The following is a 144,179-nucleotide window of genomic DNA, read 5'->3' as shown; positions in this document are numbered from 1 at the left end:
AAAAGCGAGATCAGACGAAAATACCACTTCATCAGGACAAAAACAAGAACATGGTCCTGTCTCAAGGCATGAAGCTCCCCCACATGGTGACCAGATGTAATGACCACCAGAAATGCAGATATACCAAAACCCAAAGCCCAAGGAGTGATGAGCTTGAACAATTTACCCCACAACAACGTTGAAACTATCAAGGACAAGCTCCAGCAGGGCCTCACAGAATTAACAGACGGATGGAATGAGCAAAATCCATGGAATAAAACATTTAGTTCAGCATCAGGGAAGCCAGCAAAATGTGATCATTGACATGGAAAGCAGAAATGACTGACAAGAAGCAGCCAAACTTGATTGAAATAAGGGTACAATAAAATTGAGCATAAATAAAAAAGGACCATAACCATGTACCAGCATGGTTTCTTTTCAAAAGAGAGAAATGTTTTCATTTTGACCCATCTGATTTCCACCTACAGGGCTTTCCTGGAGTTAAGGCAATGATGGAAACATAGAAGAAGTGGTCCTTTCCAGGCATGTAACAGAATTTGGCTGCTACTATGCAGCAATCTGGACCACTGTACTTGCAAGACAGAAGGGAAGCCACAGCTTCTCATACTCCCAAGTAGTTCTAAGCAACTACTTCAGAATTAATGAACCCCAAGCATAGTTAGCTGACAGTAAGTCACAGTGAACATAACTGTAGAGATGAGTCTGTAGTTACTAAACCAGATCCTATTTAGCACAAGTTGAACCTGCAAAAGTGAGTGTTCTGACCTCCCACCTTCTGCTGTGCCTTTCAAAAAATTGTGCCCACATGAGTTAGTGGATTCTCTCAGAAATAGCAAAGCAACAACAATGGGAGAGGCCAACTCCCCTCCCCCTCTCGCCCTTCTACAACTTCTGCAGTAACTTCTTCAAGCAGCAAGCATATTTGGATACAGGCTACTGTGAAGTGTGTCACTGGGGCATGGAGTAGGTTGTAGACATTCATTCACAATCACAAGGATTGGAAGACCTTTGTAATTATGGTCAGGTGAATAGACTACTGCCCCCAAAGAGGGATGAAAGCAAAGAGAAACAACACCTATAAACAGAAAGATATAATAAAAATGAGAAACACAAATACCGGATGGGGGATACACTGCTGGGTAGCAGTACATGTGAACAAGATCTTGAGGTACGGGTGGACCATAAGTTAAATATAAGCACTCAGTGCGATGCAGTGACAAAAAGGCTAATGCAATCTTAGGGTGTATCAACAGAAGCATAACATCCAAATCACAAGATGTCATAGTCCCACTGGATTGGTCAGGCCACACCAGGAGTATTGTGTGCAGTTCTGGAGGCCTCACTTCAAAAAGGATTAGGAAAAAATTGACTGGGTGCACAAGAGAGCAATAAGAATGATCAGGGGCCTGGAGACCAAGCCTTATGAGGAAAGGTTGAGGGACTTGGGGATGTTCCATCTGGAGGGGAGGAAGTGGGGGGCATGACTGTTCTTTAGTATTTGAAGGGCTGTCACTTAGAGGAGGGCAGGAAGCTGTTCCCATTGGCAGCAGAGGATAGGACTTACAATCATGGGTTTAAACTAAGGATGGGAAGGTACTGGCTGGAAATCAGGAAAAGCTATTTTACAGTAAGAGTTGCTCCAACAGTAGAATTAGCTACTGAGGGAAGTGGTGAGCTCCTCCTCACTGGCACTATTTAAGCAGCTGATTTGGTAATGATTAATGGTATGGTTTCCATGAGGCCAAGAACATGTTGGGGGTAAAGGGAAGAGTGCAGAAATATGCTCAAAATACATAGGTTGGTCTGAGCTTTGACTGGAGTTAAGACAGCACACTTCAACTTGGACTCAAGAACTGTATCAATTAATTAGAGTCTACAAGTTGCAAGGAGCTGAGATGTCTCCTCATTGGAACACAGATCTAATTAGAGCAAAATGATGGTGAAAATAATCTCTGGCAAAAAGTATTTTCTCAACAAAGCTGTGACAACCACCATACATTTGGTGACAACACAGGGAGCCATTGCGAAGTTTAAGTGCCCAGAATTGTAAATGATCTGGGCTGAGTTCAAAAAAAATTAACTTCCTATGAAAAGTACCCATTAGCTCAGTGCATGTAAACCAAGTGTTTTCCAGCACAGAAAGGGTGCTTGGCTAAGTTTCCATCTGAAATTTCTTGTGAGGAAAAGAGGTGTTCAAGTCTCCAAGATTGACCAGAGGTTTCTGCCTCATTTTAGGAGTACAATATGCTAGTCTTAAAACACAACTGCGATACTGGGATGTGTTGTACTTCCCCCCTGCAAGAGGGACGCAATAGCCATTAGGAGCAAAAGCATTAGTACAATGAAAAAATTCTAGTGGCAAGGAAAGTATCAAATCGGATCATGTATCCAATGCCAATTGTTGTAAGTTGTCTCCGAGGGAAGCAGGAATCATCTTGCACTGGTCCCCACAACTGGAATTTAAGAATTCAGGGAAAACTTACTTTGATATTGGGATAAAGTAAGAGTCCAAAAGAACCTCCAAGACCAAGTTTTATTCAAGGTATAAGATTCAAGACAGTTTAGTTTGGGAGGAAGGCTTGGATTTGAAGCCCTTTTGTTTTGTGCTTCATGCACTGATGCATTTCCCTTAGCAGAGAAATGGTGAGATATAAGCCATATATATCTGAGGAAAGGGGAGAGAACTGAAATTGCTTTGGGCAGAGACAGGACAGTTGACTATGCTACTAGGCAACACCAAAATTATGAACTGCCTTTATCTTTGTCCACTTTCTCCGACGCATCATCTCTAGTGGAACCGAAGTGGCAGTTGCCATTAAAAAACAAGTTCTTTGGGTGTTAGTGCTAGCATAATAAGAACAGGCTGCAGATCTAAGCCAAGCATGTTGACAAACTGCCAATCCAGCTATCACCTCCATTCCAAAATCTATGTTATAGCATACTGCATTAATTTCCTGTTCTGAGAACTGAATGGCCTCTGTTTGTATCTTAACCAGATGACTAGGAAACCGTTTGATTCACTTATGAACACTTATTGGATTACACAAAAATAATACCAATACTTAGAAATGAATGCTGCGTAGCTGGAAACTTGAAGCACAAGTTCTGTTCTGTGACAGGTCTCTCTCTTTAAGGTCACTTCCAACCTTCCCTTTTTAAATGAAAATAATTTGGAAACTATATCCAGAGATTCCTCCACAATGACTGAACTGGAAGTTCAGTGAGTAATAAGGGAGTGGCAATCTTCCTATTGCAATCTCTTCTTTTTTTAAACTTGAGGCCAAAGACAGCTTGTTCCAGGAGTCCTTTATTGCTTCCAAACCAGAAACACAAGCAGAGTGATTTCTTTGACCCTGCTTTGGAAATTTAACGCAATACGGTCAAGACAGTTTTTTGTTCTTCTATCTTCCTTGTTTACAAGACAGTAGCCACTGGAGGCTAAAATCTTGCTATGACAAGTGCTGCAGCTTTTGAAGGTAAGATTATGTGCCACAGATACACCAACAAGAAAAGGGAGAGATCCCTGTATAGTACAAAATTAAGAGGAAGACCATCTAAATTACACAACAGAAAGAGGAAAACAGCCAAGATGACTACAGATGCTGAGAATGGTCTTAGAATAACTGTTATGTGGCAAACACCAAAAGAATTGAGCAGGAAAAACACTCACTCACCCCTTGCTTCAAAGAAGTGGATTTGAGTCCATTTTTAAAGTTTTAGAATGCTCTGGAACTGCCATGAGCAGGTGCAGAACCACATATGAGACTGCACAATAAAACAGCATATTTTGGGAAAACAAAATATATTAGAAACCAGTAATTGGCCTTTGTGTACAAACTCATAATGTAGCATTGGCACCGTAACTTTGGAATGTGTATCACTTTCTATATATTGCCTCCTTGCACATTCACCTGTGAATTTACTCAAGTGGTGCAGTATCTTTTTCAAGATGAATTTTTATGTGGGTGACCAGCACTGAAATAGCTTGCAGTAAGTATTCTCCTATTGTCATTGCATTATTTTCTACAGAAAGAAAAACTGGACTACACCAAGCAATGTGCCCACAAACCAAAAAGGAAAAAAAGATGCCAGGTGACAGCTTTATTGTCATACAAAGTCCCTATACATTTTGCTGTACATGCTTTGTCAGGAGATCAGAGAATTCACCTAGTGCTGAACCTTTCCCCAACATTGCTGTGGAAAAGCTCAGCACTAGGTGAAGTCTCTGATCCCCTCATGAAGTTTGTACAGCAAAATGCATAGGGAATTTGTATGGCAACAGAGCTATCGCTTGCCATCTTTTCCCTTTTTGATCTGCTGATGTAATGCCATTTTTCTGCATTGTATCTACATTCAGAAAGGCAGACTATAAATATAGTAAATAAGTATCCCTGCTCAATGTAAAGAGTAACGTGTCATGTAAATAAACTCAAAATCAAAAAATTAAAGTGTGCCTGTCCTCTAAATCATAGCTAAACATGTATTTTCAATGACAGAATTTCTGTTTCTTATTTTTTGTTTTGTTTTATTGAAAAATTTTCTGCAGACTAAGTGAAATCAAAAAGACTAATTTGTTGAGCTCCAGAGTGACACTGCATTGTGCCAATGCTATTTGAGGAACTAAGAAATCTTCTGTACAATTGTTAAATCTTATGACAACCAGTAAGCACCCCCCCACCCATAACATTTATTTATTTAGTACTCCCCCAAGTTTTTTCGGTTTAGAAGTTCAGTATGCTGGGATGATCAATCTCCCCTGTCCTCAACCCTGAAACACACTGAATAAATGAGAGGGATCTGTGAAGACTCAGTCATTCTCCTCTCTGAAGGACTCAGTCATTCTCCTCTCTGAAGCTTTCATACCTTGCTAACCAGAGCAGGAATGTTCATTGAGTTGGTTGCAAATCCCATTCCAAATGTCATTGCAGACTCTACACCAAGGAATCTGGCCATTAATCTTTCCAGCTCCTCATGTTTGTCCAAATTTCCTGCAAATAAGAGAACAAACGTCAGAATTAATAAGGCACTGCTGACTAAACACGTGCTGAGATGTTTTTCTGCTGTTAAGTAGTATATGCAAGTTGAATGGAGAACATGCTTGAACGTTGGCATTTCATTTTCAGATTAATATTGCTAGAATTCAGTTAAAAAAACCTGACACAAATGGGAGAAAAACAAAACAGGAAAGCAATTTAAATGAAATTATATTACTGGTTACAGTAAAAAAATCCCCACAAAAACAGGCCATAAAGTTCAGAAACAGATAGCAAAGAATTTTATATGACAATCTGGCAGCTGATCTTGGGGCCTCCAAATTAGTTTAGGAACAAAAGGTGATGCATATAAAATGAAAAAAATGGTTTTGAGGCCCTTAATCAAATTTAATTAACAGTAATCTTCTCTGCATAAGATAGAATCTGCATTTATATGAGCAAATGAAGCTGCCTTATACTGAATCAGACCTTTGGTCCATCAAAGTCAGTATTGTCTTCTCAGACTGACAGCGGCTCTGCAGGGTCTCAAGCGGAGGTTTTTCACACCTGGACCCTTTTTTGGAGATGCCAGGGATTGAACCTGGGACCCTCTGCTTCCCAAGCAGATGCTCTACCACTGAGCCACTGTCCCTCCCCAAACATTTAAACATTCTGTGAATTTAATTATAAGGAACCCAAGGACATCCATTCATGAATTCTTTCTAGTCACATAGTTGCCCTGAGAATAAATAAACTCCTAGTTCAGAGTTTTTGGTATTTCTTCTGGAAATAAATCCAGCAATATGATTCTTGGAGAAGGTATGAGCATGAGCATTTAATAAATACTTAATTTTTTTTTAAAAAAACCCCTGCTATGTAAAGACTTACATCCACCAGAGGATTTCTGCTAACAAAGGCATGATTTTATCCAATTTCCCTGGTTTGCTGTGGGCATCTGACTACCCCATCTTTCAAGACACATATTTTGAGAAGCATTTGGGACTGCAATGGAAGAAGGGAGACGAAAAAGTTCTGCTCTGCTGACAAAGGTCTCTTCCACCAATAGAAATCCGTGGGGTATCCAAGCCCATGTTTCTGGATGATATTAGACTTCAATATCAGAAGGCCATGCATCCATTTGAACTTACCCATTTCTTGCCTTGTGCTGCACACTCCAGCTCCATACTGTGATAGAACTTTAGCTGCTGACTCGCTGAAAGGTCCACTGTTCTCTGCATATCCAAGGTAGTTGTAGGACCCCATGTTAATAACATCCTTTATCACTTTCCCTGTGTACCTGTATTTTAACACAGCATATTAAGATAAGAGTCTCAACAAAAACAGCAATGTTAACTACTGTTGAAGGCTACAAAGTCAGTTCCTTACAAAATACACTGTAAATCTGTTTTAAGCAACAAGAGTTCAAAAAGCATCCTATCTTCCTCAGTTAAGAGTCTTTTGCGTATAAACAATTTTATTAGTAACATATGGTAGTAGAACTATTTCTACAGCTTATAAAAAAAAGCCTTAAGATGAAAGCATCATTCTACCCCACATCTTACTTTCCTCCCACCCCACCCCCCAATAATTGACCCCCGCCAGTGTTATTTTTTAGAAAACAGATATTAAAGGTACCTTTAACTATCAAGAAAAAACGAAAATTGATTAAGGAAAAAAAAGAAAAAAAAAAAGAAAGAAAACCCTTCAAAAGTTATATTCTTGTCTTAAAGGTCTTAATCTTCAAAAATTGTCCAGTGTCCTTTTATTTTCCACTCTTTTTCTACATATCTTCTGAATTTCTTCCACTCCCGATTAAAGAGTTCTAAATCGCAGTCTCTTAATTTTCTTGTTAGCTTATCCATTTCACTCCATGACATAACTTTTAAAGTCCAGTCCCACTTTTCTGGTATTTTTTCTTGCTTCCACAACTGCGCATACAATGTCCTAGCAGCTGAGAGCAAGTACCATATTAAAGTTCTATCTTCTTTTGGAAAATTCTCCATTTGTAATCCCAGCAAAAATGTCTCTGCTTCTTTTTTAAATTCATATCCTAGGATCTTAGATATCTCTTGTTGAATCATCTGCCAAAACATTTTAGCTCTTTCACAAGTCCACCACATATGGTAGAAAGAGCCTTCATGCTTTTTACATTTCCAACACCTATCTGGCATCTTATTGTTCATCTTTGCTAATTTTTTTGGAGTCATGTACCATCTATACATCATCTTAAAACAGTTCTCTTTAATACTATGACATGTTGCGAGTTTCATAGAGTTTTTCCACAAATGTTCCCAAGATTCCATTTTTATTTCTTTATTTACATTAATTGCCCATTTTATCATTTGAGATTTCACTACTTCATCTTCTGTAGTCCATTGTAAAAGTAATTTGTACACTTTTGAAATTAATTTCTCATTATCTCCAAGCAGAACTCTTTCCATTTCTGTTTGCTCTTTCCTTATTCCTTCAGCTTTGATATCATTCTCCATCAAGCTTTTTATTTGTTGCATTTGAAACCAATCATATTTATAGTTCAATTCTTCTGCAGTTTTCATTTCTATTTTCCCACTTTATATTTTTAGTAGTTGGTTGTATGATAGTTGTTTTTCCTTAACTGTTTTGGCCGTTAACTTTATCACTTCAGCCGGCACTATCCACAGAGGTCTTCTCTCATCGCCATATTTCTTGTACTTTATCCACACATTTAGTAAGTTGTTCCTTATATAATGGTGAGAGAAAAGACCGTCCATCTTCTTTTTCCCATAATACAAGTAGGCATGCCAGCCGAATTTTTTCCCATGGCCTTCTAACACTAGAAGTTTTTTATTTAATAACGTTATCCATTCTTTCAACCATACTAAACAAATTGCTTCATGATACAGTTTCAGATCTGGTAATTGAAACCCACCTCTCTCTTTTGCATCTATCAGGACTTTCATTTTAATTCTGGGTTTCCTCCCGGCCCACACAAATTCCGAGATTTTTCTTCTCCATTTATCAAATTGCTTAGCATCTTTCACAATGGGGATAGTTTGAAACAAATACATAATCCTTGGTAAGATATTCATTTTTACTGCAGCTATTCTGCCCAACAATGACAAATTGAGCTTGTTCCACTTTAGCATATCCTCTTCTATTTTGCGCCAGAGCTTTTCATAGTTGTTCCTAAACAGATCAATATTTTTCATTGTTATCTCTACCCCTAGGTATTTTACCTTAGAGGTAACTTCACAACCCGTTAGTCTTTGTAGTTCTTGTTGTCTATTTTTCTGCATATTCTTACATAAAATTTTTGATTTTTCTTTGTTTATGTAAAGTCCCGCCAACTCCCCAAACTCTTGTATTCTCGTTAACAACAACGGTGTAGCTTATAAGGGATTTTCATTTATAAACATTATATCATCCGCAAATGCTCTATATTTATAGGTATACCCTTTTATTTGTAGTCCTTCTAAATCTTTTTCATCTTGGATCTGCATCAGTAAAATTTCAAGAGTCATTATGAACAACAATGGCGAAAGCGGGCAGCCTTGTCTAGTACCTTTACTAATTTTCATTTCGTCTGTAAGATCTGCATTGATGCACAACCTTGCCCTTTGTTCAAAATATATTGCCTTTATCATTCTTATAAAACTTTCTCCAAGCTCCATTTTTTCCATCACTGCAAACATGAAGTCCCAATTTAAATTGTCAAATGCTTTTTCTGCATCCGCAAAGAATAGTGCTACTTCCTTTTCTGGATGTCTTTCATAGTATTCTACAATATTTACAACAGTTCTAATATTGTCTCTTATTTGTCTTTTGGGGAGAAAACCAGCTTGGTCCTCCTTTATAAAATTTATCAGATATTGCTTAAGTCGTTCCGCCAGAATTCTTGTAAATATTTTATAATCATTGTTCAAAAGTGAAATTGGTCTATAATTTTTCACATTTGTGACGTCTCTTTCTTCTTTAGGTATCAAAGAAATAACAGCTTCCTTCCATGTATTTGGTACCTTCCCTTTAGCTCTTATTACATTCATCAGCTTCTGTAATTTTGGTATTAATTCATCTTTAAAAATTTTAAAATATTTAGCTGTATAACCGTCTGGCCCGGGAGCTTTATCATTCTTCATCACATTAATTGCTGCTTCAATTTCTATTTTTTCGATTGGGTCATTCAAAATTTTTCTCATATTTTCAGTTAAAGGCTCAATTTTTATTTTCTGTAAGTATTCATCTATCTTTTTTCTCTTTACTTCAGCACCTTTAAACAGCTTGGCATAGTACTTAAAAATTCTCTTTTTATTCCCTCTTGAGTAACTACATCTCTTCCATCTATTACAATTCTACTAATTGTTTTGTTTTCTCTCTTTTTTTTCAGCTGCCACGCCAAGTATTTCCCCGTCTTATTTGCTCCTTCAAACGATTTCTGCTGAAGCCTTTTCAAGTTCCATTCCACTTCTTTGTTTAGTAAATGTCTTAGTTGAGTTTGTAATATTGATATTTCCCTTAGAATCTTTTTTTCCCCTGGTCTTTTCCTCAACGCACCTTCTTTTTTCTTTATTTCATTTTGAATGTCCAATAATTGTTTTTCTTTTTCCCTTTTATCTTTGTTGTTCAATGTAATCAACAACCCTCTCATTACTGCTTTATAAGTATCCCAGACCGTCTGGAAGTCAATATCTTCTTTATCATTCATTTGGAAAAATTCCTTAGTCTCTTTTCCTAGGAAAGTCACTGTTTCTTTGTTCTGTAGCAAATCTTCATTCAGTCTCCATCTTCTCAGTCTTTTGGACAATTTTGTAATCCACATTATTGGGTTATGGTCGGCACCGATTTTAGGCAAAATATCTATCTTCTTTGTTATAAGGCCTAAGTCTCTAGTTCCCCACAACATGTCAATTCTAGAAAAGGTCTTATGTCTTGCAGAAAAAAAAGTATAGTCCCGCACTTCAGGATTAAACTTTCTCCATATATCTTCCAAGTTTTCCTGTTTGACTAACTCAAAGAAAGACTTTGGCAATTTCCCTTCTTTCACACTATTTTTTTTCCCTCCGGATCTATCCAATGAGTTCTCAACTGTTCCATTAAAATCTCCCATTAAGAGTATTTGATCGTAGGTCAACTCATCTAGTTGTTGTATAATGTCTTTAAAAAAAACATCTTTTGCACCATTAGGTGCATATAGTCCCAATAACAGCATTTTTTTCCCATTTGATGTTATTTCCACTGCTACAAATCTTCCATCTTTATCTTTAAACATCAGTTTTGGCTCCAAGTCCTGTTTAACATAAATGACTACTCCCCTTTTTTTCTGTTTGGCTAATGAAAAAAATTCCCTTCCCAATTGTTTATTCCATAAAAATTTATAATCCTTTTGTTTGATGTGTACTTCTTGCAGACAAATTATGTTACAATTTTGCTTCTTAATCCAATGAAAAGTTGCCCTTCTTTTTTGTGGTGAATTTAGTCCATTAACATTCCAAGACAGTAATTTGTAATCCATCATGGTGCAAATTCTTTATTTTCTTCAAAAAATCTCCTCAACTCTCTAGCATTTGTAATTGTTACTCTCTTCCCCTGAAGTTCAAAGCTCAAACCCTCAGGGATTAACCATCTGTACCTTGTGCCATTGTCTTTCAGTTTTTCTGTCAACTTTTTATATGTTCTCCTGTCGTTTATCACTTCTTTGGGTAGCTCCTTCATTATTCTCACTCTGCTACCTCTTATTATCAATGACTGTTCAAAGTTTTTCTTGATGATCCTTCCCACCATTTCCTTTGTCATAAATCTTACAACAACATCTCTTGGTAAGTTGTTTTTTTTGGCATGTAACGAATTGACTCTATACATATGATCATACATATTCTTAGTCTTGTCAGGGTCTTCTTCTAAGAATTCTGCAATTATGTTTATTATATATCCTCTCAGATCATCATTCTCTTCCTCAGGTACTCCTCTCAAGCGTATCTGATTTTCCATTAATTTGCATTCGTGGATCGTCACTTTTTCTTGGACTTTCAGCAAGGTGGTATCATGTACTTTAACTTTCTCCTCCACTTCCTGTACTTTCTTGTCTATTTTCCCAATTTGGCCTTTAAGGTCATCCACTTCTTTTTTAATTACTGTAATAAGTTCTTCCTTCATTTCTTGCATCATTTTATTAACTCCTTTCATAATCCTGGCTTCCATAGCCTCCATTTGGTCCTGCATTTTTTCTAATGAGAGGGCTCTTGTTCGGGGCTGCCTGGGCTCTGACATTTAGGCAAGAAGCAGGGAAATAAAATAAAAATACCAAAAATTTCCGTCTCACAATTTACAAATTTGGCTACCAAGTTCAAAAGGTCTAAATTTTCTCTCTTATTTAGTCTTTGTTCTGTTCTTTTCTGAGCTTCCCAAGCCCAGATATATATTTTTAAAGAAATTTTTCCCCTTTAAAAAATGACGAAATTTTTAGTTTCACCAATTTGAAATTTGACAGTCAGGTTCAATAGAGCAGAGCTTGCCCTTTCCAGCAAGCCTATTTTCGCTGGTTTCTGAGCCTCCAAAGCCAAGATATTTATCAAAAAAGCCTTCAAAAATTCCAAGATGGCGGCCGCGATTTTTCCCCTTTAAAAAATTTTTTTTTCCCCTTTAAAGTCCTCCCAGGAGCCCACCAGTAATTTAGTCAATAGATCTTGTCCTCTTACCCTCTTTCCTGTCGATTCTGTCAATTTTTAAAGTCCCAGTTCTTTTTAAAACAATATTTTAAATCGGACCTCCCAGCAATAGCTGCCGATGTTTCTCTATGATGTAGAGTAGGCTTTTTTCTTTACTGCTTCCTGTCTCTATCAGCTTCAACTCTCATGGAAATCTCACGATACTTGACGCACTTCCTGTCTTGCTCAGAAGGGTTGAAGAGCTTTTCCAGTAGTATTCCAATGCAACGTGGCTATTTACATTTCAGGAAACCGCAAACCGCAAGTAGACACAACTAAATTTCCTTTTCGAATTTTAGCAGTTTTTAACACTGTCTTTTGTATTAAAACAGTCCCAACTTCTCAACTTCTTTCTTCTAATTGCAAGTTTTATATTTTCCCTTTCTTCCCACCTTTAATATATCCCTTTAGACTGTAAATAACTCCGGAGTGAAAAGAGAGCTTCTGTACCTTTTTTCCTTCACTTATCCAAGTTCCACTGGTCTTCCAAAACTTTAGTTGTTTAGAATTGTCCCAGAAGGTTAGGATCTTGACGGGCTTATGCCAAATCGATGACTCTGAAAGATCTTGCAGACGATAACTATGCAAACTTCTGAGACCCCTCAAAGCCTCAAAGGAACCCCCTTCAGGGTTCCTTTTCAGCCAAGGTAAATCTCTTCCAAAGTTTTAAGTGCATGTCTTGGTCCTTTCTCTCACTGAGAAAGGTAGGCAGTGGGCTTAGATTGCCCTCCACTACCCCGAACAAGATCTTCAGCTTGCTCCCGATGTGAGAGACAACTCAGCCCGCCATTTTCCTCCCCGGAAGTCCTCAGTTAAGAGTCTTTTTAAAGATTAATATCTCTTGTTGGAAGAAATGTTTTAAGATCCACTGAATATCAACAAAATTCCAGGATTTGATGATAAGTTTAATGAATTTTAACACCACATCTGAAGAGACTGTATGACTCATTTAATAAGATTAAGACTGGTGTGGGTTCCTGGGCAGAGTGATGGACAGGTTCAAGTTTGTACTCTTATCAGCTAAATCCATTTTCACGCTGTTGGTGCAATAGAGAAATCAGAAATAACCAATCAAGGCCACTGGATCTCTCAAAGAGAGGCATTTAACTGACATTCTTCTCAGATAGGGTATAGGAATTCTAATGGACAGGTTAAAAGTAGCCCTATTTCACTGTCTCCAAGAAGAAGCAGATTGGGTCTAGTGCAGTGGCTTGGAGGGGTACATGGTGATTTGTAAGCTCTCAAATGAAATATTCCCGGGTAAAGGGAATCTAAGGGGCAGACTGAGGTCATAATGGTAAAACTCCATAAATTGTAAACTATTTATGTTCTATTCTCCTATGGCAGACTGGCAGTTTCTGGCTGACTCTGTCTTGGTAACAGCTTATCATAAATGGTTTCTCCTAGTCTCCCACAAAGCTACTAGTGTATATAGTTTATTGCCAGACCTTTCTTTCCTGATAAAGTTCTGTATTGCTTTACTTCTGGACCTCTCATAGGTATATATTAGCAGAAAGGGTTATAACAGATTTCAGTACCAGGGCAGGGGAAAGGGCAAGAGTGTCTCCACAGAAGGCATCAATTATCTAATTCACAGGTGGCCAAAATCCAGTGAATTACAAAACACTAATAGAACAGTTCATAATCAAATGGTGATTTGTTAGAGCAGGGGTGTCAAACATGCGGCCCAGGGACCAAATCAGGCCTCTGAGTAACTGGCTGCCATCTGCTAACTTCTCCCTCTCTTGTGCTTCCATCTACATTACAGTTTGCTTTGCCAGGCTTGCTTAATTGCACAGGATCTACAGAGCAAAGTCTCTATTTTCTCCATTGGCTGAGGTTCCTCCTTTGGGGAGGAATAGCTTGCTTTGACAGGCTCTCTCAAATGCATAACAGAACTACTAAGCCAACCCTCTATTCCTTCTATTGGCTAAGGCTCCATCCCCCACTTCCTGGTCCCCAGGGAAAGAAGGAAAACTTTGCCAAGTTCCCTGGATCACATAAAAGAGTTACAAAGAAAGCACCTTTAAGACCAACAAGTGCTGTTTTTATTGTTTTTATTTTATTGTAAGGGTGTTTTTTAAAAAAAAATATCTTAACTTGTGTTTGTCTGTGTCCTTTATAAAGCTTTTATCTCTGCTACCTGGCATTACATTTTATGACACACACAGCCTGGCCTAACAAGGTCTCATTTATGTCAGGTTCAGCCCTCATAACAAATGAGTTCGACACCCCTGGGTTAGAGTGACGTAATTTATCCATGCCACTAAATAGAATGTAGTGATATTATATTAAGTGTGGTCTTTCCCCACCAAAATAGAATTGGCCTCAAGGTTGCACACACAAAAACAGTTATAACATCAAAATAATGAAATCCATTGAAGCCATAAACTAAGGAATGTCACAGAGGCCAATATAGTCTTGGATTCCTAAGGAAGGTAAAGATTTAAGTTCTACCTCTTCCTACAGGCCTATTTCATTACAAACAGTGATTGTAAAATATTTATGCCACTCTGAATATGTTAACTATAAACCAGATAGTTGCTGGTTTAATCAAATTACAGTTTTTACAAAATCAGGATCCACAGTATCCTGGGAGGAGATAAGGCAAAAATGGAGGAGAAAAGAATGAATAAATGTTTACTTTTCCTTATTAACATACTACATTTTTCCACAAGCTGCCAAGTTTGATATAGTCATCTGGATAAGTTAACATAAAGTTCCTTCTAACTGGGGAGTCCAACAAGGATGTGTTTTGGCTCCTTACTTATCCACCTTATTTATGAATGACCTAGCTCCTAGTCTGCGAGTGGTGGATACTTTCCTAAACTGGGCCCTTGCTCTGTCGACTTATTAATACACAGAGATGATACAGTAGTGCTCTCTCACTCCCAGAAGGGTCTTCAATGCCTTTTACTTCCATTTATACCCAATTGTAAGGCCAAATATCTGTAATATTTTGAGAAATCAAACATCATGGTGTTGTCAAGGTCTTGTAGATGTTTCAGCTGGTGTGTTTAACTGGTAATGATATTGAACAAGTAAAACATTTTAAATATTTGGGAGTAAATTTTTGGAATAATAATAGTTGGACAGCACAGCAGAAACAAGGAATTTGGCCAAGTGCAGTATGTCTGCTGTTGCACATTTCTGTTATGTGAAGGATGGCCAATATGTACTTGCAGCCATCTGTGTTTTGAAAGCTAAATCGGTATCCCAATTGCTTTACGGGATCCTCACGGGATTAGTACTTTCAACCCATGTGTTCAGCAAATGCAAGTGATATTTCTGCACCATATTTTGGGGGTCCCAAACTGTGTAAGCTATGCAGCCATGTGTTTGGAGGTAGGGCATAGCCTTTTAGAGACCTGAGCTTGGCTCCTAACCCTGAAATTTTGGCCATGCCACCATGGCAGAAATTTTGGCAGAAGTCCCTAGCTATGTGCTGTACATACTGTCTGATTCTTCCCTAACTAATTGGTCTTCTTTAATTTTGAAGAAAATACATTCTATTGGTAGGTTCAATGCTGGCATAGCTTTCAAACAAAAAATACATTCCTGCATACTGGCAAGGTACAGCTAGTGAAAGTATAGGTTGTCAGATTCCATGGTGCTCAATGTCAATATTGCTAGGACATTCAGAGAAAAAGTTGTTCAGTAAACTAATAGTGTTCAGTAATTTAATAGTGGCGGTGAGGTTACTTATAGCGAAATACTGGTTGAAAAAGAAAGTATTCCCAACAAAGGTTTCATTAGCAAAGAGTTGATTTACGGATAAAGTTCCAACATATAAACATCAAAGAAGAAAAAATATGCTTATTCAGGTGCAATTGATCTAAGATGAATACCTTTTACTGTTTAATGGAATATGAAGATTTGTATATGGTGTTTGGGGTGTTTCTGATCTAAATTTGCACGTTTATTCAACTATTTGTCTTCTGTATGTCTTTTTTTGTAATGACCACAATAATAAAAACCACCTAGTGACTTGGAACAGAGGAAGCAGCTATTAAGTACAATAAATATGGAAGCCCCACTGCCTGCAACTTGATTGATGAACTGGGTTTGGCCATGGCCCAGAGAACCATCAGAAGTTTCACATGCTGAAGCAGCTGAGACCAACGCTCCTCTCTGTTTTACAGTTTAGTTAACTCAGCAAGGCTTCTGTCAGTGACAAGCCTCAGCTCTAGGTGAACTTTTTTCTGCATCTTTCAACATATTTTACATGTTTTGCCTGCATAAATGCAAATTAAGGCAGATTATGGATGAGCACATCTTCTGTGAAAGTTCTTTCACATGGAGAGTCATTTTGGTATAGTGGTTAAGTGTGCAGACTCTTATCTGGGAGAATCGGGTTTGATACCCCACTCCTCCACTTGCAGCTGCTGGAATGGCCTTGGATCAGCCACAGCTCTCGCAGGAGTTGTCCTTGAAAGGGCAATTGCTGTGAGAACCCTCTCAGCCCCACTCACCTCACAGGGTGTCTGTTGTGGGGGGAGAAGATATAGGAGATTGTAAGCCACTCTGAATCAGAGACTTAGATTCAGAGAGAAGGGTGGGGTATAAATCTACAGTCATCATCTTTTAAGAATTACAAAATAGCATAGAATGTGTTTCTCTCTGGTAATTTTAAGACTTTTCCCCTCCATGCTTATAGATCAAGCACTTGTTGCTCCCTAAAGCAGGATATCCTCTAGGCACACAAAGGAAGTGCATCTGGAAGCCAGTAACTGCTGCAAATAGCAACAAGATAAAGCTATTTTCTTTCAACACACGTGTCTGTGCTCTTGAAAGCAACGGCATTCTTAAATAACAATGCAACATTGAGAACCAACCCTGTTCATTTAGCTCAGTTCCAAGAAAAGCCATCTAACATTAATCCTACTAAACAAGATCAGTCAAGGTATTTGACATGCTGACACCAACACCGAATAAAATTACCAGATGAAGAGGCTTGGTACTATCTCAACAACAAAACTATGGGCAGATTTTAATTTAGACTGCCTTTGTTTTAGCCATTCTCAAGAGGATACTGCAACATCTTCCATATAGACTTCAGCAAACAAGTACTAAGATCTCTCAAAATGAGATCTTTCTGAACATGTAGGAGAGAGAACCCATACACTACATACCCATACCCAGCATGGGAGGCCCAAATGGGCATTTGAAGAATGGTTTCACAAGAGCAGGCTGACTGTGCTACAGCGTAAGTACCAACTGAATTTCTGCCTGTCTTGCCAACACTGTACCGCTGCCTCACATCCTGGACCAACAAATTATACAGAAATCCCTTCCAAGATATATTCCTCCCTTCCTCAGTACTGTACTGCTTGCAGAAGCAGTGCTCCACTACAGAGTGTGTTACTATGGCATGAGGCACTTTTGCTCCTACATCTTGCCACACACTAGCATCAGTGCACAACAGACTGGTTCTGTGTAGTTCTGGCACACCTTAGTCATCACTAAGCTGGATGCTTTTCCTATATAGGCCATCCAGTAACTACTTATCAGCTGTTCTATAGGATCCAAGTATGCACTAGGTGCAACCTTTGACAAGGCAAAAAAAAAAAAGGTAAAAAGGGCAGCAACTGACATTGATCATGATAGTGGGTGGGTATATAGCAAGCGTGAGATAGCACAGCCAAGCAAGAAAGATTCCTGTGCAGTTCTGGTGCATCTGAAACTTTACACTGCAGACATTGTCTAAAATGTTACTGTTTAAAAACATGATCATCAGCTTCTTTTCAGGCAGTGTCCTCTACAGATAAGGTGCTTGGAAGTTTTCTGAAAACTTTTTACTCACTTGAAGGTCCAGTTGTAGTCATGAGAAACCCGCTCCAACATGTCTATCCTGGCTCCTGGAACACTGCAGATTGGTCTGTTCCAGCTATCTCTAATGCGCATGTACAGATTCCTGGTATAGAAGTTCTCAAAATCCTGGTACAAAGGTACAAAATCCTGAAAAACAGAGCATTAAAAGTGATTGAAAGGTCACACCTAAAATCTCCTACCTCCCACATTAAAGAAATAAAATATATTTTAAAGTATTTTTCTACTTATTGTTGATGCAAAATTTTCTTTCTAGATATAGAAGACTGCTTTAAGACAGTGTAGCTCTTCCATGCACATTCCCCCTAGAAGATTTAATTGATATACCCATGGCTTCTAATTTTTCTCACCTCCCCAGTCAATCCACATGCCCTCATTCATGTATACCCTTATTGCCCCCACGGCAATTAAACTTGAAGAGTCTGAGCCCATAACACTAGAGTATTTACAAAACCACTCAGTGATTCTAGGGTACTGAAACTCATGATTTTAACCTTAACTGTTACAGGCTTGTTACAACAACTAGTTACTAGATTGGGAGGTGTGTGGGTCATCCATCCTTGCACTAGCTGGCTATCCCATACCCTTTTCCCAGTATATCATATCTGTTTTAAATTCACTGTCACGGGAGGTGGTAGCAGCTACAAGCATAGGGGATTGGATAAACATATGGAGCAGAGGTCCATCAGTGTCTATTAGCCACAAGGTTTATATGGAACTCTCTGTCTGGGCCAAGTGATGCTCTGAATTCTTGGTACGGGGGGGGGGGCAACAGTGGGAGAGCTTCTAGTGTCCTGGTCCCACTGGTGGACCTCCTGATGGAACCTGGTTTTTTGGCCACTGTGTGGCAGAATGTTGGACTGAATGGGCCATTGGCCTGATCCAACATGGCTTCTCTTATGTTGTTACTGAAGATAGACAGGGAGACCAGGAGAGACAGCCCCTACTGTCTTGAAAAGAACTGATTCCACACTGCACTTTTTTAAAAAAACTAGGAACCAAAGACAAAACAGCAACTAATATATTTATGTCACCACCATGTGACAGCATGAACTTTATTTACCTTCACCAAGGCAGAACAAGAACCTTGCTTGCAGCCTGACTGAGCTAGGACTATGTCAGCTTTTTTGTTTAAGAACATGATTCTGGTGAGATAGACAGCCACAAACACAGCTTAACTTCTCTCTTTTTATATTTAAAGGGACTGAGACACTATACAGCCAACTCTGATACTAAGCAATTTGCCAATCTATTGCTCAGGTATTGAGCAACAACTACTGTTCCTAGATAAGCAAGCGCATGGTAAATTCCAACACCGGACTAGTTACACTGAGTTACTACAAGGGGAAATACGTCAGTATACACCAGATATGCCTATATCAAAGGTCAAACTAAGAAATTTAAAAGCACCTAACATAAGCTTCCTTATCCTGAGAAGCTATTGGCAGTTAGCAAGGGTTTTCTGCAAACAGCAAAGACATTTTCAATAAAGACATTTCTAGCCAATTTCACTTGTCTTTCTGCAAGCTACATATAAGCAGTTGTGATTTTTTTTCACAATTATGGCTCATATTAATCTTTTCCCCCCTGTCAATTCTCATGTTAAGGAGTGCTGAAACAAAAAGAACCCAAATCTGACCAAGTATACTAGGCACTTCTTCATGAACAAAGACAGGGCCTGATCTCTGCAGTCTTCTTTCTTGAGATACTGCCTTCCACGCTGCTTCCAAGGAGTCCCATCCCACCCCAAGTATCAGGAGCAGTTTTTCAGTATACAAAGGAAGTTCCAGAAAAATGGGGCAGCAGGAAAATCCATATCTTGAGTTGAATTCCTTCGTGTTCATAGAATCCAGCTAATTTCTTGCACCAAAAGTAAATTCAGTTTTATCAGTTGCAAAACGTTGCTCTCTTTAAACAAGCCATCTTAAACTGTTCTGGAGAAATTCCAACCCCATTCCCTTCAAGTATGTATTTAGAAACAATTACCAACTGTTCTTCTCTGTCTGTTGCGTGATGACATTTCTCAATTTTCCAGTACCGCAAAAAGTCTCGAAGATATCCAAAAAGGGTGAGGACACCGTAGCCTACATAAGTCAGCACCGCAACCAGCATTGGAGTTTCCTCAAAAGCTTCATTGAAGGGTCTTTTATACAAGGCTCCATTGTGGGCAATGTGATGAATCTAGAACAAAAGAAAATGTATCTTTAAAAACCATGTAAAAAACACCAGTTTCCTAACTATTTACTATCTAATCCTTACAGTATCCAAGAGCCATTGGGCAGTCTAGCAATGCTATGTCTAGGGTTGCTGACCTCCAGGTGGTTAAAAGCAGCAGCTCCTGAGAAACAACCATCAAGACTATAAATATTTGATAATTAAAACTATTATTGTTATATTTACGAGTGGCTTCATTATTATTCTAAGTCAGTTACACTAAATAAAAATATGCCTACTGCTCTTAGAACTTCTCCAAAAGCTGGCAGTAACAGCTCCCTTGTTAGCATACTTCCAGGCACTATCAGCTATGATTTAAAGAGACAGTAAGAAGATCGACTAACTTAATACAAACTTTGTTATGTATAAAAATTGGCATATAAATCCTCTCAAAAAAATTCAAATTGATTACAAAGAACCTTGTCCATAGTAAATAAACAGTACCAACTGCTATATAGCTCCTGCCAGCCTGCTAAAGCTACCCCCCACACTGCTCTCTTTATTTAAAGAACAAAATTTTATTCCTGCACAATTTATGCTAGCATGACATTCTCCTTGTTTCTGAAGAGCAACAAAACTTGTATGTTTTTGTTTATTGCAAGCTAAAGTCCATGAAGGTAAGGCTGAAATAAAAATCCTGTTTGTCTTTTAAAGCGTCTCCACACAGCAGTTTATCCCTTAGAGCAGGGGTGTTGAATTAATTTGTTACGAGCGCCAAATCTGACATAAATGAGACCTAGACAGGCCGGGCGTGTCATAAAATATAATGCTAGGTAGCAGAGATATAAACTTTATAAAGGACACAGATAAACACAATTAAAGGTGTTCTAAAAACTTAAAATAAAACATGATTAAAATATTAGCAATGGTTGGTCTTAAAGGTACTTTTTCTTTGTACCTCTCCAATGGAATCCACGGAGCTGGACAAAGGAAGCTCTGGCTCTTTCCTTCCTTCCCTAGGGGACCAGGAGGGGGAGAAGCCTGAACCAACAGAAGGAAGAGAAGCTTGGCTCAGTAGCTCTGCTGTGCAATTGAGAGAGCCCGGCAAAACAAGCTCTCTCTCCCCACTCTTCCTCCCCAAGGGAGGAGCCTCAGCCAATGGAGAAAATAGAGGTTTTGCTCTATAGCTCCTGTACAATTGAGAAAGCCTGGCAAAGCAAGCTGTGATGCAGAAGGAAGTGAGAGGGAGAAGGAAGCAGACAACAGCCAGTAGCTCAGGGGCCTGACTTGGCTTCTGGGCTGCATGTTTGACATCCCTGCCTTAGAGAAACTCCCATTCTTCTCCCCCTGCTCTGTGGCTTATACAGAACTGTTCTGAGCGTGTCTGCCAAGGCTTCCTTATTCCCTAAGAAAGCTCACCAAGGCTTCCTCCTCCCCCACCCCCCGCTCTAAACAGCTTGCTCAGAGCCACTCCAGGCAGGTTCACCAAGGCTTCCTTCCCCCCCCACTCTTGGCTGCTCACCTGGAGCTACTCTGTGTGGACCTGAGGAGACTTCCACCACCCCTTGCCAGTAGATCCAACGCTACGTCTCCACAGTAACCACCAGGCTCCTTTCCAACTGCACTACAGTATGTATGCTACCTGCACATACAGATTGTTTTATTTTATTTTCACAGGCAATTTAACCCCTCAATGCTTTTTTTTACTTTTCAGAATTTTCTGCAAACTTAGGGGGTCACCAAAGTTTGCAGAAAAGCATGTTTAGAGTGATTGTGCCCCCTATCCATAGATTTCGATATCCACACATACATAGTTGGATATCTCCTGCTATTACAACTGATCTCCAGGCAACAGAGATCAGTTCACCTGGATAAAATGGTTGTTCTGGAAGGTAGATTCTATGTCATTATATGCCACTGCAGTTCCTCCCAAAACCTTGCCCTCCTCCACCCCCCAAATATCTTAGTATTTCCCATCCTATAGCTGGCAGCCCTATGTTTCACTGGGTGACTTTTCCTGAAGCAATCTAGTGGCTGCTGCCACCATACTAACACACATTTAAGTTTCTATGTTATTTCTTCCTTCCGCTGGACTGCAATGCTAGATTACGCTGCTCTCAGTGAAAAATACAAGAGTTTGAGAATAAATTCATATACAAAAGAAATCATAATGGATCCAACCATAAGTCATAAGGATTTTGCTTACCCTGAAAATGGTTAGGAACTAGTAAGTGATGGTTCTTTAAGTCTTTGCATTGGACTCCAGAAGAGAAACCAATACACATCCAGCTGAAAAGACGCCTACATTTAGAGACGATTTCTAGAAATTTTGAAGACATGGGGGAAACCTTGTTCCATCCCTCCAAACTAAAATTTTTGGTAAAATTAAAATATATTCAATACTTAATGTCCAAACAAACCTAAGCTAATTTTCCTGCTTTAGCATAAAATCTATTATTTGCAACATATAAAAAATTGCAATATCTGACATAATTATGGAATTTTTAAGTTATAAATGTTAGTTTTGAACAAAGAGAATTGCCAATATACCCAATACTTGAGAGAAAATTGCAAGCTGATACACCCTATGCTATCTTAGCCCATACACCTTAAGTTTTGCTATCTTGTTAGAGAGAGCTAACTTCTCAATGAAAACTTTTCCTCTGAGGCTTTGGCGCAGTTTCTGCCCCACCTCCTTCTGATCTTTTTCGCCCCTCCTGCAAGATAGAGCAATAAGCTGCTTTTTACCCAGTCTCTGGGTAAATGTATCAGAGGGAGAGGTGAAAAAGTCAACCACATCAGGTCAAAAGGACAACAGAAGACATACAACTGTTGAGAAGCAATAAAACCCCAGTATCCGCCACTCATGAAAATTAGGTATCTTTCTAGGTGCAGAAATGCATCTTGGATTTAAGAGCTGTATATGTCTATAGCATGCCCACCTTGTCTTTAAAAGCATTTCACTAGGGGGGGCGGAGCGTCACTCGGTCATGGTAGATGCTGTTAAATCAACGTTAAAACAAACTCAAATGTCAACTAAAACGAAAGGAAAAGTGGTGTGACAAAAGAAGAATCTGGGATTGGCAAAAAAAGCAGTGGTTCCAAGCTATTTCTCGCCAGAAAGCTCGTCAAAGGTTGGTGGCCCGTTTGCGTGCTCCCCGGCCCCAGGCAAAATGGCGCTCAGCCCTGCAGTCTCCCTCCAAAATCTCCCTCCTTCCCCTCCTGCTCCTAGTCGTGATGAAGATGGCCCGATTTGTCGCAGTGGCCTCCAGCTATTAAAACTAGACATTCATAAATATTTTAACGATTCCATAGTGGAACACATTAAGCCTTTGAAAGAGAAAGTGCAGGAGCTTACGGAGGATCTGGCTACTACTGCCAAAATAGCGGAGAAAACAGCGGAGCTGGGGCTGTCTATTAAAACGGAGCTCATCTCTGTCAAAAGTAATGAAATGAAGCTGCAAAACAGAATCTTGATATTGGAGAATAAATGGAGGGCTCTTAACCTGAAGCTACGTGGTTTTGAGGAGGGGGCTGAGGAAAAAAGTGACCTCTTGTTATTTATTGCAAACTGGCTCCAAGAAAAATTTTCGTTTCCAGGCAACATGGTAAACAACATTGTCAGGGTGCAACGGCTGGGCCCTAGGAAGTCACTACGAAATAATTTTACTAGAGACATTCTTGTGCAATTTTCAAACTCCAGAATTAAAGACACGATCTTGCAAAAAGTGAGACAAACTGATGCTTTGACATATAATGGGAAGCACATTTTATTTTTATTGGATCTGTCGCCTGAAGCGCTGGAAAAAAGAAAAAATCTGAAAATCATCACAAACAAATTGCAAGCCAATAATCTAAGATTTCGCTGGAGCCCAACATCGGCGATTCTACTTTTCAAAGATGGCGTCCTACACAGAGCCTTTGATGCACAGTCGGGGATTACCTTAATGGAAGCTTTGGCGTTAAAGCTAACTCCGGAAGAGAAGGACGCTCTGTGGCAGCTATTTCCGGCGCCGAGGAACCTAATGCCTGATGAGACTGATGAAGGCGCAGCCGCATAGAGCCTCGCTAACACATCTCAACACGCTGCCTTTACAGTTCTGCTCCTAGACTTTGAATTACCTAAAGAGTTATGCCTATGGGAACTGGGCTTTGAGCCTCTCTGTGTTTACTGTTGGTTCCCTTTATAGTTTTGCGCTTAGACTTTAAACCACTTATAGAGATGTACTTATGGAAGCTGGGCTTAGCGTCCCTTTGGGCTTGCTGTTGGTTAAGAACTTCATATTTAAAGAGGAGGGGGGGAGCTCTGCTGATAGTTTTTGAGTTTAAGTTTTGGAAAGAAAATGGCTTCTACCCTACTCTCATTATGCTAGTTTTATTTAACATACTGTGTTAATTGCTAGGATAAGTGTTTAGCACGCGGTTTGCAGTTTTTTAAATAGATAAATCAGTAAGTCTTCTCTAGAATTATATTGATTTTTGGGGGACCGTTTAGTTTTTAGTACCTCCATCAAAGGTCTTATGAAGGTGGAGTGGTTCTTATATTTTTATAGTAGTTCTTTACTTGAAGAATTGATTTTTTTCAGCAGGACCTTTACTGTATGCTCATTGTAAACATTTCTATTTTTATAAGAATGCATTTGCAAAGGGTTATTATGGGATTGCAACTACACCCTGTTATATGTAGATGTGGGTGTATGAGTATGTATGTATGTGTGCATGTGTGTGTATATATGTGTGTACATGTGTGTATATGTATAGGTATATGTATGTGTGTGTATGTGTATGTATATATATGTGTATATGTGTATATATGTGTGTGTGTGTGTGTGTGTGTGTGTGTATATATATATATATATTTTCTTGGAGGTATTGAAAAAAGGTTTTTTGGGGGGGGTTTGTTTTTGTTTTGTTTTTTCTTTTGGTCACCCTAAGGCATAGTTGCTTTCTAATTTTGAAGGAACAACGATCTCTTTAATACACCCTCTATTCTAGAGCTAATCAATTTTGTATTTTTATGCTAATTATAGGGGGTTTTTTTTTTAAAAAAGGGGTAATGTGATCTACTTAGCCGTTGCATAGATGAAGACGTAGTAATCAATTATAACTGTATATACCTTATTTGTAGGTAGTTGACAATTAATTACGAGGTATAGAAAAAGGTATATAGAATTTTTTGGCTTAAAATCAAATACGGTTTTTATTACATAAGACTTTTAAAAAAATTTAAATACTTTTTATCACCTGAAGGTTTTACTATCAATTGACAATCATACTCCATGGTTAATGAATTATTTGATAAAAGTTACTTATTTCTTATAAAAGGGGGGGTAGTACTGGGTTAAGGGAAAAGGGGAAAATAGATGGGATTGATAATTAGAATACTCTTTGGTAACTTTAATTAACTTATAACAAGTTTGGGATGTAGTTATATGTGAAGGTGCCTATTTTTGAGATATACACACTCTTATGGCAGCTGATACTTGGTAGCCACGGTTTAAGTTTGACTGGTCTGATTGCTACTGATGATGATGCCGCAGTTATTACTTTAGTTTTGCATTGAGTACTGAAATGTTATTTATTGTTTGAAAGAGTTTGTTATTCATTGGAATTAATGGGGAAGGAGGAGGAGTTTGGGATTTAGCAACTTTTTATTGTTGGTTATTCTCGCCCTCTGGAGAGTTGGTGTTCCAAGGCAGGGAAACACAATAGTGTTTTCCCCTTACCTCCTTATTTGAAGGAGGCCTTGAAAAGGTACCCGTCTCAGGGTATTTAGATTTTTCTTTTGCTTCAGCTTAAAGTTTGCCTTTCTGTGGCGGTATAACAGGAAGGTAAAGCCAATTTTGTTATATTTTTATTTATTTATTTTTAATCCCCCCCTATTGTTAGTCTTTTAATCTTTATTGGTAATTTTGTTTATAATTTTTCTGGTGTTAATTTAATCTGTGAATTTTTCTTGTTTTGGGGATAAGGGTGATAAGTTGCTCCAATACTTCACAGCCGGGTGGTGGGTCCTTTAAAACTGCTTTATCTTTTTTTATTTTCTTATTTCTGCAATGGCCAGACCAGTAAAAATCCTTACATGGAATTGCAGAGGCTTTAAGAACCCGATCAAAAGGGCGCGTATTTCAAATCTCTTGACAAATGAGCGACCACAAATAGTCTGTTTGCAAGAAACTCACGTAAAAAAACAAACTACTTCACTGTTACGCTCTAAATGGTTTACCCAGATTTTCCAGGCCACAGGGTCTTCAAAAGCGAGGGGAGTAGCAATTCTGATTTCTAAAACCACATCGTTTAGCTTGCAAGGCATAAAAGCTGACCCCAATGGTAGGTTTGTATTTGTAAAAGGTAAAATGGCCACTTAATAACAATAGCCTGTATCTACTCTCCGAACAGTGGTCAATTGAAGTTCCTGGAGGACACCTTTGCTGACCTGATGGGCTTTAAACAAGGGGAACTTATCATTGGAGGAGACCTGAACTTTATTGTGGACCCTTCTCTGGATAGATCAGATAGCACTGGGACTAAACTCAGGTCATCTAAAAAGACAGGTCTTTATGATCTTTTTCAATCTTTCAATGTAGTGGACATCTGGAGGTCACTCAATCAGGGAGCAAGAGATTACATCTTTTTTTCCCACGTGCACAACTCTTATACTAGGATTGATTATATTTTAGTTTCGCCAAATCTTCTAAAGTCTGTCCAAAGTGTAGATATTGGCTCGAGGAATATTTCTGACCATTCTTGGGTGTCAGGAGAGCTGGAATTTTTGTGTTCTGATAATAAAGGCCCCACGTGGACTTTAAACAAATTACTTCTCTCTAAAGAGAGTGTTTGTGGGAAAATTAGGAAATCGATTCAGGATTACTTCCTATTTAATGGAAATTGTGGAGTTTCTCAGCAACTTGTCTGGGATGCATTTAAGGCAGTGCTTAGGGGTAATCTAATCTCAATTGCAGCGGCGTGCCATAAGGAGAGATGCAACAAAATAAAAGAGCATCAACTTAGAATAGCTGAGCTGGAAAAGAAGCATATTAAATTTGGAGGGAAAAAACTGCTAAAAAAACTAACATTGGAAAGGAACAAATTGGAATTGCTAGAAACCTCTGACATACAAAAAAAATTATTATATCTAAAACAAAAATTTGTTACCAAAACTCCACAATCTCAAAGGTTTTTGAAGCTTAGGTTACATCAAAAGAGTACTTCTACAATAATCCACTCTGTTCGTTCACCTGAAGGAGATGCCTGTGTTACTCCTCAGGATATTACCAAGGTATTCCAGGAGTACTACTCCTCCCTATATTCTTCCTCTATTGATGGTGACCTGGATTTCAAAACATTTCTAAAAAATACTAAATTTGACAGGAAATTAACTAAAGAGGACTCTGACTTCATGGACAGACCGATTTCGGAATCAGAACTTGTGGAAGCACTCTCGTCTATAAAAAATAATAAGGCTACGGGTAAAGATGGGTTTCCGATTGAATTTTACAAGAAATTTAGTTCTGAAGTATTGCAACCCCTTTTGAAAACCTGTAATTTGGCTATGGAAATGGGCGCCCTCCCGGATTCGTGGAAGGATTCCAAAATGATAGTGATTCATAAGGAGGGCAAGGAAAAACAAAACCCCAAATCATATAGGCCAATTTCAATATTGAATCACAACTTTAAAATCTTTTCTACTATACTAGCCCGTAGGTTAAATAAAATTATTTGTGCTTATGTCCATGAAGATCAAGCAGGGTTTATCCCTGGTTGCTCTATCTCTGATAACATCCGAAGAACTCTTAATTTAATAAACTATGGCAAGTCATCTAAGCTAACCTCATTAATTCTTTCATTGGATGCGGAGAAAGCGTTCGACATGCTTGAAATCAAATACCTAAAAGCTATTCTAAATCACATGGGTTTTGGCCCAAACTTTCTTAATTCGATTGCAGCCATTTATAAAAATCCTAAAACGCAACTAACCATCAATGGATACAGATCAGAAGAAATACAGTTGACTAGAGGTACACGTCAGGGATGTCCGCTTTCTCCAATTCTATTTGCCATCTCGTTGGAACCATTAGCAAATTTAATTAGATCGGATCCTGAAGTTGAAGGCATTGCAGTGAGAGGCACCTCTCTTTGCCGACGACACTGTTTTTTACTTGACTAATCCTGTGCAGTCTCTAACAAAGCTAATGAAAACTCTAACTTTATTTAAGAAATTTTCAGGTTTAACTATTAATATGTCTAAATCAGAGTTGTTCCCGATTCATGTGCCTCCAGATGTCTATCTACAAATAGAGCAGCTTTTTCCTTTTAAATGGGTTTCTAAATCATGGCGTCATTTAGGGATCCATATACCTCTAGATCTGTCTAAACTATATGATGCCAATTTTAAGCAGCTAGTTACATCCATTAAAAACAAATTAGTTATTTGGGCAAAACTCCAGCTTAACTTGATTGAAAAAATTGACTTATTAAAAACTTTTGTTCTTCCCAAATTTCTTTTTTTATTCCAAAATCTACCTATATCTATTCCTGATAGGGATATGAAGTCCTGGCAACAATGCCTGTCTTTTTTCATTTGAAATAATAAAAAAACTAGGATTTCGTATAACGTTCTTTCCAGGCCGACTGTTAAGGGAGGGTTGGCAGCACCGCTCCTGTATAGTTATTATGTGGCAGCTCAGCTGCGCAACGTTTTACTGTACGCTAAAAAGGACTGTCATCTATCCTGGATCCAAATCGAGTCAGCCAGTATCTACCCTTTACATCTGAGAGAATTCCTATGGAATTCTAGGGCTGATAGGAGTAAAGTGTAGTTAACTAACCCTTTTTTATGCTGTACTTTGAAGACATGGGACAAGTTCAGAACATCTATAGTCTAGCTTTCCACTCCGGTTATGACCTTCTTGGGCCAGCACTCGTTTCCTCCGGGTGCTTCTGAGGGAAGTTTTAAAACTTGGAGACAACTTAATATTTTACGGATTACGGATGTCAGCTCGAAAGGAAAAATGCTTACCCGGTCTCAATTAGAGTCTAAATATAAGACTAATATCCCTTGGTATGAATACCACCAACTTTATGACACTTTAAATAAGGTAATCCCTGTTATGATTTCTTCAGATCATTTGAATACCTTTGAAAAGCTAGTGCTTACTGAGAACACGAATATGAGGGGTGTGATTTCTAAAATCTATAATTTATTAAATCTAAAAAACTGGTCACAAGAGTCAAACCAACAGCATATGTGGAGTAAAGACTGCTCTCTTAATTTCTCTGAAGAGCAATGGTCTAACATCTGGTCATCCCCAGTATATAGATCAAGGTGCACTAATTTTAAGCTCCAGCAGTATAAACTTTCTTCACGATGGTACATAACCCCTCTGTCTTTGAGCCACGCGAAAAAAGGCCTTGCTCCCCTCTGTTGGAAAGGATGCGGTGATATCGGATCTTTTCTTCACTGTTGGTGGTCCTGTCCGAAAGTAAAGTCCTTCTGGAAAGGCATAATAAATAAAATTGAAGCCATCACCAACGAATCCATTCCCTATACTCCAGAGTCTATTTTACTTAATTTCTGGCCGGACAACAATTACTCTAAACAGAAAAAAGATCTTATTTCTCTTTTGATTTTGGCAGGGAAAACTCTCTTAGCAAAACATTGGAAAGCTGCAAGAATTCCCTCAATCACCTTATGGTTTCAGAAAGTGTGGGAAATAGTTATACAAGACAAAATTGCTTCGCAACTTATTTTTAATGATAATCCTAAAGTAGGGGAAAATTTTATTGAAAAATGGTTTGGTTTTTTTTGATTATATAAATGCCAATTCAAAGAAAAATGAAATGCCAAAAAAATATTTAAACTTTGTCTTGTTTTGAAGTATTTACTTCTTTGAACGGGAGTATCCAATCTTGGCTGCGGGTATTGGAGTAGCTGTATGTTAGGGGTGTTTTTTTGTTTTTTTGTTTGTTTTTCTTTTCTTTCTCTATATTGTATCAATGCTTGTATATAAGATGTATTTGTTTGGAAACTTAATGATTTGTTGGTAAAAATAAAAAAAAATTGAGTTTAAAAAAAAAGCATTTTACTCATGCTAAAACAAAAGATATTTAGGAGTTAATTTTGCGGTACTCCCTAAACTTCCAATTTTTCTCCATCAGAGATTACATGAATGGTCTTGCTATGGAGGACTTCCAGTACTGCAGAATGCTGATATACTTGCAGAAGACTCTAGTTCCATTCAGGACTATATGGCCACTATGACAGCAAGCACAATCAACTTAGCACAGCTGTTACACATGCAACAGCTCCCACACTGCATCCGTTCTGCACTTAACGGAACAGAGCAGATAAAAAAGGTCAATTCATGGCAGCCTACCCTTTCCAGGATCAAAAGGTTATGAAGATATATTCTTGTAAGTCAGGCACTCCACAGCTATGGTAGATGGTGGACTGATTATTGAAGTTTTAGGGCTTCCAACTTGTTTCTAGAACCAGACTGGGGGCTATGCGACTACTTTAAGGGTCCAGGCAGCAGCCTCTGGAGAACATGCAGGTTAACGTGGCCTTTGTTGGGGACAGGAAATCTCCAGGAACAGTATAAGGGGGAGTCAAATCTGCAACAAAACTGACAAAAATCCTACAATTTTATCCACAGAAATTCTCTGTAGGATCCAAGTCCTAGATTCCTGACCAGGTTTAACATCAACTATTTTTACCTTCAGTCAAAAGTGAACACCTACTTAGTGAACAACACATTTATATGCTTTATGTATTTTCATTCCAGTGCCATCCATATTTCTGACATGTTTAAAGTTGCTAAATTCTGCTCTTGGATATGTTATATGATCAAATTGGTATCATTCACTTGATAGGACAGATTCACAATTTTTGGTGATTGTACTGAGGAGACACCCCCACCCTCTCAGTTTAGAATACACAGTGAATTTCTGGACAGAAATCTTCCTAAGCGTAAACTCAACGGACAACAAAAGTTTGGTTAATCTGATACTGACTTATCTTCAGGGCTTTTTTGTAGAAAAAGCCCAGTTGGAACTCATTTGCATATTAGGCCGCACCTTCTGATGTCACCACTGTTTCATTGAGTCCCAGCAGGAACTCAATTGCATATTAGGCCACACCTCCTGATGCCAAGCCAGCCGGAACTGCGTTCCTGTGAGTTTCTGCTATTAAAAAAAAAAAACCCTGCTTATTTTGATTTATTAACACAGCCACAAACACAGTTCTTTTATCTATGTAGATTTGACATGACCTACACTGGCTGAATCTACATGGTGTGACCAAATCTGGGTCCTGTTTTGTAACTGTATTGCCATCATATTATACAAAGCAAAATGATGACACTGAATACCAAAAGTGTCATATTTTTCAGTTCCCTCCCCCACTAAACAGGTAATGGAGACACTGAACTGAAGAAAGGATAGATCTGGGAGAAGACTACATTCAGAGAAAGGAGGAGCTATGCAGAACCAAGTGGGTTAGCAAGGACAGAACCCAACGGCACACAGAGCTACAAAGCCTACTGTCAAGATCCTGAAAAGGAAATTTTGCTAGCTGCAGCTTCTTCTATCACTGCAATGACTTATAAGAGAACAGATGAGGATCAGACACAGCAGAAGGGGGGGGGGAGACTGCATTTTACATTACCTTTAACTAAGTAGTGTATTATTTTGCTCCAGACTTTTATTTTAAGTTAAATGCAATACAAATTTTAAGGGCAACCACAAAATTCTATCCCTGAGTTGCTAGCAAAAACATGACTAATGAGGACAAAGCCACACAATAACTTAATGCAGCATCTTCCTCCCTTCAGATGTGGTCATCTCATTGCCTGAGACTGTTCCTCTCAGTCTCAAGACAAAGCAATAGCTTTCCCTTATCTCCACAGAGTGGAAAAAACTTCCAGGGCATGCTTACTTCTCTAAGAGTACTTTATTTACTTCCCTCATTTATACCATCCTCGAATAAACTTACATCCTTCTCCTTGCCTCCATGTTATCCTCACAACAACTGTGTAAGGTAGGTTAGGCTGGAGTATGCGCAACTGACCTGGCAATCTTCTATGGCAGAGAGGGAGTCAAATTCAGATCCCCAGATCCTAGTCCAGTACTCTAACCATTACACGATGGTGGCTCTCAATGCTCAGTTAATGAAGGGATGCAGGTGCAGACCTGAAAGGAAGCCACAAATACTTTTTGCCACAAGAGATCAGGAAGAGGTTGCAAGAATGCACAGAAGAATTATACAAGAAGAATCTCAATGTCCTTGACAACCATGACAGTGAAATCGCTGACCTTGAGTCAGATATCCTGGAGTGTGAAGTCAAATGGGCCTTAGAAAGCATTATTAACAACAAAGCAAGCGGAGATGATGGTATCCCAGTTGAGCTATTCAAAGTCCTAAAAGATGATGCTGTTAAAGTGATGCACACATTATGTCAACAAATCTGGAAAACTCAACAGTGGCCACAAGATTGGAAAAGATCAGTTTATATTCCAATCCCAAAGAAGGGTAATGCCCAAGAATGTTCAAACTATCGCACCATTGCACTCATTTTACATGCCAGCAAGATCATGTTAAAGATCCTATGAGCTAGGCTTCAGCAGTATGTAGATCAGGAACTACCAGAAGTTCAAGCTGGGTTTCGAAGTGGTAGAGGAACTAGAGATCAAATTGCCAACATTCGATGGATTATGAAGAAAGCACGGGAGTCTATTTCTGCTTCATTGACTATGCTAAAGCCTTTGATTGTATGGATCACAACAAACTGTGGCAAGTCCTTAAAGAGATGGGAGTACCAGACCACCCCACACATCTCCTGAGAAATTTGTATAAGGGTCAAAAGCAACCGTCAGAATGGGATATGGAACAACTGATTGGTTTTTAGAATAGGAAAAGAAGTTTGACAAGGATATATATTGTCACCCTGATTATTTAATGCAGAGTACATCATGTGGAATGCTGGCATGGATGAAGCACAAGCCGGAATTAAGATTGCCGGGAAAAACATCAACAGCCTCAGATATGCAGATGATACTACTCTAATGGCAGAAAGTGAAGAGGACCTAAAGAACCTCTTGTTGAGGGTGAAAGAGGAGAGCACAAAAGTAGGCTTGAAACTCAACATCAAGAAAACTAAGATCATGGCATCCGGCCCCATCACTACTTGGCAAAAAGAAGGGGAAAACATGGAAGTAGTGACAGACTTCACATTTCTGGGATCCAAGATCACTGCAGATGGTGACTGTAACCATGAAATTAAAAGACGTTTGCTCCTTGGCGAACCTGGGCAGTATAATAAAAAGTAGAGACATCACCTTGCCAACAAAAGTCCGTATAGTCAAAGCAATGGTATTCCCAGTAGTAATGTATGGCTGTAACAGTTGAACCATAAGGAAGGCAGATCACAGAAGAATAGACGCTTTTGAGCTGTGGTGCTGGAGAAGAATCTTGAGAGTCCCTTGGACTGCAAGAAGATCCAATCAGTCAGTCCTAAGGGAAATCAACCCAGATTGTTCCCTGGAAGGTCAGATGCTGAAACTGAAGCTCAAATACTTTGGCACTCACTGGAGAAGATCCTGATGCTGGGAAAGACAGAAAGCAAAAGAAGAAGGGGACAGCAAAAGATGAGATGGCTGGACAGCGTTACTGATGTAACAAACACAAATTTGAGCAGACTTCGGAGGATGGTGGAAGACAGGAGGGCCTGGTGTGACTTTGTCCATGGGGTCACAAAGAGTCAGACTCAACTGTGCTACTAAACAACAACAGGGGAACACAACACAAGACACATCTCCCAGAATGTGAGATGCTATCATCATAAGATCCTTGAGCATCACTTCACGCAGCAGCAGAAAAAAGGTGCAAGGCACCATCACCTCCTCAGTTTATCTTAAGTAACTGATTTTTCATGTGCACCTTTAGCATATAAAGCTATTTGTGAACAAATGGAGCACTAATGCTCTGTCTGTCTCTGAAACCTGCGCAAACAATATAAATGGAAACTGAACTTTAATAACTGGATGAAATATGTATTTATTGGTGCCAGCTAAAGAAAACATGGTCATTCAGACTCAGTATACATAAACAATGATTTCTTTTTAAGCTCTATGACAGCTCTTCTATTCATGATTCACAAAGTGAGTTTGCCCTATCCATGACAACTGTGTAAAATGTAAGCATGCACATTTTTGGTGACAACTCCTGGATACATTCCTATTATGGCCTAGGTCTGCTGGTATAATGTAATGCTGAAGACAATTTTGATACAGTTCCCATACAGTCTTCTATGGAGACTGAAAACGCAACCTCCATCCAGCCTCTAACCATATTCCCAAACTCTTCTCCCACACCAAGTCTGCAGTCCATCACAATTCTCCCAAGAACTATAAAAACCTCAGCCAAGACACCCAAAGCCCAGAGGATAGGATATGAGCCGTGTTGCACATATTAAGAACACAGATAGCGTGACTTTGGTATAAGGGAACACTCACCATACACAGCCAAGGAAGAGAACACACAAAGATATAGCTTATGTCTGACACTGGTCTGCTTCAAACCTTGGTAAGTACTCCATCCCAAAACACAAACCCAGAATGGAATTCCATTCCTCCATTTGGGGATGCAAGGGCAATAGGCAAGTGTAGTGGCAGGTTCTGTCCAAAACTGCAATGGCTGCAATCATTTTTCATTTCCCCACCTTTGTACTTAATCTCTATGCTGTCTCAACAATCCTCCCTCTCTCCACAGTTGCTAGCAATAAGTATGCATAGGACAGAACAGAGGTGGATAGGGGCACAGATATGCCAGCAATACAGTAGTGCAATGCACTTCCAGTGTAAACAAACCCCACCCCCAGCCCAGCCACTGGCCTGGGCAACTCCCCCCATTCTATTTTAAATATTACTACTGCTGGCCACATAGTCATGGTGTCTGTTGCCTTGCACTATCAACACACCATGGGGCAAACCCAGCAGAAAGTGCAGGCAAGGCTCCAATGCAATTCTTTACAAGAGATGAGTAAGTATTGATTCAGTGACTATACTATGCCCACAAGGGCTACATCCCACCATCCCCCGGGGCAACTCAAAGCACTATGTATAGACAACCAGAGACTTGCTGTTTGCTACTGCAGAACATTACTTGTTACTGTCCTTACGGCTTTTTGATCCTTTGCAAACAATCCACCAAGGATAGGGGCCAGTATAGACTTCACTCACAGGTCAATGTCAGTCATCAACTGACCAGATAGCTTTACCATGCAGAAAAGTCTCATACATCCCACCAAAAAGTCTATTATAGTATAAATCAGGGGTGTTATGTGGCCCATGGGCCAGATTAGGCCCCCGTAGGACTTCTATCAGTCTTGAGAGAAACTCACTGTTGCCTGATTCCTTCTCCATTTCTTGCTTCCTTCTGCATCACAACTTGCTTTGCCAGGCTTGCTCAAACAAGCTACAGAACAAAGCCTCTATTTTCTCCATTGGCTGACCAGTATATGAAGTAACTTGTGTACAAAAGCTCGCAATGCCCAGCCATTTCATGTTTCCCTGTGGGTCTCAGACTCAAAGAATTGACCATGAGATTTCCGTAATGAATGTCAGTAAATCAAAAGTAAGTTTGCAACTTACAGATATGCACCTGAACAACACCTGAACAGCATACTCAAGGTTGCTACAGCACAGACATTGTCTCCAGATTTTAATTCAAAAATTCAGAGCAAGAGGTGTCAGTTATCAGTGTTAAATAAACAAAACACTGCAAGAATGCTAACATTTTAAGCATATTTTATTGAAAGTTTTTCTAAATAATTGTGTTTGTGTTCTTTATAAAGTTTATATCTCTGCTACCTGACATTACACTTTATGACACACATGGCACAGTCCAAGAAGGTCTTATTTATGTGAGATCTAGTCCTCATAACAAATAAGTTCAACACCCATGGACAGAAGGACAACATAAACAAATAGGCCATGGGAGAGAGAATGCTATAGAAGTTTTAAAGCTTAACATCTATCACTGTATATCTCTGTAGAATAATATTAGTTGTTAGTCTTCATTCCTTGGACTTCAACCCTATGCCTATTGGCATTCTTTTTCAAACAATGAGGCTGAACAGCTCCTTAACTATTTGCAAAACACAAATTCATTCTTCTCATCACTTTCCTCGAATGTCAGCTATTGCCAGAGGCAAAGTAGTCGTAGGTGCCTGATTAGCCAAACAATAAATTTTTTATTCTATTTTTTGCTGGCAAAGAAGAATCTGAAGCATTTTGCCCAGTTCTCCCCCTACAATAAGTTTGATAATTCATAAACTTGATAGTTAATAAGCTACAATGGATGCAAAAAACCCCCAACAACTCAGAAATATGGTCAATGCACTGACTGCCTTAGGGCACAGGTCAACAAAAATTATTTCTCTTCCTTATTGCCTTTATGTGAGGGCAAAGGCGGCCCCTCATTTTCATTTGATATCTTTACTTTTGCACTTTAAAACATCAGCATTTGTGAATTTAGAAAAGGTGAGGATGGCAGAGAGGAAGAAATACAAATCAAGTGTGAAGACAAGGTGGGGAAAGTGAAACATATAGAAATAAGTGGCTCTCAGGGAATTTGGCTTCCTTTCAGATTATATATTGGTGAGAGGGCAATGCTACTAAGTAAATCTGTAAGTGCTCTTGCATGAAATACCCAAATTCCATGCTCAAAATCAGTTACAAATAAGAAGCCTTTGCAGCCATTTACTACATACAATGTAGCCTGGCTTCAAAATCAGGATTATTGGTCAGGAAGAAGAAAGAACAGCCTGGGAAAGAGAACCGGTGACCACAGGTGAAACATTCACAGAAAGTTTGAGTAGGGAACTCTGTAGCACATGGACTTCCTACACAACATTCTTCCAGTTTCTGGGCTATTGCAAAACACTGGCTAGTTTTCCAAGCTGTTCTCTCCCACCTTATTTCAAATACTTGTACCTTGCCGCCCCACAGCACAAGGTAATTTACAGCATGCATTAATACAACATTAACATAAAAAGATTGGAGGAACAGTGGCAGCAATGAAAACATTCTGAAATAAATATTTTACAATTGTGTGATCTGCTTTCAGAGAGAAAAGTGGATTATTAATACAGTAAGTAAATAAACAAGCATTTATGAAGTTAGCTCCTCATCACCTCCTCTGCAATGTCATTCCCCAGAGTTTTGGTCCAGGTGTGCAGAGGCCTTGCTTTGCATGTATCTATACTTCTGTCATACAGAATACAGAGCAGAGTCTTTCACATAGAAGTGAGCTGGCAAATGGGCACCTAATACTAAAGCCCTGGAAACTAATATATCGTCTGTGTGAAAAGACATCTTAATATTGCATACAACTGCATCTTCAACACCAACAATGAAATTCAATATTAGTTTTCTGTTGACAGCAAACAGGCATGAGAATAATGCAGTCCAGGACTGAGATTTGTTCTGCCTTTCCAATGGCTTCAAAGTTGTTGCCAGTTTATAGCAGGATTACCAAAAGAGGATGGTGATGGGTTTATTGTTTGAGCAAACTGGGGTCAGCCAACAAGTGAATCAGGCATCTGGCTTGTAGACAACAGTATTGATCTCTAAAGTTGTTGCTTTTTTTAAACACACTACTCTGATATATTTGTAGCCTGCATCCAAGTGCCTAACATAAAAACATTAACAACAGTTATATAAATCAGATTGGGTACATAAAAAGGGATAAACAGTATCACTATGGAAGCAGAATTCTATACAGCGTATCCCAAACAAAGCAAACCTCACCTTGACTTTTCAAACACATTTGGTTAACAAGTTCATAAATATTTGGGCAATGTACATTCTCCAATTTCTACAGATCTTGTAAGAGTTGCTCCCTAAAACTATGATCCTGGATGCACTCACCTAGGAAATAAGTCTAACTGAAGTCAATGATACTTACATCTAAGTAAACAGGGCTGGCCAAAGTGTTTTGGTTCCCTCTAAAAGCTATGACTTTGTGCCCTTGCTTTCAATAAAAAACAATATAACAAGTCTAGCATGAACACTGATTTTTTTTAAAGTTTTCATTAAACCTAACATGATTTTGGAGTTTTAACTTATTTGTATTAGGACATTAATTTTTGTAAACATTTAGAACTTTGTTTTACGTGTTCTCGCTTTCAGAAATTGGGCAAGAAGCAATCTGAGACAAAGTTTAGAAGCTATTTGGAGGCCCTAAGCTTTGAGGAACCCACAACCAAGACCTGTCCTGCCCCACCCATCAGGGCCAAAGCCTAGGAGCTTTCTTGGCAGACTTGAGCACCACCACCTCTTTCACACCGAGAATCCAAGCAAGCAACAGTATCTTTCCAAGTCTTTGCACCACAGTGGAGGATCAGAGGGATCAAAGCTGCTCCCAGCCTGGTCTTTGAACCAAGGCTCTCTGAGGATGCAAACCCAGCTTCTTTGCTCCAATTTACTCAACCAAAGCAGAAATCATATAGATAGTAATCAGTGTTAATGTCAAGTAGAGAAGTGTCATCCACTGCATATGTGGCAGTCCATGGAGACCAATAACAGGTGGAGAAGAAAAAGAAAGAGGCACTGCTCAGGAAAGATGCTGCTCATGCCCTCAGCAGAGAGCTGTGTCCTTGGGGTAGAGAAACTTTTGAACTGGCAAAGTATCAGGGCACACTGGAGGGAGGTGGTGGCAGTGTGCAACATGGGATATATCCAAAACCCACCACAGGAATGTAACTCTGGGCATGAGGGATCCCTCCCAACAAGGAGCAACCCTCAGCAGCATGTGTGGTCTTCACTTATCCCACAGGATGTGTTCCAAATTGTCTATAAATTTCCTAAGAATATTTGTAGGGCTGTGTATTGTTTCATTGATCTGATATCAGAAAGATCAGGAATGAAAACAAAAATCTGCTGATAAACCAACCGTAAAACACTTCTAGTAGACACACACACTCAAAGCCACTGCCACTGGAGTCCCATGGATGGAGGAAGGAGAGTTGGCTGGTGCAGGCAACAGAATCTTGTCAGCACAAGGATAACAGTTGTTGACCATGAAGACTCCTCTCACCCAGCCAAGCTCAGTTAGTAAGTGGGTGGAGATTTAGCAGCATCTCAGTGGAGCAAGGATGAGTGTGGCTGAAAAGTCCAGAGGAAAGGAGGAAAACCTCGGCATGGGCTTTTTAGCACTCCTCAAAAACTTGATACCCAAGGTGTGATTGGGCTGTCCTACAAGTCAGCATGCTTAATATTTAGGTATTAAGAGGTATTGATAAGGAAAAAGGCTGCAAGCTGTCAAGGACACCACTGCACTATGCTGCAAATAGAAGCATGCATTCAGTTTACCCAAACAACCCCCCAAATACCTTACTGGTATTTTTTTGTTTGGGGGGGGGGGTTAAGCTGGCTACCAATATAGCAGGGCCTGAACAAAAGCTGATATAATTCCATGGTCTCTTTAAATGCCTTTCCCCCTCCATTGAAAGTAATGGAGAATGGGGGCACCTTTTTGGGGGGGCCCATAGAACTGGACACCTCACCCAATTTTTTTAAATCTTGGGGAGGGCGTTGAGGAGAGGCACCAGCAGCTATGCTGCAAATATGGTGCTTCTACCTAAAAAAAGCTTCCCCAGAGCCTCAAATTGATTCTCCATTATGGGTATGCTCATAGAATGGAACGGGGGGGGGGGGGAGGGGATTCCAGTTTCCTGAATAGTTTCCAAATCTCAATGGATTGGTAAAAGCAGAGATACTTGTACAACCATAATTAGTCACTATTCAACTCCTCTACATTTTTAAGATTGCAGACACCATATATCAAGCATAAGCAATGTGTCAGTATTTTTCCTAGTCAAAGCCAGCAAAGGAACACACACATGAAGCTGCTTTATATTGAATCAGACCCTTGGTCCATCAAAGTCAGTATTCTCTAACATAGACTGGTAGCAGTTCCCCAGGCTCTCAAGCAGAGATTTTTCATATCATGTACTGGAGATGCCAGAGACTGAAGCTGCATGCCAACCATCGCCTTACCATCGAGCCACAGCTCCTCTTTAAATAAGGCCCCAAACCAAGCCAAAGATAAACATTCCCAAGATTCACTGATAAATTCTGGAAGGATTATTTTAGACAATATTAGATGGTGCTTTTAAAAATTACTGTAAAGTTTCTTGCTCTCACATGAGTGAGATGGTCCAGAATGTTCATGAGTTCATGGAAAGACTGTAGAATGTTTGCAGATCACCCACCATGAGAGAACACTCTCAGACTTTCAAGCAACAACTTCAGCTCTTGGGGACAGAGTAAGGATCAGATGAGGCCCCAAGAAGCAAAAAAGTTAAAGGATGAGGCACTCAGAAATAAGGCAGCTTAAGGATGGATGCAGAATAGAGAATGAAGTGAAAAACAGAAAAGAGAGTGGATGTCAATCCGTGCTGTGATAGCATACCATTGATTTGAACTAATTAGTCAATTTTGGCTACAAACTTCTAGTATTAATTTGTACTGCCAACACTTTTCTGCTGAAAAGGGCCTATGGTGGCTGACACTAAAGTTCTCTTTAGTTCTGTGAAGAACAAAACATACAAGAGAAAAGCGTCACCAAATCCCCAAGATGCATCTCTTCACACAGAAGAGATGAAGCTGCTCATGAACATTCTGGACCATCTCCAGAGCAAGAAACTTAGAGGAACCAAGCAAGGCCAACAAAAATAAATATGCTATGGCTCCAAACTATACAATCTAGATTCTGCAAGTCAATTAAAACGAATGCTATTGATTTAATCTCAGATTATGTGCAACTGGGTAAGGCCCTTTAAACAGTTCAAAGGTACTCTCTCTGATCAGAAAGCCTACAATTACCGTAATTTCATTTTAACTTGAATGTAAGTTGTCATTAAAAGGTACAGATATATGTAGAAATTACATATGTTATTTCAGCGTACACACTGAAATGCAAAGAGTACTATATCCACTAGCCCAAACAAACTATGCATTTCTGCAGATGTGAATTGCAATGAAAGTCGGCATATTAGTACGCACCTACTCTACATTGTCCCATGGTGATAAATGCTAATATAGATTAGATTACTCCTACTTCACACACACCCATTCCCACAACTCCCCTCTACTCCCTATATCCCTAAAAACAGAAATACAATCTTTCGCTTCTTCCTTTGAATCCTGGTTGGTTGTTCCTGTAAGGCGGCGGTGGCCAACGGTAGCTCTCCAGATGTTTTTTACCTACAACTCCCACCAGCCCCAGCCATTGGCCATGCTGGCTGGGGCTGATGGGAGTTGTAGGCAAAAACATCTGGAGAACTATCGCTGATCACCCCTGCTGTAAGGCATGTATGAAAAAGCAGATGTACTGTATGTGCATCTCTTAATCAGTATTGCCAGAGCTGCAAAATCCCAGAGTTCAAACAGCTAATAGCTTTTATTTTCATATAAACCGGGGGTGGCCAAACTGTGGCTTGGGAGCCACGTGTGGCTCCTTCACACATATTGTGTGGCTCTTGAAGCCCCCACTGCCCTGTAAGCCAGCTTGGAGAAAGCATTTGTCTCTTTAAATTACTTCTCCAAGCCAAGCCAGCTGGTGGCTTGGAGTATGCATTTAAAATAAGTTTCTTTCTTTCCATCTCTCCCTCTCCCATCTGTTTTCCTTCCCTCCTGTCTTGCAGCTCTCAAACATCTGACATTCATATCTTGTGACTCTCAAATACCTGATGTTTATTCTATGTGGCTCTTACATTAAGTAAGTCTGGCCACCCCAATATAAACCTTGCCACTTCTTACTATGCAGAATTCATAATAATATAATAAGTGCCCTTCTGGATCAGACTAGTGGCTCATATAGTCCAGCATCCCATCTAACACAGTGGTCAATCAGGGAACAGAAGCCAAGGCCTTCCCTTGATGCTGCCTCCCAACACTGGGATTCAGATGTTTACTCCCTCTGAACCTAGAGGCTCACTTTAGTCACCATGGCTACAAGCTACTAACAGGCCTATCCTCCATGTATCTATCCAATCCCCTTTTAAATCTATCTATGCCTATGGTCATCACTACATCACGTGGCAGCAAATTCCACATTTTAATCACTCACTGTGTGGAGTATTTCCTTTTGTTCAACCTTAATCTACTGCCATCAGCTTCACTGGATGCCCTCAAGTTCTAGTGTTTTGAGAGAGAAGTTCTTTCTCAGATCTCTCCTCCCCATGCATAATTTTATAAACCTCTATAATATCCCCCTGTAATCCTCTCTTTTCTAAACTGACAAGTTTCAGACTCTTCAGCCTTTCCTCATAGGGAAGGTGCTTCAATTCCCTAATCATCTTGGTTGCCCTCTTTTTCCAGTTCTGCAATGTCATTTTAGATATGATGACTAGAACTGAACACCATATTCCAAATCAGACTGCACTACAGAGCTATTCTATACAGAGACATTCTAAGATCAGCCATCTTATTTTATCTCCCTTTCCTAATAATTCCACAACAGAGTTTGCCTTTTTTTTTTTACCGCTACAGCAAACTGGGTTGAAATTTTCAATCATCTATCTACTATGGCCAAAAGATCTTTTTCTCTCTCAGTCTCAGCAAGCTCAGACCTCATTAACCTATACCTGGAACTTGGGATTTTTTGTCACCCACTCACCAATTTATGGAGATCCTCTTGAAGCTCTTCACAATTATCCTTGGTTTTCACTATCCTGAATAATTTTGTATCATTTGCAAACTTGGCCAATATACTATTCACCCCTAGTTCAAAATCATTTATTAATTAAATTAAATAGTGCTGGCCCCAATGACTATTTATGTGGACCCCAATGCTTACCTCATTCCACTGTGAGAACTGTCCATTTATTCCTAGTCTTTGCTTCCTATCCTTTAACCAATTTTTAATCCATAAGAGAACCTATTCTCTTATCCCATGACTTTGGTGAGATAACTTGTCAAAATATTTTTGTCCAAGTATATAACGTCTACTGGGTCACTGCAGTCTATGTACTTATTTGCTTTCTCAAAGAACTCCAAAAGTTTGGTGAGGTGGGGCTTCCCTTTGCAGAAGCCATGCTGATTTTCCCTCAGCAGGCTTTGTCCCTTTATATGCCTAATAATTCTTGTTCTGATTATAGATACTAGTAATCTGCCTGGTACAGACATTAGACTAACTGGCTTGTATTTTCCTGGTTCCCCTCTGGACGCCTTTTTAAAATTTGATATAACATTTGCTATTCTCCAGTCTTCTGGCCCTCTACCATCATTGCTCTCCTGCCAAAAACCAGCCCCCCATTAACTATTATTCCTTCTCTTCAACTATTTCACAAATCTAGGACCTCCTTAGCTTCTGCCCTGAAGATTATGTTCCTACGAAGACCTCCCTCATTTTAATTATGTAACTTGGGAGAACACTTCTTCTAAAATCCAACTAACTTTCCCAGTATTTGTATTCCTGGGTGTGGTATAATGAGTGCAATTCACCCTGACTTCTTCTCAAAGCCCTGTCCTCTGTTCTATACACTGAAAATAACCTGCTCAAAATGCTGCTTAAGTATTGTGTGTGCTTTAGAAAAAAGAAAAAATGGGCTTGAAACTTCAGGGATGGTCTTGCTCTTGTCCCACTCTAACCTGCCTGCTACCCTATAAAGATCAGTAAGGGTATTCTCTAAACCACACTTTCAGATGAAGAGCAAATTTAGGAGAAGACTATGCGATTCTGGTAAAAGAAATCTCCAGGCCCCCACATGGATGTGACCCCAGCAGCAACTGAATCTGAGGCATCAAAACTCCAGCAGATAAAGGTGTCTCCCAACACTTGCTATCTGAAGACGCCAGTGACTGTACCCGGCAGCTTCCCGCAGGCAAAAGCAGACACTCTGCCGCTGCTAGCAGGAGTAGACAACGAATGGGGTCAGCCACGCTCCCCTCCCCACCTCTTCTCGAATGTCAATGGCTTGTAAAGTGCAGGGCTGGACCCGGATCTTTCTGAGGCTGGGGTGTGTGTCTCACTGGCGACGTCTGCGGACAGCCTGGCCTCGGAGACCGGAAAAAGGGGAAGGAAAGGGGGGAGGGGGAGCGGGAGAGAGAAAGGAGAGTGTCCTGCTCTTTTTATCCGAGAGGACTTCCAGAAAAGAGAAACGCCCAAAGCGGGCAGGTGAGGAGAAGCACCAGGCAGGCTTTCGACCGGCGTCTCCCTCGACCGTGCTAGCAGGCAAGACGAAGCTGAGGCACAGTTGGCCGCTCAAGGCCACCCTGCCTCCCTTCCCTTGCTCTGCCCGCCGCGTGGGTGGCAGACACGGCTCCCCTTCCCAGAGCTTCGGCTTGCCTCTCCCTGCTCGCCCCATGCTGGATTTGGAGAACCGCCCTGGGACTGGCCACCTGGCCCGGGCGTGCCCCACCACAGCCCCGCTCACCGCCTTACCTGGCTGTGGGCGTCGGCGGGGCCTCGCACGTAGCCGTTCTTCAGGCCGCCGTTCTTGTTGAGGCTGCAACCGTTGGCACGGGGCGGCCCGCCCAGTTTTTCGGGGCCCTGCTTCATCCTGCCGGCACCGACAGCCACAGCACAGACGAGAATCCGCCCTCGCCGCCCGGCCCTGCTGTTCTATCGCACCGGAAACCCAGGCGGAAGCGCCCTCCAATCACAGGCCATTACATCACTTCGGTGGGCGGGGACTGTGCAAATTACTACGAACACGCTTCGTCCGGGTGAGGGAGAAACCAGAGGCTGGCTGGCCTATAGGAGGCGGAGGGATCGAGATGGGCAGGGGGTCTAGAAGGGGGCGGAGTAAAGAGGCGAACCATGCATTAGGCAAAGTTTGAGTCCGGTGTGGTGCCTTTAAGACCAACAAAGTTTTATTCATAGTGTGAGCTTTCCTGTGCGCGCACGCTTCCTTAGATGAGGAGTAATGGAGTAACTAGTCCATATATGTAGGTAGAGGGTGAACTGCAAATTAGGATACAACAGAATGGAGATGTTTTAAGGGATGCAAACTGGAATAACAAGCTAAGTTTATACGGTCACCATTTGTTTGGATTTATTTCTGGGGCTGGGAGGGGCAGTGAAGCAAATAAATAGAATTTGAGATAGGAGTGTGAATATATCCTTCTTAATTATGGCGTGCAAAGAATAGTTAACTGAGACCCTGTTATTACTCTCCATCTGTTTCCTCTCAAACATGAAGGTATAGGGTTGCCAAGTCCAATTCAAGCAATATCTGGGGACTTTAGAGGTGGAGCCAGGAACAAGGTTGTAACAAGCATAATTGAACTCCAAAGGGAGTTCTGGTCATCACATTTAAAGGGACTGCACACCTTTTAAATGCCTTCCCTCTGTTGGAAATAATGAAGAATAGGGGCACCTTTTGGGGGGGCTCATAGAATTGGACCCCCTGGTCCAATCGTTTTGAAACTTGGTGGGTATTTCAGGGAGAGGCACTGGATGCTATGCTGAAAATTCGGCACCTATGTCTAAAAAAAACAATGCCCCCCCCTTCCAGCCCGGGATATCTGTGGACCAATTCACCATTATACCCTATGGGAATCAGTCTGCATAGGGAATAATGGAGTGTCCTGCAGACATTTCTGCCCGCCCCCCACTTTCTGATGTCCCTGAAGCAGGGGGAGGGCCTCCAAACAGGGGGATCCCCTGCCCCTACTGGGGATTGGCAACCCTATGGAGGTAACTAACAGCATCCTTTTCTTTTTGAGGTGGGGTGATTTGTAGCACAGTGCTATGTCTCAGATTCAGGTGGGTGGTTGTGGTGGTCTAAAGCAGCAGAACAAAATTTACAATGAAACTGTGCGCTCATGAAAGCTAATACCTTGAATAAAACTTTGCTGGTCTTAAAAGTGCCGCTGGATGCATTAATTAGGCAGGGAGGTATGAGAGGGGTCAAGTTAAATGCTGCCCTGTCCAGTCAAACTTCTAAGTAAATAGGCATAAAATCCCATTACATTGTGAGCATGGAGACAACTTTATTCAGTGTCTATTCTGTGTTTTGCCTTCCTTGCCACTGAGGCCTCCTTAAAAACCATAAGCACTGCCATCCTATGCAGTCCTACTCAAGTCTATTCAATGGTTTTTACTCCCAGGAAACTATGTGGAGGAATGGACTTAACATCATGGAACTGTATCAGTGAAGGAAAAGAATGAAAGGCGCATATCATGACAGAAATGTGTAAAAGTATGAATGAATGGGTTTTTTTCCCTTTCCCTCGATTTTAACATTGAAGCATTCACATTGCCTAATGAGGGGCACCCTTGTTACTGTGAGTTGTGAACTATGGGCTTGGCAGAAAATTGCATGCCTTAGGGAAGCCAGGGCTTTTGACAAAATAATGGTAAGGTTTAATGACTGTGGAGTTGATGTTTTCTCAGTAGACACCAATTATTAAGAAATGATCCTCTGAAGGTTGTTTAATTCATATTACCTAATTAACCTATGCAAATAATTGTAATTGTGGGATTTTTATTCCCAGCCCCAATTTGGATAAATTTCTGTGAATCTTTTGTGCTTACAGTGAGTTATAAAGTGCATAAAACTTGGAAAATAAGTTAGATCCAAATTTTGCATTTTAAATACTTAATTTTTCACTGAATATCAGATCTTACTTGATGCATTAATTTAGGCCTCAAAGCAAACAGAAGTATCAAGATTACAGAATCCCTATAAAATACTTTTATCCTTTAAAATACGTTTATCTTCAGTACTGTACCACAACACTGAGTCTGAATAGTGCAAAGATTAACATTACTGTCTAATAATCTATAATTTCCAAGATTAAACAAACAAAACACATTGTTCATTTCTCTTCTTACAGCAGTTGGATTTGAATGTTTTAGATCAGTGTTTCCCATTTGCAGGGTAATGACCCGGTACTGGGCCACGGAAGCCTCACTACTGGGTCACAAGAAAGGCCAAAGCTAGCCCCGCCCCATCTGTGTTGTGCAGAGAGGAACTGGGCTGCCTCTCCTTCCTTCTCCCCCGCTCCCAGTATCTGAGAGAAAAGCTAGCATCCACTGGCACTTTAGACCTAAGAAGTGTTCTTCAGGGTATGAGCTTTCATGTGCCTTGCACTATGTTCTTTTGGGGAGATTTCCCCGGGAGGCCTTGGCAGCAAAGAACGGTATGTGTGTTGTTTTCAGCCGGGAGGGGCGGGGACGGGGCATTCCAGTAGCTATTTTTTTTTTAATCAAACAACCCCTGGGCAGAATTTTTGCTGGCTGGGGTCATCGAATGGTGAGGGAGGCTTTTTTCTTCTTTGCCCCCCTTGTTCGTTCATTCGTTCGTTCCTTCCTTTCTTCCTTTCCCTGCAAGTGATGCTCTGTCTGTATTCTTGGTGCTGGGAGCGGGGGAAGCAACAGTGGGAGGGCTTCTAGTGCCCTGGCCCCACTGCTGGACATTCTGGTGCTTTTTGGGCACAGTATGAGGGAATTTTGAACTGGATAGTCCACTGGCCTGATCCAACATGGCTCCTCTTATGTTTATGTTTTTCCTTCCCTTCCCTTCCATTTTTACTGGATGAAACTTGTCTGTTCATCATACTGTTGTTGCAGACATAGGAGCTCTGCCAATGAAAAGTTGGCACCCCCAGTTGTAGCCAGGTGGCCTTCTATGAGATTTCTGTGTGAGTGAGTGAGAGTAAGAGGTGTGGGGCAGAACGAGATTATTGGAGATTACTGCGGTATATCTCAACAGCACTAGAAGAGATGGTACTATGAACTTGGCACCATTTTACTGGTCCTGCTTTTAACAGCTTTCTGACCCCAAAATTAAACTCCTCCTGTAGATACTAAAAAGGATGAAAGTAGTTCACTGGCTAAGTATCTGCACAACAGGTTGCTTTTAAAGGCATGGGAAACACAGCCAGTGAAATGCTGCAAGCCTCTCATAAGTATCCTTTTTGGGATAACTGCAGAAAAGCTTGTATGAACTTCATATAATTAGAAATTAATTCATTAATTGCAATACAATTCTCTGCTACCTTTCACAGCAATTTCCCCATGTTTCAACCAAAGAAAAGTATGAAAAATAACTGTTGAAAGATTTTCTTGAAACCAAGCAAGCTTGGTTGTAGCTTGAGGCAGGGTTTCAGTAGTAGCAGCTGAAGGAAGGGCCTACTAAATGTGTCAGCATATTTTGAGGTAGAGCAACTGCTAGGGCCCAGTGTGGGTGGTGCACAGTGCTGGCATTCCTGATGGCAATTGGCAACAGCACTCCCAATTGCATACACTGGCCAGTGCTGTTGAGAAAGGGATGTATAGGTGGTGCAGACAATTGAACATGGGCATTAGGAGGGCTTGCAACCTGGAGAAGAATACACAAACAGATAGGTGCATGCAGTTGTGGTTGTGAAAAGAGAGGACCGCCCACTTTCCACCCCCATTTTGGCTTAGCATGAGTTTCATAGAGATTTTTCTGGAAATGAATTTACTTCCGAAGAAGAGGCAGGTTTAGGGGAGTGCCCTGGAAGTGACATCACAGGAAAAGGTGAAGTTTTGGTTCAGTGTGCCCCGGAAGTGACATCACTTGGTCCTTGACACCACAGGAAATGACATAATTCCTGGCTCCACCCCAAAGTCTCCTGGCTCCACTCCCAAATTTTAGTGGGCCACGAAGGAGAAGTGAAAAAATAACCGGGCCACGGGAAAGAAAAGTTTGGGAAACCCTGTTCTAGATGGTCATCCCAGCAGAGCAGAAGAGAAGCCAAGAAGAACAGAACCAAGAGAAAAAAACATAGATCTTGTTTCTTAGGGTACCACCAACTTCTATACACTTCTAAGGTGCACCTCCTTCCCTTAACATTGTCATACATCTAACTAGGAACGGTGCTTCTTTATTAAGGTAAGCCATCCATACTTTCCAGAGAAGTCTCTATATGCCTCCCAGTTATTCAGTCATATGCTGCCAACTAATAGCATCTGCTTTACAAGCTGGAACTGCATGTTCCCTTCCCACTCCAGATGCTCGCACTGTGCATGCATATTCCAGTTAGGAAACTGGTGATCATTGTGCCAATGACTGCCGGAATGGCTGGATCACTTTGCACTCCCACCATTGATATTATTATGGTGGGAGGTGCTAACAAAGACAGAAATGCCTTCGGTCCATGAAAGTCATAATGCGGTTCTGCTGTGTGACATAGAACGTTGGACTGGATGGGCCATTGGCCTGATCCAACATAGCTTCTCTTATGGTCTTATTTAAATGACCAAAATCCTTGTAAGACTATAAACATTATGACAGCACATGGAAAACATACAGGAAGGCTGTGCTAGAGCACTAAGGTAATATTTAAAAGAACCCAAACTTGCATCCAGTGGAATATTTCTGCAGGTGGAAAGGTTGCTGCTTGGAGAGTGGGGCTTTCTCTCAGACCTTTCGCACTCAGCTTACCCCACGGTCATGTTCCTCTTCTCTGCACAGCGTCCGTTGGATTTCCCACTATCTGTGCTGGAGTTACAGGATGCGTCGCGGTATTCACGCAGCAAATTGAAACCACTAAAAACCAGTTTCCATTTGCTGCGCGAAAGCTGAGACACTTCCTGTAACTCTGGCACAGATAGTGGGAAATCTAACAGATGCTGCACGAGAAGAGGAACGTGACCGCGGGGTAAGCTGAGTGCAAAATCGGTCTCAGTGAAAGAAGAAAGGCAAGAACATCACATTTTGTGGGCAGAAATCTTTCTGTCCCTGCAAATGATTTGTTATATCCAAGCCTCAGTCTGTACCTAATTATCTGATAGTGCAAAAGATGGTTTCACCATCATAGATGCAAGCAGGGCCCTAGTGAGGAAGATGCAACAAAAAAATCTACATAGCTGTGCTTTCATGCACAGGACTTTGCATAGCAGAGAACCTCTGCAGCTGTGGATGTTTTATCAAAAGAGACATTATTATGACCAGGCCTCAGTTTCAGCAGGAGCTCACAGGAGCACAGCTCCTGAACCTTTCTGAGGGTTCCTCCTCTTCCTCCCCACCTACCTACCTTGTCCATTGAATAGTAGGTGCAGCTGCATAACAATCCCTGAATTAAGAGAGCAGGCAGCCAGCCAGCCACCAGGGGCTTTGCCACAGCCCCAACAGGCCCCATTAACCCTTGAGAAGCCCACGCCACCCTTTCTCCACTTCTTATGTGATTTTGGAAATGGATTTTAAGGAAATAAATTTTGGGCAGCGGGTGGCTTGCTGGCCTTTTGACTGGGGGTGGGGGGTGGCCCAGGAGAGCGAGGCCTGCTTGGGCTGGCTGGATCTCTAGCCAGCCCAAACAGGCCTCACTCGCCTGGGGCTCTCCTTTCTTGCACTGGGTTGCTTTTGGCTGTGGGGAGGGATGCAGCATATACTAATGAGCCCCACCACCTCTTTTTCTACAAAACAACGATTATGACCCTGGTATTCCTTGGTAGTCGTCCATCCAAATACTAGGCTGGGCCAATCTTGCTTAGCTTCCAAGATCTGATGATATCAGACTAGCCTGGGCTATCCAGGAAAGTGCTGTTTTCTCAATAGACACCAATTAATAGGAGATAATCCTTGATTTCTCTGAAGGCCCATCACCAGCTAGACATTTCCATTAGCAAGTAAGAAGTCACCTGTGACATCCCTGGGGCCTTTTAGTCAATCTCCCATTTTCTCATTGGAAGACACAATGGGAGGAGTGAAGCAATGGCTTTCTAGATTCCTTTAGCTTTGTCTCACTGACTCCTAGAAGGGAGGTAGAATGGATTCTGTGCATATGTATACATTGGACAGGCTGATGGAGTGGAGGAGGATGGTGCATGGTAGTGTTTAATGAGTTGCGGAACTGAAAGACATCTTGTTCAGGGTTCCCCGAAGCTGAAGTCTCCTGCTATCGGGGCCAGACTGCATGTTGCATGTTACATAAGTTTGCTACTAGGACTAGCAGCCATACTGCAGCAGCTGCAAGTTCCTGGCTTGCAATTCTATTTGGAAGTCCTGCAGGAGCTCAGTCCTAATCAGGACCACATTGCCAGGAGACGCAGGCCTCCTGCCTCCCCCCGCCCCACACACATTTCCTGAGCACTAACAGTACTGGGAGTGTTATTTGTCCTATGGGGGGGTGGGCTGCACATATGCTGAATGCTTGTACATGCAGCCTCCCAACTGGGCAAATAATGCTCCTGGACTCCATTTAAGTTTAAAAATATGGCACAGGGGAGGCATAAGTCCCTTATCCCCCTGTGCTGCAGTCCCAATCAGAACTGGGCCCCTGAGCCTGGACCTTGATAGCCCAGGCAAGCCCAATCTTGTCGGATCTCAGAAGCTAAGCACAGCTGACCCTGGCAAGTACTTGACTGGGAGACCACTATGGAATACCAAGACCAGGACGCAAAAGTAGGCAGTAGCAAGCCATCTCTCTGACTATCCAAGCCGCACTAGGGATTGCTAGAAGTCAACCATGACTTCAAGGCATGCATGCACACACACACGAACACGCAATACTCACCAAAAGAAAAGAACTGGGCCCCTGCAATGCATCTAAACGGAATTGCTGACTGGGAACTAGTAACTGCAGTATGGCTGCTAATCTCTGTGGTAAACTCATGCAACTGGAAATGTGTAGTGAGTCAATAGGTGGTGCAAACCTATGTATGCTTATTCAGAAGGTTATGTGGGGCTAGGATTATAGCCTAAGAAATTTTTGGAATTATGTAAGAGTGAGGTGTAAAGATTTTCCATTCTACTGCTGTGCTGCATCCAGAGATGGATGAGTCTGTGGCTGCCTCTTGGACCCCCAACGTGTAATGCTGTACTACCCACAGCTCGTGGCACCAGAAGCTATGATGTTTCATAAGAACATAAGAGAAGCCATGTTAGATCAGGCCAATGGCCCATCCAGTCCAACACTCTGTGTCACACAGTGGCAAAAAATTTATATATATACACACACACAAACACACACACACACACACACACACACTGTGGCTAATAGCCACTGATGGACCTCTGCTCCATATTTTTATCTAAACCCCTCTTGAAGGTGGCTATGCTTGTGTCCGCCACCACCTTCTGTTGCAGTGAATTCCACATGTTAATCACCCTTTGGGTGAAGAAGTACTTCCTTTTATCTGTTTTAACCTGTCTGCTCAGCAATTTCATCGAATGCCCACGAGTTCTTGTTGTAACGTACTCGGACGAGAGACGTAAGTAGGGCAACATTCTGTATTAAGAGCACGTTGCAAGAGAGTGAACACGCGGGCCGGGTCCCGCTTATGTACAATTCCCGGTACAGCCTACTGGACAGGTCAGGCCAATCCTGACCTGTTAAACTTCCCGCCACAGCTGGTGATTGGCGGGGGATTCCGCGCCCTACGCTGGAGCGCCTGGGACAGCCCAGTCGCCTCTGCACATGGGCGCGTATCGCTGGCGATACACTACACTTGTATTGTGAGAAAGGGAGAAAAGTACTTCTTTCTCTACTTCCTCCATCCCATGCATTATCTTGTAAACCTCTATCATGTCACCCCGCAGTCGACGTTTCTCCAAGCTAAAGAGTCCCAAGCGTGTCAACCTTTCTTCATAGGGAAAGTGTTCCAGCCCTTTAATCATTCTGGTTGCCCTTTTCTGGACTTTCTCCAATGCTATAATATCCTTTTTGAGGTGCAGCGACCAGAACTGCACACAGTACTCCAAATGAGACCGCACCATCGATTTATACAGGGGCATTATGATACTGGCTGATTTGTTTTCAATTCCCTTCCTAATAATTCCCAGCATGGCGTTGGCCTTTTTTATTGCAAACGCACACTGTCTTGACATTTTCAGTGAATTATCTACCACGACCCCAAGGTCTCTCTCTTGGTCAGTCTCTGCCAGTTCACACCCCCATCAACTTGTATTTGTAGCTGGGATTCTTGGCCCCAATGTGCATTATTTTGCACTTGGCCACATTGAACTGCATCTGCCACGTTGACGCCCACTCACCCAGCCTCAACGGATCCCTTTGGAGTTCTTCACAATCCTCTCTGGTTCTCACCACCCTGAACAATTTAGTGTCACCACAAACTTGGCCGCTGAGTGAAGGGGATTTCATTTAAAATCATTATTTTCCTCCCTGATTTGCCATCACAAGGACTGACAGAAGCAGGCTAGAAAGTCCCCAATTAGAGATCTTTTAAAATGAAACCTTTTAAAAAATGAAACAAAAAAAATACAAAGAAGATATTGGATTTATACCCTGCCCTTCACTCAGTATCTCTGAGTGGCTTACAATCTCCTTTCCCTTCCCCTCCCCACAACCGATACCCTGTGAAGTAGGAGGGGCTGAGAGAGCTCTTTTAAGGACTGCTCTTGAGAGAGCAGCTCTTTCAAGAACTGAGACTGACCCAAGATCACACCAGCAGCTGCGTGTGGAAATGGCATGTTTAAGAAAAGCTCTTCTCCATCCTGTTAGCAGTAATTATAGTTAAAAGAAATACTGTTTTTCTCTCTCAATTATGATGCAGAACATTTCTCAAGTACATTTATTTAAAGGGAAAGTAGTAGAGTGGTTCCAGCCAGGTTTTATGCTCAATTTCACTGAATTCTCCTTTCTATAGCTCTCATCTCAGATGATTTTTGTCCCATAATCCCCACTGTAGTTTTTTGAAGTGCTTAAAAGAGACACCCCTCTTTTCCACCTGTGACAGCTGTCTGTTGCCTATCCAGCCACTTAGGGTGGCCTGTCTGGCACTGACCAGAGCCTGTACCTTTTCCAGTGTAGTTCCATTTCTGTGGAATGGGATCCCATTTTGAGCTTAAATGGAGTCCTGCCAAACAGCAGGCATGGGGTTGGCTATTTTATTCATGGTTTTAATTGAAAATGTTTTAAAACAGGGTGTCAAACATGAGGCCTGGGGACCGAATCACCGTAGGGCTGCCAAGCTCCTAGTATGAGCAGGAAATCCCCAGCCTCGGAGGTTCTCAACTCATCAGTCCACATTGGGCTGGTGGGGGGAACCTCCCCCTGTGTCGCTGGTGCAATGACGTCACCCGGAAGTGATGTCATCAAAATTGTGGCACGCACGCAGGGTTGCTCTAGGTGTTTCCGTGAAAACTCTAAGGTTTTTCTGGATGCTCTAGCCATTTGGGAGGTAAAACTCTATGATACAATAGATACCATTGAGTTTTAACCTCCCAAATGGCTAGAGCATCCAGGAAAACCATAGAGTTTTCCTGGAAACGCCTAGCGCGACCTGTGTGTGTGTCACCATTTTGACGACGTCACTTCCAGGTGATGTCATCGCGCCGCACGCGCGCATTGCACACACGCGAATGTCCCCCACTGGGGCTTGAAGAGGACTTGGCAATCCTACGAATCAGCCCCCCAGAGGGCTCCTATCAGGCCCCCAAGCAACTGGCTCTTGTCTGTTTGGTGTAGTGGTTAAGTGTGCGGACTCTTATCTGGGATCCACTTGCACCTGCTGGAATGGCCTTGGGTCAGCCATAGCTCTGGCAGAGGTTGTCCTTGAAAGGGCAGCTGCTGTGAGAGTCCTCTCAGCCCCACGCACCTCACAGGGTGTTTGTTGTGGGGGAGGAAGGTAAAGGAGATTGAAGCCACTCTGAGACTCTGAAATTCGGAGGGAGTGGAGGGCGGGATATAAATCCAATATCATCTTCTGCTGCTGCTTCCTTCTGCCTCTCTCTTGCTTCCTTCTGCATCTCATCTTGCTTTGTAAGTCTTGCTGAATTTCACAGGAGCTACAGAGCAAAACCTCAATTTTCTCCATTGGTTAAGCCTCCTCCCCCTCCTGGTCCTCTGGGGAGGGAAGGAAAGAGCCTGAGCTTCCTTTGACCAGTTCCCTGGATCCCACAGGAGAAATACAAAGAAAGCACCTTTAAGGCCAACAAGTACTAATATTTAAGCATGTTTTAAGTTTTTTTTTTAAATCTTTAGTCGTGTTTGTCTGTGTCCTTTAAAAAGTTTATATCTCTGCTACCTAATCTTAAATAGGTACACACATGGCCCGGCCCTATAGGGCCCAACCCAACAAGGTCTCATTTATGTCAGATCCAGCCCTCATAACAAATGAGTTTGACACCCCTGTTTTAAACTATTTTTGCAAGCCACCTCAAACCATGAGGAAAGATGGGAGATAAATGTTTTGATAAATAAATAAATAAATGACCGTGTCTTGATGGTCCCTGACTTAGACAAATAAATGGTTCTATCTCCATTTTATCTTTAGCTATAGGGGGAGAGAGAAAAGCTGGTTCCCCAGAGATGCCAAGATTATTCTACTACCTAAGTAGGGTTGCCATGTGTCCAATTTTGAACAGGACAGTCCAATATTTCCCCTTTTTGTCCAGTTAATAGAGAAAGTACTGGTTATATAAAAGTCCAGTATTTTCCAATAAAGCTTGTAACCACCATGGGTAAGCTCCATGCATGTGTTCTTTCTTTCCCTTGTAGCTTGATAAAGCACTGACAACTCCGTCTGCTTGTTCCTCATCACAATCAACAAGGCTTGAAAAGAACAAAATCCACAGTTTGGTGCCAGGTAGGAGGATCCTGAAGAAATCCTATTGGCTTGATTGAAGAAAACTGGTAAAGGAGAACCTTTTGTGGCCAAATTAGTCAGCTTCTTATATTGGTTCAAGCTAACTGTGGGGATTGTTTTCTTTTCAGGACAATGGGAATTTTAAAAAGCTTAGCTTTGAATGCATTGTGTCTTCTTATTATGCTGCTTTTATACTGTAAATATATAATTTACTAGATTATCTGTGTAATCTATGCAGATTTACTTTCTAATTATTTTCAATGGGTTTAGATTGAAAGTAGATTGAAAGGACTGATTTATATATTATGTTCAATATGGTCATGATGTTAGATTTTTTAAAAACTAGAAATGTGTTGCTACAAATCTTCAGTAGATTTGTTAGGCTTTAAGGCAGGGGTGGCCAAATTGGGACTTGGGAGCCACATGTGGCTCTTTCACGCATATTGTGTGGCTCTCGAATCCCTATCCCCATGCCATCAGCTGGCTTAGAGAAGGCATTTGTCTCCAGTGACTTGGAGAAGGCATTTAAAGTTAAAGTTGCTTTCTTTCCCCCTCCTCACCCCATATTTTTTCTGGTCGACCTGCCTGCTCTCAAATATCTGACATTCATGTCTTGCAGATGTTTATCCGAGGTTTATTCTTTGTGGTTCTTACATTAATCAAGTTTGGCCACTCCTGCTTTAAGGTGTCATGGGACTCTCTGATCTACCTCTCACAGATCTGGTAAATTTAGGACTGGTCTGTACCACTTTGAGATTAAATATGAAACACTCTTCCATATTAAAAACTAAACAATAAATACAGAGCCAGTTTTCTGTAGCAGCTAAAGTGTAGGATGCGGATCTAGAAGGGTTCAAATCCATATTCTCCCATGGAAGCTTGCTGGATGACCTTAGGCCAATCACACATTTTCAGCCTAACCTACTTTACAGGGTTGTTGTGAGGACAAAAATGAAGATGCAGAGAAAGATGTAAGCCACTTTGAGTCCCCAGTGGAGAGAATAGTGGGGTATAAATGAAGTAAATAAAACAAATAAACCATTCTACACTGTGTAGACTACACATCAAAAAGTAGATGCTAGAATGAAGAACTCCAGTTTATTCTTTTCCCAGGCATGATAGGTTTCTATGCATACTACATGCAAAGATATCGGCATAGATGTTGGCGCTGTGTTATGGCCACCACAGGTTAAATAAAATATAGCTAGTTCCCCAAATATGTAAAGTTAGGTGATTCTACAATGAAACAATGCTCCCATACAGGCCTTTAGCTAAAGTAGGGCCGGGGGGGGGGCACTAGAGGGCCTCCAGTCTGCCCCCTTTGCTCACCACCACTCACTGCCACTTTGGTTGTTAAAAGTTTTATTGGTTTCAAGAAATTAGGGGTAGGGAGTAAAGAGAATAGGGAACAAAAGTACATATTAATCTTATTCTGCATAAAAAATACTTTCAGAAAATATAAGTCTACATCTGCAATATTTTCTTAAAATACATAAATTGTCACATATTATTGTCTCTAAACTATGCATCATCAACATTTTGATATTTTATGTTGTAAATCTTTTTGTTAAGATATATATTGATTTTGACAATTCCAATAAAGGCCATCTTGTGATACAAAATACAGGAAAAAAGGAGAATAAGTTCACACCAAAGAATCTTAAGAGTCTTGAGTGTCTAGCCAGGCATAAAATTTCATCCAATATTTTCTTGCTTCCTCCTTAGATTTCCCAGCCAACAGCTGGGTACTCACTGCCACTCTGAACAAGTGCAGCATGCTCCAACCGGGCTGCTGTGGCAGCTGGCCTTCCCCACTCTCATGCCCCAGGGACAGGACTTACTCCTGGGATGTCCTCACCACACTGGCACAGAAGAACGACAGGAAAGAGAGAGACCCTCCAAGTGCTGGGGTGCCGAGGGAGGAAGCCTTCCTTGGAACAAGCCCCTACTAGATGGATCCTTGGCGGCCAGAGGCAATTTGGGCCTTAGAATCCAAGAGGAACAATTCCTCCGGGAGAGCGGGAAGGAGGCTTCACTTTTGCCTGACCAGAGAGACCAGCAGGGAGGGCCTTCAGATCAGCACTGCGGGGATGGGGGGGGGGACCTATTTGCTGCCACATCCCCTTGGAAAGTTTACTGAGTTAGACAAATGAGGGGGGGTGTTGCTTTACTTGAGAAGCAGAGAAAGTGTTTAGAGCCAATCTGGGTGGCCCCTGGCCCCCGCAAACAAAAAATGCTGCCATGGGCTCCCCCAAACATTAAATCCTAGCTATGGTCCTGCTCCCATATTTTCTGGCCTGGCTATCTGAGAAGTCAGCATTTACTCTGGATTCTGAGATTTGTGTGGAAATTCATACTGAGTATCCAATATGTGAGCAGGGTAGTTGTTGAGAGTTCTGGTCTGAGATTAGGGAGACCAGAGTTCAAATCCCTGCTTAGCCATGAAGCTGCTATGTGACCTTGGGCCAAGTCATACACTTTCAGGCTAACCTTCCTCATAGGGTAGTTGTGAGGAAGAGAAAGAGGCGGAGCAAGCCTCTTTCACACAAAAAATATTTACCATAGTTGTCTCAGTGAAGAAGTTCATGACCTCTGTCCTCTCATCTTACAAATTATTAATTTTTTTATTGCGATTCAGACGCTAACAAGTAATTTTTTAAAAAAAGACACCACATGACTAATTGTTGATGGCAGCTGCTTTTTGGAAATATAATTTCATATTGAAATAATTCCATATAGATTATTAAGTGTGAGCCTGGGCAAAGTTCAGCCCCCTTGCTCTTGCCAAAACTGAGGAATCTGTACCCCCAATTGGGATTTACTTCCTTGTCTGCTTTGTTACAGAGTAGCTACAGCAAGTAAATTCTAGTTAACTAAACATGCCAAGTTTTTTGGATGTATAGTGTAGCAAGTAAATTAATAAGCTTTTAATCTTATTTTAATAAGATTTTAATAACAGATGCTGGAACCAACTTCCAGAGATGGTGCAAGCCCTGCGGGACCTGAATCAGTTCCGCAGGGCTTGCAAAACCTTTCTCTTTCAGCTTGCCTTTAAGACAACCTGGCTAAACTGACCTGTAGCCATCCAGCCATCTTATGCATGATTGTGATCTATAGCACCTTATAGCATCTGTTTTATCTATTTTAATTAACTTATGTAACTGAATTGTATTTTAAAACTGTTTGTTTACATTGTATTTTATTCAAATCATGGTATTCCATGTCTGTGAGCCACCCTGAGCCCGCCTTTGGCGGGGGAGGGCGGGATATAAAAATAAATTTACTTTACTTTACTTACTTAATCAAAAGAAGTTTTGAAGATGAGCAGGAAAAAAATGATGTTAGTTTGCATAATTTGTGTTGCCTTGAAGGCTTTTGGGTTAAAGGCGTAAGATGAAAAAATAAATGCACATGTCTTTAACTAAGGCTGAGGCCTGGGGCATTTGTACTTTTTGGTGTGTGCCAGACTCTCTTCAATGACATCTGATCCTTCACTCCATCATATTTAGCGTTATGTTCTTCCAAAATCTGGTTCATTATTATTTCTTTATGCATCAGCCATGGTACACACTGGTCTCACATGCAGGCCTGGCCCTCCCATTAGGCAAACTAGACGGTTGCCTGGGCACCAAGAGGTGGGGGGTGGCAAATTGGGCTCTTGCCCCCCCTCTGGTGCCCCAGGCAAGAGCTTAGCTTGCCTCCCTCCCCCCTCCCTGCTGCTGCCGCTGCTAGCCCACTCTGGGCCACCCCCCCCCCAGGCACCCCGCTCGCTCCCTCCCTTCCCCCTGCTCGCTGGCTAAAAGTAAATTTAACTGGCGAGCAGCTCGCGCCTGCACATTTTGTCTCGCAGGCAGGTGAGTGGAGCGCCAGGGGGGGCCCGGGGGGCTGGGCGGGACACTGTGTAGGGGGGCAGGGAGGGATGCGAAGCTGCAAGAGGGGAGCCGTGGGGGGGCACCAGGCAGCAAGTCTGCCTAGGGCGCCCTAGGATGTCGGACCAGCCCTGCTCACATGTGTAAGTGGTTTAGAGAGATACTGAGGAGGAGGAGATTGGATTTATACCTTGGCCTTCACTTGGAGTCTCAGAGCAGCTGACAATCTCCTTTCCCTTCCTCTCCTCACAACAGACACCCTGTGAGATGGGTGAGGCTAAGAGATCTCTTTTGAGAACTGCTCTTGAGAGAACAACTCTGAGAGAACTTGTGACTGACTCAAGGTCACACCAGCAGCTGCATGTGGAGGAGTGGAGAATCAAACCCAGTTCACCTAGGTTAGAGTTCATACTCTTAACCACTACACCAAACTGCAGCTTTAAACAACCTTAAGTGCATCCTGTTCCATCCTTTTTACTGGTTTGCGCCAGATGCCAAGTGCAGAAATGAGTATGATTCATATCAGTTCAAAAGCCAGACTGTGATCGGAGCATCAAATGGCAGTGATCCATCCAACAACTATTGATAAGGATCTAGATCCATCTAGCAACTATTGATAAGGATCTAGCTCACAATTCAGGCAGGGCAAGGCTCAGGGAGAGGTAACAGACAGTGTGCATTTCCATGACTAGAGCTGAAGGAACAGAGACTCATACCACTAATGCTGGATTACACAAGCAATCAGCATGAGGTACATGGAGAATGTCCTCTCTGCCTGTTGCAACCAAAACGTAATTAAGAGCTTTGTGGCTCGTTAAAGATTAATGTATTGTGGTATAAGCTTTTGTGATGAAAGAAAAATTTACACTTGGTTGTAGAAATATCTATATCTCTCTATATCTATCTATCTATCTATCTATCTATCTATCTATCTATCTATCTATCTATCTATCTATCTATCTATCTATCTATCTATCTATCTATCTACACACACACACACACATGCATATGGGAACAAACAGAAGAAAGGTGTGAGTTGGTGAGTTCTTACTAAGTAAGATCAGGAGGCCTGGCATTCAAAAACATATTACATGTTAAAGATCAGAAAGCAAGAACTAGTCAAAAGGGCAAAGAATCCAATCAGAGTAGGTGCATACTACTCCCAACTGTGGCAAATTGACAAAGTGATACTAATAGTGTAGGTGAAGTTCTATAGAGGGATTGATCCTTCTTAAGCTAAAACTTTATATTGTCAGATATCTGCCTATTAATTCTAATTCAGCAGTTTCACTCCAAAACCAGATATGACAGTTTAGATGTCAGTTATTAAATGTTCAGGGAGGTTGGAATGTTCATCACTGATTTCTGAGTATTTTTATTTTTAATGCCTTATTTATGTCAATTTATTCTCTTGCATAGACAGTCTAGATATAGCTACTACATGATAGCATATATCACCTTAGAAGATGTGCAGATGAATGATGGTACAGCTGATATGGTTCAGTCCTGTAGTGTCACATGAGTAGATATGGAGGTAGACTTGATACTAGTTGCAGAGGATAATCACTGGGTTTATTTTATCTATTGTTGTTGGTGACTATTTGCTTCAGACTGGGGGTTTGTTATCTTTTCTTCCCCTTGCCCAGGTCTACAAAACAGAATAATAATTTTCTAGGAGAGGCTGTAGATCAGTGATACTGATACTCTGTAGCTCTTTGGCATGCCACTTGTGGCTCTTCTGGGCACTTTCTCCCAGTTTAGCCCTGGTCTCGTGTTCCAAAAAAGTGAGTACGGCTATGGCCCTGCAGGGTCTTTGGTTGGCAGATGGTTTCTGCCTTGACACAGCTGCCACTGCAGGGACTGGAAGACAGATCAGCTTCAGGCCCAGTGCCTGAGATGGAAGTGAAGAGCCTATCCTTTCCCCCCGTTTCTCCACAGCACTGGCACTCTCATCTTAGCACTGAAGTGACTGTTGAGGAGAGCAAGTGGGCTACAGATAAAAGAGTGAAGCTACTTGTAATGTACTGGGAGACGAGACGTGGTGAAAGCATAGGTCTTTATTGGCTGGTACATCACACGCAACCCAGAACACGCGGCCGGGTCCGCTAATATATACATGCCTCCCGGAACATCCCCTTCGCTGGCCAGCCCAATCCTGGCCAGTTAAACTTCCCGCCCTTGGTCAGGATTGGCGGTGGCTTTTCCCGCGCTGCGCACGGCGACCCGAGGGTGGCTCGGGTCGCGCGGCGCTTGCGCTGAGTCCGATACACTACACTCCTCCCCTCCTAGTTTAAACTACATAGTCCTGTAGGTACGCTGGCGTCCTGCGTTCCCGTGTTGATCTCCTCGGGGTTGCCGTTGGTGTGGGGCCCGATCCCAACGTGGGTGGCGCCGTTTCTGGCTGTTGCCGGCCCGGGTCGGGTGCTGGCTCCGGTTCTGGTCCCGCGGCTGCGGGGGCCTCGTACGTGGGTAGCTCCTGTATTGGCGGGGCCCCTTCTGGCGGTTCCGTTGCTGGCGGTTCCCTACTCTCTGCCTCTTCTGCCTCCTCGGGTAGGGTGCGGCGGCGCAGCTGGTCGATGTGCCGCCTCAGCACCTGGCCTCCGGCGGTGGTTACCTCGTATGACCGGGAGCCTGTCACCCTCAGAACCCTTCCCGCCAACCACTCGGGGCCGCTTGCGAAGTTTTTCGCATACACTGGGTCGCCCGGAAAGAATCCTCTCACTGCTTCCCGGACCTCGGGGGACCCGCGGACATCCGGCGCCCGGTCCGGGTGTAGCCTATCTAGACGAGTGGTCAGTTTCCTCCCCATGAGCAGTTCTGCGGGGCTGAAACCGGTTACAGGGTTTGGGGTGATCCTGTTGTGGAACAGGAATGCTGAGAGGCGGTGGTCCCAATCCCCGTGTACTATACGGCCAAGGGCCTCTTTGGTGGTCCGCACCATGCGCTCCGCCTGGCCGTTGGTGGCTGGATGGAACGGGGCGGACCTTATGTGCCTTATGAGGTACCGGTCGGTGAACTCCCGGAATTCCCGGGAGGTGAATGCCGTGCCGTTGTCCGTCACCAGGGTGTCAGGGATCCCGTGTGTGCAGAGGACCCTTCTGAGCGCCCTGACTGCTGCTGCGGTGGAGGTCGAGGCCACCGGGATTACCTCTAGCCATTTTGTATATGCGTCCACGAGTATAAAGAAGATCTGGCCCTGATACGGCCCCGCGAAATCCACATGGAGGCGGGACCACGGCCGCCCGTTCGACTCCCACCTGTGGACCGGGGCGGACGGCGGATTGGGTCTGGACTCCTGGCATGGTTGGCACCTTCTTACCCACCCCTCTATTTCCTCATCCATGCCCGGCCACCACACGTAGCTCCGGGGCAGGGCTTTCATTCTCACGATGCCCGGGTGGGTCTCGTGGAGATCCTCCAATACCTGTCTGCGCAGGGGGGGGGGCACCACCACCCGGCTCCCCCAAAGTATGCACCCCTTGTGTGTCGATAGCTCGTCCTTCCTGGACGCGAACGGCCGAAATGCTTCTTCCACCTTGCCCGAGGGCCACCCCCTTCCCACCCAGTCCCTGACCCGTGCGAGGATGCGGTCTCTCCCAGTCGCCCGAGCCACCTCGTCCGCGTGCAGTGGGCGCTCGGGGAGCGACTCAATGAGCATCACCCCGTGTGCCGGGGCGGGATCTGGGTCCGTTGTGGGTAGCGGCAGGCGGCTGAGGGCATCTGCGTGACCCATTGCTTTACCGGGGCGGTGTATCAGAGCGTAAGTGTATGAATTCAGGAACTGGTTCCACCTTAAAACCCTCTGAGACAGAATCTGGGGGGTCTGACGATCGGGGGCTAGGAGGCCGAGGAGCGGCTTGTGGTCAGTGGCGATGGTGAAACGCCTACCGTAGAGGTAGTCGTTGAACTTTTGCACCCCCGCCACGATCGCCAGGGCCTCCTTATCGATCTGGGCGTAGTTCCGCTCGGCAGGGGACAGAGTCCGGGAGTAGTAAGCGATCGGCGCCTCTCTCCCGTCCGGGAGTTGGTGCCCTAAGACCGCTCCTACTCCGTAGGGGGAGGCGTCGCAAGCCAGGATCAGGGGTAGGTTTTCATCGTAGTGATGAAGTACCGCGTTAGAGACCAAGAGGTCTTTCACTGCCTGGAACGCCGCGGCTTGGCGTTTACCCCAGACCCACGGGGCCTGTTTATCTAACAAGCGGTGCAACGGTTCCGCCACGGCGGCTTTGTGTGGCAGGAATGCATGATAAAAGTTCAATAATCCTAGAAAACTCTGTAGTTCTGCCTTGCATTTGGGGGCAGGGGCCTGGACTATGGCCCTGGTCTTGTCCGCCGTCGGGTGAATTCCAGCCGCGTCCACGGCGAACCCCAGGAACTCCACTCGCGGAACACCCAACAAACATTTCTCCTTTTTGACTCGCAGCCCCGCCGCTTGGAACCGTCTGAGGACCTCTCGCAGGCGGCAGCTGAACTCTCCTTCGGTGGGGGCGGCGATTAAAACGTCGTCAAAGAAGGGTTGAACTCCGGGGATCCCTTTCAAGAGAGAGTCCATTATGCTCTGGAATATCCCCGGAGCTACACTGACCCCGAACTGCAGCCGTTTAACCCTGAACGCGCCCCTGTGGGTCACGATCGTCTGCGCCTCCGCTGTCTTAGCGTCGACCGGCAGTTGCTGGTATGCTTGTGCTAAGTCCAGCTTTCCAAAAACCCTCGCCCCGGCTAGTGCTGCTAGGACGTGGCTAACCACCGGGACTGGGTAGGGGTTGTCTTGCAGCGCCTTATTGATCGTGCACTTGTAGTCAGCGCAGATCCTAACCTCCCCGTTGGGTTTGACTGGCGTTACTATGGGGGTCTCCCATTCCGCATACGTTACACTACTGCAGCAGTCTCCCCAGGAAAACAACAAGTTGACTGCTGTGGAGTGGTACTGGTGGTTTTACTTCCCATTCTATATGGCCAGCTTGCTTTCCTCTGGGAACCTGGCAAATCTTACTTTATTGGCTGAGTGGCTGTGCCTCATTCTGAGGTGAGAGCAAGGACACAGGGAGAGAAGATGTTTCCTTCGCAACAGATACACAAGGACAGTGATGGGGAGAGACACTTGCGCATATTCTAAAGTGATCTAGTAAAGAAAAAAATTATAGTTATGTATTTACTATTAACAATTCTAGTACTATTGTATATATCTGCAAGGTAGAGTGGTGCACAGAGCATTCCGTAGTCATGTAGCTCCTTGGGTTGACTGCAAATATGGTTCTCCTCAAGCCGCTGAGAAAGTGCTATCACTGTACATCCTGAATGGTGCATTAGATGTTTTAGTTGCAAGTTATAGATGAGACCATCAGTCATGTTTTGTTACTTTCCTCACTAGGCCTATCCAATAGCAGGTAACACCTGGAGATCTATATCACCTTGTTTTTTTTTTAAACTTCCCCAGGAGGGCATTGTTGTTTTTAAGGATGTTTGATATAAATACAGGCCCAGACAGAGGTGTATTGAGTCCCTTATGGAAGGTGGTGTTGAGGTATATATTCCCAAAATAAACAAAACCTGAGGCAGAATTTCTGAGGATCTTCTTCCCATGGGTCCAGGTAATGAAGATATAGGAGAGAAACATGGGGATAGGAGTTGCAGATTATTTTAAATCTACCATATTGTGGGTGCATGAGGATAGCCATGACTTGAATAAATGAAATAGTTTTGAATGAGGACAAAGTCCAAGGGTCAGATGACCCATGACATCATCAGGGATAATGTTTCTGATGATTTGTCTAGAGTGTTAATATATGTAATTCCACATTAATGATGGCCAAAATGATATTTTCCAGAAGACCACCAATAGACTGCAGTTTCCTCAGGAACTAATACTCCTGACAAAAGGAGATTGAGGAAGAATCGCACTGCTACAGGACCAACCCTAAATCAGACTTTTCCCTGCAGCCGCTGTGGCCGGACCTGCCTGTCCCATATTGGTCTTGTCAGCCACCAGCGAGCCTGCAGCAAACGTGGACTATTGCACCCTTCTTAAATCTTCGTTCGCGAAGCCAAGCCGAGAGAGAAATACTCCTGAAATAACTAATATTGCTGGTAGAATGGGTCCTGATGTCACAAAATCACACAGATATTCAGTTTATGTCCTGTGAGCCCTCTCTGTTACTAAATTAAGATGAGTTCATCTCTTAAGGCCTCGCCTCACAACACTCCTAGATGTTCACCTGTGTAATTGCCACAGAAAATTACTCTTCAGTGACACTTAGCCTAAAAATCTTAGTTGGTACTTACTCACTCCTTGAACTGTTTCTGTAGGCCTAGGATTCTTTCTGTGATGACAGGCCTCCTGCTCTGCTCTGCTCTGCACTTAATGTCTTCTGTTCCTTCTGGTCTTATAAAAAACTCTTAATCAAAGTTACTTGGTCTGGGCCAGCCTAGTCATGATTCCACCTGACCAATCTTACCTTTATTGCTGCACAGAAATGTAGAAAAAATTTATCATATTGCAATTTGTTTAGACACATCTATGGTTGTGTTGCAAGCCTAGCCAATACATTGGCCCATCCCTTCTAGCCACCCAGGGATACATTTCATAGCTTAATTGAGAGCAGAAATAACTCATGTAACTGGTTCCATCTTTTAAGCAAACATTTATGAATCAAATTAGTCTCTTTTCTGTTTCCTACATAACTATGAATAATATTTACGTACTTCTTCATGGTGGGGGATGAATCACGTTATGTCACAATGACATGTTTAGATTCAGGATCATCTTACAATCATACACTGTTTCCTGCTTTTAATTAAAATTTTATATGTGTGTGTGTGTATGTATATGTATGCGTATATATCTATGGTAAGTAATGCCGATCCTATAGGAATTATAAGTCCTTCAACCTTATTTATGAAGTCTTTGGCTAGATACCTTGTTCTAAACAGCTTTGATCTCCATGCACACCATGTTCTCCTATGCAGATCAGGCACCACAGCCAGGGAACTGAGAATCCACAATTAACATCAGCCTATTACACTGCGTGGGCATCCCAAACCCAGCTTGTATAGTTCATAATGTATGAAACAGCTTTAATTTTGTGCTATGTGTCCTGATCTCACTATCGCTCCTACTGCTGGGAAATGCACGTTAGCAAATTACAAATGAATACTTGTAGGTTTTGTAATGGTTTGGACTTTGGAGTTTGTAATAGCTGGTTGCTTAACTGAACCTACATACTTTGGAGGATACATATGTGGATACCTTCCCTCTCCCTGTCAACCAAACTGTCCTGCAGATTTTACTAGAACAGAAAAGTTCATATCTCCTTAATAAGACCAATTTGCATATGTGTATGTCATGGGTCATTCCTTGCCTTCACTTTCACTTTCCCTTTGTTGAAACCTTGAGTATAGCACACAGATAAGGAAGTAGATCCAGAAGAGCTGCTGTGTTGGTCTGAAGCAACAGACCAAAGTGAGAGTGCAGTGGCACCTTTAAGACCAAAAAAGTTTTATTCAGAATGTAAGTTTTCATGTTCCAGCAGAAGATGATAGACATGCATTAGAGAGCATACTTCTGTGGACGAAGTAAGCAGTCCAATCTGTGGTACACATAACATCAGGGAACTCTTGTTCTCAAGCACTGTGGGGTGAGTTTCTACTACAAGAGTGGTGCAGGGAAAGGAGAGGCTTCAGCTCCTAACCTGGGTACCGCAAAATGTTTAACTGAGCAATTCAATTGAGAATTTAATTTCAATTTGAGTCCATTCAATTAAGAATAAGATTGTCTAGCTATTCAAAGATGAGCAAGAGGACACCACCTCTGAGGAGCTAAGGGAAGCCAGAAACGAATGCCACAAATAGCTCTATACACTGCCACAAATAGCCACAAATAGCTCTATAGCAAAGAGCTCTATACACTGAAAACTTAACAAGCTTAGATAGTAGGGTTGGGCTGTACATTTAATTATTTTTAGGTATTTCTGTTTCTCTTTTATTCCCGGGGTCCTAAAGAGCAGGGCTGTTTTGGACAGGAATGCAGTTCTGGCTGGCTTGGCATTAGGGGTGTGGCCTTATATGCAAGTGAGTTCCTGCTGAACTTTTTCTACAAAAACCCTGCTAAAAAGGCTTTTTGTTGTTCAATCACACAGTCAAGTCTGACTCTTTGCAACCCCGTGGATAAAGTCACACCAGGCCCTCCTGTCTTCCACCATCCTCTGAAGTCTGCTCAAATTCATGTTAGTTACTTCAGTAATGCTGTCCAGCCATCTCATCTTTTGCTGTCTCCTTCTTTTGCCTTCTGTCTTTCCCAGCATCAGGATGTTCTCCAGTGAGTGCTCCCTTCTCATTTGGTGGCCAAAATATTTGAGCTTCACAAAATAAAACATCTACAACAGAACTCCAGTTCCTGGACTGGTCCTGGGTTACTTGGCCCACTTACTGAAACTAGGGATGCCAGCCTCCAGGTAAGACCTGGGGATTCCCAGAAATTGCAGCTCATATCCAAACTGCAGAGATCAGTTCCCCTGGAGAAAATGGATGCTTAGGAAGGTGGACTTTATGGCATTGTGTTTCACCAAGGTCCCTGTCCTCCCCAAACTCCATCCCCAAATCTTCAGGAGTTTCCCAACCTGGATCTGGCAACCCTATCCCCCCCACCCCAATTCCCAGCCAGTGGCCAGGGAAGAACTGGCAGCTCTTTCCCAGCATCAGGCTATGATTCATGGGCTAAAAGTAGTGTTGTCAGCTCTGAGTTGGAAAATACCTGGATATTTGGGGGTTAGAGTCTGAGGAGGGCTGGGGAGGGAAGGGACTTCACTGGGATATAATGCCATATGGTCCATCTTCCAAAGTGGCTATTTTCTCTGGGTGAAGTGACCTCTGTCACCTGGAGATCAGTTGTAATCTGGAGGTTGGCAACCCTAGGTTAGAGGAGAGAGTGAAGTTTCCTTCAATTCTTTCAGCCTGTTTGTGGCAATGCCCAGGCCAAATACGTGCCACAGAGCAGTAACACAGGCTCAGCCCAGATTCCATTCAGATGTTCCCAACCTTCTTCCCTGCCATAATGGCATCCTTACTTCTCTTATGGCAAAATCCTGAAAAGTGAAGACGAAAGCTGGATTTGGGGACAAGGAATGGACCAACTTAGTTTTACCATTAATCCTATCAAATCTCTTTCTTCCCCTTAATCCCAATTAAATCCCTTTCAACAAAATGTTACTGCCTCCATTCTGAATTTTGCTACACACAGAAAGCAACCACGGGGCATGTATCTTTTGCATCAATCAAGAATTAAATAGCTTCATTGTCTGTCCCAAACATGCACAGTACCAGGTCCCAAAAGAAGACAGTCATTGCCCTTAGCCATATCACTGCTTGTGTAGCAGAAACCGAGAAGATGAGTCAGGCTTGGCTGTCATGTTACTCTTACAAGGAAACACTATATAGTGGGTAGAGGCTGCTGATATGGTATGCTGTTACCAGTGTTGAGATTGCTGGCAAAGTTCACTCAGCAAACGTTTTATCAGGCTGAGACCAGTCATTGCTCTTTTTGCTTCTTCACAATGTTCAGTTCTACTTCCTGATGATTTCACTGTGGAAGGTTCATGTTACTAGAAATGATGCAAGACCTGAGTCTCATTTCCTGGAATTGAGTATCTTAAGGGACTCTATGTGAATGTGTATGGGCGCACACGTGCACAGAAGCCTGCAGTCCAGTGCTGCTATATAATGTTACAGAAAATTAATAAAATATAATCCACTCCACTCCAGGCTATTTTGCTATCTTTGCTATCTGCTAACATACAAGCTATTATTGTAGGAGATTTTGCTTTTTTCTTTAAAATAATTTGTATAGCATTGCTGTTACCTTAGTTTTTCTGCCATAAATTTAAGAAAGTTGACTGCATTTACTCTGCTGTCACCAAAATAACAGTGCTGTAGCATTTTAAACAATAATTAGTATATTGTGGCATAAGCTGTTGTGATCCATAGCCCTCCTCTGTAGCTGCATAAATTCATTGTCTTGCATTCTGTAAAACTGCTCCTTTTGTGCTTCTCTCTGGAGTCTTTTCTCTGCTGCAGGGCTCACTTCCTCTACCATTAACACTTCCTTGTGTATAAGATCTCCTTGAAAAACATTGATCTTCTTGCACATGCAGAATTCCTAACAGTGGAGGAAACAAGTGGTGCAGTGAAGGGAAAACCTCTGTAGGAACTGGAGGGAAGCGTGAGCAGAACAATTCCGGAGGAACCTGAGTCATTATTATTTAAGGTGCCTCTAGCCTCTACCATAAACATCACTCAGATAATCATTAGAACAAAGTTTGAGACCAGTGATCAACTTACTTGGCAATGAACTTACTTGAGACTAAGCATGGCCAGCCCCCCTCCTATAAGGGGCTGCCCCCTCTGTGGCACTGTCCTATGGTGCCACACCCCACCATTCACACAGAAAGGGAGGAGAGATGGAGGTGAGGAAGGCGGTGTGAGAGCATGAAAGCCAATGCAAGAGTGGGGAAGGCATCGCAGGAGTGGGGAAGGCAACGCGAGAGCGGGGAAGGCGGCACAAGAGTGGGAAGGTGGCAGGAGAGCAAGAAAACCAGCTCGAGAGCAGGGAAGGCCTCTGCGAGTCACGTGGGGGGCATCCATTTGTCCCCCCCCCGGACCAGCGCCCTAGGCAAATGCCCTGGGACTAAGATCCACTGCTGTTCAATGGCACTTATTTCTGAGTAAAGATGAATATAATTGGGTTGAAATAAAATCAAAACTATTAACAAGACCCTCCCCCCACACACATACACACCTAGATTGATTGCGGATAACCATGGATTTTTTTTGTAATTAGACAAGTGTGTGATATATGGGCTTTTGACAATTATTTTATTGATGTAAAATATGCACACCTTGCCCTTCCTCCTAAACGGGTGGCCAGCACAACACAGAAGAATTAAACACCAAGACCCCTTTCTAAAGCAACCTAGAATAATTCTATAACCAAGACAAAAATCAGAAATGAAATAGTCCAGCAGAAGTAGTCAACATACAAATATGATCTCAATTACAAAAAACAAACAAACAAAACCTGCCTGGAATTATGCTGTTTTACCACATCCTCCAGCAGATGCACTCCTAGCTTCCTTTAGTAGTGTCAGGCGAATTAGGATTTCACAATCCTGTGTGGTGGTACAATAAGAAAGGAATGTTGGCAGGAGTGCAAGCTGGTGCATGGGTTCATATCAGGAGAGATGGTGCATCTCCTGATAATTAGTCTATGCTGTCTGCTTTTAAGCTAATCATAGAATGTATCACATCTGATGTCTTTTGATGAGGAAATCATAAAGGACAATGTAATTTCATGGGGCGTAAGTTTTATACCAGGGTCTGGTCATGCTCAGCAAAGCATTCTTTCAGGGTAAGGGACTATTTTTATCACAGACATTTTTGGCTCTTTGCCCTTTTTGATAGGTCAGCAAGAACCCTCATTCTAATAATACTAGTACCCTGTAAAATATGGAATTTCCTGCAAAATCTCAGTTACTACTATCTGAATTTCCTTCTATAATCTGTTGAATTTCCCTTCCCAGGATCTCTTTCTTCATGGTTTTGATCCTGACTCCTGCTCAGCACTTAGAATCCAACTGAATGGCAGTATTTATTTACTCATTTAAAATGTCCACCTCTCTTCTCTATAATTTTGTCCAAGGTAGTTTTCAGTCAAACATGCTGCAACACAAATAACAATATACAATAAAACAAGATGCACAGGAGAATATCTCAATATGTACTATATAAAACACACAAAACAATCAGCATTAAAGGCATTGTATATTAGCAGCATTTTTTAAAAAATATCTTTTTCAAAACTGTCAGCAAAAGATTTCATTAATGTAAGATCTGGGATAAAAAGTTTTGATCTTTAAAAAGCAGAGGAAGACCAACTCCCCCAATTAGCAATGTAAGAATACTTTGATCTGGTATAGTTGCATGTCACAGAACAACATTCAACAAAACTGAATCACCACTGGTTCACTTATTCACCAGTTTCTAAAAAGGTTAAGTTTTTGAACATCCCTCCCCACAATGTGAAAAATCCACTACGAACTTTTTAAAAAGGCAGCCAGGGATGGCAATGGCAAAGGATGAAGGCAGATGGCTACTGAGGGAGTTACGGAGCGCCACACAAAGTACTACACAGATATCTTCACATACTTGGGTGAAGCATGTAGTTCATTGTGTTGCTATTTCATTCAGACACGGGAACTGCTTTGTGATTTTTGCTTGTATTGCCAGGTGGTGGGTATTTGCCATAGCACTGGCCCTTGTAAACTACTGAGCTACAAATAAAACATAGCTGTTCTTTCTGTATCATTCCCAGGCCTCAGATTCAGCAGGAGCTCACAGGAGCACAGCTCCTGAACCTTTCTGAGTGTTCCCCCTCCTCTTTCCCACTTACCTTGTCCAATGAATAGTAGGTGCAGCTGCATAACAATCCCTGGATTAGAAGAGCGGCCGGCCAGCCAGCCACCAAGGGCTTTGCCATGCCCCCAGCAGCCCTCATTAACCCCTGGAGAAGCCCATGCCACCCTTTCTCCACTTCTTATGTTTTGGCAGGCAAGTGGCTTGCTGACTTTTTGACTGGGGGGAGGGCTATCCAGGAGAGCCCCAGGCGAGCAAAGCCTGTTTGGACTGGCTGGATCTCTAGCCAGCCCAAGCAGACCTTGTTTGCCTGGGGCTCTCCTTTCTTGGATTGGGTTGCTTTTGGCTGGAGGGGAGGCAGCATATGCTAATAAGTTATACTAATGAGCACCACCACCTATTTTTCTACAAAATGACCCCTGATCATTCCATGCACATAGGATTCTGAACCAGGCCTTTTTTTGAGCAGGAACACACAGGGATGCAGTTCCAGCAGGCTTGGCGTCAGGGGGTGTGGCCCAATATGTAAATAAGTTCCTGCGGGCCTTTTTCTACAGTAAAAGCCCTGTTCTAAACACTATCAGAAGGCTGACTAGTCTTAGCAGGGTGTTTTTGTAGAAAAAGCACAGCAGAAACTCATTTGCATATTAGGCCGTACCCACTGATGTCACCATTGTTTCACACAGGGCTTTTTTTGTAGAAGAAGCCCAGCAGGAACTTATTTGCATATTAGGTCATGCCCCCTGACACCAAGGCAGTCAGAACTGCATTCCTGTGCATTCCTGCTCAAAAAAAGCCCTGAGTCTTAGTTTTTTTTAAAAAAGAACAAAACAAAACATAAATTTCTATCCCCTGCCCTGCTTATAAACATTTGTAGTAGGTCTTGCAAAATATGCCAATTTTCAGAGGGTGAAGGATACTTTCAAAGATCACACTTAAACCACTGGGGACATATGTGCAGGATTACTGATCTTAGTTCCAAATGCTGCCAAATTCCAGGTAGTGGCTGGAGACAGCAATCCTACTCGAGTCTCTAACAAACTTTTTTCCTGACGGGACTTTAAAAGTGGGTTGCCATTGCCTTCCTCTTGCATAACAACCCTGGACTTTCTTGGTAGTCTCCCATCCAGATACAAACCAGAGCTGACTCTGCATATCTTCTGAGATCTGATAAGATCAGGCTAGCCTGGGCCACCCCATCAGGGCACCAAAAAAAAAACTGCCCGGGGGGGAAAAAACTAGCAATTGTAATTACAAGTGACTGTGCACAGGAATAAATCTAAGAAACACATGCTTGATTAATCTTGTGTAATTTGTGGAGCTTGTTGTGGTAGTCAAGGCAGTGGTCAATGCAGATCATACCTGTGCCACTTTTTACAGAAAGCTGTATTGTATTTGAGGGCTTCTACCCATTGTAATCAGCATGGTATTAGGCTGTTATACCAGGAGCGGCCATGGAGGGGGAGAATTGCATCAGAAACTGTACTTGCATGCAAGGATTCCTCCCCAAATTAGACAGGTAGCAGGAAGCCTTTCAGAATGTAAGTTGGCTCATCTTATTATGCAGGAGTGACTTCCAACCCAGGCTTGAACTCTGAGGGCCTCCTCCATTCAGCATCCTACGACAAGTATGACTGTGTCGCTTCTCCCCATATATCTTGACTGATGCCAAGTGACAAGATCTAATCTCCTGTCTTTTGCAGAGTGAGATTGGGATTGTGTGCTGTGCCCAGTGACTCCAGAGCACACATTATAGTTATAACGTCTGAAAAAATTAAGACAGTTTTTTCCTCCTTTGCATTGCTTGTCGGATTTATAAAACTTTTTAAAATTGTTTTCTAATTTTCTAATTCAGTTTTATTGCATAGTTTGTTGTATGTATTATACTGCTCTTTATTGCATTGTTTTTGAATTGTGTAATCTGTTTTGACACTCAAAGAGAAAGGCAGACTGTAAATGAAATACATAAGTAAATAATGGGCCCATGTAGTAATTTGTACCTCTTCTTTTTTCAACACCTGTCTGATCTGCTATGTCTCTAGAATGAGAGAACTCTGCCAGTTGATTAATGTTTTTTTTGTATGCAAGACATTCAGGAATGTTCATTGTTCTCTGACTTGATGTGGTTCCTCTAAGCAAGGAGTCTTGAGTTCTAATGAGAGATTTGCTTCATGCAAATCTTTATAATCCAGCACAAGTACCAACAAGGGCGTAGTTATTCAAACTGCCAGTTACATTGATTTGTTGCCCTGAGCCTGCCTTGGCGGGGAGGGCGGGATAGAAATAAAAATTTATTATTATTATTATTATTGTCAGATCTGGAGACAGTTTTTTTAATGTTTAAAAAAATATCCAAAGTAATCTAGTGCTTTATAAAGAGGAGCACCCTGGAGGCAAGACCTCTGCCTGTTGCTCATGCAAAGGGTGATGCACTGCTTCCATGTGAGGATTTTCTGTGCACAGAAAGTTCCCACATTAAAAGGGAACATCCATGGAATCTATTGGCTCATTCCAAGCACTATTTGTGATGCTCCTTGTTGTGTCCTGTGCAATACAATAGACTGAGAGGATCAAAAGATCTGCATCCCAGTTGGCTGTATAATTCAAACTGGCCAATTGGGAGGCAGTATCAGAGAATCCTAGGATCTGTCAATGAGAATACATAATGAAGGATCCAAAAAGGGTGCAATCCCAGGGTGTTTTCTGGTTAATGGGGGCTGGGTTTCCCCTGCCCCAAGTGTATATATTGCTGCATGTTCTGAGTGCTTGTATGTAGTGTGTAGTCACTTAATAAAGATGCTGAATCACTATGCTGGCTGAACTCCCTACTTAACACTCCTGGGGCTTTGTGACAACTTAAAAATGAATGACTCAGAGGGGAATCAATGGACTGCCTGCAGGGAACTGTGAGACAGAAGGGAGTGGGGGAGTGGAGCTAAGCTCTGCTTCCATAGTCCCCCCCTTTTACACTTCTCAGGGGCTTTCCCCCATTTTGTCTGCCGAATCACACTGTGCAGCCACTGCCCCCTACTCCTTCCCCCTTTCCTGTTGCACCTGTTCACACAGCATATATGATCCTCTGTGGCCCTAGACCCGCCCCCCTTTCCCTTCTGACTCACTCTGTAATGCTACAGTGCAGGTTGGCAGGGAAAGGGGGAGAGGTTCAACAGGGGAGAGAAAAGAGCAAAAGGACATACCGGTAAATCACAGTCATAATACATTTTACTATGTCCTTGCTCCAAGGAGCTGAGAACACAGCAGATATGGTTCTTCCCCACCCCATTTTATTCTCCCAACAACCCATTGAGGGGGGGCTGCTGGATATCCCTCTTTGAGCTCCAGTTTAAGGTGATCAGATGTCCTCTTTTTAGAAGACAAGTCCCCATTTTTTGATGTCTGTTCTCTTTGGGATCTTTTAAAAAAACGAAAGTGTCCTCTTTTTTTTGTTGGGCAGCCTGTTTTGCACTACAGTCCCCCAGTGGAGGGAAGCTTCAGTTTTGCCACCAGCACTACAGCCTAGTATGTGTTTTGAATAGGACTTCCTATTTCATTGTGTATTGTTATTTTCTTAGGTCTGGACTGCTTTGCTCCCTGTTTTTGATCCCCCCCCCCTCCATAAGCAATGGCAGAGTCCCCGCCTGCTGCTTGGAAGTGCAGGGGTCAAGAGTAGGGATGGGCATGAAATGAACCATAAATCATGAATTGTGCTAAAAATGGCTGATTTGAAGTTTGTTCTGAACTGGTTTGTCTGATCCCATTGCACCCAAACACAAAAATGAACCACCCTTTTTTTCTTGGAATGTCCTTTGGTTTGCGTTTGGTTTATTTTTCCAGACAGCCTGGCATGATTCCCTAAGCTTCCTGGGAGGGTAACTGACTAGAAGGAGCAGTGCAGCTTTCCCCAGCCCCCTGTGCTTCTGGTCAGTTTCCAGTGAAACTGATTAGAAGCTGCAGGGGGCTGGGGAAAGCAGAGCTGCAGCTTCTAGTCAGTTACACTCCAAGTTTCCTACCAGAAGCTTCAGGGTGGCTTCCCTTTCTTCATTGGAACTACATAACACTGATCAGAACTGGTGCAGGTGCCATAGATCCCATAGGTGTGAATACACAGAAGACCACTCAAAGATCATCAGTTACAGGTAAGTAGCCTGTTTTTCTGTAACTTGAAACCTTTTGTTGAAAGCACTCAAATATATGAAGACTTCAGTTAGTGACAAGTAGATTAAATACTTTCATAAGTGCTGCAAAGTAGATTGACATTCTGAGTTGCTTAACATAGCACAGTTTTTCTTCTGCAATCCAGGACATAGTGCAATTATTGAGAAAATATTTTCTTTAATGAATGTCTAATGAACAGATGAAAAGATTTTTACCACTGAAGCAAGCTATAAAGGGCATTCTGTTACTGCAATATAACCTATGTGACTATTCACATCTTCAGGTCTACAAATACCTATTTGAACACTCAACTCTACTTAGGGAGATAAAATCTTCCAACAAGTATTCTGGTGGTACTTGATCATAAATATATAGGTACTGATGTTATAAGCATTGGAGTGCTTTGTTGTTGTTCAGTCACACAGTTGAGTCCAACTCTTTGCAACCCCATGGACAAAGTCATGCCAGGCTCTCCTGTCTTCTACCATTCTCCAAAGTCTGCTCAATTTTGTGTTAGTTACATCAGTAATGCTGTCCAGCCATCTCATCTTTTGCTATCCCCTTCTTCTTTTGCCTTCTGTCTTTCCCAGCATCAGAGTCTTCTCCAGGGAGTGCTCCCTTCTCATTTGGTGGCCAAAGTATTTGAGCTTCAGCTTCAGCATCTGACCTTCCAGGGAACAGTTTGGGTTGATTTCCCTTTGGACTGACTAATTTGATCTTCTTGCAGTCCAAGGGACTCTCAAGATTCTTCTCCAGCACCACAGCTCAAAAGCATCTATTCTTCTTAGCTCAGCCTTCCTTATGGGCCAACTCTCACAGCCATACATTACTACTGGGAATACCATTGCTTTGACTATACGGACTTTTGTTGGCAGGGTGCTTAATGATTGGTAAATGGCTGGGTGACTTCTGCAGCCCTATTTCATTTGCCAGCAAGAAATTCTTATTTGAGTGGGCAAATTCTTATTTGAGAGGCACAGGCAGTGGGGCTTTCTTCCTGCTTTTGTACCTTGAGGTGCAAAAGCAGAAAAAAGAGTCTTTGAGAGGCATGGGCTGGCAGGGCAACCCCTTCTCCGGAGTTGGGCTCCAGTGGCAGCCCAATTTCTCCATTTTTTCCTATGGATCCATAGGGTAGAATGGAGTCTGTTCTATCTTGTGGGCCCATAGAACAGAATGGAGAGATCAGGCCACCACTGTGGCATGACGCTAGAGAAGGGGTTTTAAACTTTAAACCCCTTATCTGGGATTGCACCATAGCCTGATGTCTCCATTCTATCCTATGGCCCACAGGATAGAATGGAATCCATTTTATCATATGGCCCCATAGGTAGGATGGAATTCATTCTATCCTATGGGCACATAGGACAGAATGGAGAGAATGGGCCGCTGCTGCAGCATGACCCTAAACTTTAAACCTCTTATTTGGGATCGCAACATAATGGCAGCCCGATCTCTCCATTCTATCCTATTCCATTCTGTCCTATGGGCCTATAAGGTAGAATTGGTTATCAGTGCGGGGGGTGGGGGCGCAAGTTGTTTGTCTTGCCTAGGGTGCCAAACAGTCTAGATCTGTTCTTGATTGTATCAAATGGTTCACAAAGTTCCTTGGATAAATAATTAGGGACTGTATATAGATTGTTGTAAATAGGATCCTGTTACATAACTGTGCATCATTTAATGTATTAATATTTATAGTTTGTTTTAGCTCTGTTTTTAGATTTCTGTTGGTCCCAGATTTCTACAATCTTAATCCTGTTGCATTGTTTATTGAACGTCCCATCCTGTTGATTGTATTGATTTACTCTGTATAATCTGCCTTGAGTCCCAGTGAGAAAGCAGATTATAAATAATGTCAAATAATATAAATAATGACAAATAAATAAATAAACCCTGTCTCAAATGCAGTCCTCTGATGTAGGTTAGGCTGATAAATGGCAACTGACTCACTGAGCTTAATGGTCAAATGGGGATTTGAATGCTGGCATAAAAAGTCTGCCGTAAAAACATTGTGAAAGCAACGTCACCTCAGAGTCGGAAATGGCTGGTGCTTGCACAGGGGACCTTTCCTTTCCTTTCCTCTGCAGTGCTAGTCTGACATGATAATTCAGTGGTTCCCAAACCTGTTGAACCTGTGGACACTTCAGAAATTTTGAGAACAGGTATTGGCACAGCAAAATGGCTATCAAGGTAGAATGGTGGCCATGGAAGAAGCTGTTCCTGAATGGGCACTCTCTGCAGATACAAAGGCAATGTTTCCTGAGCTCTTCTGATGTACTGTATACAACCTGCTAGGATTGGCTCATTGCTTTGGGGAAGAGAGTTGCCTTGAGAAAAAGTAAGTGGGCATCAGAATATATATTGGTGGACATCACATTGGTGATTGCTGCTCTAATTACTCTACAATTCTGGTTGTAGATCAGCATAATATAGCATGAACTTTTGCATTCAAGAGTAGCAGGAAAACACACCCATATTCCAGCATTCTGTATGCAGGGACATGTGACATAAATTCCAATGTGCTCTGGGGGGAAAGCAAGACAGGAAAAGCCTGGCCCTGTTGGCTCTTGAAAGGCTTGAGAAAACCAGTTCATCATTTTGTGTTTTCACTTTTAAAATTGTAAATGCTATCAATGTCTTCATAGAAAGGTGGAGAGCCAGTTTGGTGTAGTGGTTAAGTGTGCGGACTCTTATCTGGGAGAACCGGGTTTGATTCCCCACTCCTCCACTTGTACCTGCTAGCCTGGCCTTGGGTCAGCCCTAGCCCTGGAAGAGGTTGTCCTTGAAAGGGCAGCTGCTGTGAGAGCCCTCTCCAGCCCCACCCACCTCACAGGGTGTCTGTTGTGGGGGAGGAAGGGAAAGGAGATTGTGAGCTGCTCTGAGACTCTTCGGAGTGGAGGGCAGGATATAAATCCAATATCTTCTATCTTCTTCTATATGAATACAATAAATACATAAACTACTACATGTTTAACTTGGCTTTGGGACAGCCACATGCATATGTATGCAAGCATAGACAGCTTCAAGAGGAGATTGAATAAACATACAGACAAAGGTCCATCAGTGGCTATTAGCCACATGTATTGCTGGAACTCTCTATTTGGGGCAGTGATGCTCTGTATTCTTGGTGCCTGAGAGGGCAACAGTGGGAGGGCTTTTAGTGTCCTGGCCCCACTGATAGACCTCCTGATGGCACCTGTTGTTTTTGTTTTGTTTTGGCCACTGTGTGACACAGAGTGTTGGATTGGATGGGCCATTGGCCTGATCCAGCATGGCTTCTCTTATGTTCTTCTGAGCAATAATTAAGATATGTAGAACTGTGGAGAAACACCATTTTAGTCTATGGTTATCTGGGAGTTGGCAAGAAGAGGCCATCTAACTGGAGTCAGGCTTCGGCCTAGTCTCTTCCTCCTCCCTCTTCCCCTCCGGGCTAGGATATGTGAGCTAGGATATCCATGTCCTTTTGACATATTAATTGAATATGACACAACATAAGTGAAGATAATAGGTGTAGCTGCAGTGGCTTTGCAAAATAATTCCCATTGATCCAGCAAAAATTGCTTGCAGCAGTTATGGGAGTTTTTCAGAGATGAAACTTTGTTAGTGCTGTGTAAGGAAGGAACACATAGAACTCTGACACTGAGACTTTTGTCAGTATAAGTCTGCAGAAGCTATCTGACAGCCTTCCTTTCCCAGCAGTTTACTATGCCCCTAAAAAGCTAGTCTTGAGGATCAGAGGATCCTCCAGAACATTATGCCATGTGGCATGATGGGCCACAGCAAGAAATTGCCCTCCTCACAACTCTTGTGAAAACATTTACTTAATTCACAGAGCTAGCTCTCCTTGTCCAAGGGGGCCGTTTTGAGAGCCATTTTGATGTAGTGGATAAGAGTGGTAGACTCTAATCTGGAGAACCAGGTTGGAATCCCCACTCCTACACATAAAGCCAGCTGGGTGACCTTGTTTCAGTCACAGTTCTCTCAAAGCTCTCTCAGTCCCACCCATCTCACAGGGTGTCTGCTGTGGGGAGGAGAAGGGAAGGTGATTGTAAGCCACTCTGAGACTCCAAGTGAAGGGCAGGCTATAAATCCAATCTTCTCCTCTTCTAGTTGCCCTATCCATAGTTAGAATAGTGAGATCAGCACCTTCTCTCATGTTAAGTGTCATTTGTTGTCTGTCTCTAACTGCTACTCTTAGGGCAATTTCCCCCTTTTTCTCAGAAGTGTCATACTCAGTCTTACCTGCTCTCTCAGCTGGAGATGTAGTTAGGAACCTATCTCTATCTCTCCTCTTTTCTATTAAGTATGTTAATAACTAAAAAACCCTTTTATCTACTGTTTAATCAGGCTGTGTGCTGTTGCTGTGTTAATTACTCCGCCAAGAGGGAGGACATATTGAAGGCAATAAATATATCAAAATCAGAGACTGCTGTGTTGTCTTTCCTAACTCATGGACACAGCCTGTTAATATTTGTGGAATGCCATATATAATTAATTGAGACGCTGTTGTTACCTTTGAATGTGTGTGGGGGGGTGAGCTTGGTGGTAATTGTCTTATATTGCCTCTCTCTGAACTGGTGTGCTTTGCTTTGAATGTTTCCCTTCTGCTTCCAAATTAGAGAAACACGTTCCTATCTACCAGGGCTTTTTTGCAGAAAAAACCCAACAGGAACTCATTTGCATATTAGGCCATACCCCTGACATCACCATTGTTTCACACAGGGCTCTTTTGTAGAAAAAGTCCAGTAAGAAATCATTTGAATACTGGGCCACACCCCCTGATGCCAAGCCAGCTGGAACTGCATTTCTGTGCATTCCTGCTCAAAAAAAGCCCTGCTATCTACTATTTCAAAATTTGGTAGAGGCCAGATTAAGAAATAAAATTAAAAGGATGGATATCCTTTTTGGAGGATTGGTGAAGGAATCCCAGCTGTGTATTAGTTATTTCAACTTGAATGTTTATACTCTGGAAATTTTGTTGGTCTTTAAGGTGCTACTGGATTCAAATCCTGCACCTACCAGAAGTTTTAGGATCCAACCCTAAATATTGCTAGCACTATCTCCCTTCCAGGAAAAAAAACTTTGCCAAGGACATTTATGAATGCCAGGTTGCTGTAAATGGCACAAGAGTCGGGACACCTTTATTGGAAGCTGGATGATCAACTTTGCAAGAACTGTACTACTTGACTGAAGCAGAGCTGCTTTCAGAAGCACAAATCCTCTGAAAGCCAATAATCTAAAGATACCTGACCTGACAAGCTTTGTAAATATTATTAATTAGGAACAGCAGATTATAGTCATATACATGCACTGCACCAGAGAGGTTTGTTCAGGACAAAACAAGAGGCCAGTTTTGCTGTTAAATGAAGTGAATAATTGCCACGGCAACACTGTTCTTCTCTCTTTTGGCTCTCATATGATGTTCTCATGGCTGGAAAAACCATTTTGAAGAGAATGGCTACTCCCTAATTTTTGTACAGGAATATATATGTGCTCTATGGAATTGTGCTTGTTAATTATCTGCCTCAAAATTACAGCTTTAGTTCATGTAGTTCATGTATCATGTAGCTCTTTTGTGTATACCTGCTTAAAATAAGAACATAAGAGAAGCCATGTTAGATCAGGCCAATGGCCCATCCAGTCCAACACTCTGTGTCAGACGGTGGCCAAAAATTTATACACACACACACACACACTAATAGACACTGATGGACCTCTGCTCCATATTTTTATCTAAACCCCTCTTGAAGGTGGCTATGCTTGTGGCCGCCGCCACCTCCTGTGGCAGTGAATTCCACATATTAATCACCCTTTAGGTGAAGAAGTACTTCCTTTTATCCGTTTTAACCTGTCCGCTCAGCAATTTCATCGAATGCCCACGAGTTCTTGTATTGTGAGAAAGGGAGAAAAGTACTTCTTTCTCTACTTTCTCCATCCCATGCATTATCTTGTAAACCTCTATCATGTCACCCCGCAGTCGACGTTTCTCCAAGCTAAAGAGTCCCAAGCGTTTCAACCTTTCTGCATAAGGAAAGTGTTCCAGCCCTTTAATCATTCTAGTTGCCATTTTCTGCACTTTCTCCAATGCTATAATATCCTTTTTGAGGTGCGGTGACCAGAACTGCACACAGTACTCCAAATGAGACTGCACCATCGATTTATACAGGGGCATTATGATACTGGCTGATTTGTTTTCAATTCTCTTCCTAATAATTCCCAGCATGGCGTTGGCCTTTTTTATTGCAAACGCACACTGTCTTGACATTTTCAGTGAGTTATCTACCACGACCCCAAGATGTCTCTCTTGGTCAGTCTCTGCCAGTTCACACCCCATCAACTTGTATTTGTAGTTGGGATTCTTGGCCCAAATGTGCATTACTTTGCACTTGGCCACATTGAACCGCATCTGCCACGTTGACGCCCACTCACCCAGCCTCAACAGATCCCTTTGGAGTTCCTCACAATCCTCTCTGGTTCTCACCACCTTGAATAATATAGTGTCATCTGCAAACTTGGCCACTTCACTGCTCACTCCCAACTCTAAATCATTTATGAACAAGTTAAAGAGCATGGGACCCAGTCACGAGCCCTGCGGCACCCCACTGCTTACCATCCTCCACTGCGAAGACTGCCCATTTATACTCACTCTCTGCTTCCTATTACTCAGCCAGTTTTTGATCCACAAGAGGACCTGTCCTTTTACTCCATGGGTGTTTTCGCACTCACCTTCAGCCGGCGCCGCGACCCTCTTGACGACGGAGGATCTGTGCTGATTTCCCACACGAAGCGCTGGAGCAACCAGAAGAGCCGCCAATTTCCGGCGCGAAGCCCGCTCAAACGTAAATCGCCAGGAAGCAGGAAAACGCTTGAGCGGGCTTCGCGCCGGAAATTGGCGGCTCTTCTGGTTGCTCCAGCGCTTCGTGTGGGAAATCAGCACAGATCCTCCGTCGTCAAGAGGGTCGCGGCGCCGGCTGAAGGTGAGTGCGAAAACACCCCATGACTCTCAAGCTTTCTAAGGAGCCTTTGATGAGGAACTTTATCAAAAGCTTTCTGGAAGTCAAGGTAAACAACATCTATTGGGTCTCTGTAAAGTACTGGGGTCGACGCAGTAAGAGACCAGAGTCGGAGAATGATTTCAGCAAGCTTTACTTCAGGAACACAAACACAGACTGAGCTCTATTCAAACCTCCCGCTCCTTTATACAATTCTTGCCCCCCTTCTGATTGGTCCTTAACTATGTACATGGATTGGCTATTTACAGGGGCCTAAGGGCCTATCTGGGTACAGTATGAGCCTAGATGTTGATTGGCTACTTATGTTTCAATCCTTCCCCTGATTGGGCACACTTAGGCCTTCTCTGGAACCCTGGTGTGGAGTACAAGCTTTGGCTTGTTCAGCTTCCCTCCAAAAGTAACAGTTCTCCCATTTGAGCCTAGGACACAACAGTCTCCTTTGTCTACATGTTTGTTCACCCCCTCAAAGAGTCTAGGACCTGCCTACCTTAGGGACCGTCTCTTCCCATATGTTCCCCAGAGAGTACTGCGATCTGGCTCCCAAAATCTGCTCACAATCCCCGGGCCAAAGGAGGCCCGGTTGAAGTCAACCAGGGACAGGGCCTTCTCAATAACAGCCCCTTGCTGGTGGAACCAGTTACCGGAAGAGGTCAGGGCCCTGCGGGATATTGGACAATTCCGCAGGGCCTGTAAGACAGTCCTCTTCCGGTTGGCCTATAACTGACCGGCATCAAACCACCAAACTATCAAAATGTTGAAGGAAGTGTATAGATTGTATGCTGTTGGACTGATGCACTGTTTTAATGTTTTTAATGTTTTAATTTTCTAATTATGTATATCCTTATTATATTTAAAATTTGAATTTTATGTTAGAATTCTTGTGTTGTAAGCCGCCCTGAGCCCACTTCGGTGGGTTAGGGCGGGATATAAAATAAATAAATAAATAAATAAAAATAAAGAAATGTAACAGGTTAGTGAGGCAAGATCTTCCCTTACAGAACCCATGCTGAGTCTTCCTCACTAACTCGTGTTCATCAATGTGCCTACTCATTCTGTCCTTGATAATGCTTTCTACCAACTTTCCTGGTACTGAAGTCAGACTGACTGGCCTGTAATTTCCCGGATCTCCTCTGGAACCCTTTTTAAAGATGGGAGAGACATTTGCTACCTTCCGGTCCTCAGGAACGGAGGCAGATTTCAATGAAAGATTACAGATTTTTGTTAGAAGATCCACAAGTTCAACTTAGAGTTCTTTCAGAACTCTCGGATGTATGCCATCCGGACCTGGTGACTTATTAGTTTTTAATTCGTCCATCAGTTGTAGGACCTCCTCTTTTGTCGCCTCATTTGTCAGCCATGAGAACAAAATATGATGTAAGAAGTAGGGTGTCAAAATTTCTCAACCTGTATTAATTATTCACAGTGGTATTTTAAAGAATTTGGACTCTCCCCCCCCCCCCCAAATTATACAGTGATAATAGGAGTACAGAGATATTAATGGAAGAACAAACAAAAATTCTATCTCCATGTAGGATGACAGAAACTCCATTTCATCAAGGCTCTCCTCTGCAAATGTGATTCCAAGAGTATCCCTACAACTGTGAGGAAATTACTTTTTCCTCTTAAAATTTTCCTATGAGGTTGCTACTCACTCTGCTGCAAACTTTGCATGCAGCTACGTAGGGATGGTAACACAATTTCACAAATGGAGTCAATACCGTCTCTGTGGCCACCTGACAAGGAAAAGACAGCATTGAAGGGATTGCTGTAGCCATTTCTGCCCATGTATCTTGGTCCTTATGAGAAAAGGGCATATGAATCTTGGACACACCAAACTTTGTGTTGTTGCTCAGCAAATAAATAGACTAGGGGTGTCAAACATATGGCCTGCAAGACAGATCTGCTCCCTATTCATCCCATGAGCAGCTTTCTCTGCTGCTTCCAACTTCTTGTTTCCAGCATTGGAGGTGACTTTTGTCCAGTCTTTCCTATCACTCCGCAGAGGAGAGAAAGCCAAGTCTCCCTTTCCTCGATTGTCTGAGGGCTCCTCCGCCTCCTCTGAGGAGGAAGGGGGAAGGAAAGAACCAGAGAGAGAGTGTGTGTGTCCCCCAGCACCTTTAAGAAAACCAACAATGCCTTACTCCAGGTATAAGCTTTTGTGTGCCTGAACACTTCTTCAGAATGAGAGAAGGGGGAGAGGGGAAAGAGAGAGAGAGAGGCAGAGATGGAGTCCCATGGCAGAGAGATCCCCTTTTCCAGTTCTAACAGATGGGTTTTTTTTTGAAACCTAAGACCACAGCTTGCATTCTTTATTAGTGGAAGAGAGCAAGAGTCCAGTAGCCCCTTAACGACTTAACAAAACTTTTAGTAGGGCATGAACTTTCATGAGTCACTGTTCACTTCTTCAGATACAGCTAGATTAGAATGTGAGTATTTGTATTTTGGAGAGTAATTTCAGACATCAAATGACAATAGCAGGCATTGGTAATGAGAGACAAAATGTAGGTCTCAGTTCTGTTCAGGAGGATGCATTGTCTTGAGCTTCATTATCAGTTGCAATTCAGCAGTGTCTCTAATCTCCCTTTGAGATTCCTTTGCAAGAGAACTTCTACTCTTAGGTTGGCAACTAAATGTCTCAGAAGGTTAAAATGTTCTCCCACTGGTTTTTCAATGTTATGATTTCTAATAGAAGTAGAAAGAGCAAGAGTCTAGTAGCACCTTCAAGACTAACAAAATCTGTGGTATGTGCTTTCGTGAGCCACTGTTCACTTGTTCAGGTTTATTTCCATTTATTCTTTGCATCCTCCTGGATTGAATCTTCCTGTACCAAATTGAGACCTAGGTTTCTTGTCTCATTACCATGATATTTCTAGATTGGCCCACAGATTGTACTCTAATCCTAAACACAATTACTTGGAGTCCTTTGGATTTCAAAGAAGCTTTCTTCCCAGTAAATGTTCCTTGGATCCCAGCAGCCACCACTCCCTAAACCTCAGAAAGAAGAGGGAGTTTAAAAAACCCTTCACAACTTGGTTCTGCTCTTTCAAAAAGCCCTTCACAACTTGATTCTGCTCTTTCAAAAGCAGGAACTCTTACAATGCTCATTAAACAACTCCTTACTTGGCTGTCCTCACACTGTGCTGACCATATGTAAACAAGAAACATGACATGAGGAATGAGCCGGCTTCTCGAGTCACTACTTTATGGTGGATCTTCCATCATTCGAAAATCAATAGCCATCTCCAATTCTCATCACTTGGCTCTTCCCTGTGCCTCATTATGGCTGTAATTTGCCACAGCAAACTGCACTCTTTATTCTCACCCCCTGCACCCTAATCACCAGGGCTTTCTGTTAATGAGGGGGAAAATATTTCTTATCTTTCTCAAGCACAGAACAAAAGATAGAAATGAATAATGAGACCAGGTGGGGAAACAAAGGTCTTCATATACAGCACTAGTTCTTCTGTTCTTCAGGGGTAAATCAAGGAAGGAGCACATTTTATCTCTGATGGCTGAATCAACATGCAAAGGATTTGGCTGCAATCCTATGCACCCCTTTTTCTAAGTGAACATACATATGCTCAAGGTGTAAGAAAGGAATCCCATTCAGCTTTATTATGAACAAGCCCCACTGAAATCAATGGAACTCTCTACCATACTGAAAAGCTGCAATCATGTACAAGTTCCATTGAACTCAAACTGTGAAAAATCTGTTTTCTCTCTTTATAAATCTCGTTTTCTTTTTACATCTGACACTGAAGGGTCTCCTAGCCAAGAAAAGGTGAGGCAAGCCACTTCCTCCCAGTGGGGCAGCATTAAGCAAGCAGAAATAGGTGAAGGGAGGACCAGACATGGATGAGAACTCTGTACATTCCTTTGACTTGCGCCATTCTAGGCTGTAACTGGTAACAATGAAAGTGATAGCTGTGCGAGACTAATGAAAGGGGAAGGATCAGGCAAGCACAAGCTGGCACCATGGCTAATCTGCTTTCTCCATTCACTTCCCTCTTCTCCTTCTCCCGACAGGCTTGCAACGATAAGAAAGAGGTGGGGAAAGCCAGGCAACATCCTTGCATGCTCTCTTTCTTCAGTTGTACAGCCAACCCTAGCCAGCAGCTAGCTGTAGAAAGCTGGGGCAGCTGCTGCATGAGAGGAAAATGCACAATGGAGGGGAGGTGCTTGAGCATTGTGTGAACTATAAATTCCCATACCATACTTTACCTGTTGAAGACTAACATGGCATTGATGAATGCATTAATCTGCTTTATACTGAGTCAGATCATTGGTCCATTGAGGTCAGTAATGTCTAGTCTGACTGGCAACAGCTCCCCAAGGTCTAAGGCAAAGTTCTTTTATATCACCTAATACTTTTATAAATGGAGATACTGGGGACTGAACCTGGGACCTTCTGGACTCAAAGTAGATGTTCTGTCACTGATTAAAGGCTGCATAACCAGGTCAGGATTGAGTCTCATGAGCAGTTTCAGCAGGAAAGGTCTATACAGATGCTCAGAATCAAGTGATATCAACCAAATTACTCCACTGAGATTAGGTTTGAGGACTAACAAGAGAATCAGATTGTTTTCATATTGAAATCAGACCAAACCCACCACTGAGGTGCATTTAGATGTCATGGTATTCTGTAGCTTGTTTAAAACTACCATTTATGCAATAAATAAATAGAGCCCTGTGGCGCAGTGTTAAAGCTGCAGTACTGCAGTCCTAAACTCTGCTCATGACCTGAGTTTGATCCCCAGCGGTAGCTGGGTTTTCAGGTAGCCGGCTCGAGGTTGACTCAGCCTTCCATCCTTCTGAGGTCGGTAAAATGAGTAACTTTTTGCTGGGGGGGAAAGTGTGGATGACTGGGGAAGGCAATGGCAAACCACCCTATAAAAAGTCTGCTGTGAAAACGTTGTGAAAGCAACGTCACCCCAGAGTCGGAAACGACTGGTGCTTGCACAGGGGACCTTTCCTTTCCTATGCAATAAATGCTGATTACTCTACCAGCCATGAATAACAAAACCTCTTTGTGTTTAAACCCCAGTTAGCCTCCTTCTCCCAGCATTTTCTGGATACTGCTGTCTCTGCAGCAATATGCATCAAGGGATGATGTTATACAGTCAAGTGTATGTGAGTTCTGACCTAACAAATCACAATTAGCTCAAACTGTGGTTAACAAACTAACTACAAATCCTCCGCGAAACTCATGGTTTACTGCTGTGTTTGAACGCAGCTGGAATTTGTACCAAACAGATTTCATATATAGCCATTTTTCAACAAGCCATCTCCAGCTACTGTGGCTTTTATCCTTCCCTTCCACCCCTCTTGGTCTTCTAAGGAGGCATTCCTCTGGGGCTAGAGGTTTTTGGCTTAGTGAATGACACATTTCCATGACTGGAGGCTCCTAGTGCTGGAGCAATATGCTCCGCAGTGGACCAGTCACCACAATAGAAAAGAGGGTTGTACAAATGGAACGAAGGCATCAGATCCAAACCAATACCAACAAGCAGCCATGCTCAAATACGCACTAATTGATTCAACTAAGCATAACACAATTTATAACATTTTGTAAGCAACCTTGTATATGTTTCACATACAATGTGTGAGGTGTAACTATTTTAAATAAGTAAATAAATAAATACATAAATAGAACAAATGATTGGGAACCAGATCCCATAGCAATTACAGGTCCAGTGTGGTACAATGGTTAGTTTCAGACTAGAGAAGACCCAGTCTGAATCCCCATTCTGCCATACTGTTGAGCAGTTAGATTTGCAGTGAGGTATACCGTCAACATCACATTACTCTCAGCCTAACACATTACTTGAGCCAGTCCCATTACCCTCAGCCTAACCTCTCTCACAGGAGAGAATGGGGTATGTCTGCTTTCATTCCCCACTGGGGTGAAAAGCAAGGTATAAATGAAAGAAATAAAAGAACAGAATTTTTAAAAAACTATATTCTAGGGATTTTTTTTCCTCTAGAGGCAATAGGACAATTACATGCACCTGCCTTTCATGACATAATTCAAAGTATTTGACTGACTTGCTATTAATACACAGAGACGGCCAATAGGCAGGTCTCCTATGGCTTTTTCCAACACATGGACTGTTTCCCAGTGAATGACAGGTGAACCTGTTTTTCCAAATATTCATTGTATGCCTCAATTTATTTACCCTGGCTCTCTCTAATTCACCTCCCTTCCATTTGATTTTCCTCTCCTCCCTAATGTGCCTTGTTTGTATCTATAGATTGCAATGTGGTAATTAATTAAATCTAACTTCTGTATAGTATCTGGCAATTTTAGGTTCTATGTGAACAAACAGATGCCTATATTTCAGTAACTGGATGCATCAAGGTTTATCTAGCAAATTGATTTCTTTGGGCTAGTGGCACAAAAGAAAAAATAATTATGACTAGGACAACACAATTGATAAGCCAGTTGCCTTGATGAGCATATTTTAAAATACACTCTGAGCAGTTAATGTTTTTAAATCTCTTGGCAGAACTTAATAGATTCTCTTAGTTCCAGAAACAACCTTACTGCTAATGGGAAATATCCCCTACTTGTTTTGCAAGAAGCAGAAAATATAATGGTTTTCCTGGGTGTAAGGAATTTGGGGGAGGGGGGGACACATTACACACTGTAGCCTTTATATGTATAATACCAAGACTGGCCAAATTTAATGACCTTCTAAACTGCATATAATAAAGTTTGATATTTGCAATATGTTCACAGTGCTGTTTGTGTGTGTTCTACACTTAAAGAGAGAATGTGCCATTGAGTCACAACCAGCTCACAGGGACCCTACCCATGGGGTGCACAAGGCCAGAAATGAGCACAGGTGGTGTGCCATTGCTTTCCTCTGCAGAGCAACTCCAGTCTTCCTTGGTGGTCCCTCATCAAAGTTCTGATTCTGGCAGACTACATCCTCCTAAATACATTAACAAGCCACTAATAAAAATGTGACAATGCAAGCTCAAACCTTGACCATGTTCCTGGCCCTATAGTAGAAAAGAGAAAAAGTGACTTGTTCTTGTTTTTATATGCTTCCACAAGACCAATTAAGGATTGATATTCTGAACAGCAGTCTCCCCTTCCCCTACCATTCTCCCTCTTCTTTGGCTCACCAAAACCCCACCTCCCCATGCAGGCAACTTTACTCTCCTAAGGCCACAATCATATGGAAATTTACTTGGGAGTATACCTAACTGCAAATCTTAACTGCATTATAGCATAAAAGCTCCTGGCCAATATATATGTGTAACAGGATATAGTATTAGTGCCATATTTTGAAGACCCCAGAATCTGTTCAGCAGAACCCAGCCATTTAATTAAAGCAAGCAGACACTAAAGTGAGCAGATACCACCTGTTGGGGGGGGGGGAGGATTATGAGCAGCAGGACTGAATACAGCTTGAAGGAAAAAGTGAAAGAGTTGCTCCAAGCAGCTCAAACAGTACTGCCAAATAACGAAGCAGGAGGATGGGGGTAGGGAGAAGCTCTCCAAGACAGATAGGGATCTTTAATTTAAAGCAGAGTAAGCTTATTCATGGGAAAAGAGCGGCAAAACACCCCAGGGACAGAGCACTGCACTCTGGCAATTAAAATTGCATTAAAAACCAGATAGGGAAGTCGGAATCCTAAAACAGATGGGCACAGAAGGCTGTGTTGTCCTTATTTGTTTCAATATATTTACCTTTTGGGCAGTAGAGATAGCCGCTGATTAATTTTCTTTCTGGGTGCTTCGTCTACAACTTCATTGTTCCTGTTTGTAAAGTCATTCTCTTCAGCCTGCTCCTAAAGAAGGCAGGCTGCAAAGACTGTATTATGCTGGCAACAAAATGGCCTGACACTGATGGAACAGGGTGGCTTTAGTATTCAGAAAAAAGGGGGGGAGAAAAGGACATCTTGAATAGAAAAATCACTAGACAATCCGTAATTATTTTGCTCTGGGAACTTAAGAGTGTTTTGAAGAAAAAGCCCCATCCCACTCACAAAATGAACCCTCTGCACCAGTCAAAGGGTAATAAACACATTGTGAGGCATACAGCAGGTCTCTAGATGACACAGCAGGAGTCCATCAGAGTGGAATTCAGGGTAAGCCAATGGCTTCCAGGCAGGGATGTACATTCAGGGGCTGCAAACAAAATGCCTTTGGAGGCTCATTGCAATTTCAACCCAGGTGAAAATGTGGTTTATTATTAACATTTCTTTTTGCGGTTCCCATGGGGTCTCCTGTATAGGCCCTAGTCAGGCCCATACCTACTTAGCTTCAGATGGATTGCTCCATCATTATGTTTCAGACCATGCAATGGATCTATTACCAAACCCAGTACTTAACTACTTAATAATCATAGTTCTAATTTAGCCACATACCCTTCCCAGCAGCAGTTGTTCTCCACTTGGATGGGTAATAACCTTCCCACACTGGGCTGTGACCAGTGTGAGTGTGAAGGCTGCTAGGGACAAGGGTGTATTATATTGCCCATTCATCCCAGCCCTTTAAGAATCATGAGACTGTTTGCTGCTACTATGCTGTTTTTTTATTGAAGGTAGACAAGGTTATTGAGGGTGGAGCATGGTTATTTCACAGTCCTTCTTTGGGCCCTCTGCAGACTTCAGCCTTCTTGATGGCGTCCAGGAGCAAGGCTTGCTGCTCTTCAAGGGTTTCTTCTGCCCTGTTCCTTGAGGCAGGGATCTCCTACCAGCCTGCTTGCTCCCTTCTGTCATGTCCCTTGCCTCCTCCCCCTTCCTCCTACAAGGCCTCCCCCCCCTCTCCTATCCCAGCAGCCAGGGCTGAGCCCATGCAGGTGCAAAGATGAGGCTGCATAGGTCCCTTCCTGGCCAGGCTTGCCTCTCTACCAGGTCAGGTGAGCTGGATTTCCTCCTCGGTCCACTGATGAGCTGATCACCAGGCCTTCTGTGCTGCTGGGTACTGCACTTCCTGCCACCTGGATGAGCTAGCAATGGGGACACCAGCCATGCCTTCTTCTCCCACAGCCTGCTCATTCATGCACTGTCTCCAGGTTCCTTCACTGGCATCTTTGGCCCTCCCTGGGTCTGAGTGAGTGGCTGTGGGTTGGGCTGGGCCTCACAGTGGGCCACAGCTGGGGGGGGGGAGGCTTCCAGGTGGTCTCAGCTATCTGTATCAGGTTTGTGCCTTTTGATTTCACTGTTCTCTTCATGATAGGAACCCTTGGAAAGAACATCCAGTTTATTCTCCATCCCAGATTCAGTTGGGAAGCTCTGGCCTTCAGCTAGAACTTGCCTGATGGTCATGTTGATGCGGGATCCTTGCAAATATCTGGCACAGACTTGCCAATCATCTTGGGAACAGGACTCAATAACTGAGTCTGCAGGAAGATCATCAGGGAGAGGCAGCTCCAGGCAAGAAGGCAGAGGTTTCCCCTCAAGGTTGGGCAGAACTCTGGGAACTGCATGGTATAGCAGACGGCTGAAGCCAGACATGACCATCACATCCCCACTGTGTATGAACATGGCCACAGGGGCTTCGTCTCGTTTCAGCCCCCCCAACAAAAATATGGATGGTTGTCCAAAACTGAAGGGAAAAAGCAGAGGATGACAAAAGTCAGTTAGCAAAGTTGTACCTACATACAAATTTATCATTATCCCTTTTAGTACATTAGAGAGAAATCCACTTACTGCCATCTGTATGCCATGTTGGTTCTTATTTTTGCAAAGTAATTATTTTTGTAAAATCTTAAGAGAGCAAAGTACCTTCCATTAATTGCTCATTTTCATATTCAGCCGTAAAACAACCAAAAGTAATGCAGCACATTAAACTCTGGGCAGTATGGATGGCTGAAAGACACTCTCAGGGCTAAACCACATATAGCACCTAGTCACACAAAGCTTGTGCCAGATGTTTGATCTGTGATGAAATGTAGCCACAGAAGCTATAATCTAAAGCATAAAACTAGCATGTGTATGTGCGATGGGAAGCATCTTAACCCTTCCTTCTCTGGAAATTCTTCAGTGAAAATCATGCCTCCAAACTTGATTCTTCCAGAGGAAAAGTATTACGCTAAACGATTTTAAAGTCCCAATACCCTGTACTGATCTTCTATTTTAGACTGCAGTCTCTATGCATCAAGTAAAAAAGAACTGAGCAAAATACATACATTTAGCATCACATGTAGTTTGCCTCTTATTGTATAGACAAACAAGCCAGTTCAAGATAAAATGGCAGTAAGGTGTGGTAGCAAGGCTCCCATATTTCTCCTCGTGACCTAACCTGCCTCACTGGAGAAGAGGATAAATAAAAGCCACTATTCTGGCTAAAACAGGATTACAGCCAAACACCAAAATGATACAAGTAATGACTGCTGGGGAATTACACTAAGGTTAATGATGAAGAAACTGAAACTGTTCAAGATATTCTATTCCTTGGCTCCACTGTCAACCAAAAGGGAGACTGCAACCAAGCAATCAGGAGACTGGGTCTGGGAAGGGCAGCCATGAAGGAACCAGAAAAGATTCTTAAGTGTAAGAATCTGTTCCTGGAGCAAGTAAATTCAGGCCACAGTATTCCCCATTACTATGTACAGGTGTGAAAGTTTGACAGTGAAGAAAGCTGTCAGGATGAAAGTTAATTCATTTGAAATATAGTGTTGGAGGAGAATTTTACAGGTACTGTGGGACTGCCAAAAAGACAAATCAGTGGGTTCTAGATCAGATTAAAACTGTACTTTCCCTAGAAGCTAAAATGACTAAACTGAGGCTATAGTACTTTGGTTGCATAATGAAAAGGCAATAATGCTAGGAAAAGAGGAAAACTCAGCATGACATAGATTGACTCAAAGCCACAGCCCTTAGTCTGCAAGACCTCAGCAAGGTTGTTGATAATAGGACATTTGGGAGAACATTGATTAATGGGGTTGCCATGTGTTGGAGGCAACTTGACTGCACTTAACACACAGAAACACATTCTGGCTCTCAAGACACTTATGTTTTTTAGCAATCCTGCCATTCTACAACTCTGGGCTGCTGCCTATAATTCTGAACTCATTGGCCCAACCCACCGTGTGGCAGCCACGTGCTCCCAGGCCAGGCGGCGTGGCCTAATATGGAAATGAGCTGCTGCTGGGAATTTTCTACCAAAAAAGCACTGGTCTTCTACAACTTAAAAGAAATGTGCCTTGAATAGAAGATAAACAGGTATGCCTTACCTTTTACAATGCAAAAATCCATTGTACAGCTCACCTGAATGATAGGAGGGGCTGAGAATGGTCCAGCTCAGACTCATCCACATGAATTCCCAGAGAAGAATCAAAGTGATAATAATTCAGGATTCCTGCTTCTGCTTGGAAGCCTAGAAAGCCACAAGCTTTAGCCACTTGCTTTGAAAGGAAAGCCAGGTCAGGTGGAAAGGGGGTATAGTGATCAGCTGAGTATTTCTGGGGAAGGGAAATAGGAAGGAAATCACTGAGGAAACTCAACTAGACTAACCAAGCCTGCCTACAAATACATCCAACAGTCACTCAAAAGGGTTGACCCCAAGGGACTTAAAGGACAACATTTTGCCGACAACTTCTTCAATTCTTAACCCTTCTTCATGTGGTGTCTAATGTATTTGGATCTGCAGAAATATACACACTCAGGGACTGAATTGCTACTGTGATTGTGAACAAGCAGGCTAGTCAGCACCAGCCACTGTGATAGTGATAAGCAAAAGAGATGCTCAGTATGTTGTACAGAGCAGCTAATGAACAGTTTTTAGACTAGAAGATTCTCATTATATCACCTTTGTCCACCATCTTTCCCATCTGTCTGTAAGGACACCTATTCCTCAGCTGTAATCTCACTCCACTAGATGTGTCTAACAAGAAGACTGGGATTGAATAGCTTGGATTTCTTATTAGAGCCATACAATAAGCAGTTCATTCTATTCCGATAAGGCTGCAACTCATTTGGTTAAGCCATCTGCAATATGCTGATAGACGAAGATTCCTCACTCTACCTCAGGTGTACAATCTGATTAGAAAGACAATTCTGGCTTCAAATAGCTTCAGGAGTCCATGATGTCTACAGGAAGAAGACTGGACTGTGGGCTTTAGGCTTAAAATCCCAAACCATGCCAAGAATACATTCAACCAAAACCCAGCTGTTGCATTCACTAAGAGTTACACATTGCTAAGGGGATCTTTTGGTCAATATAATGGTAACCTCAAATACCTTGGTATTCCAGTTATAATGGTATCCCAAAGTCACCCAGCGCAGCTTCTCCAGTATACTTTTTGGCTCTTGTTTGCTGGAACTTTTGTTTCTAGAAAGATTTAAAACAAATGTCAACAAAAAGCAGTTTTTTTTAATGAGACATGCTCTGCAAGTGCTTCCTACAGAAATCATTTATTTATTTAGAATTTACCGTATATCCCGCCCTTCCCACAAGTGGCTCAGAAATCATAGTTCCTTAAACACTTCAAACCCCATTTATGAAAAGCCTGGTTCCCGTAATTTGTACAAATGGCAGTGAAATAACTGACAATCTGTTTTGCATTTTCAGAGATGGCTCGGTTGATGAAAACATGAAAAGGGGGAATGCAGTAACCTGAAGGATTAGTTTCAGAGGAAAACTAGAAGACTAAGTATCGACAACTCAAACTACAGCTACAGGAAGAGGGGCATATAGTCAGCTGTGAAACTTCTAGGATACAGCAAACAAGAAAAAGCAGAATTAATTTAGGTAAGTTCACAGAATTTAGTTAGGAAGAGTGGGGAAGACCTATGAAAGGAAAATTAACAGGTAGAAACGGAACCGGCTTTCCTTCAGCTTCTAGGTGAATCAGAAGAAACTGTTAATAGGTGCATGGGGTATTTGTGGGTAGAGTCAAAGCTTAATAATAAAAAAAATAAGATGATGATGATAGGGACAGGCACTGAAGAAAGGGGAAATACATGTTCTAAATGGAACTACACACTTCCTGAAGGATAGGATTTTTGATTTGGGGATCCTCTTGGTTCTAAACATTGCTTTCGAATTTCCAGATAGTGGTTGTGACCAGAGGTGCTTTGGATAGATTTGTCAGCTTTGCCTACTATTACAAAATGCTATCAATGGATGGATACCTTAATAACTTTCCAATTAGAGTGATCTGCTAGATGAAGATCCCTTCCAACTCTATGATTCTATGCCCATAAATACTTCCCATCTCTTAAGATCTGCTGATGAAGCTCTCCACAGGAAACGAACATAGGTCAATACAGAGCTGACATCCACTAGATGCAGAGCCCTGTCAGTACTTTCTGTAGTTGTGACATTCTCTCCCTTTGGAAGATTGCCAGTCTTCTCCATTCCCCTTATTTAGGATACAGATGAAGACTTGTTTATTCCACAACTGATGGCTTTTCTTGGAAGTCTGATCTGAATACTGATGCAGGTAAGATAATATACATATTTCGTGTTGCTTACAATTTTATTAACCACTCTGGACATTGTACAAGTGGTTTAAAATAGTGAAAACACACACACACAATTTCCAAGGCTGGGAAATGTATAAATCTGTAATAAATTCCAAGCAGTAGCTGACAATTTTGTTCAGAAAACATCCTATGGACAATAAAGTTGCTCTTACTGATGAAAATCAGAGTCTGTCTTGAAACATCTATGAATCTAGAATAACTGACACCTATTCTACGGTATGGTTCTCATAAAATAGAATAGCACATATCAGAATTCATGGTATGGCTAGCATGTGAGATCATACCAGTGATAAAACATACACAATACATTTTGCAATATAATTACTCTCAATTACTTCTGTGCACTGATATATTAGCTTCCTGACCATTGCCAGACTGGAGGAGGTGTGATGCTAAAGCACAAATGAGCTTGGAGAACAGGTAAAGTCTGCATCGAATCTGGCACTCAGTAAACTGAAACTATTGTTAGTGCCAACAGTCAATGCGTCTGTCCATATTGTAGGTTTCTCCAGAACACCTAGTTCTCAATTGTTATTTTGTATTGAGCTGCTTCCTGCCTGGAAGGCTTTAATGTTTTCAGGTAATTTCACAAGCCAGAGTGGTGGAGTGGATCTGATACCCTACACTGTTGAGAACAGAGCAGCAGGGAGAAGTGAAAGTCAAGACAGAAGGCCACTGGCAAAGTGAAGTGTTGAGGGGGGGCCAATAAGGAGTTTTGCAGGTCTGATAGTAGGATGCCCATAATAAGAATGACAGGGAGAGCAGCAGAGCAAAACTGAGATATGTCTGCAAAACACTGCTACTATGGACTCCTGCAGTTATAAAAAATGTGTGTTCTAAGTCAGAGATTCTGGGTGAAAAAGGCACAAGGCAGCCTGAACCAGGCCTTGATGCCCCTAATCCTGCCTCATGTGTTTTAAGAAGCAGTCAGCTAACTGGCATTTAAAAGCACTGCTGAAAGTACCAAGAGATGTTTAACAGCTCATTTGAGAGCCTGCAGAGTAGCAGACAGGAGACCCATGGCACAGAGTGGTAAAGCTGCAGTAATGCAGTCTGAGCTATCTGCTCAAGACCTGAGTTCGATCCCAGCGGAAGCTGGGTTCAGGTAGCTGGCTCAAGGTTGACTCAGTCTTCCATCCTTCCGAGGTCAGTAAAATGAGTTCCTAGGTTGCTGGGGGGGGTGGGGGGAAGTGTAGATGACTGGGGAAGGCAATGGCAAACCACCCCATAAAAAGTCTGCCATGAAAACGTCGCAATGCGATGTCACCCCAGAGTCGGAAACAACTGGTGCTTGCACAGGGGACTACCTTTACCTTTTTAGAGTAGCAGACAGATGTCCCTCTGCAGCCACTCAACTCTGCATCTTCCTGCCGGCATCACCTTTGTCTTCACTAAGCAATTAAGTGTTAAAACATCTTTTGCCTACTGTAAACATCGACAGTTTGTCAGCTGAATTTGCTTACAGCTATATTTACTAAGACACAGAGCTGAAGACCACCAAACATGGGAATAGAATTATTTCCACTCTCTCCCCCATACATCCCTGCTGCTGTCGCTTGGATACATGCAATCATCCAATAGAATTTTCCCATGCTTAGCAAACTAACCTAAACATTTGGACTAATTGTGCCTGGCTTTAATCATACACTTTCCTCTAGGAAGCCATTGTTGTGTAGTGGTTAAGAGTGGCAGACTCTAATTTGGAGAACCAGGTTCAACTCCATACTCTTCCACATGACCTTGGGTCAGTCACAGCTCTGAGAGCTCTTAGCTCCCCCCACCCCCCAATAAGTCTAGACTGCTACCTAAAGGAGCTAGAACTTAAGGCTACCAGACAATCTTCAGATCTCTTGGCTATACTACATACAATGCTATACAACAACAACAACAACAACAATAATAATAAATTATACACTTTTCTCAATTCCAGTTTCTTCCCAGTTCACCTTGTGAATCTGAACCTGATAGTAAGCTGCTGGCTCACTTCTGATGAAAGTTGCCCATGCCGCACTTTGTCCTTGTACACTTTCAGGAAGCACTTAATGAAACTGCCATTTCTCTCAGTTATCTCACTCTGCAGTACTGCTTTAATCGGAATGGGAAGCAGCTGTGTATTAAATTCTATCCTACATGGCTGCAGCAGATGAATGCCAAGATGGAATATACCAGCCACAGTACCAAATTTACAGAGTGTGCTTGCTCACCTACTTTCGATGGTCAATTTTTACTCTGGACAATCGCCATAAGACAGCAGGGAAGGGCTCATGCTGGTGCTACTGGTGCTTTAAGTAGCAAGGAACTGGGAGCAGGTAATTCACCTCCTCTCCTCTCCCTAACAGCTCTGATGCTACAGCAGTCAAAGGGGAGTTATAACTTGCGAAGCATCAACAATAGCAAAAGCAATTCTGATTATCCATATCTGCTCTCTCCAAAATTGACTCCAGATACCCAAAGCCAATCCATATTGAGTTTGCACATTTGCCTGTGTGGGGAAAGGAGAGAAGAGAACAGGAGGCCCCCTGTCCCACCAAAAGCCACACATGTAATCAACCAGGCCATAGATTTTCCTCCTGCTGGTGTTACTGGTGCTTTAAGTAGCAAGGAACTGGGAGCAGGTAATTCACCTCCTCTCCTCTCCCTAACAGCTCTGATGCTACCTCAAACTAAACAGCACCAGGGACCTGCCCCCTAACAGGGTTCCTATGTTTAAGGAGAAAGCCATGCATAGAATCAGGGCAGACAGAATTCTGAACATTCCAAAGTGCACACACCCAAAATCCAGCACAACCGACAGACAGAAATACTGTACTGCCTTTTATATAAACGGTAGAAGTGAGCTGGCCAACAGCATACCCATCTATATACAGAAAAAGTAGGGCTGGAAATCTTGATATGTACATATATATTTGTACAAATATGTTTCAGAGAAAAGCACTAATTCATTTATGGGATTGCAACAAAGACTGGAAAACTGAAATGAGCACTAGATAAGGCAGAGATAATGATGAGACAGTCTTTATTTACATTACTTTACAAGTATACTACAGCCTAAATTAAAGCTGTGCTTCCTTTGTCTGACTGGATAATCAAAGGTATAAACAAAAGTCAGAGCAAAAATCCAACAAATTATGTGCATTCAGAGCCAGGGTGTTAGACCAGGATCTGGGAGACCCAGGTTCAAATTTCTACTTGGCCATGGAAGATTACTAGGTAACCTTGGTCAGTCACTCTCTCAACACAGGCCACCTCAAGGTTGTGATAAGTGAAGGAGAGAAGAATGATGCTGTAGGTCACTTTTGAGTTCGACTGGGGAGAAAAAAAGCAGGGTATAAATATGTAAATAAATAAACACATCTCAACCACTGCTTGCATAGAGCAGTTTCCTCCATTGCAAAAGAAGCACCTTGGAAAAAATCCTGAATGATTTGTCAGAAGCTACATTGAAGGGGAACGTGAAGGCATTTTGTTTGCATGGCAGCACTGAGTCTTTCAATATTCTGTCTATTCTCTCCCTCTCAAGGCTGTTGGCCCATGTCTACTCATGCAACAAAATGTTATGCCCACATCAAGGCTTTGTTTCTATCTACACAGAAGAGTAGTAAAAAAAAAAATCCAGTTTCAATACAATTTTTAAAAATCCAGTTTCCAGTTGTAGGCTTTGGAAGTAAAAGGCAACCCTTTCAGTGGGGTGCTACAAGCCACTTGAAATCCACCCCAAAAGAATAAATAAACTGGACAAAAGAGCACAAGTTTTCTCAGATAACATATATTAAAACATTCATGCAAGATGGTATAACACATATTCATAATCTCTTCTGCTTAGATTTAATGTTCCACAAGATCTGAATTCCAAGAATAGAAAAGCGAACACATGAGCCATTGTTGCTGTCAAAATCAGTTATTTCAAAGTATAGGCTCTAGTGTTGGACAGGAGGGAACAGAAAACTTATTAACTGAGATACAGCTGTCTCTTGAATTTAATACATTGACAATGCAATCCTAAACACAATTACATCTTTTTAAGACCAGTGACTTTAATGTAACTCTCCTAAGGATTTTAGAATAATGTAACTCTTCTAAGGATTGTGCTCTGAAACCCATACCATCTTTCACCATTACCCAGAGTTTTCTTCTAACAGGTGGCCTGAAAGAAAGTCTCAGCCTCAACATATTGCTTACTGTTCTTTTCCCACCACCATTCTTATTCTTCAATCATGGAGTCTCCATCTCTTCCAAAAGAACCGGAGACTGGACTCCTAAACCATTAATGTGAGGTTGATCTTATTCCTCTAAGGCAGGGTGTTTGCATGTGCAGGAAAATGTCCCTGTTTTGGGCGGGCGGGGGCGGGGGGGCTTGCTTTACATTGTTTCCCTGCCTCATGACTTTGCATTCTATCTTGGATTTAATTTTAGATTCTTGCTCAGACAGGTCTACAAGTGCGCAGGCACACTGCTTCTTCTTCCATCACTCAATAATGTTTTCCCTGAGGAATACACACAGCATTTCTCCAACTCAACCATTTGAACTCAGTGGCTGGGATCCAAAGAGCCCTGTACATAAGCAGGAATCATTTACACACACACAGAGCATTGCTGATGTCTCTTTGCCCTTCTCCCCTCGACCCCACTACATGAGTGTAACTCTGGAGTCCTGGATGCTCAAAGTCTAGAAAACATGAGATATAATGCAAACTACTATAGACAAGTATGATTTTATTCATAATACTGTGGCATACTGAGAAACAATTTTTGTACTTTTTGAAGTACCTTTTTTTCAGTTTAGAGGACCTTGGTATCCTCACCCTTCTTTATCCCACTTTCTCATACTATATTGTTTTATTTGTACTCACAACAAACTTCTTAACACCCCATTTTAATCAATAAGTGACTGACAAAATATAATACATACCCAAGGCCACTGTGCAAGTTCAAAGCTGGGTAAACATGTTCACCTACAGTTCCTCAAGTCAGTCAACATCTTATCTGCTGTGCTCTTTTTCCTTTACCCAACTTACCGCAGCTGCTGCTGACTGTTTCCCCAAAGATCCACAGTTTCCTTAGAAGACATGTGCATATCCAAATTACACACATTGGGTTTCTGGGTGTATTGCTTGAGACCCTGTTTCACCCAGTGGCGCTGGCAGCCTGGAAGGAAGGGATTTGGGATAAATATAAACCCTGGATAAAAAGAGGGAAGGTGGGGAAGAGAGGAGAAAGCACAGTTAGAAATAACTTGACATGCAAACTTGGTATCAGTTGTTTTCATCAGTATTTTGGACAAAATCTGGGATATAAAAACTTGTACATATTATGCCAGTTTCTCACCCAGAAAATAAACCTGACCAACTGAGAGAAACTGAAACACGAAGTACTTTTTTTTTTCTTGTTTGATATCCAAAGACACTCACCTGGATAATTAGCCAGACCATAGGCTTCCCACAAGCTAACTGGTTTCAGTCCTGCTCTGTGGGCATCTTGATCACTTACTGAAGAAAGAACGAGGGGAGAACTGACCACCTGGCAGAAGAAAATCAGGCATCAGGGTGATCAGGCACAGGGGCAAAGGTCCATAAACATGTGTTTGTCCCTGTTCTTCACCTGGGGGGTAGGCAGGATCTTGACTGTAAAGTCACAATGAACTTTGGAGTCTTAGAATACCTACAAGGCCCAGAACAATTGTAGAAGGGAACCCCCTCCTTCTCGTCAGCTCTGGTCTGGATAAGGCAGGGGGCAGTAGATTTTCCCTGTCACATGGAGCTCTTCAAGGCAGCTTTCTGAGCCTCTCCCCTGCCCTGCCTTCTTCCTACGCTTAGAAAAGGTAGCTATCTCCCAGACCTTGTGCTGAGTTTGGAACAGGCAATAAAAGCAGTAAGAAGCCTAGACTTTCCAAAGTCAGTGCTTGGAAGAAAAGCGTATGCGGGTTTCTCCAGAATTTTTTAAAAATGTGTTTTTTACTAGTCAACTGATGCATATTTGTAAATCCAGCCACAAAAATCTATCAAAAACTAATTTTGACTATGTCTTATTGAAATAAATGACATAACATTATTTGTATTGTGGCCATGTCCCAAACCAGTATTTTGTAGTGTGCGTCTCTAGTGATGCTGCCAGAAGCCTACCAGCTCGTAAGACACCAGAGTTTAGAAGCATATGACACATACAGATTTTTCAGTTTTTCAGAAGCATATAGCATTTGTTTTCATCTCAGGAGAACTGTCAGGTATCAGACAATAAAATGAAATGGCTTCTTTGGACCTGCGAGGGCTTTTGTGGCACATTTTATTTTTTGATTCAGTAGGTTGTGAGATAATGAAACCTGAAATCACAATGTTCTGACAAATAGCTCGCTTTTCTCTCTGCACCATAATTCTGACATGATGTATGATAATGGCTATTAACACAGGAACTGCTAGAGTTACCACATTTTATAGCTTGTGACGGGTTAGAATCCCAATTTCAGGTGGCATAATACATTAATTTCTAACCCCCAGTGAATATGGGATTTTAATTGAAATTACAAATGATGCTGAAGAAATAAGAGGGTAATCATAATTACGTAATCACAAAGTCTGAAGCGCTGCCTTCTGTGACAGAAATTCTCCTTGGGAAGGTTGTAATTACACCGCACTCATTATAGTATTAACTGAGGACCAGTAAACCTGTCTAAGCACCAGGGCTACTCAGAAATTGTTAATACTTAGTAGTCACTTTTAATATGTTATTCTTAATGGAATAAAAGGGATCTTTTGTTATTGAAGACAGCACTAATCCTGTCACCCTGAAAATGTCACCTGTATTGTTAATGTTTTTTCCTCTGTAGTTAATTTCTTGTACCCAACAGAAGAAAATTGAATCAGGTGAGTAAAAAGCAATAGGCAAGACAGAATTTTTCTGGAGAAGCTCTGGTAATAATGCAAAAATTATTTTTCCCCAGAGGTCAGAAAATAGAACACACAACACAATACTCTAGTCTGCAAGATGCATTACAACTTTCCAGACTCTGTGCTGCTACTCAGAGTTTCTCACTTGTAGTGTGCACTAAACATCAAGATGCTTCATTATAGCTCAGGATTCAAAAAATCAAGACTTGAGAAATTCATTTCCCACTAACAAGAAAGAAGACAACCGGAGACACTACTAATGCACTAAACAACTGCATATGTTGAGAGATAGGACTCTATTTGCATGCTTTATAGCAGTGTTTCCCATTTGCAGGGTTGTGACCCGGTATTAGGCCACAGAAGCCTCACTACTGGGTCACAAGAAAGGCCAAAGCTAGCCCCGTCCCATCTCTGTGTTGTGGAAAGAGGAGCTGGGCTGCCTCTCCTTCCTTCTCCCCCGCTTCCAGTGTTTGAGAGAAAAGCTAGCATCCACTGGCACTTTAGACTTATGAAGTGTTCTTCAAGGTATGAGCTTTCATGTGCCTTGCAGTATGTTCTTTTGGGGAGATTTCCCCAGGAGGCCTGGGCGGCAAAGAACAGTGTGTGTGTGTTTTTCAGCCAGGAGGGGTGGGGAGTGGGCATTCCAGTAGCTATTTTTTTTAATCACATGACCCCTGAGCAGAATTTTTGCTGGCTGGGTCATCAAATGGGGGTGACATTTGCTACCTTCCAGTCCTCAGGAACGGAGGTTTCTTTCTTTCTTTCTTTCTTTCTTTCTTTCTTTCTTTCTTTCTTTCTTTCTTTCTTTCTTTTTCTTTCTTTCTTTCTCTGCAAGTGATGCTCTCTCTGTATTCTTGGTGCTGGGAGGGGGGGAAGCAACAGTGAGAGGGCTTCTAGTGTCCTGGCCCCACTGGTGGACATTCTGGTGCTTTTTGGGCATTGTATGAGGAAATTTTGGACTGGATGGTCCACTGGCCTGATCCAACATGGCTCCTCTTATGTCTATGCTTTTTCTTTTCATGTCTTTCTTTTCTTTTCCTTTCCTTTCCTTCCATTTCATTCTTTCCTTTTCTTTCCTTCCATTTTTACTGGATGAAATTTGTCTGTTCATCATACTGTTGTTGCAGACATAGGAGCTCTGCCAATGAAAAGTTGGCACCCCCAGTTGTAGACAGGTGGCCTTCTATGAGATTTCTGTGTGAGTGAGTGGGGCAGAAAGAGATTATTGGAAATTACTGCAGTATATCTCAACAGCACTGGAAGAGATGATACTATGAACTTGGCACCATTTTACTGGTCCTGCTTTTAACAGCTGTCTGATACCAAAATTAAACTCCTCCTGTAGATACTAAAAAGGATGAAAGTACTTCACTGGCTAAGTAGTTCACACTTCAGAGAGGTCAGAGAGAGAGCAGAGCAACTCTGAGATAAGCTGAGACAGCTGGGGAAGTTCCTGAGAATTTCTGAGTTTGGTGACTGCTGAAAATTCTGAGTTGTGGTTGCTGGGGAACTGCTGTTTGTTTGGTTGAGTGGATCTCCTGAAAAAAATATGTAATCTTTCATTGAAATCTGCCTCCGTTCCTGAGGACTGGAAGGTAGCAAATGTCACCCCCATCTTTAAAAAGGGTTCCAGAGGAAATCCAGGAAATTACAGGCCAGTCAGTCTGACTTCAATACCAGGAAAGTGGGTAGAAACCATTATCAAGGACAGAATGAGTAGGCACACTGAAGAACACAAGTTATTGAGGAAGACTCGGCATGGGTTCTGTAAGGGAAGATCTTGCCTCACTAACCTGTTACAGTTCTTTGAGGGGGTGAACAAACATGTGGACACAGGAGACCCAATAGATGTTGTTTACCTTGACTTCCAGAAAGCTTTTGACAAAGTTCCTCATCAAAGGCTCCTTAGTAAGCTCGAGAGTCATGGAGTAAAAGGACAGGTCCTCTTGTGGATCAAAAACTGGCTAATTAATACGAAGCAGAGAGTGAGTATAAATGGGCAGTCTTCACAGTGGAGGATAGTAAGCAGTGGGGTGCCGCAAGGCTCAGTACTGAATCCCATGCTTTTTAACTTGTTCATTAATGATTTGGAGTTAGGCTTAGTGATTGGCATTGGGAATAAGCAGTAAAGTGGCTAAGTTTGAAGATGACACTAAATTGTTCAGGGTGGTGAGAACCAGAGAGGATTGTGAGGCACTCCAAAGGAATCTGAGTGGGCGTCAATGTGGCAGATGAGGTTCAATGTGGCCAAGTGCAAAGTAATGCACATTGGGGCCAAGAATCCCAGCTACAAATACAAGTAGATGGGGTGTGAACTGGCAGAGACTGACCAATAGAGAGATCTTGGGGTAGTGATAGATAACTCACTGAAAATGTCAAGACAGTGTGCGATTGCAATAAAAAAGGCCAATGCCATGCTGGAAATTATTTGGAAGGGAATTGAAAACAAATCAGCCAGTATCATAATGGCCCTGTATAAATCGATGGTGCGGTCTCATTTGTAATACTGTGTACAATTCTGGTCTCCATACCTCAAAAAGGATATTATAGCATTGGAAAAAGTGCAGAAAAGGGCAACTAGAATGATTAAAGGTTTGGAACCCTTTCCCTATGAAGAAAGATTAAAACGCTTGGGGCTCTTTAGCTTGGAGAAATTTCGACTTCGGGGTGACATGATAGAGGTTTACAAGATTCTGCATGGGATGGAAAAAGTAGAGAAAGAAGTACTTTTCTCCCTTTCTCACAATACAAGAACTTGTGGGCATTCAATGAAATTGCTGAGCAGTCGGGTTAAAACGGATTAAAAAAGGGTGATTAACATGTGGAATTCACTGCCACAGGAGGTGGTGGCAGCTACAAGCATAGCCACCTTCAAGAGGGGATTGGATGAAAATATGGAGTAGAGGTCCATCAGTGGCTATTAGCCACAGTATATTATTGGAATTGTCTGGGGCAGTGATGCTCTGTATTCTTGGCGCTTGGGGGGGGGAGTGGAAGGGCTTCTAGACCCACTTGTGAACCTCCTGATGGCACTTGGTTGTTTGTTTGTTTTTTGCCACTGTGTGACACAGAGTGTTGAACTGGATGGACCACTGGCCTGATCCAACATGGCTTCTCTTATGTTCTTAGAACAACTATCCTTGTGGACATCTAGTTTCTGGCAGCTGAATCTGTGATAAGAACACCCATTTGTAGGTGGGAATCAATTAGTTGCAAAGTTTTGTTACCATTCTTTAAAGACAAGAAATAAAGTTTTAAATCAAGAATATCTTATTTTTTATAAGCATTCAATAAATCTAGAGTTTTGGGATAAAACTTTTCAATTTTTCCAAGGAATCTTGAGATTTTTATCATACCTCCGCTTTGAGGCTTTGACTCCTTTTTCCAATCCAATGCAGGAGATCCTTGTGCTGTGCAGTCTACCTACAACTGATGTGCCCAAGGATGTACATTCACCATATGCACTGTGACGCTAGCTGAGGAGATGTGCATCTCCACCAGGAGCTATCAGCTGTTATACTATTTGCTTATGTGTAGCATTTAATCAGCTTCTCCTTACATGGACCATGTTCCAGGAATCTAATTATTCTTTACAAGTGTGGCAGTCTGCTATAGCAACATGACTGAGCCCTCTGGCTCTCTAATGACTAACAGGTTGCTGCAACATCAGTTTTCACAGCAAGAAACCTATGATCAGATCAAATGCATCTGATGAAAGAGGCTCTAGCCTAAACAACTGCAAATGCCGAATCTTGTTTAACACGCCACAGGATTCTGCTGCATTATATTTGTTTTTACTTTACACTTTCTTTCCCATGCAGCTGCTGAAAAGCAGCCATGGCAGAGCTAAAGGTCTTGGAGGCTGATGGACATGGCCACCTGTTGGGTCTCCTGACAGTGATTTGGCTAACCAAGTCTTGCTGGAATGCAAAGTTGTGGTCATGTGATGTGATGTGATGTGAAGAGATCAACATCTCCACCAACTTCTACTGAAACGTTGAAATACTTCACTTTCCTGCTCAAGCGTTTGAACACCACCCCCCAGGTTGGTATCGCTTCCATCACCCAGCTGAATCTTCTGGAGAACAGTGTGAGGAATGCTCCCACACAAGACCAAACATGGTCAGGGTGCCTTGGAGAGGCTGAAGGTTTTTGATGGCATCCCTCTTCCCTACAAAAAATTCAAGAGAATGGTACTGCTGGCTGCCTTGAAAGTGGTTTGCTTCAAGCCCATTTACAAGTTTCCTTATTTGGGCCACCTTGTCCATGAGATGGGCTGGAAGCACCAGGCCATCACAATCACCCTGAAGGACAAACATAAGGAGGAGGCCAAGCTTCACTATGCCAACAAGCAGCAGCCAATGAACCTTAGAAAGCAGGCAGAGAAAAATGTGGAAAGTGAGATCACAAAATGCACAGATGTCCTGAAGCAATATGGCATCTTGGTTAAAATAGCATCCAGGCTTATTAAACAATTAAACAATATAAATTATATGTTTATATAAGTTTATTGCTTCTAAAAATTTTGTGCAGATGGAACAAGGTTGCATGAATAGCAATACTACGTGGGGGAAGAGGCACTATTTCCCCCATAATACTCTACTATACAACACCAGCTCTCCTATGGCAGCTTACCCCTTCCTTATACTACAAGCAACATCACTGTAGAAGAAGCAAGTTATCTGCAAAACAACTCACTACCTTGATATGTCCAATCTGGCCACTGGGATCCATGCCACAGTAACACTGAGACTAGACCACTGTAACATACTTTATATTAGTTTCCCTTCCAGGGATGGCACCAGGGTTTCTGGCACCCTAGGCCTCTTGCCCGCCCCCATGCCTGCAGCAAGGGTGAGCATGGTGGCAACAGGTGGTGTGGCACTGAGTATCTCTGAGCACACGTGCTGCTGCACTGCTCCCAGTGCCCCTTCCCTGCTGCCTGCCCACAGGTAGATGGCAAGGCAGAGGAGGGCAGCAGAAAAGAGGGCAGCAAGTGTGAGTTCGGCAGGGAAGGGGCACTGGGGTGCATGTGTTGGGGGGGGGGCACCCACTGGCCACCCTTGAGGCCAGGTAGCACCCTAGGCCTTCTGTGATGCACCGTCCCTGCTCTCTTCAAAATCAGCTCACAGACCCCAACGAAGAATGCCACAGCTTGGCTATTACTGGAAGCCTGATGAAGCATGCATATAGCAGTCATTTCTGTTGGAGGAGAAGGCCTTGACACTGTCTGATTAGTTCCACATTTCTACAACCCAAACACTATTGCACTATTTATTGGATGTCCCATCTTGTTGCTTGACTTACTCTGTGTAATCTGCCTTGAGTCCTTGTAAGAAATGTATGTAAATAAATGATTATTATGCATGACTTTGTATGGTATTGAAGAATGCGAAGAAATGAGCTACAAATTTTTAAGGAAATAAATGCAACACTGGTCTGTAAATACTAGATTTCCGGTATGGGATTCAGCAATTCCAGGAGAAATTATTGTTGCAATAAGTAAATCTAACTTAATTTTCAACTACTACTACCAATTTCTAAAGTTCAGGACACTGTTTTGGTAGTGAAGTGTGCATAATTTTTTAAAAACAGTTCACAGATTAAAAAGAACCTCCCCATCACCCTTGGGTGAACTATTACATCATTACTAGGGATAGGCACAGCACCAAACCTGAGCCAAAGTCCAGACCAGACCTTACCCAATTTGCGAACCCTGAACCAAGATCTGGGGAAGGCATCTTCCCCGAATACTGAGTTTCTGCTTGGTTCAGGTGTTCAGCCCTCCCCCCCCCACACACACACACCACTTCTGGGTGGTGTTGGGAGCTGCTTCCAGCATGCCCGCTTCACCTGGGAGCTCATGTCACTTCCAGGTGTTGTGGGCATGTTGGGGCCAGCACCTGACAACATCTGGAAGTGATGCAAACATGTTGGAAGTGTGACACACTTGCATCACTTCCAGATGATGGCAGGAGGACCCAAACTAGTTCAGTTTGAATGACTTTTTTGCTTTGGGGTTTGATTCGGGGCCACCCAGTTCTCAAGCCCTGAACTGGGCTTTCCCAATCTGTGCCCATTCCTAATACTTACTAAATACAGAGAAGATTAAAAAACACACATCCCAGAAGTCTCAAATTGTCCCAGACAAAATTTTGCATGTTATAGGAAAGCTGGTGCAAACATTACCACAGACAGCAGAGTGCAATAAATAATGGCTCACAGTGCAACTGTTCCACAATTGCCTGAACTAGGGATTCACATTAAATCACTGCAGCTATTTTCATGACTAGAATAATTATAACATGCCAGTTTTTGTCCTAATCACAGACTTTTCCCTACAGTCCGTATGCTGGGCCTCAAGCAACAAATGGGAAATAATTAAAAATGGCAGGTGGAGAAAAATGCTTCAGTATGACTGCAATCAAATGCTAAACTTTCTAGACTAAATATGTGATTCCAGTTTTATCCTTGCATCTGTCAAACGTCAGTAAGTTGTATGCTAATTTGCTGCTCACCCTCTATCTATATGTATGGACTGCCAACTTCCATTTCAATGTATCTGAAGTACTGTGTGTGCACGCAAAAGCTTATACCGTGAATAAAATTGTGTTGGTCTTAAAGGTCCCTCTAGACTCAAACTTTGTTCTGTTCTAATACATGTAATGCAGCTATTTCTCTCTAATTGTCAGACGCCTTAGACATCGATTAAAAGGCATAAAGAGCAGGGCTGACATCCATTAGGCACAGAACACACAGTGCCTAGGGCTCACGATACTTTAGGGGCCCACAAAAATGTTATAATTTATTTTAAAATCAGAAAAAAATGAAATATTTAGGGCTCATGAAAACCTATTAAATTTAGCTAAAATAGAAAAAAGCTGACATATTTAAAGTTATATCAATAATAATTTTAATATTGCTATTGCTACTGTGGTAGGAGCCTTCTCTCTCTCTCTCGGCTTGGCTTCGCGAACGAAGATTTAAGAAGGGTGCAATAGTCCACGTCTGCTGCAGGCTCGCTGGTGGCTGACTACAAGGGCATAAATACCTTCTGCCCACAAAACTCTTGGGACCCACAAAAATGTTTTATTCTTTTTTAAATAAGAAAAAAATTAAAATGTAGAATAATTTATTTTCATGCCTTTGATATGTACACTGTTATTTTGTACTACAGTGAGAAGCTTAGCGTCAATTGAATGATATCGGATAGGAGGCTCACTTAACCCTCAGCGCAGTTTATTTCTGGCTCTAGTATTTTGGCAAAATTTCTATGGTAAATCCTGTGATTTTGGCTAAGCCTGGGTCATTTTGGGGGTAAGTCCTCTGCAATGGCCAGCTGATTGGTGGCAGGGTAGTGGGGTCTAGCTGTGTGTGATGGTGGGGGGCCTCTGCCATCTACCAGGGGACTGGCAACCCTAATACATAATTTGTCGCATTGGTATAAAGATGGATATTACATCCAAATAAAACCAGTCACATACAATAAAACCAATAAATTACCATTAAAACAACAATACAACAAAACAACAATACAACACAGTTCTGTATAACAAAGGCAGGCGGGTTCATAGTATAGGTTGGAGTATAATCAGTGGTCCGAATAAATAGTTCAGATGACAGTCCACAGTGGGGGAGGATAGCCGATGGTATAGGCCATAAGGAAAAGGACGCCCGCTTGCCTCAATCAAACACCTGGCAGAACAGCTCCATCTTACAGGCCCTACGGAAAGGTAAGAAATCTGGTAGGGCTCGTATCTCCACAGGGAGCTGATTCCATCAGTATGCGGCCAGGGCCAAAAAGGCCCTGACCCTGGTTGAGGCAAGACAGACGTCCTTTGGGCCAGGGATAATCAGAAGATGTCGGTTGGCAGATCGTAGCAATCTTCAGGGCTCATATGGGGAGAGGTGGTCCCGGAGGTATGTCGGTCCCAGGCCACGTAAGGCTTAAAATGTCAATACTAAAACTCTGAAGTGTACTGGTAACCAGTGCAATGCGCGCAGCATCGGCTGACTGCTTGCCTGTACAGGCAATCCAGTTAGGAGCACTGCTGTCGCATTTTGCACCAGTTCAAGTTTCTGGATCAGTCTCAAGGGCAAGCCTGCGTAGAGCGAGTTACAGTAGTCCAACCTGGAAGTGACCATTGCATGGATCACTGTAGCTAGGTTCTGGGACGTCAGATAGGGCACCAGCTGTTTGGCCTGCCGAAGATGGAAGAACTATGTCCTGGGCCTCCATGGACAGGAAGGCATCCAGTATCTCCCCCAAGCTCCTCACCTTTTGAGCTGGCACCAAAGGGGCACCATCTAGGGTGGGAAGTTGGATGCCTGATCCTAAACCTCCCCGACCCAGATACAGGACCGCCGTCTTAGTTGGATTAAGCTTCAGTCAGCTTAACTGCAACCATCCCGCCATGGCTTCTAATGCCCTGGTCAGATGGTCTGGGGCGGCGTCCAGATGGCTGTCCATCGACAGATAGAGCTGGATGTCATTTCCATATTGGTGACAGCCCAGCCCAAAACCTTGGGCAATCTGGGCAAGGAGGTGAATATAGATGTTAAACATCAATGGTGAGAGAATAGCTCCCTGCGGCACACCACATTCAAGTGGGTCTCGCAAAGAAGTCTGCTCACCAATTGCCACCCTTCGTCCCCGACCACGGAGAAAGGAAGAGAGCCACTGTAAGGCTACCCCTTGAACTTCGATAATGGCATGGCGGTGGGTCATTAGATCGTAATCGAATGTGTCAAACACTGCTGAAAGATCTAACAACAATAGCAGCGCTGACCTGCCTTGATCCAGATGCCTTCTAAGGTCATCTGTGAGGGCGACCAAAGCAGTCTCCACCCCATGGCCAATGCAGAAGCCAGCTCCGCCACCACTTTCTCAATTATCTTACCCAGAAACGGTAAGTTCGAGACTGAGCGGTAACTGGATCCAGAGATGGCTTTTTCAAAAGTGACCCCGTTTATACCACCACAGTTGTAAAATTGATTCAGGTGGGTAGCCATGGTCTGGAGCAGCAGAACAAAGTTTGAGTCCAGTGGCACCTTTAAGGCCAACAAGGTTTTATTCAAGGTATAAGCTTTTATGCCCATGCACACTTCTTTGGATGCAGTAAAACAGAAGTTAACAGTTCATACATATCGGTAGACAGCAAGAGCAGTAAATTAGCATACGACGTAATGTTTAACAAATGCAAGGACCAAACAGGAATAACAAGGTTAGTTTACATGGTTAACATTTGTTTGGGTTCAATTGTAGGGGAACGTACAGTGAAGGAAATAAATGCCAAAACTGGAGATAGATGATCAGATGTATCCTTAACTGTGAAATGCTTGAAGCATAAGGGCATCCTCTATTCTATATGTATGAACTAGTAATTTCCATGTCATTATATCTGAAGAAGTGTGTGTGCACACGAATCTTATACACTGAATGAAACGTTGTTGGTCTTAAAGGTGCCACTGGACTCAAACTTTTACAGTACAATGTTCCCTCTAAGCTGCAGAGTCTTGTGAGCAAAAATTCTACTTTATGAGCTACTGGTATTGAAGTTGTGAGATACTGCATCAATTATTGTGCTCTGGGGTCATCCTTCCTAAGCTAAGACAAAAATGTGTGAGCTGGAGGCTGAGAACTGTGAGCTAGCTCACGCTAACTCAGCTTAGAGAGAACACTGGTTGTAAAATATATTTTTGAATATTTTACGCAGGAAAGGTGTGGGGCCGACTAAGGCACAAGTGCCTACAGCCCACTAAAATCATAATAGGACCAAAGAACTTGAAGCAGTTTGCTAGCTAGGTTACATGTCTTTTTAGAAGACTTCTCTTTCTTGGGTACCCCTCCTATTTTGAGCTTTTTTAAAAAAACTGATGAAAATACCCTCTTTTTGAGCTGGAAGGTTAGGAATATTCCTCGTTAGTAGCAATTATCACAAATAGCAGGGGTATTAAATTGTCGTGTCGGAAACAAGTCCTCTTTTTTGCATTTCAAAATATGGAATCCTTATCCCTGCTGAGACCAACCAAGTTTTATTCAGAACGTAAGCTTTCGTGCGCTCTCTAAGCACACTTCATCAGACGAGGGGATCAGGTATAGACTTTGTTCAACTGCTTCAGACCAACACGACTGCCCACTTGGACCTTATTCCTGCTGTATGAAACTGAGCGATACACATACTGATTTGTGGGGGTTTAGGCACAGCCGGTTATGTTGAATAGTATTTACATTTTAACTGCTCCTTGAATTGTACCGATGTATTCTGAACAAGCAGGAAACTTGTATGCACGTTTTCCTCCAATAAAAATAAAAGCATAAAGAAAGCCGGAACGCCTAGTCCCGTAATTCCTCAATCAGCCCTCCTTCCAACCCACACTTCGCGACAGCGCATTTCTCTCTGCAAGATCAGCCCTGCGAGAGAAGCACATGCCATAAACTGGCGGGAGGGACGTGTGTGTGCGACATGCCTGTTACTATGGAGACCTGTGAGGTAATCCCAGCACCGTAAAACAGTAGCAACAGCTGCTGAAGAAGCGATGTTCATACGCAACATCGCCTAATTACCTGTCGCCCGGCGGGCTTCGAAAAGTCAATCACCCCTGTCACGTCGGAGCCTTCCCACCGGCGGTAAAAGCGAAAAAGCTGCCGGAAGGCATCCTCGCCGCCTTCCCGCGCGGCCACCATCCCCGCCATCTTAGTTCATGTGACCTTCCACGCGCGGAGCGGAAGGGGCCGTGCTCGTCTTCGCATTGGCTGTAGCAGCCGGGGAAAGTAGCATTTCTCTGGCTACAAGATGGCGGCGGGAGGCGTAGCGCGGCGGGTGTTCGAGCTTTTTGTGTCTCGCGTGCCCTGGACTGCCTCGGCAAGTGAGTGGAGAGCGGAAGAGCGATTATTCTCTTTCTGTGTGAAAGTTACGTGGCTCTTGCAGCCTAGTAGTGTAGTCGTTTGTGGGGTTGACTCCAGGCTATCAGCGGGCTTAGGGTGCACTGCAGTAACTGTCGCACGTTATCGGCGTCTCCTCCGATGCTCTGCCGCCCTACTTGATGCTGGGATCGCACGTCTTTTGCGGGTTTTCCCACCGCATCAAAGACTTCAAAGTATAGGGGTAACAAACGAACCGAATGGAAGCGAGTATTGGGCTTCAACTTTTTGTTGTTTTGTTTAGAGATATTTGAACTATTGCAGACTCTTATTAGTGCATTTCTGTCCCACCCGTCGTCCAGTGAACTCGGCAATGCACACGGTTTTATCTTACCCCGCACAACAGTCCTGTGAGGGAGGTTAAGCTGAGTGGCCCAAAGTCATCCAGTGCATTTGATGGCACAGTGGTGATTTGAACGTGGGTTTTCCGGAGCTGAGGCTGACGCCCGAACGCCTCTATCACGCTCTCGTAACCGCGGTTCCGTAAGAGCCGCTATGCTGGATCAGACCACGGGTCTGTTTGGTCTTGTCTTCTGGTTGATACGGTGGCCAAACAGGTGCCCTAGGATTTGGAGAACGGCAGAGCTCTTACCCCTTTTGTTGCCTCTGAACGCGGAGATTCCATTTAGCAATGTGGCTAAAAAGCATTGATGGACCTGCATTCTATGATTTCTTTAGTATTCTTAGGCTGTGTAGGCAAGCCTGTCTTTTTTTTTTAACTCCGTTTTTTCATTGTGACTAAAATACCTGTATTCATTAACAGAAGTACTTCTGGAAAAAAGACTAACACTAAGAACTACTGATGTTAAATGCTGAACAGTGTAGGAAAAAGAAGATGATTGCAGATTTATACCCCACCCTTCTCTTTGAACTCAGAGTCTCAGAGCGGTCACAATCTCCTTTACCTTCCCCACCACCTACAACAGACACCCTGTGAGGTGGGTGGGGCTGTGAGAGGGCTCTCACAAAAGCTGCCCTTTCAAGGATAACTTCTGCGATAGCTATGGCTAACCCAAGGCCATTCCAGCAGGTGTAAGTGGAGGAATGGGGGATCAGGTTCTCCCAGACAAGAGTCTGCACACTTAACCACTACACCAAACTGGCTCTCAAATGGGATAGGATCAGATCTGTTGCATAGACCTGCTTTACAAAGTACATGTCTATTTTAGATCTCTCATGTACTGCCCCCCCCGTTTCTCAAAAGTATATCACTTGTGCCATGTGGTGTATTAGTGAACAGCAGTAGTTGATTCCTCTACATGAAGCTAGTTGGGTGACCTTGGGCCAGTCGCAGAGTTCTGTCAGCCCTGTGTACCTCACAGGGTGTTGTGGGGAGAGGAAGAGAAGGTAATTGTAAGCCGCTCTGAGACTCCTTCGGATAGTGAAAAACAGAGTATAAAAGCCAGGTCTTGTTGCCCTCATTTTATTCACACAGACTTGGCGTGGAGATTAGGCTGAGGCTGTCTTACACTGGCTGTAAGGATTAGAGAAATCTACCTCTTCCATTTTTAACCTACTCTTTTTGCAAGGAGGTCAGTTCCTTGATTCATAAACTGAGAGAGACCATCCCGCTGAAGGTTATCTAGGGGGCTTCTTGGTGTAGTGGGATCTGAACCCAGTTCTTCGCAGTCCTAGTTTCGCATTAACCACTACATCTTGTGTGTTAAGTGCCATCAAGTCAGTTCTGATTTATGGTGACCCTATGAGTTAATGACCTTCAAAATGTCCTGTCATTAATCATCTTGCTCACGTCTTGAGCCGTGGCTTCCTTTATTGACTCAATCCATCTCATGTTGGGTCTTCCTCTTTTCCTATTGCCTTCCACTTTTCTTAGCATTGTCCTTACCAATTACTTGTCTTCTCATAGCCTCATACATACATCATATTTGCTCTTAATCTGTATGAGGCATTGTGAACACATAATTATTTTCCAAGGTAGTCCAATTTAGTTAGGGGCAGGACAGTGGTTTGTAACCAGCCCTTCTAAGGCTACATCACATTGATGAGTTTATAGTTAGAAGAAAACAAAAAATTGTTACTACATTTTCGGAATGATATAGAATGAGACTGCTTTAGAATTCACTAAATCACTTAGTCTGTTAAATTCCACAGTGCTTGTCATTTTTCTGATAGGGCCTGTAAGACAACCCTCTTCCGGCTGGCCCACAACTAACCGGCCTTGTATCCTTGTATACCGACTACTGAATATCGAATATGGAACATCGAAATGTTGAAGACGGTATACCGAATCAGTATTTGAATTTGAATACAGTGTAGCTTTACGACCGCTGTCTGATTTTAACGACATGTACATTTATAACAAACGTTGGATTTTAATTATTTAATGAAATGTTAATTTTATAGTGTAATTTATTTTTATGTTAGTTTTACATATGTTGTAAGCCGCCCTGAGCCACTCGATGGGAAGGGTGGGATATAAATCCCAGATAAATAAATAAATAAAGATATTTCTGAAACAATTACTGGTTTTGAACAACAGAGTCAAAAGAATGTGATCCAATAATGGAGTAATATGTAATGTGACATTTTTTTTCCTCGTAGAAAAATTCATGTTATGTTTGTATTCAGGCCTTCTTCCACAATGCACATAGTGATGTCATTGCTGTACAGCTCTGAGATAAATTAGACGAAGAGGAAGTATCTTGGTTGAGGCTCCTGTTATCTTAACAGGTTTTCCACATATAGCCCAGTGTTGTAAATGATTTGCCTATATGACCTGGGAGAGGACCCATCTGAACACAGTTCTGAAGTTTTCACATATTCATGTACAATAAAAATACTTCTGAACCAAGAACATGTGAATAAAGTATGTTCATTAAAGCAATGGGCTCCATTCTTAAGATAATGATGATTTTTTTCCCTTCAGGATTAATAGCAAGATAATTAGAAAAATAAAATTGGTACATAAAGCTTGTTTGAATAATTACTTCTGGAAATAAGGGGTATGTGTATTGTTTTGGCTAGATGACTTTTTCTTTTTTTACATAATTCTGTTAACCTTTTCATTTTTGTGTGCAAATATTTTGGAGAGAAATATAAAGTGCAAAGCCTTTACTCAAATGATTCCATTTCTCTTGTTTTTGGCAGATGAAGTAAGAGAATATTTTAGCCAGTTTGGTGCTGTGAGAAAGTGTATGTTGCCATTTGTAAGTATTTTTTTACTCTGAGTTTTCTGACTCAGATTCACGTAGCATTTCAGCTTAGATTAGGCAGAAAGCTGATTGGCAGACCAATCAATCATTTATTTATAGCAGAGTTAGTATTATATTTAACAATTCAAAAAAAAAATCCACCTTGGAAACAAATTAATCCTAACTGAAGTTATTAATATTTTGAATATTAATACTGTTTTGTAACTCATGCCACATTACTCTGGCTTACAAATCCACATTTTAGTTGCCTATGCAAATTATGATCGTATGAAACAATAGATTAAATATAAAGGGGGGGGGGACAAAAATGATCGAAGATAACACAGCCAGCTTTCATACTGAACACAAATTACTTTTTGAAAATAGAAAGATAATACATTTGAAAAGCCTATAGTATGTCAAACTATTAGTCACAGTATTATTTTTGTTGCATCAGAACTGTATTTGCATACATAGTAGAACTCTCTTTACACACTACGCACTGCATTTTGCTTCCTTGTAATTTATTGTTCTACTTGCTTTTTCCTACATCATATCTGCAGCCAAGGGCTACTTCTTATTTGAGGGTTTCTATTTGCATAGCAGTAAATAAAATCAGATATGTGTTCCATCTCATATAAAATTCACACAATTTTCCTTTCAAAAATATAAAGCAACCTTGGGGGTTGAAAATAGTGGGGAAGGGAGGTGGGTAATCATCAGCACCTACCACCAAACAATCACAAGACCTAGTAGTTGTTCCTCTGATGAAGCCACTTTTTCTGGAAAATTATTTCATTCATATTCCTTCCATTGCCTGTTTAGATCAGGATGCAATTAGCTAGTTTTTCTTGAGAAGAGCCAGCACTTTAATCCTTGCCACATACCATCTGCTCTGCATGCTGGCTTGAGGTTGGAAATTGAGGGTGTCAAGCAGCACTTCCTAGATACCTTAAATTGCTGAGCTTGAAGTCTGAGTCTGCCTTCTTCAGTCATAATTATACTGTTAGCCTGATTACTGTCAGGACAGCAGGTGGCAGTGTTCCCATTACATTGAAGGGGCAGTTGACCATTTAGGCGTCAGTATTGTCTGGAAGTGGAACTTAGCTGAAATTTATGTATTTATGTCTCTGTTTAGGTAAAAGAAACAGGTTTCCACAAAGGCATTTGCTGGGTTGGTTTTAGTACAGAAGAAGGCCTAAAGAATGCTTTGCAGAAAGAAAATCATACCCTGGACGGAGTTAAGGTAGAGGCTTGTGGTGCCATGGTTGTTTCTCTTTTGCTTTTGAAATAGCATCGAAGAAGCTTGTTCAGTCATATTTCTGTATAGTTACTAGATCTACATGCTTGTTGTACATTACAAACCTTATTTCGTAAATTGTCTTCCCAGTCGTTTATTAACTAAGTTTTGGCTTATGTTAACAACAAAGATCTGGCTGTCAAAGCCTGGCCTCACCACTTGGTTGCATTGCTGCAGTAGGGGTGGGCTTCAAATAACCTTTAATGCAAGAAGGCTATCAGAACTGTGTGGCAACTAAGTGGTTTTCAAATGCTATCCATATTTCTTAGTAAGATCCTGGCCACTTAGATACTGCTGTAATGACATCCAGCTGGCCAAATTGCACTCCCTGCACCACATAATCAGTGTGCAGCTCATGGAAGGAAGTGTTAGAAACCCATACACAATACTCGATGTAGTTGTGGGGTAAGGTACTTAGAGTAATGTTAATTCACATAGGCTGTTTTATGTATTCTTTACTACTACAGAAGAGGAATAATATTTTGTAGATGACTGCTGAATCATGTCCATAACGATCTGGCAGCTTTGAGTATGACCTAGAATTCAAATGATTATCTGGTTTCTGTTGTGTGTTTTTCAGATTGATGTTAAACTTCAAAGAAAAAGAGATTTTTCACACCAACGGTCAGACAGAAGAATTGCTGACAACAGTTAAAGGAAGGAGACTTCATTTTACTGTTATGTAAAGAACCCAAAATAAACGTACGGATATGTAGTCATCTCACATGAATTGCTTGTTTTCTTTAGTCAAAAATGTATACAGTCACAGCAGAGTAACAGCAAATCACAACATCCTTCCCTCTTGCCAAGTACATTAGAATAAGCTATGTACATAGGGAGTACAATCTGATGGAATAAACAGTTTTAAGTAGAACTCAATGTTTATTAGGAACTATAATCTCACTCTAAAACAACAGCATAGAGCTTCACCAGTATACAGAGAAAGGGGAATAGCATAGCTAAAGTCCAGAATGTATCATGGAATGGTCCAATTTTCCCTTCTGTTCTTTGTGTAAGGTGCCACTAGAAGATTTATGGTGCTTTGGATCCACAATTTAGGGTGGTCAGCTGGTAAAGACTGCTTTAATTTTAAATCCAATTTCATTATCCAGGAGGACAAATCCTTACTCTTTCCTTCTCTTCTTGCCTTCATGCTCATGTTCTTTAGGACGGCTGCTGTCAGAAGGCCTTTTCGAACCCCCATGCTGTTTGGCTTCCTCCAAGAATTTGTCCAGGCCAAAAGGATCTTCCTCAAACTGAACTGGTCCTTCTCTACCTCTTTGTCTGCGGTCTGAGCCAGAAAATTCTTTGTCAGGAACAAACCTGTAACAGACAAGAAGCAAACAGTAGATCTAGTAGTCTGTTAGTAAATAACAGGGTGTGTGTGGAGAGAGATTAACAAGAGCAGCTATACTGGATCAGACCAAAGCCTATCTAGTCCAGCACTGTGTTCAACAACTATCTTGAAGAAGCCCACAGCTATCATTCTGCCTGGGCTCCCCAACAACTGATTTAAAGAAGAAATTATCCATATGATTAGTAAGCAATGATAGCCCAGTACTCCTCCCATGAATTTGTCCACTCCCGTTTTAAAGCCTTTCAAGCTGGCAACCATGACTATGCTATATAGCCTGTGTGGAGAAATACTCCAACCTGAATCTAGATGACCTCAGATTCTAGTATTATGGGAGAGACTCCCTACTCACTCTTACCATGCATAATTTTGTAAACTACTATGTCTCCCCTTCCTTGTCTTTTTTCTAGGCTAAACCACCCTAACTGTTCCTCATAGGACAGCTGCTCTAGTGCCCCCCCCCCCAATAATTGTGGCAGCTCTTCTCTGCACCATTTCAAGCTCTACAATATTTTTTTCTCAGGTATGGTGACCTGTACAAAGTATTCCATGTGTGTTCTCACCATGGATTTGTATAAGGGCAGTGCCAGGAGCAATTTTTATTCTTTATTCCTGTTCTAATGATGGTCAGCATGGAATTTGCCTCTTTCACAGCAGCCACACAATGGGTTGACATTTTCATCAAGGTGTCCACTACCACCCAAGGTCCCATTCTTGGTCTGTTGCTGCCAGATCAGTTAAGATTATTTGCCCCAATATATGCTTCACTTTATGCTTGCTTACATTGCATTTCATGTGCCATTTTAATGCCCATTCTCCTGAGATCCTTTTGAAACTCTTCAAAATCAATTTTTATGTTACCCACCCTAAATAGTTTGGTGTCATCTGCAAACTTGGCAACCTCACTATTCACTCTTTACTAGGACTCGGCCCGGTTTATGATTCACGAACCTCCCAGGTGGTTCATTTCAGCAGGCACTCTAGTGCCAGCAGCAGGGCTTCGAGAAGGCATTCTTAAATCTCTTTAAATGCATTCTCCAAGCTATACTGCAAAAACCATTTAAAGGGATTCCCTATAAATGGTTTTTAAAGCTGCGTGGCAGACTCCAGAGAGTGAACTGAGAATGTATTTAAACTTGTGAGTTGTGGCATGGCTTGCAAAAGCCATTTGAAGCCCAGTGAATTCACTGCTTGGACTCCACTCCTGCACTGTGCTTGTTTGCAAAACCCCTAGCAGAAAGGAGGGAGAGAAGATCCACCAACAAACCTCCATTTTCCTGTTTCATGTTCATCATTTTATAAACGTTGAAAAATTCATGTAAACATATGTACCTGTTTGTAGATTTTATTCGTGCCTCCAAATCATCACCATACATGTCCTTATCTACATTTTTACTGGGTCTGTAGATATTCTGAGCCATGTCTTTACCACTTCTCCAAGGCTGATCATAGACATTGTAAATTTCATCTTCTCCTCCAGCAAAGCCACTGTCCATACCCTGGAAAAACACCAAAGTGGTCAGCAATTCTGTACTGAACTTCAACCAGTTACGTGCCACTGATTTGTAACCAGAATCTGAAAAGCTCCCTGAAGCTTCCATTTTTTTCACTTTTGAGTATCACCACACTGGTGCACTCTCTTGCCCCTCCCAAAATCATGCCACTGATGTTGCAACACAATTACTTCCCTACACTATATGTTATGCCTTCAATATTCTTCATATATAACTTGCTACTATCAGTTACTTTCTGAATGAGGGCAGAGAATTAGTGAAGATCAAAACAGACCAGCCAAACTTTTACAGAAAGTATTGGAAAACTGTAATGACACCCAGCTGTAGCTCAGAGGTGCTGCCTAACGTAGAAACACCCCGAAATGCTGGGTTCCTCATTCTTGACCTCGATCAAAAATTCCAAAAGACAGGCCAAATGAGAGCCACTCTATGCCTGTGCCAAGGAGCCAGTAAAAAGGTAAAGATGCAAGCACCAGTCGTTTCCAACTCTGGGGTGATGTTGCTTTCACAACGTTTTCATGGCAGACTTTTTACGGGGTGGTTTGCCATTGCCTTCCCCAGTCATCTACACTCCCCCCTGCCCCAGCAAGCTGGGTACTCATTTTACCCACCTCGGAAGGATGGAAGGCTGAGTCAACCAGTACAAGGCTGCAAACAGGATTTCTGGCTATGGTTACAAAGGGCATCCTCAAGGGCTTTCCTGTCACAATTCCCCCTCCCCCATACCATAGGAGCAATGATAAAAGGATCCCATCAGATGAAGTATCTATTCTCACAGGTAACTAGCAACATCTGGTTGATTGTCTCCAAGACCCCCTCCTGATTCCTTTTGTGTGATACCTATGTTAATGTATACATCCTTTGATTACCAACCCATCCTGCCTGTCTCCTTCCCTCAGAGTATCAAAATAAATTATTCCAAACATCAAGCCACCACTCAGAAGGTGCCAACCTTGTTGCAAGACTCAAAGTGAGTTTGTTTGAATGTATGAATTGTCCCAGAATTTGCGCCTGATGAAGCCCTGCTGGAAAATGGCTTGGTATTGCCAGCTATCCATCACGCTTCTCCACTCTGGGACGATTTGACTGAATTCTTGAGATTCTTCATGTGCAAGGAGAAAAGGACCTATTTCTAATGTCATGAGCAATCCTCGTTTGGATTTTTTGAGTCTGTATAGAGCCCAATTTCTTTCCTTTGAACACTTTTGATGAACAGACAGCTTGCATCCCAAACAGCTCTAAGATTTGTTGGCAGTTATGGACAGAGTTCCATTGCAAGAACCACCACACAGTTACTTAGATTTGAATAATGAATTGCTTGGGAAATCGTAAAAGAAAATGTGGGTGCATCAACATTTTGGCAAGACATTCCTGGATTTACAACATAACTTTAAGCATTCATTACTCATGCCCAGCAGCAGGAATTATTAAAATTTTCTGCATCATAGCTCCACAAATGTACATGAAGGAGTTGCTTACCTTGCTCTGGTTGAAGAGCCTCTGATCATATTGGACCTCATTGGATGTCCGAGGATTAGGAACACCCAAGGCAATAACTTCACTAATATCTCTGTTTTCATTCCTTTGCAACTTTGATCTAAATTAAAATATTTGAGATGGAGTAAAATAACACTAGGTATAAAAATCTTAATGAGAAAAACTTACTTATACTGTTTGCCTGATTATATGTATTCAGAATAAAGATGTCAAGAGTAGTCCTTTGATGTTTCAGCAAGATGTGTTAGAGACGCAGCATATGATCTTATTCTTAACAGCACAAATTGATTTACTCTGCAAGTATTTCTCTGGGAAACCAGGATATGATAAAATGTCTGAAACAGAAAATACTGAAACTTTTATGTTCTGTGGCATCTTGGCAATGGAATAGGCAGCCAGATAGACCTAGCATTTGCAGCTGACTGTCAAGAATAAGAACCCAGATGGTATGAAGTGGAATACTATGCCTTATATCCCTACTCCACTGTCAAGGGCATACAGCATTTCTATTTGCAAAGACTTGGGAAATGCTGGCAAAACTTAAGCACCTCACACAAGACCCCACAATCTAGCCTTTTTAAAAAACTAGTCTTGTTGAATAGCTGATGTCTATTTCATTGTGTTACAACTGATGGCATATTTTATATATATCAGAAAATGGAACTGGGTCCTATTAATCTGTTCTATTAGTACAGCCCTTCTCCAGTAGAACATGTTTTTTTTCTGTTCAAATAAGGCTCCATGGTTAGGTGTTTCTTTGTTTTTTTAAAAAAACCCTTAAATTTAAAATACAAATTTTTAAAAAACAATCTGCTTTAAAATGAATTAAAGTAATAATAATAAATAATAATAATTTTTTATTTCTATCCCGCCCTCCCCGCCGAGGCAGGCTCAGGGCGGCTCACAACATAAAATAACATTATACATCAGTTATACTTATAAAATCATGGTTAAAACAATTTCAGATTATTAAAATTAACATTAACAATATGGTGCTATAAACATTAGTACTAATCACTTCAAAAACTGACATGTGAGAACAGTCTCTTAAATTTGACTTAACAGACAGACCAATAGGAGAATACCTGACTTAGACACTATGAATAACAGCAGGGGTTTTGTACCATGTTACTGTGGCAAAACTGAATGGAACCGCACAGATGCTACTTTCCATTTCAAAAGAAAAACATGGAGGTTCAGTGAGCCACTGAAAAAACTGAGATGGGTACCCAAGAACTATAACAATGTTCTGTGCAGTGCTTATCAGCCCTTGCTTCTTGGCACTTATGCTATGCTTCCTCTGGCCCAGTGGAAGCCAACTTTCCTATTTTTCCAAAATCTGGTAGTTGTGGAAAGTGCCATCAAGTTGCAGCAACCCTATAGTGTTTTCAAAATAACAGATGGAACAGAGGTGGTTTGCCACTGCTAGCCTTGGTGTAGTGACCCTGGACTTCTTTGAAGGTCTCTCATCTAAGAACTAACCAGGGCTGACCTTGCTTAGCTTCTGAGATCTGAAGAGACTGGACTAGCTAGCCCTGTACTCCCATTTTATCAAAAGGCCTTTAAAACTCCCTTCAACTTCAAAAGCAATTTGCAATGGTCTCTATAACATCTTCAAGTCTATGGAACAAATCCTTATACTTTGGATCCTGGCCTTAGGCTTCAGGTAAGTGACCCTGCCTTTTAATCGATTTCACAACTGCCCCACTGCCTCCAAGCAAATAAATAGTTTCTTTATTCAAAAGAGATGGGTTGCATGATAAGAAATTGTGCATGTTGTTTCAGGGAGTATAATGCTGTATTGTGTAGTGATTGTACTAGCAATCAGCTAGGAAGCATGCTTGCTCTGACAAATGTATGAATTACAAATGGGAAAATTGACTGAAATCAATCAGTTAAATGAGATTTGTTCCCCTTTCAATTGCTTGAGATTCTGCATGGAAAGAGAGAAAAGAATGTGTTCCTCAGAGTTTGGAGATGGCTAGGTTGTCTGGCTGCCACCAAGGGTGGAGACAGAGTGAGCCAGGGGAAAAGCTTAGACAGTGCTGCAACAAGGGAGGAGGAGCAGTTGTGTCCATGTGGCAGCTCTCCATTGCAATAAGGATGCACTTACATATGGAGATATGCAGCATACTCCTTTCAAGATTCCCACTCCTCAGCCAGTCAAGGTTCAAGGGTACAATAAAGCTATCTAGGCAACACCAATTATTTTGGTATGCCATTGTGCCCACCAGCTGCAATGTAGGACATGGGGTACACTCTAACAGTAGCAAAGGCATGAGCTGATATTTTCAAAGGTACACTTCTATCATTCTCTTGACACAGAGGTATGCCACAACTTATTTTCTAAGAAGTCTCTAGGATACAGGAATATATGTTTGGCACTAATGTAGTGCAAAAAGCCAGTAATAGGGATATTTGTTGGATTCATTCTGTATGTATATTACTTCAGAATACCCTAACCTTCCTTGTCTATGGTATTGCCAGTTGAACAACTTCTTTTCCCAATCTTACCTCTTGTCAGGGGCTGCTCTGGAAAGATTCCGGTCATGTTGTCTATCTTTCCGCCTGTCGTGTCTGATTTCATCACGTTCTCTAGCTTCTCCATCCTCTGCATGGGTATATTAAAGATTCAAAATTATGTACAGCCAACACTAAACGGATTATTTAGTAATCAATATCAGACAGCAACTGGATTCAATGCCCAGAAGACAAATACTGGTTCCAGTGGCTTTTCCTGACCTCATAATTTTACATATGTACTTACATATGGAGATATGCATATGTAAACTTATACAAATTAAGAATTTCAGTTACATGTCATTGAAAATGTCACTTAAAGTCACAATCATAGACATCCTTAGGAATAAGCACCACTGAAATGTGGAACTTCCAATTAAACATTCTATGTATGAGGAGCACCCTGCATGCAAAACTTCAGATTATTGAGGAGAAACTAAAACAGTTCTCAGCAACTCCAGACCCTGACTGTATTCCCAAAAAGAACATTAAACTTTTGAAACCCAAGTTTTTAAACATCTCTAGAATCTTTATGAAGACAGAGAAGGAAGACAAAAGGGCTATTACCTTTCTCCACGTGAGTTTTTATTCCAGCTCTTCGCTCCCTGGCTTTCTGGGCCATTTCACGGAGTTTCTCTTCGTGTTTCTCTTTTTCTTTCTGGGCCATCTTCCTTTCCACCTGGGCTCTCATCTCTACAGCTTCACGAGCCTGCACAAGATTCAGAACAAAGCAAGACCATGAGAACCAGCAGAATTCATTGTGGAGCTTCTTGCTAAAAGCGGTACTGTAAAACCATGCCCACAACTCAGAGATCCCAAGCAGCCAGATGCCTTTTGATGCAAAGTCCATACCACCCTACTGTCAAAGTCTTCTATGTCCCCAAGCCATTGACTAAAAGATACAGGGCTTCTGCTCTTATTTCTTCTACAGAAATAAATTATCCAGAAAGTCCCACATTGAAGAACAAAAATCTGACCTTTCTGTCAGCAATGTAGAGAGCCTCAGCCAACTTGGCAAAGTTTTCATTAATGTGAACAGTCTGCAGTCCTCTGCCATCTGCAGCCAGACGTTTGTCTAGTGGAATGGTGTAACCCTGGAGTGAAAAGCAGATAAGACATTTAGTCACCAGAAATGGATGTGGTGCGCTAGGAGAGCTGCCCCCAACCCTCGCTTGTCACTACCATGCTCCTGTGAACCTGCTTGTATGCAAAGGAGTCTGTGGCCTTTCAGTTCATAAAAAAGATTATTATAAATGACAGGTTTAGAAAATTATGAATGGGGTGGAGAAAGTGGATAGAGAACTTCTCCCCCACCCCATAACAACTGAACTCAAGACTAATAAATCTGATGAGCAGTAAATTCAGGAAAAAAAAGTACTTCCCTCAACCAGTAATTAACTAGATAACTGGATCATGACTTTGAATGGGTTATTGGTTTAAATACTTCTTTCCTTTATTTTTAATTTTACCAAGTTTATAATCTGCCTTTCTGCTCTCACAAGGGCCACCAACATGGCTAACAAATTAAAACATTCATAGTAAAATCACAGTTTAAAACCATTAACCACCCTCCAAAACACCATTATTAAAACAAGTAAAGCTAGAGCTAAAATACATACAGTACACAAACCCACAGCAGCTTGCATCTTTCTTTTCTCTTCCATGTCATCCTCCCAACATTCAGGATTGCTGATCTTCTCATCTACAGTGGGATGGATCCAGTGGCATATTGGAGCATGATTTCCCCTTCCCAAGGCAGCTCAAAAGCAGTTCCCAAAATCCTGCTCCTGGACAGCCCCCCACAGAAACAGGATTTGGGCAGCCAATTGAGGCTACTACAGGAGGGGGGAACAGCAAAAGTTGTACTTTGGGCAGAAGTCCTTCCCCCAATGCGCCAACTGGATCCACTCCAACATATGCCCTGGTTTAAGTATGTATATAGTGATGCAACAGTTTCTTTTTGCTTAAAGTTCAGGACTACAAGATCAAATAGGTTTCATGCCTCACTATGGAAATATTAAAGCAGTTTGAACCACATTTGATCCCTAAAAAGCTGCAATCAACTGTTTGGCATATTCATTCTCCTGTCATATTGGCAACCCTAATACACAGAACAGAATAGTTAAGCCATGTTATTGCAATCCAGTTTCTGAAAGCCTCTGGTTTACTCAGCTCCAGAGATTTTAAAGTAACATATTCAAATTGCATTTTTGAGGAAACTCCTAGCAGGATGCAAGATTTGAGAGGACGTTCTGACAAGTTAATTACCTTTGCATTTTTCCAGTTTGAAATACAGGGAGGGATCTTCCATTCTTGTTGCTCCTTCACAGTCATCTGAACAAAGGAAAGATAAAAGACTTTTGATTTTTACCAACTGCAGAAAGGGATTTCCCTCCTATTCTGAAACATACTGCCAGGGTTACTGTGAAAGGTCAAATATAGCAAGCATTAATGAAATGCGCAGCAAAACTGTTCCTGTGGCATCTGTCACTGCATTCAGGTTATAGCTCCTGTAAAGCTAAAACTAGAAAAGGAATTATCTGGAGCAGTTGTGAATAAGTGCTGAATTTGTAAACTACGGATATCATGCTTTTCTAAGAAACTTCTAGGTGAGGAATCAGAAATTTCTCCAGGCAAACTCCTGGGAGCCTCCCACAACAATTAAATTCAATTAGACTACAAGAGCATTCCAGCAAGCTACTTCAGAAAGCAGGAGCCCCAAAGACATCCTATACTTCTATAAACCAAATCATACTCCCAAAGCTTTTAATAGGGACAAACAAGGCACTTATTGGGAAAAATACTTCCAGACTGCTCAAGCAAGCCAACAGGGAGGAATAACTCCCCCCCCCCCCCCACTTTGCAATGTCACCAGTCAGTTTGAGCTGGAGAAAAACTGACTAAAAACATCATCATTGATTTATGATTTAGAGATATTCAAAGAGGAGTGGAAAAAATTTAAAGGATATATAGAGAAAGAGTGGAATGTAAAAAGACATTGGACAATTTTTTAGCATTAATGGGAAAAAAATATATTTTGAACTTTGATCAGTTAGTAGTACCTTTAGTATTGAACTTGAATTTATAGCTTCGGGGAAGTCAACATTGGAGGGAGGGGGGATTGAAATGCCATATGGGTTAGTATTGAAAATTTATAATTAAGATTTGTAACCATATGTTATCAATAAATTGTTAAAACACAAAACATCATCATTGGTTTGGATGCAACAAAGCTTTTCTGCAGACATTTCCATTTGTGGAGTGTGACTTTTTTGAATTCTGCTTCCCACTGCAGCCTAAAATGCACAAGGCAAAAATGTTGTGCTTCATTGGCAAGATCAAGCAAAGCCTCCATAAAAGAAATGTTTTACTGGGGGTCCAAGTCCACCCCTACTACATCTTGTCTGAAACTGTGAAATCTATGATTTCTTAGAGACAGGAGAAGATGTCCCTCAACACAGTATCTCCTGAAAGAATACAACCAGTGTTAGAACACCACCCCTGTGGGGTGGTTACCAGGCCTCCAAAAACAAACAAAAGCCATGGGACATTAGTAAAGCTTCTACCTTTCTGCTGGGAGAGTGCATTACAGGTGCTGGAGGAGACGGTGGTCCACGAGGGATTTTCTTGTTAATTCTAATGCACAAAAACATAACATAATCAATGTTTTAAATCCGTGTTTCCCCAACCATCTTTGATGTAAGCAATGAAGACTTCATGTACTCACTTGAATCTTGGTGGTTCCATGGGATCCTTCTGCATTTCCACCATTCTAATAACTCTCTGCTTTGCACCAGAGTTGAAGGCCACACCCTGTTGTGATGGCGTGTACCTGACAAAACCAACCAAGAGATCTAGTTGTGAGCACAGAAATCTACACCTAGGGAATACCTTTTCCTCTTAACTTTTTGGCCTGCTAAGACACCTCATAATGTCAAACATACAACTCAAAAAAGGATGCAGATATTAATGTGCAAAAGTCATTGACAAGAGACTGTTTTAACTGAGCCCACTTTGAATATGTTTCAGTCGCAGAACAGAAACTAATGTTCCAATTCCATCCATGCAGGACAGGACCAGATGGACACCCTACATTTCAGATCTATAATTTGTAAGGAAAGTCACAGACATCATGCTAGTCGCTATTCTTGGATCAGAAAGACCCACCATGTAATTGTTGCCAGAAAGTTCATAACTAGAAAAGGCCAAGAAGGAAACACACATAGCGACAGATTTTTCTCCACATCACCAAGTATATAATGTTCTCTGGAACAGGAATATCACATTTCATTAAAGAGCAATAACTTCTTAACAATGGTGTAGCTGCTCATGCCCTCAGATAATTATTATGTGTTTGCACTCGCAAAAAGGCTTGTATTAAAATGTGTACACAAAAGGCTTTGAACAATCCCCAAAGAATCCCATACCGGATGTACTGAGCTGGAGCTAGTTTATCAGCTGCGCGGACTGGCATGGCTGCTGCAATTTTCTGGGAGACAGATTTTTCCAAGGCTGATCGAGTCTTTTCTGTGAGCTGCAATCAGAAACGTTACATTAAACGCTTGAACAAGACACAAGTGGCTCCAACAGTTATGTGCCTCACTGGCCACAATACCTCTCTGACGGCTTCCTCATCAGGCCTTTGCAACTCAGGGTCATCAACGTTCATAACTTCCTTTGGAACAAGGTCTGTGTATTTGCTGTAAATGACCTGAAACATGGAACACAGCATTGTGAGGGCTAATATTATAAATCAGAAACACACAGAGTGTCTCATTGAGTTCTTTGAAAAATCAGAAACAAACTATGCTAGTTTTCTAATAGGGAACAGGTTGTATATGTGCCAAATACTAAGTGTATCTGAGACAAAGCTGAAAATTTAAAATTCTTAAGTGCTACCCATGCATAGGACTAGGGAAAAAGGGTTTTCAAAGAACCAATTACCTGGGGGTTTTTCATCCAGTTTGGAACTTAAGGGTATGGTTTCTTTTACTAAAGGAAACAATTAAGAGTATTCAAGCGATTTGCTAAAGTTGAGCCAAGTCACCTCTGGAGTTGGCTTCCAAGCTCCTGATCAGACCAGTGTTGCTCTCTGAATTATTAATTCAGAACTTCTAAATAACTATATTTAGCCGACTGCCATATTTTGGTATATTTTTCTGAAGTGACTGTCAAAACTGAACATAAACTTCACAATTTCAAGCTTTAGGGTATACAGAGCTGAATGTCAGCTAACAAATTCTGTACTTCTAGAAGAGCTTGCTGTCTAACAATAGTCATTTTAAAAGGACCTTTTCAAGAGATTCACGAACCACTGGCCCATTCAACAGCCTATCTGGGTCAATAGCAGGGGTGGCCAAACTGCAGCTCAGGAGCCATGTATTGTGCAAGAGGCCAAGGGGAACTTAAGGCAGGCTTACTCTCAAGTAAGCATGCTTAGCATCGGGACCTCAATCAGCCTCTGAGTGCTGACTCATAAGTAGGTGACTATTTCCAACATGTGTGAAGCGGAGAGGAAGGGGAAACAGGCATGCATGCAAGCTTTTCTCCTCTATCACAGAGGTCACCCAGAGAGACCTACATTGGAGAAAGAGAGCACAAAAGCCAAGGAAGCTACTGGAAGGAAGGAATTAAGGAGGACAGTGCAGGGCTCTCCTAGTCTCACAGCTCTTGTAGGAGCTGTATTTACCAACCTTGGTGTCAAGCCAAAGAGAGATGCATAATGATGCAAACGGTGGTCAGTGATTTGTATGGTATATGTGTGTCTCCTTCTCCCACTGGTGCCAAAAAAATAATTCCCTAACCTTTCCCTATGCTGGTTTTATGGGGATTGTTATTCCCAGTTTTTGTTTTCTTATAAAGGAAGGACATTGCACTCCAGTAGTCGAAATCTGTTGGTGACCTCTGGCCCGAAAGAGGTCTGGCTGTCCTCAACAAGGTCCAGGGCTTTCTCAGTCCTGGCCCCAACTTGGTGGAACGCTCTGCCAGAAGACATCAGGGCCATGTGGGATCTTTTACAGTTTCACAGGGCCTGTAAGGCAGAAATGTTCTGCCAAGCCTTTGCATAAGGACAGCAACGGTTGCCGTGCTGGCACTTTTTCCTCCCCACCCCCTCTTGGGGGGAGGGTCCTCCCACCTCTGATGTAATGCAATAACTGAATAAGAGCACTTTAAAGACACCATCAGGGTTTTTAATTTTTTAATGTAATTGATTTTATATATATGTATTTTTTACTGTTGTACATCGTCCTGAGCCTGGCGCTAGCCGGGATAGGGTGATTCATTAAATGTAATAAATAAGAGAACACAAGCAAAGTGAGATATTTATTTACAAATCTATAACCGAAACTCTCCTTTTTGAGAAATTCTTACATCAGGTGGTTTTCTATGATGTCTCAATGCAGGTGCCTGGGCACATTAGTGTCCCTACACAACAGGATTCTAAACTGGGATTAAACCATGGGGAGGACACTAGTTTGCCCAGGCATCTGCATAGTATAGAGCAGTAAAGTTTTACTGAAGACACTCCAAACCAGTAAACTTTCAATGCAGTTCTGTGAGACTGAACACTGCAAACAAATTGTGCCAGTGCCCATCACAAACTGAATTCTGTCATGATCTGAATCCAGCCTTATCTTGGACATGTTGAAAGAAGTGAGGAGGAAAAAAATCTCCTCCTGCTGCATCGTTTAAAACAGATTTTTAAAAAGCCTTTACAAAATATTTTCTCTCTCAAAATTGATGATGGATTTAGTTTCTCCTTACTCCTTCAAAATGCTTTCAAGTAACTATATACTACCATTTATAGTATTAGACAACTACAGCTCCTCAACACCATGGACTCTTAATTGTCTACTTCAGACTTCTGCATCCTTTGCAGCATGTTACGGCAATTTCAATTGAGGAAAAAACCCTTACAACTGCTGGGCAGATTTAACCCTTCACTGTGTCCCTCTGCATCATCTATCTCTTTTCCATCAGCTGTCTTTTATGGTCAGACATTATGTTGGGAGAACTGATCAAGGACGGCAAGAATAATGTGCAGTTTGGCCTTACGTTTTAGCTCTAATTTAGGGTTAACCAGATATTGGGATGTAGTTATTGAAGGAAGACACATTGCTAAGAATTAAATCAAAAGGAAATATAGATATTAGAAGGGGCCAGTACCTCAAATGAAAAGATTGTTTATCTCAACCCGTTTAGAAAGTTAGAAACTAAAACATCAACTGACAGAATTTGAAGCTCTGTTGTTGGAAAAAACTTGAAGAGCCGTCTACAAAAAATATCAGCTCTAGTTAAATTAAGATGCCTCCTCTAAGGATATGTGACAGGCTATATCGCTGAACTTTAGTTCAGAATCTTTTAAGCAGGATCCTTCTTTAGAAATTGAAGGAAAATAATTAAGTCTTATACTGTTTGTACCACACCCATATACAATCAATGAGAAAGATAAAAACAGCCAAGACAAAAGCTGGAAATACCAAGTAAGAGTGAAAATACATTGTTTTGAGAGAAGGTACTTGATCAAATAAAAATAATATTTAATCAGTCAGCATTTGCATCTTACTGGGGCAATTTATAAAACATGACTTAATTTGATAATGCATCCTATTCTCCTCCCCATGTATTTTTTTGGTTAGGCTGCAGAGGTTTTCCTCTGCTGAGGTACTTGCTTACTTTGCTGCTAGCACTTCCACATGCGTCAAGGCTCTTTGACAAGCAGTGCTCATGTGTACACAGGCTGGGTTTTTTTGACTACTCTACCATCTATGCAAATACCAAAAAAGCACAAATGTGTAAAAATTAGGGACTACTGCGCTAGAACTAGATGTTTATTTAAAGGAGTTTTATAATTATCTTCAAAAGAAATTATTCATAAAGCTGTTTACAAAAGTTAAAACAGAGCAAAAAACTAAGGTAGTAACATTACTCAAGGGTTTTAATATTGCCCAGGAGGTACTGGTCTAAACAGTAGCCCTCCATTCTGATGGCATTTGCATAACTATAAAGCAACAGACCTGTAGAAGAAATAATAATTTAGCACAAGAATCATATACCAATTCTCATCCAGGTATTCCAAAATTAACAGTCCTTTAAATGAATATCAATAATACCAGATCTCACAAAGACAAGTGAAGGACATCTGAAGAGCAATATTCTGTCAGATAATTAACTAGAAAATCCCCTCGGAACTTCAAAGCATGAAGAACCAAGTTCACCTGGAGTTCAAAACATCGCTGGTAGTAAGAGGAGAAAATGAGTTTTCAAAATTAAAACGAGAAAGCTCTGAACAAAATAGAGCTAGCATTTGTTATCCAATATTTATTAGAGAAGCTGCAGTAAACAGGGTGCAATGTGGTAACCTTCTTGGGTAAAAGCAGGCTTGCAATCAGCCAATTGCCCAGTCACCTGCGGAAAGTAACAACTGCTTCAAGGCAACCAGGCAAGTCTTATGTGCTGCACAAAGATAGGCTTAAGGCTCTTTCAGTAATTCCCTGTGTTACAGGGCTACATCATGGAGGTTGTGCTCCAAGTCCCATGGCTGCAAGGAGAGAAACAATTCACACCACTGGGGCAGGAGGATGACTCATTCCTTGGTGAAGAATGACTTGCTATCCTGGTTGATGACCTCTTTCCACCTTATGCACCCCAACTGCGGCCTCTCACTAACACTTTCATGCTCACAACACACACCTTAGATCAGAATCTCCACTCCACTGTTAAATACATATTTGAAGCTGCCTTGAGAGTCATCACGCAGCTGGGGTGAGCAGCAATTGTCCCAGGTAAGTATCTATGGTTCAAACTATGCAGTACTAATTTATTTATAATCAAAATTTATAAACTACCTCCCCTGTGTGCACAGGGCTCAGGGCAGTACACATTAAGGGATAAAACAGTTTAAGTAATACATAAAAATAAATAGCTAAAACAGTCTCTCAGGTGGCACCATATTCAAATTGTGCTATTGCCTCACAGGGATGGTGGGGAAGTAGCAAGAAAAGGGAAAGAAAGGGAGAGCCAAAAAGATGGTACCTGTCATTGTCCTCAACCAAAAACCTGGTGGAACATCTCCACTTTGCAGGCCCTACAGAACTGCATCAAGTCCTTCAGGAATCAGGACATACATGTTATTCTGCAGAGAACTCTTTTTCTATCCTCACAGGGCTATTATTCCTTAAGGGGAGAAGCTAAACTCTGTAGAATGAGAGGCAACACTGGATTACCCACTTTCATACCTGGCTGAACATGCCATTCTCTTTTCCTAGTGTTGTGGAATGCTATTAAACTTCTATGAGCCCATCCACCAAGATATTTGGGCGGGACCATGGCTCAGTGAAAGAGCCTCTTCTTGGCATTAGAAAGTTACAGGTTCAATCTTTGGCATCTCCAATTAAAAGAACCAGGTAGGAGGTTTTCTGTTGCCCCAGAAGTTGAATCAGAACCAACAGGTTGAAATTAAATCAAGAGTTTTCAACTAAAAATTAGGAAGAATTTCCTGACAGAGCGGTGGAGGGGGTGGGCTTTCCTCATCTGAAGGTTTTTAAACAGAAGCTAGACGGCGACCTGACAGCAATGCTGATTCTGTGAACAGGCAGATCATGAGAAGAAGGGCAGGAAGGGCTGCATCAGTGCTTAAGTTTTTGTGGCCCCTTCTTACACACCCAGGGAAATTATGTTTGCCACTTTGGTGTCAGGGAGCAATTTTTCTCCAGACAACTTTTGCCAGGAATCCTGGAGAGGGGCTTTTTTTTGGTGGTGGGGTGTATCTTCTGGGCTTGGAGCAGGAGTCACTGGGAGTGTGTGGGAGGGTAGGTACTTGTGAATTCCCTGCATTGTGCAGGGGGCTGGACTAGACGATCCTAGAGGTCCCTTCCAACTCTATGATTCGAGGAGGTGATGTGAAAGACCTCTTCCTGAGACTCTGGAGAGCTACTGCCAGCCTGAATGGACAATACTGACCCTGATAGACCAATGGTCTGATTCCGTATAAGGCAGCTTTATGTGTGTTCATATATTAATTAATGTCTGTTCCAGGTACCACCATTTGCTGAAGCTAAACTGTCCTTAACAAAGAGCAAGACTTTTTCTGTAGTGACTCCTGCTGTTTGAAACTCCCCTGCATTAGAGATTTGGCAGAAACAATCTTTCTATTACTCAGAAAGGTATGAAAAGTTATTTTTTTCACAGTGTCTTTAACAATTTGTTTGATGTTGTTTTGTTCATTTTGATAATTTTGCTGGTTATTTGGCTAGGTTTGCTCTTATTTGGTTTTGGATTTTTTTTACACTTGAATTATTTAATTCTGGGCTGTTGCAGTTTGCCTTTTTCTATAAATTGCCTTGCGAAACATTATGGCTGAAGACAAACATAAATTTAAACTAAAACAAAAACAGCCTGTGCACAGATTAACATGGCGACAGGACAGCAATCTCTACTACTGTTGTATTTGGCTTCCGGGATAGCAGCAGTAGAGGATGTATTCCTGAGACTGACCAAGTTTAGATACTGGTGTCTGCATTCCTTGGGAAATGGTATCAGTGGCAGATGGAGTAGGTAGGCAACAACAATGAAAAGGCAGGCTGTAATTACCTCTAAGAATTAAATGTAGCCATTTGAGGAACACATCCCAAAACCTGATGCAGCAGAATGGAATGGTAGAATTCTAAGGTGTTAAAATTGACTGCACTGCTCCAAACTACAGGTAATCACTCACTTCTGCAGCATGAAGGAGTACAGCTCACACAGCGGTGCCCAACGGTAGCTCTCCAGATGTTTTTTGCCTACAACTCCCATCAGCCCCAGTCATTGGCCATGCTGGCTGGGGCTGATGGGAGTTGTAGGCAAAAAACACCTGGAGAGCTACCGTTGGCCACCCCTGCGCTATTACATCAGAATCCTACTTCTCATACTGTTCCTCTTTAATATGCAGACACAATGAAGTGTTCTTGTATTATATCTTAAAGAGTTCTACTCTTCTATTATTAGACTTCAGGGTGACTCTTCCAGCATCTATGACCAACATGGTTATCCACCTGAAAGAACTTCCCAGTTTACAATGAAAATAGCTCTATCCTATTTAATACATGTTTTGATTGTAAGCTTTGAGCATTATATTACCTTGTCTTTTGACTGTCCTTGCCGAGCTATAGCATCGTATTTTATTTTTCCTTCCGCATCCACTTGAACAGCTAATGCATTGGACATTTTCTTCTTTCGGCCCATATCCAGGGGATACTGAGCAACATGGATTTCCGGGAAAGCGCCCCCATCTCCAAAATCCTATACAAGAACAAAAGTAAAAGTCATTAGGGATGAACAAAAGCAGTATTTGTACCAGAAAACATATTCAAGAAGAAGATGATGATGATATTGGATTTATATCCTGCCCTCCACTCCGAAGAGTCTCAGAGCGGCTCAATCTCCTTTACCTTCCTCCCCCACAACAGCACCCTGTGAGGTGGGTGGGGCTGGAGAGGGCTCTCACAGCAGCTGCCCTTTCAAGGACAACCTCTGCCAGAGCTATGGCTGACCCAAGGCCATGCTAGCAGGTGCAAGTGGAGGAGTGGGGAATCAAACCCAGTTCTCCCAAATAAGAGTCTGCACACTTAACCACTACACCAAACTGGCTCTCCAGATGCTAACTGGATCTTCAGATGCTAACAACTACAGCTGGAATCTGAAGAGCTATTTTAGGTATGCCAAGTGGGACCTGCCGTTTGAATCTGAACAGCAGCCTCCACCACCATATTATATCATGAGCTGCTTCTGAAGATCTCCTCAAGGAAACACAAGCTTGAAATCTCTTAGACATACATAGTTGCACAAAGTCATCTGGATGCTACTTCATGATAGCAATGGTTCTAAACAGTGGCATACAATTTTGTATTCCTAGTATTTCAATTCCAATGTGTGTTCTAATTGTTCACTGGATATTTTACACTGTCTGATTTCATTGTTGTTCACATCATCATTCAATTTTTTATTCCTGGTCCTACTGCATTGTTCATGAGATGTCCTATACAGTTTGGTTACAGAGTACAGGAGGAGAAAAAAAATATGCCTCGAGTTTCAGTCATAAAGGCAGGCTATAAATAAGCTAAATAAATTGATTAACCCCACTTGCAAACACTAGGGTTTATTTTTGGGGTGTAAATGTTTTATGTGCAGTTATTCAACACATTCAAGCAGTTATAATATTGTCTATGCAGAAATTCCAGGATTCATGTTTCAAAGATGTTTAACAAGAGGTTACTGAAACCATCACTACAATAAATAAAATTGTATCCAATATTCCATTTTATGAAAACATCCTTGAGCATTCTTGAAAAAAGATGAACTATAAACTCCTTAAAATAAATAAAATTTAGTTTAAAGTATGTCTAACTAATGTGTTCGAAGCAATGCATAAATTTAATTTTCCTAAAAAATGAATTATACTCCGGACTGAATTATACTCAGGAATAGAGACAGAATAGACCACATGGCATTTATTGTACTACTGTAAGATTTCTAGACCCTAGCACAGATCCAGAGAAGCATGAGCAAAACACTTCCATGCACACATGAAGGACATGTGATTACATCATCTGGTGCAAGCCCTGAACCAGATGGGGTGCTATTCCAGTGTATGCTCAACCTCTGGAACATCTTTTCAGGATGGTTGTGTTGCAGTAACTGCACCAGAAAGGTGAAGCTGAAAATTCCTGATAAGCAAGCTATAGCAATCACATGTACCTCTGGAACTAAACCACTAAAAGGATTACAGATCATTTCTAACTCATTTATAAGCTTTAATATACACTTCACAAGGATTCTTCTGTTTTTCCTAAGCACTAGTAGTACTACTTTGATTGTGTGTACAATTTCATTACTTCCCACTCTACTACTACATTTCTAAAAACCTTAAGCTTAAGAAAATATCAATGCTCTCTGAAGTCTCACCTGTACATTACATAAAATACAGGATTCTACCATTCAAAAACAATGGTTGTAATAAAGACAAAAAGGCTAAGATTGCCCTCAGATAACTTTTACTTTTAACCTACTTTTCTAGTAGCTAGCTCTAAGCTTAAATGCATGATAGTGCTGGATAGCTTGGACCCCTGATGGCCATTTTCATAAAAGAATCAACCCCCAAAAGAGAAATTCTGCCACAGACACAAGTTCCAAAAGACAGTTTTTCAGCTTTCAAAACAAACCTATTAGTCAAAACTAGTGAGTGTGTAGTTCTGTTTACCTCCAACATTCGTGGTATCCATCCTTTTCGATAACCGTAAGGGGGAGGCTCCCTTCGTGATGATACCAATGCAGTCTGTCTCACCCTTTGGGATCGTGCCCGTTCTTCCAATTCTAACTGGTCCTGAGATAGCTGAGTTGGTGCTGGTAAAAAACTAAAGACAAACAAAGAGAAAATTAACATTTGCACTGCAATCTACACAACATTAGATAAAGCAGTATAAAATATTCCAATTCTGGATTTCACAAAGCAACTGCTATTCTGCCTTTAATAAACACTTCAGAAGTAATATGTAATGTTGCTGTAATGCTAATATTTCCAGAAAAGAGGCAATTACAACTAGAGAGAAGATACTAGTCTTCATCAACATTCTAAGCTGCAGAGTCTTGTGAGCAAAAATTTTACTTTGTGAGCTACCGGAATTAAAGTTGTGAGCTACTGCATAAATCATTGTGCTCTGGGGTGATCCTTCCTGAGTTCAGACAAAAATGTGTGAGGTGGAGGCTAAATATCTGTAAGCTAGCTCATGCTAACTCAGCTTAGAGGGAACACTGGTCTTCATTATATTTGGGGATTTGTGTTGGACTTGCACTGCCTTTGATAAACCCACTGTAGTTGAGGCCAGCCCACAACATATCATTTACAGTATGTCACAGAAGTGAGTACACCCCCTCACATTTTGTAAATATTTAAGTATATCTTTTCATGTGACAACACTGAAGAAATGACACTTGGCTACAATGTAAAGTAGTGAGTCTACAGCTGGTATAACAGTGTAAATGTGCTGTCCCCTCAAAATTGCACAACACACAGCCTTTAATGTCTAAACTGCTGGTAACAAAAGTGAGTACACCCCTAAGTGATAATGTCCAAATGGGGCCCAAAGTGCCAATATTTTGTGCGGCCACCGTTATTTTCCAGCATTGCCTTAACCCTCTTGGGCATAGAGTTCACCAGAGCTTCACAGGTTGCCACTGGAGTTCTCTTCCACTCCTCCATGTCACGTAGCTGGTGGATGTTAGAGACCTTGCGCACCTCCACCTTCCATTTCGGGATGCCCCACAGATGCTCAATAGGGTTTAGGTCTGGAGACATGCTTAGCCAGTCCATCACCTTAACCCTCAGCTTCTTTAGCAAGGCAGCGGTCGTTTTGGAGGTGTGTTTGGGGTCGTTATCGTGTTGGAATACTGCCCTGCGGCCCAGTCTCCAAAGGGAGGGGATCATGCTCTGCTTCAGTATGTCACAGTACATGTTGGTAATCATGGTTCCCTCAATGAACTGTAGCTCCCCAGTGCCGGCAGTACTCATGCAGCCCCTGACCATGATATTCCCACCAACATGCTTGACTGTAGGCAAGACACACGTGTCTTTGTACTCCTCACCTGGTTGCCGCCACACACGCTTGACACCATCTGAACCAAATAAGTTTATCTTGGTCTCATCAGACCACAGGACATGGTTCCAGAAATCCATGTCCTTAGTCTGTTTGTCTGCAGCAAACCGTTTGTGGGCTTTCTTGTGCATCATCTTTAGAAGAGGCTTCTTTCTGGGACGATAGCCCAGCAGACCAATTAGATGTAGCGTGCGGCATATGGTCTGAGCACTGACAGGCTGACCCCCCACCCCTTCAACCTCTGTAGCAATGCTGGCAGAACTCATACGTCTATTTCCCAAAGCCAACCTCTGGATATGATGCTGAGCACGGGCACTCAACTTCTTTGGTCGACCATGGCGAAACCTGTTATGAGTGGAACCTGTCCTGTTAAACAGCTGTATGGTCTTGGCCACCGTGCTGCAGCTCAGTTTCAGGGTCTTGGCAATCTTCTTATAGCCTAGGCCATCTTTATGTAGAGCAACAATTCGTTTTTTCAGATCCTCGGGAGTTCATTGCCATGAGGTGCCATGTGATACCTTGATACCTTGTACCACTAATGAGTCACATGACACCAGGGAGGGAAAACGGCTACTTGGGCCCCCTTTGGACATTATCACTTTGTTACCAGCAGTTTAGACATTAATGATTGTGTGTTGCGGAATTTTGAAGGGACAGCATATTTACACTGTTATACAAGCTGTAGATTCACTACTTTACATTGTAGCCAAGTGTCATTTCTTCAGTGTTGTCACATGAAAAGATATACTTAAATATTTACAAGATGTGAGGGGGTGTACTCACTTCTGTGACATACTGTATCTCTTCAACACATACAGAACAGGGCCACAGTGATTTACAAAGTTCCTGTAGTACTTGTGTTGCATCCATTTTTTTCTTTCTTCATCAAATACATGGTATATCTCAGGCATGCAAAGATTCCGGATAGAACTGGTTTATTCTTAGGAAAAAGAATATAATCAATTCCCTTCCAATAAATAAGTTTTGATTTTATTTCTTTATCAAATTTATATCCTGCTCCCTCTCCCCTGAATGGGACTTGGGGCAGCTAACAGCACATAAATTACACCTGATAAAAACAAGGTAGTTAAAGGCACCCAAGCACTGCTGTCACATATCCAACAGGAGACTAATCTATCCCCTTGTGTTGCATTGAGTGAAGACTTTTTTATTTGGCATTCCCTTACTGATTCCTCCTTCCTGCCCTATATTTTAATTGCTGTTTTTATGTTTTGTATGTGTATTTTACCTTTGTTTTAATTGTTTCGGTGATGTGTTTTTGTTAGGCTTTGAAGAATTTTAAAATATATTTTTATTATATATGTTTTTACTCTATTAGCTGCCTTGGTAGCCCTAATGAGGGCTGAAAAGCAGAGTAAAAATCTTCAATACAATTAAAATACAAAGCTGCTACAACAGTTAAATACAATTAAAAACAAAACTGTTGCAACAACATTTTAGGCACTGTTCTACCTAGACAGATATTGCCTCCATTCATTAAGAGGCCAATAGTTCCACTCTATATTTCAGGAAATTGCTGGCATGTAAATGAAATAGAACAGTCACATAAGAACATAAGAGAAGCCATGTTGGATCAGGCCAATGGCCCATCCAGTCCAACAGTCACACAGTGGCAAAAAACCCCAAGTGCCATCAAGAGGTCCACCAGTGGGGCTAGAAGCATATGGTACGCAACTCTGAAAGTGCTCAAGGGAGGCAATCCTTCTAAAGCAGCTCTTGTAGTGACAACAGCTATCCAACCAAGACAGTTAAGCTGGTAAAGCCACCTCCTTCTGACAGCCACCTATGTATAGATACCCAGGCTAAAGAGATTCATTCTCCAAACATGGAGTCTCATTCTTTATGCCATACAGGAAACAGATCCTATTGTGAACAAAGAACATGACACTTCCCCTTGTGCCACAGGATTTGCAACAGGAAAAATAAAGTATAATCACAAATACTACTCATTGATGCCCATCAAAATTTGTGGACTTCTAGGTGACAGCTCTCAAACAACACTTTAGGCAACCATTGCCAAGGCCTAAAAAGGCAAAGCATTTCTCAAGTCACACACAGTGACATATATAAAGGAACTGGGAAAGTTCAACCCACAATTATAAAAATACACCTAAAGGCTGCTTCATACATTACATTTTTCCTCTGTGAAGCCCACATAGAAAGGAGGGCGAGAGAGTGTATTTGCCGTCCAGTCACAGTCAACAATCCCACATGGTTTTGAATGCAAGAAGTCGTTTGTCATTGTCTGCCTTTGCATCCCTGGTATTCCTTGGTGACCTCCCATTCAAATACTGACCTGGGCAACCCTACTTAGCTTTTGAGATCAGGTTAGCTTGGGCTACCTGGGACAGAGCGCACAGGATATATCCATCTAAGTTTTTCCAGCTGAGTACACGGCATGCATCTGTGCACACATCAGCCTAAGTGCCACACAGAGATGTACATACAGGTTCTCACTATGCTTGCCACAATCATCAAATATAGGTGTGAACTGACTCCCCCGAAAAAGCACTTTTTCTGAGGCAACATGGACTGAAATGAAAATTTTCTCCCCGATGGTCTGCTCGCACATGAATCCGCTCTCGACGCTGCAAGCACCAAGTGTATGAACTTCAAGCCAACTTCAAAGGGGGATTGTTTAAACATATGGAGCAGAGTTCCATCAGTGGCTTTTAGCCACAGAGTATTGTTGGAACTCTTGTCTGGGGTAGTGATGCTTTGTATTCTTGGTGCTTGGGAGGGGCAATAGCGGGAGGGCTTCTAGTGTCCTGGTCCCACTGATGGCGCCTGGGTTTTTTTGGCCACTGTGTGACACAGAGTGTTGGACTGGATGGGCCATTGGCTTGATCCAACATGGCTTCTCTTATGTTCTTAACTTCATATACTTGGTGCTTACAGCGTCGAGAGCTGATTGTCATGAGCGAACGGGCCATCGGGGAAAGCATTTTCATAGAATACACGCGTCGCAAAAAGGGATACGGTTACACGTAAGGAAACGCTGTTCATGCTATGAAAAACCTTTTATTAGGTGCAAGCAACTGTATCTCTTTTGCAACGCGTGTATTTTATTAAATACGTGGTTTGGTGCGTAATCCTCTGTTCACAGGTTCCGCCGCCAGATCACCCGAACTTGACCCACCTCTAAAACCCTCCGTCTACCTACAATGGGCAGCCAAAACCCGTCCTACTTTCACCGGACTGCCCTGTCTCCGCCGAAGCCACGTTAAAAACAGCCCCTCACCAACACCTAAACCTTCAGCTGCTATGGGGCGGAAGAGAAAAGAAGGGGGACTGACTTCTCGGGAAAATGCCCGGATCAACCTAGGCCTCCATGGTGCCATTTCTCTGCCACCGAAACCGCCTCTCAATTGACTTCAACAAATAAACAGACAGACCATGGATTAAAAAGAGGATGAACGCTACGAAAGAGGCAACAACCTGCCTCCATTCCCTAGCGGATTCCCACTTCAGGCCCCAAGACCGACCTGGTCAGCGCCATCTTGCTCGCTTTTCTTCTTCCTCTCCACTGGGCCTCGCGGCAGTGAATCCGAGGCTGAACTGCGCAGGTTTAGTAGCTCAAGGGGTTATGGGAGTTGTAGTCTCTGCTCTTCCAAGGCTTTCACGCCTAGTACAAGCGCTCCAGAAGGGCGGATAGGTGTCAGAAATGTAAACCAGACATTTAGGGATAGATGTGCGGCGGGGATTAAGGCGTCGAAACGATTGCGGTTTGGGAGATGATACCGTCGCTCCCCAACACGGGGGTGTGGGGGTGGAAACTGAAAACGAGACAAAGCAGTTTTGTAGCGCTATGATTTCTTTCAGCTAGTAGGCAGTCGCATCTCAAGGACTCCGGAATGAGCTAAATTGAAAGACAATCTAATCAATGTTTAACATATTTTAGAACGCACCCATTACACAACTGCTTGGCATGTAGAAGGTCCTAGGTTCAATCCCAAGCATCTCCAGTTGGAATGATATGGTAGTAAGTGAAGTGAAGTGAAAGACCTCTCCATGACTAGACTAATAGAATCATACAGTTGGAAAGGACCTCTAGTCCATGGTCATCTAGTTCAACCCCCTGACCAGTGCAGGAAATACACAAGTACACCCTCACACCCCTCCTGACTCTTGTTCCATGCCCAGAAGAAGAAGAAGATGATATTGGATTTATATCCCGCCCTCTACTCAGAGTCTCAGAGCGGCTCACAATCTCCTTTATCTTCTCCCCCCACAACAGACACCCTGTGAGGTGGGTGGGGCTGAGAGGGCTCTCACAGCAGCTGCTCTTTCAAGGACAACCTCTGCCAGAGCTATGGCTAACCCAAGACCACTCCAGCA

At 42.2% G+C, this 144,179-nt stretch overlaps 4 protein-coding genes and 1 pseudogene across 5 annotated transcripts in view; 2 read left to right on the top strand and 3 right to left on the bottom strand.

Moving 5' to 3' along the window:
* Positions 1-44,373, bottom strand: part of SPTLC2 (serine palmitoyltransferase long chain base subunit 2) — a 119,028-nt gene extending 74,655 nt beyond the window's left edge. The window contains exons 1-5 of the mRNA XM_060262996.1: positions 44,085-44,373; positions 19,469-19,663; positions 17,457-17,611; positions 6,122-6,270; positions 4,864-4,988 (exon numbers count right to left, since the gene is read on the bottom strand). Coding sequence (XP_060118979.1) covers positions 4,864-4,988; positions 6,122-6,270; positions 17,457-17,611; positions 19,469-19,663; positions 44,085-44,201 — 741 coding nt within the window. The 5' untranslated portion in view covers positions 44,202-44,373. The remainder of the gene's footprint in view (positions 1-4,863; positions 4,989-6,121; positions 6,271-17,456; positions 17,612-19,468; positions 19,664-44,084) is intronic.
* Positions 44,374-91,122: 46,749 nt separating this feature from the next.
* Positions 91,123-113,635, bottom strand: ALKBH1 (alkB homolog 1, histone H2A dioxygenase). Its single transcript, XM_060262694.1, has 6 exons — positions 113,494-113,635; positions 101,454-101,562; positions 101,061-101,223; positions 94,798-94,888; positions 93,826-94,019; positions 91,123-92,161 (listed from the first exon to the last, which is right to left on the bottom strand). Exons 1-6 carry the CDS (start codon positions 113,620-113,622, stop codon positions 91,738-91,740), a joined length of 1,110 nt encoding a protein of 369 aa, XP_060118677.1. The 5' UTR covers positions 113,623-113,635; the 3' UTR covers positions 91,123-91,737.
* On the top strand, positions 106,764-107,431 carry LOC132588842 (large ribosomal subunit protein uL13-like; annotated as a pseudogene).
* Positions 113,319-119,026, top strand: SLIRP (SRA stem-loop interacting RNA binding protein). The gene is made up of 4 exons (XM_060262695.1): positions 113,319-113,795; positions 116,959-117,017; positions 118,141-118,248; positions 118,883-119,026. The coding sequence occupies exons 1-4, from the start codon at positions 113,723-113,725 to the stop codon at positions 118,955-118,957; spliced, it is 315 nt and encodes a 104-aa protein (XP_060118678.1). The 5' UTR covers positions 113,319-113,722; the 3' UTR covers positions 118,958-119,026.
* On the bottom strand, positions 118,954-143,452 carry SNW1 (SNW domain containing 1). 2 transcript variants are annotated; one of them, XM_060262692.1, is made up of 14 exons: positions 143,327-143,452; positions 138,428-138,581; positions 136,309-136,470; positions 129,803-129,898; positions 129,615-129,721; positions 128,915-129,019; positions 128,754-128,823; positions 127,456-127,521; positions 126,165-126,281; positions 125,755-125,896; positions 125,182-125,278; positions 122,650-122,767; positions 120,989-121,155; positions 118,954-119,625 (listed from the first exon to the last, which is right to left on the bottom strand). In XM_060262692.1, the coding sequence occupies exons 1-14, from the start codon at positions 143,338-143,340 to the stop codon at positions 119,427-119,429; spliced, it is 1,614 nt and encodes a 537-aa protein (XP_060118675.1). In that variant the 5' UTR covers positions 143,341-143,452; the 3' UTR covers positions 118,954-119,426. The 2 variants fall into 2 exon arrangements, with proteins under 2 accessions (XP_060118675.1, XP_060118676.1); XM_060262693.1 differs by having other exon boundaries at positions 118,954-119,643; positions 120,942-121,155; positions 143,327-143,424.
* Positions 143,453-144,179: the final 727 nt, after the last annotated feature.

Source organism: Heteronotia binoei, chromosome 21 (genome assembly GCF_032191835.1).
Source record: "Heteronotia binoei isolate CCM8104 ecotype False Entrance Well chromosome 21, APGP_CSIRO_Hbin_v1, whole genome shotgun sequence".
Taxonomy (NCBI): domain Eukaryota; kingdom Metazoa; phylum Chordata; class Lepidosauria; order Squamata; family Gekkonidae; genus Heteronotia; species Heteronotia binoei.
This window is presented reverse-complemented; position numbering and strand designations above follow the sequence as displayed.

Coding starts and splice junctions, on each gene's coding strand:
- SNW1 (XM_060262693.1), bottom strand. Junction 129,899..136,308: donor AAGGACAGTCAAAAGACAAG/GTAATATAATGC, acceptor TCCATGTTTCAG/GTCATTTACAGCAAATACAC. Junction 122,768..125,181: donor AGAGCAGCCCCTGACAAGAG/GTAAGATTGGGA, acceptor ATTTTAATTTAG/ATCAAAGTTGCAAAGGAATG.
- SLIRP (XM_060262695.1), top strand. CDS start 113,723: ATGGCGGCGGGAGGCGTAGCGCGGCGGGTGTTCGAGCTTTTTGTGTCT. Junction 113,796..116,958: donor GCCCTGGACTGCCTCGGCAA/GTGAGTGGAGAG, acceptor TGTTTTTGGCAG/ATGAAGTAAGAGAATATTTT. Junction 117,018..118,140: donor GAAAGTGTATGTTGCCATTT/GTAAGTATTTTT, acceptor GTCTCTGTTTAG/GTAAAAGAAACAGGTTTCCA.
- ALKBH1 (XM_060262694.1), bottom strand. CDS start 113,622: ATGGCGGGGATGGTGGCCGCGCGGGAAGGCGGCGAGGATGCCTTCCGG. Junction 101,224..101,453: donor TGGTCTGGCTAATTATCCAG/GTGAGTGTCTTT, acceptor CTTTTTATCCAG/GGTTTATATTTATCCCAAAT. Junction 92,162..93,825: donor CAGCCCCTCCTATCATTCAG/GTGAGCTGTACA, acceptor TTTTCCCTTCAG/TTTTGGACAACCATCCATAT.